This window comes from Lampetra planeri, chromosome 57 (genome assembly GCF_965212315.1).
Source record: "Lampetra planeri chromosome 57, kcLamPlan1.2.h2, whole genome shotgun sequence".
NCBI lineage: Eukaryota > Metazoa > Chordata > Hyperoartia > Petromyzontiformes > Petromyzontidae > Lampetra > Lampetra planeri.
The window spans coordinates 6606124-6711311 of NC_136163.1; the positions used below are offsets into that span (position 1 = coordinate 6606124).

Sequence of the window (105188 nt, forward strand, 5' to 3'; positions counted from 1 at the left end):
GGCTACACCCATTTAAAACTTTTTAACACAGTCTGCATCAGCAGCAGGCCACGCTTTCCCACCTGATGATGGACGCTTGTGTTGCGCCCGAAACGTCGTGATCAATTTTATTTTATTTCTACCTAAGTGACTTTAGCGAAAGAACCAAAGAGTATGGATTCCTGCAGTGACGAAAGCTTCAAATCAAGAATGAGACAATTCAACAACATTTGCTCAAGCGATCCCGGCTCTGCTGATGAGCTGCTGAATGCCGAAACCGTTGCCAGAGGTTTGCGTTTGTGCCGAACCAATGCTGCTGGAATTCGGCTCACCCAGAGAAAGGCCAAAATGTGACCTTTTTTTGCCAAGATCAAAGTATAAAAAATAAGAAGTTTTAACCTTCTCTGCCAATAAAACAGTTGTGTTAAGATGTTCAAACACCAAATATAAACCTTTTGCAAGGACTCAAGTCTGCATTAACCACACATACATTTCGATTTAAAGCTTTTGTGACTGCAGGGATTCATATTCTTGGTTCTTTCGGTAAAGTCACGTAGAAGGGAAATAATAAAATAATAATAAATTAAACATAATACATTTCCCACGACGTTTCGGCCACAACGCAAGAAGAAACAGAGCTGTTAGAAAGACAGCGTTCCATTAGGACGCTGTCTTTCCGACAGCTGTTTCTTCACCTGAGGACGGCTGCTTGCGTTGTGGCCGAAACGTCGTGAGAATTTTATTTTATTGTTTTATTTTAATTATTTTATTATTTCCCTTCTACATGACTTTACCGAAAGAACTAAGCATATAACCTTTCAAAGGGTTTCTATTCGGTGTTTGAACGTCTTAACACCTCCTGTTTTATTACCAGAAAGGGTAAAACAACATTCTTATGTTTTCACAGGAAAGCCATTTGGCTGACGGGATGTGTAAACATACTTTTATATCTTTTTTTGATTGTGGAGGGACAGATGTGGGAAGGTGGCCTATCTAATTTTGGCGCGTCTAACGCGTGCTCCCAGGAGTTTTAAAAGCGCTTAAGTTCATAGAAACTAACTTTCATCTCCTGATTAGGACCAAAACAAATGACGTCACCCACATAGTGTAAGCGATTACGTCACCAACACAGCTGGGCGAGACGAATCAGACGACACAGCGCGAGATGACGTCACCCGCGCACAAGTACAGTCCCCGGATTACGTCACCAAACAAAACACCGAGTGGGGTGACGTCACCTACCACAACACAGCGTTGGATGACGTCTTCTCAACCCCGACGCGCAAATGACGTCACCCACAATCATTGGCACCGTCCAATGGGTGGGCGCGATGGTACGCGCCCCCCCCCCGCTGACCCCCCGCGTCACGTGCTTCGAGGGGGTGGTGGGGCAGTAGCAGCAGTCGTCAGAGAGGGCAGCAGGAGCAGCAGGGAGAGGCCATCAGTGAGAGAGCAGCAACAGCAGCAGCAGGAGAGGCCATCAGTGAGAGAGCAGCAACAGCAGCAGCAGGAGAGGCCATCAGTGAGAGAGCAGCAACAGCAGCAGGAGGAGAGCAGCAGGAGCCGCGCGTCGCTCCTCGGCCACCGCCACCACCGCCGCGAGTTCGCGCCGATTATAGAGCAGCGATCGCGACGGCGGCGCCGTCCACCGGCCCCGAACCATGTCCATCCAGTACGCCGAGGAGGAGCCCCTGGGGGGCAGCTTCAACGTGGTCTCCTCCTTCCCCAAGGACTTCGGGTACGGCCCCGAGGAGAGCGGAGGATGCGCGGACGAGGACGAGGGCGCGGGCCGCGGCGGAGGCGGCGGCGGAGGCGACGACGACGACGATGACGGCGGCGGCGACTCGAAGCCTCGAATCCTGCTGATGGGGCTCCGGCGCTCGGGGAAGTCGTCCATCCAGAAGGTGGTCTTCCACAAGATGTCGCCCAACGAGACGCTCTTCCTCGAGTCCACCAACAAGATCTACAAGGACGACATCTCCAACAGCTCGTTCGTCAACTTCCAGATCTGGGACTTCCCGGGGCAGATCGATTTCTTCGACCCGACGACCTTCGACTCCGAGATGATCTTCAGCGGCACCGGGGCGCTCATCTTTGTCATCGACGCGCAGGTTCAACCCCCCACCCTGCCCCCCCCCCTCGTCCTGCCCCCCCCCCCCTCGTCCTGCCCCCCCCCCCCTCGTCCTGCCCCCCCCCTCGTCCTGCCCCCCCCCTCGTCCTGCCCCCCCCCCTCGTCCTGCCCCCCCCCCTCGTCCTGCCCCCCCCCTCGTCCTGCCCCCCCCCCCCTCGTCCTGCCCCCCCCCCCTCGTCCTGCCCCCCCCTCGTCCTGCCCCCCCCTCCTCCCGGCCCGGGTTTCGGAATCCTTAGACCAGGGCTCGTGATGATCCTGAGACCAGGGCCCATGATCCCCCCCCCAGACCCCAGGGCTCATGATCCCCCCCCAGACCCCAGGGCTCATGATCCCCCAGGGCTCATGATCCCCCCCCCAGACCCCAGGGCTCATGATCCCCCCCCAGACCCCAGGGCTCATGATCCCCCAGGGCCCATGATCCCCCCCCCAGACCCCAGGGCTCATGATCCCCCCCCCAGACCTCAGGGCTCATGATCCCCCCCAGACCCCAGGGCTCATGATCCCCCCCCAGACCCCAGGGCTCATGATCCCCCAGGGCTCATGATCCCCCCCCAGACTCCAGGGCTCGTGATCCCCCCCAGACCCCAGACCTCGTGATCCTGGTTCCTGAGACCAGGGCTCAGGCTAAGCCTCTGGGCTTGAACCCGACTAAAGCTCACGCCAGAGCAAGGATTGGCCTAAGCCTAAGCTCTAGAAGAGACTGGTTCTAAACGCAAGGCCTAACCCAACTCTACATGTAACTATATAACACTCAACTATCAGCCTGATTCTTAGCCTAAAGCTCGGGGAAAACCTCGGAGCTGACGGTAACACGCGGCTCGGCTCCACGCCGAAATCTCGAGGCTTGAACCCCCAAGGCCCCAACTACGACGGAGGCCAAACCGACTCGTACACAATCACAGACAAATGTAAACAACTTCAGTGACTTGTAACGACGAACTAACACCAAGGCCTGTATGCCTGAGGCCAAGTCTGTCGCGAACTCCTGTAGCCCAGCTGAACTCTCACACCACACTTAAGGTTTAGGCCGAAGCCCACCTTTTAGTACAGTACGTCCATATCCGTAACCCTTAAGCCAGACTCTTTAAGCCTAAACCTATAACCCTAACCTGAACTTTAAGCGTAGGCCTAACACTTAAGCATAGGACACATAGACGAAACTTAAAACCATGAGCCTCAAATTAAAACGTGTAAGCTCAGCTGTAAGCGTATTAATGATACTAATTGTAAGCCTAACCGATGGTTTAAGCATGGTCACTCGAACTGCATCCAATCTTGTCAAGATCACAGAAGCAAAGCAGATGTGTTGAGCCTTGATTACTGCTTGTGCTGCACCTTCCTCTGCATTGTTCAGAGGAAGGTGCAGCAAAAAAAGGTGAAGTATGGTCAAAAGGCTGCCGTGTGGGAAGGCCCCCGATGCAGCGGTGCCTTGATAACAGGACAATGCAGTTACACACAGAAGCTAACTTAAAGCGTAAACACAATAAACCCTGAGCCTTATAAATGTGTCCAAACCCACCCCGAGACGACCCGTCAACCCTAACCCTACCGCTCGTCGTGTTCCAGCAAAGACAAAGCTCCCCCGTGTAGCCTGTAACAGACTGTAGGGGCAAGTGCTGTTAGCGAGTGGCACCACCTGTGAAGGCCGGCACGGCACGCGAGGGGGTGAGTGGCCACAACACCACGAAGGGGCCGCCTTTGTCTCCCCAGTGGCGATGTTTATACAGTACCGCACCAGCTGCTAATTTCAGGCTGAGTCGACCTAGGGGAGGCCCGTCCATCCAATGGTGCGCGTGGTCTTGCTGCGATTTTAAACGCCCGGGCCCGACTGTAACGCGACCCACGCACCGCGGATTTTAGAAACGAAAATAACTTGAGGGCTAAACTGCTGTACGGGCACGATTATTACGGCGAAGCTTGGATAGAAGAAACTATTTTTCCCGCACAGTTGGCTACGTACGGTGCGAAAGAAGTTCAAGTAGTGGGGGGCAACCCCTCCAGCAATGAAAAATGATAGAGTTGTTAGTGAGTAAGGAGTTGTTAGTGAGTAGGGAGTTGTTAGTGAGTAGGGAGTTGTTAGTGAGTAAGGAGTTGTTAGTGAGTAAGGAGTTGTTAGTGAGTAAGGAGTTGTTAGTGAGTAAGGAGTTGTTAGTGAGTAAGGAGTTGTTAGTGAGTAAGGAGTTGTTAGTGAGTGAGGAGTTGTTAGTGAGTAAGGAGTTGTTAGTGAGTGAGGAGTTGTTAGTGAGTAAGGAGTTGTTAGTGAGTAAGGAGTTGTTAGTGAGTAAGGAGTTGTTAGTGAGTAGGGAGTTGTTAGTGAGTAAGGAGTTGTTAGTGAGTAAGGAGTTGTTAGTGAGTAGGGAGTTGTTGGTGAGTAAGGAGTTGTTAGTGAGTAAGGAGTTGTTAGTGAGTGAGGAGTTGTTAGTGAGTGAGGAGTTGTTAGTGAGTGAGGAGTTGTTAGTGAGTAAGGAGTTGTTAGTGAGTAAGGAGTTGTTAGTGAGTGAGGAGTTGTTAGTGAGTAGGGAGTTGTTAGTGAGTGAGGAGTTGTTAGTAAGTAAGGAGTTGTTAGTGAGTGAGGAGTTGTTAGTGAGTAGGGAGTTGTTAGTGAGTGAGGAGTTGTTAGTGAGTAAGGAGTTGTTAGTGAGTGAGGAGTTGTTAGTGAGTAAGGAGTTGTTAGTGAGGAGTTGTTAGTGAGTAAGGAGTTGTTGGTGAGTGAGGAGTTGTTAGTGAGTAAGGAGTTGTTAGTGAGGAGTTGTTAGTGAGTAAGGAGTTGTTGGTGAGTAAGGAGTTGTTGGTGAGTGAGGAGTTGTTAGTGAGTAAGGAGTTGTTAGTGAGTAAGGAGTTGTTGGTGAGTGAGGAGTTGTTAGTGAGTAAGGAGTTGTTAGTGAGGAGTTGTTAGTGAGTAAGGAGTTGTTGGTGAGTGAGGAGTTGTTAGTGAGTAAGGAGTTGTTAGTGAGTAAGGAGTTGTTAGTAAGTAAGGAGTTGTTAGTGAGTGAGGAGTTGTTGGTGAGTGAGGAGTTGTTAGTGAGTAAGGAGTTGTTAGTGAGTGAGGAGTTGTTAGTAAGGAGTTGTTAGTGAGTAAGGAGTTGTTAGTAAGGAGTTGTTAGTGAGTAAGGAGTTGTTGGTGAGTAAGGAGTTGTTAGTGAGTGAGGAGTTGTTAGTGAGTAAGGAGTTGTTAGTAAGGAGTTGTTAGTGAGTAAGGAGTTGTTAGTGAGTGAGGAGTTGTTAGTGAGTAAGGAGTTGTTAGTGAGTGAGGAGTTGTTAGTTAGTGAGGAGTTGTTAGTGAGTAAGGAGTTGTTAGTGAGTAAGGAGTTGTTAGTGAGTAAGGAGTTGTTAGTGAGTAAGGAGTTGTTAGTGAGTAAGGAGTTGTTAGTTAGTGAGGAGTTGTTAGTTAGTGAGGAGTTGTTAGTGAGTAAGGAGTTGTTAGTGAGTAAGGAGTTGTTAGTGAGTAAGGAGTTGTTAGTGAGTAAGGAGTTGTTAGTTAGTGAGGAGTTGTTAGTGAGTGAGGAGTTGTTAGTAAGGAGTTGTTAGTGAGTAAGGAGTTGTTAGTGAGTAAGGAGTTGTTAGTAAGGAGTTGTTAGTGAGTAAGGAGTTGTTGGTGAGTAAGGAGTTGTTAGTGAGTGAGGAGTTGTTAGTGAGTAAGGAGTTGTTAGTAAGGAGTTGTTAGTGAGTAAGGAGTTGTTAGTGAGTGAGGAGTTGTTAGTGAGTAAGGAGTTGTTAGTGAGTGAGGAGTTGTTAGTTAGTGAGGAGTTGTTAGTGAGTAAGGAGTTGTTAGTGAGTAAGGAGTTGTTAGTGAGTAAGGAGTTGTTAGTGAGTAAGGAGTTGTTAGTGAGTAAGGAGTTGTTAGTTAGTGAGGAGTTGTTAGTTAGTGAGGAGTTGTTAGTGAGTAAGGAGTTGTTAGTGAGTAAGGAGTTGTTAGTGAGTAAGGAGTTGTTAGTGAGTAAGGAGTTGTTAGTTAGTGAGGAGTTGTTAGTGAGTGAGGAGTTGTTAGTGAGTAAGGAGTTGTTAGTTAGTGAGGAGTTGTTAGTGAGTAAGGAGTTGTTAGTGAGTAAGGAGTTGTTAGTGAGTAAGGAGTTGTTAGTGAGTAAGGAGTTGTTAGTAAGGAGTTGTTAGTGAGTAAGGAGTTGTTGGTGAGTAAGGAGTTGTTAGTGAGTGAGGAGTTGTTAGTGAGTAAGGAGTTGTTAGTGAGTGAGGAGTTGTTAGTGAGTAAGGAGTTGTTAGTGAGTGAGGAGTTGTTAGTTAGTGAGGAGTTGTTAGTAAGGAGTTGTTAGTGAGTAAGGAGTTGTTAGTGAGTAGGGAGTTGTTAGTGAGTAAGGAGTTGTTAGTGAGTAAGGAGTTGTTAGTAAGGAGTTGTTAGTGAGTAAGGAGTTGTTAGTGAGTGAGGAGTTGTTAGTGAGTAAGGAGTTGTTAGTGAGTAGGGAGTTGTTAGTGAGTAAGGAGTTGTTAGTAAGGAGTTGTTAGTGAGTAAGGAGTTGTTAGTGAGTGAGGAGTTGTTAGTGAGTAGGGAGTTGTTAGTGAGTGAGGAGTTGTTAGTGAGTAAGGAGTTGTTAGTGAGTGAGGAGTTGTTGGTGAGTAAGGAGTTGTTAGTGAGTAGGGAGTTGTTAGTGAGTAAGGAGTTGTTAGTAAGGAGTTGTTAGTGAGTAAGGAGTTGTTAGTGAGTGAGGAGTTGTTAGTGAGTAGGGAGTTGTTAGTGAGTGAGGAGTTGTTAGTGAGTAAGGAGTTGTTAGTGAGTGAGGAGTTGTTAGTGAGTAAGGAGTTGTTAGTGAGTAAGGAGTTGTTAGTGAGTAAGGAGTTGTTAGTAAGGAGTTGTTAGTGAGTGAGGAGTTGTTAGTGAGTGAGGAGTTGTTAGTGAGTGAGGAGTTGTTAGTGAGTGAGGAGTTGTTAGTGAGTAAGGAGTTGTTAGTGAGTGAGGAGTTGTTAGTGAGTAAGGAGTTGTTAGTGAGTGAGGAGTTGTTAGTGAGTAAGGAGTTGTTAGTGAGTAAGGAGTTGTTAGTGAGCGAGGAGTTGTTAGTGAGCGAGGAGTTGTTAGTGAGTAAGGAGTTGTTAGTGAGTAAGGAGTTGTTAGTGAGTGAGGAGTTGTTAGTGAGTAAGGAGTTGTTAGTGAGTAAGGAGTTGTTAGTGAGCGAGGAGTTGTTAGTGAGTGAGGAGTTGTTAGTGAGTGAGGAGTTGTTAGTAAGGAGTTGTTAGTGAGTAAGGAGTTGTTAGTGAGTGAGGAGTTGTTAGTGAGTAAGGAGTTGTTAGTGAGTAAGGAGTTGTTAGTGAGTGAGGAGTTGTTAGTAAGGAGTTGTTAGTGAGTAAGGAGTTGTTAGTGAGTGAGGAGTTGTTAGTGAGTGAGGAGTTGTTAGTGAGCAAGGAGTTGTTAGTGAGTAAGGAGTTGTTAGTTAGTGAGGAGTTGTTAGTGAGCAAGGAGTTGTTAGTGAGTAAGGAGTTGTTAGTGAGTGAGGAGTTGTTAGTGAGTAAGGAGTTGTTAGTAAGGAGTTGTTAGTTAGTGAGGAGTTGTTAGTGAGTAAGGAGTTGTTAGTGAGTAAGGAGTTGTTGGTGAGTAAGGAGTTGTTAGTGAGCAAGGAGTTGTTAGTGAGTAAGGAGTTGTTAGTAAGGAGTTGTTAGTTAGTGAGGAGTTGTTAGTGAGTAAGGAGTTGTTAGTGAGTAAGGAGTTGTTAGTGAGGAGTTGTTAGTGAGTAAGGAGTTGTTGGTGAGTGAGGAGTTGTTAGTGAGTAAGGAGTTGTTAGTGAGTAAGGAGTTGTTAGTAAGTAAGGAGTTGTTAGTGAGTGAGGAGTTGTTGGTGAGTGAGGAGTTGTTAGTGAGTAAGGAGTTGTTAGTAAGTAAGGAGTTGTTAGTAAGTAAGGAGTTGTTAGTGAGTGAGGAGTTGTTGGTGAGTGAGGAGTTGTTAGTGAGTAAGGAGTTGTTAGTGAGTAAGGAGTTGTTAGTAAGTAAGGAGTTGTTAGTGAGTGAGGAGTTGTTAGTAAGGAGTTGTTAGTGAGTAAGGAGTTGTTAGTGAGTAAGGAGTTGTTAGTGAGTAAGGAGTTGTTAGTGAGTAAGGAGTTGTTAGTGAGTGAGGAGTTGTTAGTAAGGAGTTGTTAGTGAGTAAGGAGTTGTTAGTAAGGAGTTGTTAGTGAGTAAGGAGTTGTTGGTGAGTAAGGAGTTGTTAGTGAGTGAGGAGTTGTTAGTAAGGAGTTGTTAGTGAGTAAGGAGTTGTTAGTGAGTAAGGAGTTGTTAGTGAGTAAGGAGTTGTTAGTGAGTAAGGAGTTGTTAGTGAGTGAGGAGTTGTTAGTAAGGAGTTGTTAGTGAGTAAGGAGTTGTTGGTGAGTAAGGAGTTGTTAGTAAGGAGTTGTTAGTGAGTAAGGAGTTGTTAGTGAGTGAGGAGTTGTTAGTAAGGAGTTGTTAGTGAGTGAGGAGTTGTTAGTAAGGAGTTGTTAGTGAGTGAGGAGTTGTTAGTGAGTAAGGAGTTGTTAGTAAGGAGTTGTTAGTGAGTAAGGAGTTGTTAGTGAGTGAGGAGTTGTTAGTAAGGAGTTGTTAGTGAGTAAGGAGTTGTTAGTGAGTAAGGAGTTGTTAGTAAGGAGTTGTTAGTGAGTAAGGAGTTGTTGGTGAGTAAGGAGTTGTTAGTGAGTGAGGAGTTGTTAGTGAGTAAGGAGTTGTTAGTAAGGAGTTGTTAGTGAGTAAGGAGTTGTTAGTGAGTGAGGAGTTGTTAGTGAGTAAGGAGTTGTTAGTGAGTGAGGAGTTGTTAGTTAGTGAGGAGTTGTTAGTGAGTAAGGAGTTGTTAGTGAGTAAGGAGTTGTTAGTGAGTAAGGAGTTGTTAGTGAGTAAGGAGTTGTTAGTGAGTAAGGAGTTGTTAGTTAGTGAGGAGTTGTTAGTTAGTGAGGAGTTGTTAGTGAGTAAGGAGTTGTTAGTGAGTAAGGAGTTGTTAGTGAGTAAGGAGTTGTTAGTGAGTAAGGAGTTGTTAGTTAGTGAGGAGTTGTTAGTGAGTGAGGAGTTGTTAGTGAGTAAGGAGTTGTTAGTTAGTGAGGAGTTGTTAGTGAGTAAGGAGTTGTTAGTGAGTAAGGAGTTGTTAGTGAGTAAGGAGTTGTTAGTGAGTAAGGAGTTGTTAGTAAGGAGTTGTTAGTGAGTAAGGAGTTGTTGGTGAGTAAGGAGTTGTTAGTGAGTGAGGAGTTGTTAGTGAGTAAGGAGTTGTTAGTAAGGAGTTGTTAGTGAGTAAGGAGTTGTTAGTGAGTGAGGAGTTGTTAGTGAGTAAGGAGTTGTTAGTGAGTGAGGAGTTGTTAGTTAGTGAGGAGTTGTTAGTAAGGAGTTGTTAGTGAGTAAGGAGTTGTTAGTGAGTAGGGAGTTGTTAGTGAGTAAGGAGTTGTTAGTGAGTAAGGAGTTGTTAGTAAGGAGTTGTTAGTGAGTAAGGAGTTGTTAGTGAGTGAGGAGTTGTTAGTGAGTAAGGAGTTGTTAGTGAGTAGGGAGTTGTTAGTGAGTAAGGAGTTGTTAGTAAGGAGTTGTTAGTGAGTGAGGAGTTGTTAGTGAGTAAGGAGTTGTTAGTGAGTGAGGAGTTGTTAGTGAGTAAGGAGTTGTTAGTGAGTGAGGAGTTGTTAGTGAGTAGGGAGTTGTTAGTGAGTGAGGAGTTGTTAGTGAGTGAGGAGTTGTTAGTGAGTAAGGAGTTGTTAGTGAGTGAGGAGTTGTTAGTGAGTAGGGAGTTGTTAGTGAGTGAGGAGTTGTTAGTGAGTAAGGAGTTGTTAGTGAGTGAGGAGTTGTTGGTGAGTAAGGAGTTGTTAGTGAGTAGGGAGTTGTTAGTGAGTAAGGAGTTGTTAGTAAGGAGTTGTTAGTGAGTAAGGAGTTGTTAGTGAGTGAGGAGTTGTTAGTGAGTAAGGAGTTGTTAGTAAGGAGTTGTTAGTGAGTAAGGAGTTGTTAGTGAGTGAGGAGTTGTTAGTGAGTAAGGAGTTGTTAGTGAGTAGGGAGTTGTTAGTGAGTAAGGAGTTGTTAGTAAGGAGTTGTTAGTGAGTGAGGAGTTGTTAGTGAGTAAGGAGTTGTTAGTGAGTGAGGAGTTGTTAGTGAGTAAGGAGTTGTTAGTGAGTGAGGAGTTGTTAGTGAGTAGGGAGTTGTTAGTGAGTGAGGAGTTGTTAGTGAGTGAGGAGTTGTTAGTGAGTGAGGAGTTGTTAGTGAGTAAGGAGTTGTTAGTGAGTAAGGAGTTGTTAGTGAGTGAGGAGTTGTTAGTGAGTAGGGAGTTGTTAGTGAGTGAGGAGTTGTTAGTGAGTAAGGAGTTGTTAGTGAGTAAGGAGTTGTTAGTGAGTAAGGAGTTGTTAGTGAGTAGGGAGTTGTTAGTGAGTAAGGAGTTGTTAGTGAGTGAGGAGTTGTTAGTGAGTAGGGAGTTGTTAGTGAGTGAGGAGTTGTTAGTGAGTAAGGAGTTGTTAGTGAGTGAGGAGTTGTTGGTGAGTAAGGAGTTGTTAGTGAGTAGGGAGTTGTTAGTGAGTAAGGAGTTGTTAGTAAGGAGTTGTTAGTGAGTAAGGAGTTGTTAGTGAGTGAGGAGTTGTTAGTGAGTAGGGAGTTGTTAGTGAGTGAGGAGTTGTTAGTGAGTAAGGAGTTGTTAGTGAGTGAGGAGTTGTTAGTGAGTAAGGAGTTGTTAGTGAGTAAGGAGTTGTTAGTAAGGAGTTGTTAGTGAGTGAGGAGTTGTTAGTGAGTGAGGAGTTGTTAGTGAGTAAGGAGTTGTTAGTAAGGAGTTGTTAGTGAGTGAGGAGTTGTTAGTGAGTGAGGAGTTGTTAGTGAGTGAGGAGTTGTTAGTGAGTGAGGAGTTGTTAGTGAGTGAGGAGTTGTTAGTGAGTGAGGAGTTGTTAGTTAGTGAGGAGTTGTTAGTGAGTAAGGAGTTGTTAGTGAGTGAGGAGTTGTTAGTGAGTGAGGAGTTGTTAGTGAGTAAGGAGTTGTTAGTGAGTAAGGAGTTGTTAGTGAGCGAGGAGTTGTTAGTGAGTGAGGAGTTGTTAGTGAGTAAGGAGTTGTTAGTGAGTAAGGAGTTGTTAGTGAGTGAGGAGTTGTTAGTGAGTAAGGAGTTGTTAGTGAGTAAGGAGTTGTTAGTGAGCGAGGAGTTGTTAGTGAGTGAGGAGTTGTTAGTGAGTAAGGAGTTGTTAGTGAGTAAGGAGTTGTTAGTGAGTGAGGAGTTGTTAGTGAGTAAGGAGTTGTTAGTGAGTAAGGAGTTGTTAGTGAGCGAGGAGTTGTTAGTGAGTGAGGAGTTGTTAGTGAGTGAGGAGTTGTTAGTAAGGAGTTGTTAGTGAGTAAGGAGTTGTTAGTGAGTGAGGAGTTGTTAGTGAGTAAGGAGTTGTTAGTGAGTAAGGAGTTGTTAGTGAGTGAGGAGTTGTTAGTAAGGAGTTGTTAGTGAGTAAGGAGTTGTTAGTGAGTGAGGAGTTGTTAGTGAGTGAGGAGTTGTTAGTGAGCAAGGAGTTGTTAGTGAGTAAGGAGTTGTTAGTTAGTGAGGAGTTGTTAGTGAGCAAGGAGTTGTTAGTGAGTAAGGAGTTGTTAGTGAGTAAGGAGTTGTTAGTGTGTGAGGAGTTGTTAGTGAGTGAGGAGTTGTTAGTGAGTAAGGAGTTGTTAGTAAGGAGTTGTTAGTTAGTGAGGAGTTGTTAGTGAGTAAGGAGTTGTTAGTGAGTAAGGAGTTGTTGGTGAGTAAGGAGTTGTTAGTGAGCAAGGAGTTGTTAGTGAGTAAGGAGTTGTTAGTAAGGAGTTGTTAGTTAGTGAGGAGTTGTTAGTGAGTAAGGAGTTGTTAGTGAGTAAGGAGTTGTTGGTGAGTAAGGAGTTGTTAGTGAGTAAGGAGTTGTTAGTGAGTAAGGAGTTGTTAGTGAGTGAGGAGTTGTTAGTAAGGAGTTGTTAGTGAGTAAGGAGTTGTTAGTGAGTAAGGAGTTGTTAGTGAGTGAGGAGTTGTTAGTGAGTAAGGAGTTGTTAGTGAGTAAGGAGTTGTTAGTAAGGAGTTGTTAGTGAGTAAGGAGTTGTTAGTGAGTGAGGAGTTGTTAGTGAGTAAGGAGTTGTTAGTAAGGAGTTGTTAGTGAGTAAGGAGTTGTTAGTGAGTGAGGAGTTGTTAGTGAGTAAGGAGTTGTTAGTGAGGAGTTGTTAGTGAGTAAGGAGTTGTTAGTGAGTAAGGAGTTGTTAGTGAGTAAGGAGTTGTTAGTGAGTGAGGAGTTGTTAGTAAGGAGTTGTTAGTGAGTAAGGAGTTGTTAGTAAGGAGTTGTTAGTGAGTAAGGAGTTGTTGGTGAGTAAGGAGTTGTTAGTGAGTGAGGAGTTGTTAGTAAGGAGTTGTTAGTGAGTAAGGAGTTGTTAGTGAGTAAGGAGTTGTTAGTGAGTAAGGAGTTGTTAGTGAGTAAGGAGTTGTTAGTGAGTGAGGAGTTGTTAGTAAGGAGTTGTTAGTGAGTAAGGAGTTGTTGGTGAGTAAGGAGTTGTTAGTAAGGAGTTGTTAGTGAGTAAGGAGTTGTTAGTGAGTGAGGAGTTGTTAGTAAGGAGTTGTTAGTGAGTGAGGAGTTGTTAGTAAGGAGTTGTTAGTGAGTGAGGAGTTGTTAGTGAGTAAGGAGTTGTTAGTAAGGAGTTGTTAGTGAGTAAGGAGTTGTTAGTGAGTGAGGAGTTGTTAGTAAGGAGTTGTTAGTGAGTAAGGAGTTGTTAGTGAGTAAGGAGTTGTTAGTAAGGAGTTGTTAGTGAGTAAGGAGTTGTTGGTGAGTAAGGAGTTGTTAGTGAGTGAGGAGTTGTTAGTGAGTAAGGAGTTGTTAGTAAGGAGTTGTTAGTGAGTAAGGAGTTGTTAGTGAGTGAGGAGTTGTTAGTGAGTAAGGAGTTGTTAGTGAGTGAGGAGTTGTTAGTTAGTGAGGAGTTGTTAGTGAGTAAGGAGTTGTTAGTGAGTAAGGAGTTGTTAGTGAGTAAGGAGTTGTTAGTGAGTAAGGAGTTGTTAGTGAGTAAGGAGTTGTTAGTTAGTGAGGAGTTGTTAGTTAGTGAGGAGTTGTTAGTGAGTAAGGAGTTGTTAGTGAGTAAGGAGTTGTTAGTGAGTAAGGAGTTGTTAGTGAGTAAGGAGTTGTTAGTGAGTGAGGAGTTGTTAGTTAGTGAGGAGTTGTTAGTGAGTAAGGAGTTGTTAGTGAGTAAGGAGTTGTTAGTGAGTAAGGAGTTGTTAGTGAGTAAGGAGTTGTTAGTGAGTGAGGAGTTGTTAGTTAGTGAGGAGTTGTTAGTGAGTAAGGAGTTGTTAGTGAGTAAGGAGTTGTTAGTGAGTGAGGAGTTGTTAGTGAGTGAGGAGTTGTTGGTGAGTGAGGAGTTGTTAGTTAGTGAGGAGTTGTTAGTGAGTGAGGAGTTGTTAGTGAGTAAGGAGTTGTTAGTTAGTGAGGAGTTGTTAGTGAGTAAGGAGTTGTTAGTGAGTAAGGAGTTGTTAGTGAGTAAGGAGTTGTTAGTGAGTAAGGAGTTGTTAGTAAGGAGTTGTTAGTGAGTAAGGAGTTGTTGGTGAGTAAGGAGTTGTTAGTGAGTGAGGAGTTGTTAGTGAGTAAGGAGTTGTTAGTAAGGAGTTGTTAGTGAGTAAGGAGTTGTTAGTGAGTGAGGAGTTGTTAGTGAGTAAGGAGTTGTTAGTGAGTGAGGAGTTGTTAGTTAGTGAGGAGTTGTTAGTAAGGAGTTGTTAGTGAGTAAGGAGTTGTTAGTGAGTAGGGAGTTGTTAGTGAGTAAGGAGTTGTTAGTGAGTAAGGAGTTGTTAGTAAGGAGTTGTTAGTGAGTAAGGAGTTGTTAGTGAGTGAGGAGTTGTTAGTGAGTAAGGAGTTGTTAGTGAGTAGGGAGTTGTTAGTGAGTAAGGAGTTGTTAGTAAGGAGTTGTTAGTGAGTGAGGAGTTGTTAGTGAGTAAGGAGTTGTTAGTGAGTGAGGAGTTGTTAGTGAGTAAGGAGTTGTTAGTGAGTGAGGAGTTGTTAGTGAGTAGGGAGTTGTTAGTGAGTGAGGAGTTGTTAGTGAGTGAGGAGTTGTTAGTGAGTAAGGAGTTGTTAGTGAGTGAGGAGTTGTTAGTGAGTAGGGAGTTGTTAGTGAGTGAGGAGTTGTTAGTGAGTAAGGAGTTGTTAGTGAGTGAGGAGTTGTTGGTGAGTAAGGAGTTGTTAGTGAGTAGGGAGTTGTTAGTGAGTAAGGAGTTGTTAGTAAGGAGTTGTTAGTGAGTGAGGAGTTGTTAGTGAGTAAGGAGTTGTTAGTGAGTGAGGAGTTGTTAGTGAGTAAGGAGTTGTTAGTGAGTGAGGAGTTGTTAGTGAGTAGGGAGTTGTTAGTGAGTGAGGAGTTGTTAGTGAGTGAGGAGTTGTTAGTGAGTGAGGAGTTGTTAGTGAGTAAGGAGTTGTTAGTGAGTAGGGAGTTGTTAGTGAGTGAGGAGTTGTTAGTGAGTGAGGAGTTGTTAGTGAGTGAGGAGTTGTTAGTGAGTAGGGAGTTGTTAGTGAGTAGGGAGTTGTTAGTGAGTGAGGAGTTGTTAGTGAGTAAGGAGTTGTTAGTGAGTAGGGAGTTGTTAGTGAGTGAGGAGTTGTTAGTGAGTGAGGAGTTGTTAGTGAGTGAGGAGTTGTTAGTGAGTAGGGAGTTGTTAGTGAGTAGGGAGTTGTTAGTGAGTGAGGAGTTGTTAGTGAGTGAGGAGTTGTTAGTGAGTGAGGAGTTGTTAGTGAGTAAGGAGTTGTTAGTGAGTGAGGAGTTGTTAGTGAGTAGGGAGTTGTTAGTGAGTAGGGAGTTGTTAGTGAGTGAGGAGTTGTTAGTGAGTGAGGAGTTGTTAGTGAGTGAGGAGTTGTTAGTGAGTGAGGAGTTGTTAGTGAGTGAGGAGTTGTTAGTGAGTAGGGAGTTGTTAGTGAGTGAGGAGTTGTTAGTGAGTAAGGAGTTGTTAGTGAGTGAGGAGTTGTTAGTGAGTAGGGAGTTGTTAGTGAGTGAGGAGTTGTTAGTGAGTGAGGAGTTGTTAGTGAGTGAGGAGTTGTTAGTGAGTAAGGAGTTGTTAGTGAGTAAGGAGTTGTTAGTGAGTGAGGAGTTGTTAGTGAGTAGGGAGTTGTTAGTGAGTGAGGAGTTGTTAGTGAGTAAGGAGTTGTTAGTGAGTAAGGAGTTGTTAGTGAGTAAGGAGTTGTTAGTGAGTAGGGAGTTGTTAGTGAGTAAGGAGTTGTTAGTGAGTGAGGAGTTGTTAGTGAGTAGGGAGTTGTTAGTGAGTGAGGAGTTGTTAGTGAGTAAGGAGTTGTTAGTGAGTGAGGAGTTGTTGGTGAGTAAGGAGTTGTTAGTGAGTAGGGAGTTGTTAGTGAGTAAGGAGTTGTTAGTAAGGAGTTGTTAGTGAGTAAGGAGTTGTTAGTGAGTGAGGAGTTGTTAGTGAGTAGGGAGTTGTTAGTGAGTGAGGAGTTGTTAGTGAGTAAGGAGTTGTTAGTGAGTGAGGAGTTGTTAGTGAGTAAGGAGTTGTTAGTGAGTAAGGAGTTGTTAGTAAGGAGTTGTTAGTGAGTGAGGAGTTGTTAGTGAGTGAGGAGTTGTTAGTGAGTAAGGAGTTGTTAGTAAGGAGTTGTTAGTGAGTGAGGAGTTGTTAGTGAGTGAGGAGTTGTTAGTGAGTGAGGAGTTGTTAGTGAGTGAGGAGTTGTTAGTGAGTGAGGAGTTGTTAGTGAGTGAGGAGTTGTTAGTTAGTGAGGAGTTGTTAGTGAGTAAGGAGTTGTTAGTGAGTGAGGAGTTGTTAGTGAGTGAGGAGTTGTTAGTGAGTAAGGAGTTGTTAGTGAGTAAGGAGTTGTTAGTGAGTGAGGAGTTGTTAGTGAGTAAGGAGTTGTTAGTGAGTAAGGAGTTGTTAGTGAGCGAGGAGTTGTTAGTGAGTGAGGAGTTGTTAGTGAGTAAGGAGTTGTTAGTGAGTAAGGAGTTGTTAGTGAGTGAGGAGTTGTTAGTGAGTAAGGAGTTGTTAGTGAGTAAGGAGTTGTTAGTGAGCGAGGAGTTGTTAGTGAGTGAGGAGTTGTTAGTGAGTGAGGAGTTGTTAGTAAGGAGTTGTTAGTGAGTAAGGAGTTGTTAGTGAGTGAGGAGTTGTTAGTGAGTAAGGAGTTGTTAGTGAGTGAGGAGTTGTTAGTAAGGAGTTGTTAGTGAGTAAGGAGTTGTTAGTGAGTGAGGAGTTGTTAGTGAGTGAGGAGTTGTTAGTGAGCAAGGAGTTGTTAGTGAGTAAGGAGTTGTTAGTTAGTGAGGAGTTGTTAGTGAGCAAGGAGTTGTTAGTGAGTAAGGAGTTGTTAGTGAGTAAGGAGTTGTTAGTGTGTGAGGAGTTGTTAGTGAGTGAGGAGTTGTTAGTGAGTAAGGAGTTGTTAGTAAGGAGTTGTTAGTTAGTGAGGAGTTGTTAGTGAGTAAGGAGTTGTTAGTGAGTAAGGAGTTGTTGGTGAGTAAGGAGTTGTTAGTGAGCAAGGAGTTGTTAGTGAGTAAGGAGTTGTTAGTAAGGAGTTGTTAGTTAGTGAGGAGTTGTTAGTGAGTAAGGAGTTGTTAGTGAGTAAGGAGTTGTTGGTGAGTAAGGAGTTGTTAGTGAGTAAGGAGTTGTTAGTGAGTAAGGAGTTGTTAGTGAGTGAGGAGTTGTTAGTAAGGAGTTGTTAGTGAGTAAGGAGTTGTTAGTGAGTAAGGAGTTGTTAGTGAGTGAGGAGTTGTTAGTGAGTAAGGAGTTGTTAGTGAGTAAGGAGTTGTTAGTAAGGAGTTGTTAGTGAGTAAGGAGTTGTTAGTGAGTGAGGAGTTGTTAGTGAGTAAGGAGTTGTTAGTAAGGAGTTGTTAGTGAGTAAGGAGTTGTTAGTGAGTGAGGAGTTGTTAGTGAGTAAGGAGTTGTTAGTGAGGAGTTGTTAGTGAGTAAGGAGTTGTTAGTGAGTAAGGAGTTGTTAGTGAGTGAGGAGTTGTTAGTGAGTAAGGAGTTGTTAGTGAGTAAGGAGTTGTTAGTGAGTAAGGAGTTGTTAGTAAGGAGTTGTTAGTGAGTAAGGAGTTGTTAGTGAGTAAGGAGTTGTTAGTGAGTGAGGAGTTGTTAGTGAGTGAGGAGTTGTTAGTGAGTGAGGAGTTGTTAGTGAGGAGTTGTTAGTGAGGAGTTGTTAGTGAGTGAGGAGTTGTTAGTGAGGAGTTGTTAGTGAGTAAGGAGTTGTTGGTGAGTAAGGAGTTGTTAGTGAGGAGTTGTTAGTGAGGAGTTGTTAGTGAGTAAGGAGTTGTTAGTGAGGAGTTGTTAGTGAGTGAGGAGTTGTTAGTGAGGAGTTGTTAGTGAGTGAGGAGTTGTTAGTGAGGAGTTGTTAGTGAGTGAGGAGTTGTTAGTGAGGAGTTGTTAGTGAGTGAGGAGTTGTTAGTGAGGAGTTGTTAGTGAGGAGTTGTTAGTGAGTAAGGAGTTGTTAGTGAGTGAGGAGTTGTTAGTGAGTAAGGAGTTGTTAGTGAGTGAGGAGTTGTTAGTGAGTAAGGAGTTGTTAGTGAGTGAGGAGTTGTTAGTGAGTAAGGAGTTGTTAGTGAGTGAGGAGTTGTTAGTGAGTGAGGAGTTGTTAGTGAGTGAGGAGTTGTTAGTGAGTAAGGAGTTGTTAGTGAGTAGGGAGTTGTTAGTGAGTAAGGAGTTGTTAGTGAGTAAGGAGTTGTTAGTGAGTGAGGAGTTGTTAGTGAGTAAGGAGTTGTTAGTGAGTAGGGAGTTGTTAGTGAGTGAGGAGTTGTTAGTGAGTAAGGAGTTGTTAGTGAGTGAGGAGTTGTTAGTGAGTAAGGAGTTGTTAGTGAGTGAGGAGTTGTTAGTGAGTAAGGAGTTGTTAGTGAGTAGGGAGTTGTTAGTGAGTAAGGAGTTGTTAGTGAGTAGGGAGTTGTTAGTGAGTAAGGAGTTGTTAGTGAGTGAGGAGTTGTTAGTGAGTAAGGAGTTGTTAGTGAGTGAGGAGTTGTTAGTGAGTAGGGAGTTGTTAGTGAGTGAGGAGTTGTTAGTGAGTGAGGAGTTGTTAGTGAGTAAGGAGTTGTTAGTGAGTGAGGAGTTGTTAGTGAGTAAGGAGTTGTTAGTGAGTAAGGAGTTGTTAGTGAGTGAGGAGTTGTTGGTGAGTGAGGAGTTGTTAGTGAGTGAGGAGTTGTTAGTGAGTAAGGAGTTGTTAGTGAGTAAGGAGTTGTTGGTGAGTAAGGAGTTGTTAGTGAGTAAGGAGTTGTTGGTGAGTAAGGAGTTGTTAGTGAGTGAGGAGTTGTTAGCAAGTAAGGAGTTGTTAGTGAGTAAGGAGTTGTTAGTGAGTAGGGAGTTGTTAGTGAGTAAGGAGTTGTTAGTGAGTGAGGAGTTGTTGGTGAGTGAGGAGTTGTTAGTGAGTAGGGAGTTGTTAGTGAGTAAGGAGTTGTTAGTGAGTAGGGAGTTGTTAGTGAGTAAGGAGTTGTTAGTGAGTAGGGAGTTGTTAGTGAGTGAGGAGTTGTTAGTGAGTAAGGAGTTGTTAGTGAGTAGGGAGTTGTTGGTGAGTGAGGAGTTGTTAGTGAGTGAGGAGTTGTTAGTGAGTGAGGAGTTGTTAGTGAGTAGGGAGTTGTTAGTGAGTAAGGAGTTGTTAGTGAGTAGGGAGTTGTTAGTGAGTGAGGAGTTGTTAGTGAGTAAGGAGTTGTTAGTGAGTAGGGAGTTGTTGGTGAGTGAGGAGTTGTTAGTGAGTAGGGAGTTGTTAGTGAGTGAGGAGTTGTTAGTGAGTAGGGAGTTGTTAGTGAGTAAGGAGTTGTTAGTGAGTAGGGAGTTGTTAGTGAGTAAGGAGTTGTTAGTGAGTAGGGAGTTGTTAGTGAGTGAGGAGTTGTTAGTGAGTAAGGAGTTGTTAGTGAGTAAGGAGTTGTTAGTGAGTAAGGAGTTGTTAGTGAGTGAGGAGTTGTTAGTGAGTAAGGAGTTGTTAGTGAGTGAGGAGTTGTTGGTGAGTGAGGAGTTGTTAGTGAGTAGGGAGTTGTTAGTGAGTAAGGAGTTGTTAGTGAGTAGGGAGTTGTTAGTGAGTAAGGAGTTGTTAGTGAGTAAGGAGTTGTTAGTGAGTAAGGAGTTGTTGGTGAGTAAGGAGTTGTTAGTGAGTAAGGAGTTGTTGGTGAGTAAGGAGTTGTTGGTGAGTAAGGAGTTGTTAGTGAGTAAGGAGTTGTTGGTGAGTAAGGAGTTGTTAGTAAGGAGTTGAGTGAGTAAGGAGTTGTTGGTGAGTAAGGAGTTGTTAGTGAGTAAGGAGTTGTTGGTGAGTAAGGAGTTGTTAGTGAGTAAGGAGTTGTTAGTGAGTGAGGAGTTGTTAGTGAGTAAGGAGTTGTTAGTGAGTGAGGAGTTGTTGGTGAGTGAGGAGTTGTTAGTGAGTAGGGAGTTGTTAGTGAGTAAGGAGTTGTTAGTGAGTAAGGAGTTGTTAGTGAGTAAGGAGTTGTTAGTGAGTAAGGAGTTGTTAGTGAGTGAGGAGTTGTTAGTGAGTGAGGAGTTGTTAGTGAGTAAGGAGTTGTTAGTGAGTAAGGAGTTGTTAGTGAGTAAGGAGTTGTTAGTGAGTAGGGAGTTGTTAGTGAGTAGGGAGTTGTTAGTGAGTAAGGAGTTGTTAGTGAGTGAGGAGTTGTTAGTGAGTAGGGAGTTGTTAGTGAGTAGGGAGTTGTTAGTGAGTAAGGAGTTGTTAGTGAGTAAGGAGTTGTTAGTGAGTAGGGAGTTGTTAGTGAGTAGGGAGTTGTTAGTGAGTAAGGAGTTGTTAGTGAGTAAGGAGTTGTTAGTGAGTAGGGAGTTGTTAGTGAGTAGGGAGTTGTTAGTGAGTGAGGAGTTGTTAGTGAGTGAGGAGTTGTTAGTGAGTAAGGAGTTGTTAGTGAGTAAGGAGTTGTTAGTGAGTAAGGAGTTGTTAGTGAGTAGGGAGTTGTTAGTGAGTAGGGAGTTGTTAGTGAGTAAGGAGTTGTTAGTGAGTGAGGAGTTGTTAGTGAGTAAGGAGTTGTTAGTGAGTAAGGAGTTGTTAGTGAGTGAGGAGTTGTTGGTGAGTGAGGAGTTGTTAGTGAGTAGGGAGTTGTTAGTGAGTAAGGAGTTGTTAGTGAGTAGGGAGTTGTTAGTGAGTAAGGAGTTGTTAGTGAGTAGGGAGTTGTTGGTGAGTGAGGAGTTGTTAGTGAGTAGGGAGTTGTTAGTGAGTAGGGAGTTGTTAGTGAGTAAGGAGTTGTTAGTGAGTAGGGAGTTGTTAGTGAGTAAGGAGTTGTTAGTGAGTAGGGAGTTGTTGGTGAGTGAGGAGTTGTTAGTGAGTAGGGAGTTGTTGGTGAGTGAGGAGTTGTTAGTGAGTAGGGAGTTGTTAGTGAGTAAGGAGTTGTTAGTGAGTAGGGAGTTGTTGGTGAGTGAGGAGTTGTTAGTGAGTGAGGAGTTGTTAGTGAGTAGGGAGTTGTTGGTGAGTGAGGAGTTGTTAGTGAGTAAGGAGTTGTTAGTGAGTAGGGAGTTGTTAGTGAGTGAGGAGTTGTTAGTGAGTAAGGAGTTGTTAGTGAGTAGGGAGTTGTTGGTGAGTGAGGAGTTGTTAGTGAGTAGGGAGTTGTTAGTGAGTAAGGAGTTGTTAGTGAGTAAGGAGTTGTTAGTGAGTGAGGAGTTGTTAGTGAGTAGGGAGTTGTTAGTGAGTAAGGAGTTGTTAGTGAGTAGGGAGTTGTTAGTGAGTGAGGAGTTGTTAGTGAGTAGGGAGTTGTTAGTGAGTAAGGAGTTGTTAGTGAGTAAGGAGTTGTTAGTGAGTGAGGAGTTGTTAGTGAGTAGGGAGTTGTTAGTGAGTAGGGAGTTGTTAGTGAGTAAGGAGTTGTTAGTGAGTGAGGAGTTGTTAGTGAGTAGGGAGTTGTTAGTGAGTGAGGAGTTGTTAGTGAGTAGGGAGTTGTTAGTGAGTAAGGAGTTGTTAGTGAGTAAGGAGTTGTTAGTGAGTGAGGAGTTGTTAGTGAGTAGGGAGTTGTTAGTGAGTAAGGAGTTGTTAGTGAGTAGGGAGTTGTTAGTGAGTGAGGAGTTGTTAGTGAGTAGGGAGTTGTTAGTGAGTAAGGAGTTGTTAGTGAGTAAGGAGTTGTTAGTGAGTAGGGAGTTGTTAGTGAGTAAGGAGTTGTTAGTGAGTAGGGAGTTGTTAGTGAGTAAGGAGTTGTTAGTGAGTAGGGAGTTGTTAGTGAGTGAGGAGTTGTTAGTGAGTGAGGAGTTGTTAGTGAGTAAGGAGTTGTTAGTGTAAGGAGTTGTTAGTAAGGAGTTGTTAGTGAGTGAGGAGTTGTTAGTGAGTAAGGAGTTGTTAGTGAGTGAGGAGTTGTTGGTGAGTGAGGAGTTGTTAGTGAGGAGTTGTTAGTGAGTGAGGAGTTGTTAGTGAGTGAGGAGTTGTTGGTGAGTAAGGAGTTGTTAGTGAGTAAGGAGTTGTTAGTGAGTGAGGAGTTGTTGGTGAGTGAGGAGTTGTTGGTGAGTGAGGAGTTGTTAGTGAGTAAGGAGTTGTTGGTGAGTGAGGAGTTGTTGGTGAGTGAGGAGTTGTTAGTGAGTAAGGAGTTGTTAGTGAGTGAGGAGTTGTTGGTGAGTGAGGAGTTGTTAGTGAGTGAGGAGTTGTTAGTGAGTAAGGAGTTGTTAGTGAGTAAGGAGTTGTTGGTGAGTAAGGAGTTGTTGGTGAGTGAGGAGTTGTTAGTGAGTAAGGAGTTGTTAGTGAGTGAGGAGTTGTTAGTGAGTGAGGAGTTGTTGGTGAGTAAGGAGTTGTTAGTGAGTAAGGAGTTGTTGGTGAGTAAGGAGTTGTTAGTAAGGAGTTGAGTGAGTGAGGAGTTGTTAGTGAGTAAGGAGTTGTTGGTGAGTAAGGAGTTGTTAGTGAGTGAGGAGTTGTTAGTGAGTAAGGAGTTGTTAGTGAGTGAGGAGTTGTTAGTGAGTGAGGAGTTGTTGGTGAGTGAGGAGTTGTTGGTGAGTGAGGAGTTGTTAGTGAGTGAGGAGTTGTTAGTGAGTGAGGAGTTGTTGGTGAGTGAGGAGTTGTTGGTGAGTGAGGAGTTGTTAGTGAGTAAGGAGTTGTTAGTGAGTGAGGAGTTGTTAGTGAGTGAGGAGTTGTTGGTGAGTGAGGAGTTGTTAGTGAGTGAGGAGTTGTTAGTGAGTAAGGAGTTGTTAGTGAGTAAGGAGTTGTTGGTGAGTAAGGAGTTGTTAGTGAGTGAGGAGTTGTTAGTGAGTAAGGAGTTGTTGGTGAGTGAGGAGTTGTTAGTGAGTGAGGAGTTGTTGGTGAGTGAGGAGTTGTTAGTGAGTGAGGAGTTGTTGGTGAGTGAGGAGTTGTTGGTGAGTGAGGAGTTGTTGGTGAGTGAGGAGTTGTTAGTGAGTGAGGAGTTGTTAGTGAGTGAGGAGTTGTTGGTGAGTGAGGAGTTGTTAGTGAGTGAGGAGTTGTTAGTGAGTAAGGAGTTGTTGGTGAGTAAGGAGTTGTTAGTGAGTGAGGAGTTGTTAGCAAGTAAGGAGTTGTTAGTGAGTAAGGAGTTGTTAGTGAGTGAGGAGTTGTTGGTGAGTGAGGAGTTGTTGGTGAGTAAGGAGTTGTTAGTGAGTGAGGAGTTGTTAGTGAGTAAGGAGTTGTTAGTGAGCAAGGAGTTGTTAGTGAGTAAGGAGTTGTTAGTGAGTAAGGAGTTGTTAGTGAGTAAGGAGTTGTTAGTGAGTGAGGAGTTGTTAGTGAGTAGGGAGTTGTTAGTGAGTAAGGAGTTGTTAGTGAGTGAGGAGTTGTTGGTGAGTAAGGAGTTGTTAGTGAGTAAGGAGTTGTTGGTGAGTAAGGAGTTGTTGGTGAGTAAGGAGTTGTTAGTGAGTGAGGAGTTGTTAGTGAGTAAGGAGTTGTTAGTGAGTAAGGAGTTGTTAGTGAGTAAGGAGTTGTTAGTGAGTAAGGAGTTGTTGGTGAGTAAGGAGTTGTTAGTAAGGAGTTGAGTGAGTAAGGAGTTGTTGGTGAGTAAGGAGTTGTTAGTGAGTGAGGAGTTGTTAGTGAGTAAGGAGTTGTTAGTGAGTAAGGAGTTGTTAGTGAGTAAGGAGTTGTTGGTGAGTAAGGAGTTGTTAGTGAGTAAGGAGTTGTTAGTGAGTAAGGAGTTGTTAGTGAGTAGGGAGTTGTTAGTGAGTGAGGAGTTGTTAGTGAGTAGGGAGTTGTTAGTGAGTGAGGAGTTGTTAGTGAGTAGGGAGTTGTTAGTGAGTAAGGAGTTGTTAGTGAGTGAGGAGTTGTTAGTGAGTAAGGAGTTGTTAGTGAGTGAGGAGTTGTTGGTGAGTAAGGAGTTGTTAGTGAGTAAGGAGTTGTTGGTGAGTAAGGAGTTGTTAGTGAGTAAGGAGTTGTTAGTGAGTAAGGAGTTGTTAGTGAGTAGGGAGTTGTTAGTGAGTGAGGAGTTGTTAGTGAGTAGGGAGTTGTTAGTGAGTGAGGAGTTGTTAGTGAGTAGGGAGTTGTTAGTGAGTAAGGAGTTGTTAGTGAGTGAGGAGTTGTTAGTGAGTAGGGAGTTGTTAGTGAGTAAGGAGTTGTTGGTGAGTGAGGAGTTGTTAGTGAGTAAGGAGTTGTTAGTGAGTGAGGAGTTGTTGGTGAGTAAGGAGTTGTTAGTGAGTGAGGAGTTGTTAGTGAGTAAGGAGTTGTTAGTGAGTGAGGAGTTGTTAGTGAGTAAGGAGTTGTTAGTGAGTGAGGAGTTGTTAGTGAGTGAGGAGTTGTTGGTGAGTAAGGAGTTGTTGGTGAGTGAGGAGTTGTTGGTGAGTAAGGAGTTGTTAGTGAGTAAGGAGTTGTTAGTGAGTGAGGAGTTGTTAGTGAGTAAGGAGTTGTTAGTGAGTGAGGAGTTGTTAGTGAGTAAGGAGTTGTTGGTGAGTGAGGAGTTGTTAGTGAGTAAGGAGTTGTTAGTGAGTAAGGAGTTGTTAGTGAGTGAGGAGTTGTTGGTGAGTAAGGAGTTGTTAGTGAGTGAGGAGTTGTTAGTGAGTAAGGAGTTGTTAGTGAGGAGTTGTTAGTGAGTAAGGAGTTGTTAGTGAGGAGTTGTTAGTGAGTAAGGAGTTGTTGGTGAGTAGGGAGTTGTTAGTGAGTAAGGAGTTGTTAGTGAGTAAGGAGTTGTTAGTGAGTGAGGAGTTGTTAGTGAGTAAGGAGTTGTTGGTGAGTGAGGAGTTGTTGGTGAGTAAGGAGTTGTTAGTGAGTAAGGAGTTGTTGGTGAGCAAGGAGTTGTTAGTGAGTAAGGAGTTGTTAGTGAGTAAGGAGTTGTTGGTGAGTGAGGAGTTGTTAGTGAGTGAGGAGTTGTTGGTGAGCAAGGAGTTGTTAGTGAGTAAGGAGTTGTTAGTGAGTGAGGAGTTGTTAGTGAGTGAGGAGTTGTTAGTGAGTAAGGAGTTGTTGGTGAGCAAGGAGTTGTTAGTGAGTAAGGAGTTGTTGGTGAGTGAGGAGTTGTTAGTGAGTAGGGAGTTGTTAGTGAGTAAGGAGTTGTTAGTGAGTGAGGAGTTGTTGGTGAGCAAGGAGTTGTTAGTGAGTGAGGAGTTGTTAGTGAGTAAGGAGTTGTTAGTGAGTGAGGAGTTGTTAGTGAGTGAGGAGTTGTTAGTGAGTAAGGAGTTGTTAGTGAGTGAGGAGTTGTTAGTGAGTAAGGAGTTGTTAGTGAGTGAGGAGTTGTTAGTGAGTAAGGAGTTGTTAGTGAGTGAGGAGTTGTTGGTGAGTGAGGAGTTGTTAGTGAGTGAGGAGTTGTTAGTGAGTAAGGAGTTGTTAGTGAGTAAGGAGTTGTTGGTGAGTGAGGAGTTGTTGGTGAGTAAGGAGTTGTTAGTGAGTGAGGAGTTGTTAGTGAGTAAGGAGTTGTTAGTGAGTAAGGAGTTGTTAGTGAGTAAGGAGTTGTTAGTGAGTAAGGAGTTGTTAGTGAGTAAGGAGTTGTTGGTGAGTGAGGAGTTGTTGGTGAGTGAGGAGTTGTTAGTGAGTGAGGAGTTGTTAGTGAGTGAGGAGTTGTTAGTGAGTAAGGAGTTGTTAGTGAGTAAGGAGTTGTTAGTGAGTAAGGAGTTGTTAGTGAGTAAGGAGTTGTTGGTGAGTGAGGAGTTGTTAGTGAGTGAGGAGTTGTTAGTGAGTGAGGAGTTGTTAGTGAGTAAGGAGTTGTTGGTGAGTAAGGAGTTGTTAGTGAGTAAGGAGTTGTTAGTGAGTGAGGAGTTGTTGGTGAGTAAGGAGTTGTTAGTGAGTGAGGAGTTGTTAGTGAGTAAGGAGTTGTTAGTGAGTGAGGAGTTGTTGGTGAGCAAGGAGTTGTTAGTGAGTAAGGAGTTGTTAGTGAGTGAGGAGTTGTTGGTGAGCAAGGAGTTGTTAGTGAGTAAGGAGTTGTTAGTGAGTAAGGAGTTGTTAGTGAGTGAGGAGTTGTTAGTGAGTAAGGAGTTGTTGGTGAGTAAGGAGTTGTTGGTGAGTGAGGAGTTGTTAGTGAGTGAGGAGTTGTTAGTGAGTAAGGAGTTGTTAGTGAGTAAGGAGTTGTTAGTGAGTAAGGAGTTGTTAGTGAGTAAGGAGTTGTTAGTGAGTGAGGAGTTGTTAGTGAGTAAGGAGTTGTTAGTGAGTAAGGAGTTGTTAGTGAGTGAGGAGTTGTTAGTGAGTGAGGAGTTGTTAGTGAGTGAGGAGTTGTTAGTAAGGAGTTGTTAGTGAGTAAGGAGTTGTTAGTGAGTAAGGCGTTAGTAAGTAAGGAGTTGTTAGTGAGTAAGGAGTTGTTAGTGAGTAAGGACTTGCCCCTTGCTTTTTAGTCGACGCTTGTGTGGTGATGGTTCAGCCATCGATCGAGGGTCGAATTCGAACCGCGTCGTGTGATCGACATCGCGCTCGCTGAAGCTGTGTGATGCCTTCAGGGAAGTCGTGGACTGGACACACAACTAAGCACAATTCTGAGTCACTTATAACCGCTTTGCTGTTACTTATTGCCAATTATGGACTATTGTCCTATCATCGCAGTGAGTCCCTGGCACGTAATAATATGCTACACAGTGGCAGTGAGGGTCGCAAAATGCCGATTTGTTACCAATAAACCCCCAATGATCTGATCGAAATTAGGGATTTCGATCGGATCATTGGGGGGGGGGGTGGGGCACGTGCCACCCCACTGGCTCCGCCAGTGAACGTGCACACACAGACTCACATAGTCACTCACTCACGCAGTCACTCACTCACACAGTCACTCACCCACACAGTCACTTACTCACACAGTCACTCACCCACACAGTCACTCACCCACACAGTCACTCACCCACACAGTCACTCACTCACACAGTCACTCACCCACACAGTCACTCACCCACACAGTCACTCACTCACACAGTCACTCACCCACACAGTCACTCACCCACACAGTCACTCACTCACGCAGTCACTCACTCACACAGTCACTCACCCACACACTCACCCACACAGTCACTTACTCACACAGTCACTCACCCACACAGTCACTCACTCACACAGTCACTCACCCACACAGTCACTCACCCACACAGTCACTCACCCACCCACACAGTCACTCACTCACACAGTCACTCACCCACACTGTCACTCACTCACACAGTCACTCACCCACACAGTCACTCACCCACACAGTCACTCACTCACACAGTCACTCACATAGTCACTTACTCACAGTCACTCACCCACACAGTCACTCACTCACACAGTCACTCACTCTCACTGTCACTCACCCACACAGTCACTCACTCACACAGTCACTCACCCACACAGTCACTCACCCACACTGTCACTCACACAGTCACTCACCCACACTGTCACTCACCCACACATTCACTCACCCACACTGTCACTCACCCACACAGTCACTCACCCACACAGTCACTCACTCACACAGTCACTCACCCACACTGTCACTCACCCACACTGTCACTCACACAGTCACTCACCCACATAGTCACTCACTCACACAGTCACTCACCCACACAGTCACTCACCCACACAGTCACTCACCCACACAGTCACTCACCCACACAGTCACTCACCCACACAGTCACTCACCCACACAGTCACTCACCCACACAGTCACTCACTCACACAGTCACTCATTCACCCAGTCACTCACCCACGCAGTCAGTCATTCACCCAGTCACTCACCAACACACTCAGCCATCCTGCGATGAGCACGTTTGGCTACGTACGGTGCGAACTAAGTCCAACATACAAGTACATGCGTACAACTTTATATGAGCACACATCTAATATGAGCATCGCATGTTTACATGGCACTGTGTGGGGGGGGGAAGTCGAAAGTCAAACTCGTAAAACCGGTGCGCTCTGGATAGAAGCACAGCGTGGGTGTCGTCGTGTGCGCACCCCCCCGTTTGGCAATCCACTGCTGGAGGAAGTCCACCCCGCGAACGATCACACTATTTGGTTGATACTGCTGCTGCTGCGTTGGTAGCGACACACACGCACGCACCAATTGTGCAATCAATCTTTATTGAGACCGGAGGAATCCGATGAGCCATGAAGCTCTTTCACACGATGGCCAGTAAAAACACCTCCATGCATTCGGCGACAGAAAAATGTGACCTTAAAATCAATGGATATATGTGCGATGAAGAAAGATCTTTGCCCGAAACGTCACCTATTATCACCACACTGATCAGCGTGGTGAAGGAGTGTGGTTAAACAACCTATCACGATGTAATGGAGCTGTACAGTCATCTAACAAACGACACTTATCGTAATCCACCAGCCCCCCACTTCCTCGTATCGTCACCGCCATCATCACCATCTATTGTGTGGAGCGTCTCACGTGCTCTCTCTGGCGGGGCTGGGCCGGGGAGGTTCGTGTGATGAGTTCCCCTCCCCCCACTCAACAACCAACTCCTCGGCCTAACCCCCCAAACCGCCACCCACGTGACCTTCCACCCACTGAGAACGGAATTTTAAGCTCCGGGCAAACGGGGTGGGATGGGTGGTAAGGAATGGTGATGCCACTTGCTTAGAACAAAACAAGAAACGCCAGCATCGTCGGTGGGGGTGGGGGGGCAAGCAGTGTTTTGCATGATAGTTGAGGGGTAACACGAAGGGTGTGTCCTCTGGACGGTCAGCAGCCTTGATCAATCCACTGCTGCATGAAGGGCCTCCCCAAGTCACCGCCATCGGTTACTGCGAAGATACTGCTGAGACTGCTGTTAGCCTAGAAGGCTTTAAAAGGGCTCAACCCACATTACTTGCAGGAACTAACACATGTATGTATGCTATCAAGGTCCTGAAGATCTTGTGATCTCCAACTGCTCAGCACTCCCAGGTCGAGGTTGCACTCATTTGATGATCGGTGCTTTTGTTATCGTGGCACCCAAACTCTGGGGAACGCCTTGCCACTTGAAATCGGGCAATCGGAGTCTGTAGATATATTTAAGTCTAATTTGAAAATACATTTCTTTAAAGTGACCTTCCCTCTTTCGTTTAGTCGGTTGCCCTGGTTCTGCTTTTGTTTCCTGCTTTTCATGCATTGCGCATTGGGATCCTAGGATGGAATGCACATTATACATTTGAAACTTATATATAACAAATCTTTGCATCGCTCCATTGTTCACATCGATAGGAAACTTGAACTCAGATGTAAAGATTGAGGGTACGGATAGTTGCCCACCTTACCGAAGGCTCTTGACACTGCAAAAATTTAAGATAATTTTGGAGATACGAGTCGGGTTTATTTGGACACTGGTTTTCTCCACGTGTGTACAAAAAAAGGAAATCAAACAAAGAGTTGTCCAAGTATCCCATGCAAACATGCCCTCTACAAAGCCTCTTAAGACTCAGCGGGACCTGGAATGCACGGTGTTGCTAAATGTGTAGTGGGCTCAAACGGAGACTCAGTCGTACTTTGGAGGCAACACATTTATTAACATTTACACGAACTTACAAAGGGGTAACTGCCCCTTCACCAGATAACAGCCTATGGTGGTGGTCCACCAGGCTAGCTACACTAACAGCACTGGGAGTAGCTACTATGGACGGGACCCCAACTTGGGTCCCGGTCCCCGTGTTGATCTTGTCTTCCGGACGTAGGGCGTAGAACGTCGAGTCTTCAGGACATCAACAGCAGCCGGTTCCACTGGGAGACCACCGGCTTATCCTCTGTGGCGGGGCTCGTTCTGCCCCTAGCCACGACCCCCTTCTCGAGTTCTCGAGGAGGATCTCCACTGGACACGTGGTCACCCCCAGCCCCCCCCCCCCCTTTGGGGGTCACCGGGTAGACACCTCCGGTCACGTGTCCTCCGGGGTCAACCAGGGTGCCATGGCCCCCTGCAACCCCGTACCGAGGCCGGCACTCTGGCACCCTATCCTGTAGGGGCTGGCACTGCACGTAGAGCGTGGTGCCATCACTCACTGTCAGTCAGTGGTTGTCAATACAGGTATGGCGCTCCGGATGGCAGGTGTTGCCGAGGATAATCGACGGCTGGCAGTGTGACCCTCCTGGTCCTCGGTCTTCTGGCGTTTATGTTGCGCCCCTTGCCCTGCCCCCCAGGACGACTACATGGAGGCCCTGCAGCGCCTGCACCTGACGGTGACACGCGCTTACAAGGTGAACCCCGACATCCGCTTCGAGGTCTTCATCCACAAGGTGGACGGCCTCTCGGACGACCACAAGATCGAGACGCAGCGCGACATCCACCAGCGTGCCAACGACGACCTGGTCGACATCGGCCTCGAGCAGCTCCACCTCAGGTGCGACGGGGATGCTTACGGGGGGCAGGGGAAGGTGGGGGGCAGGGGGATGTGATATTTACATCGCCACGGGCTGGGCAAAAACACCATCCCCACCACTTTCCTGAACACCCGCACCGTTTTCGTTTGGGCAGGAAGACGCTTTGGCTGGAATTCATAAATCCTTGTTGAGGAATTGGGCCAACATCGATGCAGGGTGAGAGGTTACCACGGCCACTTTCATGAAGGTTTCCACATCTCTCGACTCGTGGTTAGGAAACCCAAGTGGCTGATGGAAAGCTCGCTCGTATGAGGGCGGATGATCTTCTCCCCGGCCAGCCCACACACGTGGCATTCCCAGGCAGCCTCTCGCACCAGGCTCAGTCTTGCTTAGCTGCTGGCATCTGGTGAGATCAGGCACTTTGAGGGAAGATTTTATCTTTAAAAAAAAACATGTATTTGAGGTTTATCCCCAGTGACCCGGTTGTTCTCCTTGCACCTTGTATTTATTCGGCCCTCGCCGAGCAGTGCATCACTCTTCCGGTGAGAGAGTGGCCCATGGAAGCAGATATCATGCAACTACCTCTGAGGCCCGTTCAAGCGACCTCGGGTGCACGCAGTCAGAGCAGTACTTTTGTCGCATGACAGTCAAATCGATATTTGAATTCTTGGACCTGGAATTTTTCCGTCAACAAATTGAACGTGATTTTTTTTGTGCGGTCATCGGTATCCCGGCTGAGATCGTTAACTCCACTACGCTTGAGAGGACCGTTGTTGCCTGGATTCGAACCCAGGTCTCAGCGCTCTCGACCTCTTGAGCCACACCCCGCCACCCCAAGGGAGGTTCGATGTTAACAGCGGTGTCCCCCGCCTCTCTTTGCCGTTACAGCTTCTACCTGACAAGTATTTACGACCACTCCATCTTCGAGGCATTCAGCAAAGTGGTGCAGAAGCTCATCCCTCAGCTGCCCACCCTGGAGAACCTCCTCAACATCTTCATCTCGGTGAGTGTTGGAACACGGCAAACAGCATCGGCCATCATCACCATCACCGCCGCAGCAGCTGCAGCAGCAGTAGCAGCTACTATTTAAGTTTATTTGTTACACAGATTATCACATTTAGCTAGTTGCCTGGCATTTTTTACAGAGCAGCTGCATTAGCAGGATCAGTGGCAGCTATGGGAGCAGTAGCAGCAGCAGTTGCAACAACAGCAGTAGCAGCAGCAGCTGCAGCAAATTCAGTAGCAGCAGCAGTGACAACAGAAGCAGTAGCTCCAGATGCAGCTGTAATAGCAGGAGCAACAGTAGCAGCAAAAACATCAGCAGCAGGAACAGTAATGCAATGGAAGGGGAGCAGTGTCTCTAATGCTGTGTACAATTTGTTTAGATCCCTCCTGCCATCAGGTCTCTAGCAAATAGAGACCTGATGGCTCAATGGGACACTCAGGAAAGCCACCCACAGGGATGCCTACCTAAAACCTGACTCCCACCACCATCCATCCCAGAAGAATTCTCTCATCAAAACTCTACACCATAGAGCTCATTGTATTTCCGACAGTCACCACCTAGCCAGGTGAACTGGAACACGTACACCAAGCCCTCAAGATGAATGGATATTCAGACTTCACAATCTGTAGAGCTACCATCTGAGGACCCAATCAAAATCATCACCTTGCCATACATAGTAGGGAGGTCACCAAAAAGATTTCCAAAATCTTGAGCAAACACAAGATCCAGGTACGATTCAACACAGTACATAAAATTCGTGATTTGATCCCTTCTGTGAAGGATGTGATCCCTGACATGCAATACCCCGTTTTCCTATTGTAGCGCGTGTAGGATTTATAGTGGTATGCATACGTTGTGGGGTGTGGAACTGTAGAATCTGTAGTAGTGTGGATCAATCGCATAATTTGTTGTGGTACGTATGTATGTTGAACTTATTTTTCACCTTACGTAGACTACCGTGCATATCGGAGGTGCGATTCTATTGACGTATTCATCTGTATAATATAAAATAGAGGTGTAAATCTGTACTTTTGTTGACTGGTGTTTTGAATGCATTAATTACATCTTGTTTTAATTGTAATGTTTGTGAATTGGTTCATCTTTGAACCCCCTTACACCTCTAGGATGATGGATGTAATTTACGAAAACATTACTTCACTTTTTCCCTTCCTGCCACCCGTGTCTTCTCTCCATGTCTCCTTCCGTGTCTCGGTGTCTCTTCTCCTTCTGTTTGCCTCCTTCCATCACGTCTCTCGCCCCCTTTCCTCTCTCCACGTCTCATTTAATGCCTCTGTCTGCCTCTTTCCACCACGTTGGTCTGTTTTCCTTCCTCCGTGTGTTCTTCATCCCTTCTCCGTGTCCCCTTCGCTGTCTCCCTGCGTCTCTCCACCCCCCACCCCTACCGACCCCTACCCGTTGCCCCCTCTCCCTGCCCGGCTCAGAACTCGGGGATCGAGAAGGCGTTCCTGTTCGACGTGGTCAGCAAGATCTACATCGCGACGGACAGCTCGCCGGTCGACATGCAGTCCTACGAGTTGTGCTGCGACATGATCGACGTCGTCATCGACGTCTCCTGTATCTACGGGTAAATCGGCCCGCTGCTGCCGCCGCCAATGCCTCTCCCACCGCTGCTTCGGCTTCTCCTGCGCTTTGCCCGCTGCCCGGTCACCTCCCTGCCACTGTCCTGCCACCACCGCTACTACCGCCATCACTGTCACCACCGCCACTACCAGCGCCACCACCGCTACTACTGCCATCACTGACACCGCCGCCACTACCAGCGCCACCACCGCCGCCACTACCACTGTTGCCATCGCCACGATTACCACCGTCGCCACTGCCAACACAGCCGCCACTGCCGCCACCACCACTTTCACCACCGCCACTATCACCACCACCGTTGCCGCCACCATCACCCACGCCATCACCGCCGCCTGCTTCCACTGCCTCCTGCCGGCGTGATTCCGCTTGCTGGCCGTTTTTGTAGCTAAATCGTGTGGCTTGTTCTGCTTTCATCCCTTGTCTCGAATGGCCTACGGGTTTCGAGCAGCTGTACAGCAAGGAGGTTGCTGTCCTAGAATTTATTAAGGAATTCTTTAGTTTTTCCTCTGATGTTTGGGTTGGGTGGTTTTTTCCAGTGAGTCAAGTTTTTTCTCTTTCTCGTGCATGCTTTGAGAGATTTAGCCAATGTCCCAATGCATGACCCTCCTGAGATAGTCTACAGATAATAAGCCTTTGAGGGGGTAAAGAAGAGGCTTTTGTTGAGAAGGCTAATGACTGGGCTGGGCTTGTTAGCTTGGCCAATAAGCTCACGTTATCACAGAGCCCTCCCATCATCAGTGTGACCGCATGGGCTACAAAATCGAACAAATTGGATAGTCGCGCTGAATACATTTTCATGATCAAGTCGGCTTTGTTGAAGGGCTTCACCGTCACGAGTTGTGAATTTGACAATACCAATGTTGTGAGCCACTGGCACATTTCATTCCATAGGGCACGGTCTCTCTGAATATGACGCTCTCCCGGCTTGTGGTTGTTGTTGTTTTAGTAAGAGCTAATTTGCACGAGCCATTGTGAAGCCTGCCACGGTGGCTCGTCTCCCAGAAAAAAAACATCGGCCGCCGAACCATCGACTCGTGACGGCCTGCGTTTTAAAATAACCACGGCGAGCGGCGAGTGGTCTAGGGCACAGTTTTTTTTTTTAAAGCCCTGGGCCACACGCAGGCAACTGTTGGACAAGCGAATCCGCCCGCACTTTGGACTTGATTGGCGAGGAAAGCATCTCTTGCCAAAACAACCTCCGCAAGCAAAAACTGTTGTCACGAGCGACGTTGACACATAGCCTGCAAATAAGTAGCAGAGCCCTCGGGAGCTCCCTGCAGATCTTTGCACGCACGCGTGTGTTCCTGTGTGTGTGTCACGGGGAGTCGTTAGTGTAGTGGTTAGCGCGCTGCGCTACGAACCCGGCAGCCCGAGTTCCATACCTGCTCCCGGTCAACACCAGTGACGAATATCTGAACCAGTGTCGGGCCTTCCCTAGGTCAACTCGGCCTCAAATGAGACACTGGGAAAACAAAGGCGGTCAGGCGTGGTACTGGCCACCCACCCCCTCGTGTACCGTGCCGGCCTTTATAGGTGCTTGGTAACAGTACATGCCCCAACAGTCTGCTAAGGCTATACAGGGGATCTTTGTCTTTGTGTGTCTGCGAGAACAACTGTAATGGACAGTTGCACAGTGGGGAGTGGTGGTGCAGTGGTCGGCGCGCTGCGCTATGAACATAGGGATCTCCATTCCCGGCCGTATCTAAAGTCAATGGCCGAGCATTATCCGTATCGGTCCTTTTCCTGAACTAGTTGGACTTGGCCTCAGATGAGCAGGTGATGAGGTGTGTGAACATCTGCACGCGGAAGACAAAATGCGGCCTGGGCGTGGTGCTGGCCAAACCTATGCCCTTGTGCGCCGTGCCGGCCTGCATAGGCACTCGCTCTAATACTACTCGCCCCAACAGCTTGTTTAAAACTATACAGTGGCCTCTCGGTTTACGATACCATCGATTAACGATCCTCCTCCCATAGGGTCCCATTGTTTCTATTAACGATAAATAATTTCGATTAACGATATTGTTTCACGATATCACGCGGACCCACAAATTTCGGCCAATCGGAGCGCTTCTAATTGGACTCACGAGGCCCAATCAGCGATGCCCCTTTTATGAGCGTTTTTAATACAGTAGAACCCCTCTTAACGATGGTAATTGGTTTCCACGAAACCGGTTGTTAAGTGATTTGGTCGTTAAGCGAGTATAGGAAATGCACGTTAAAGGCTTAATTCGTTCCGATAGCATCGAAAGTTTCCCTTTTTCACCCAAAAAACTTTATGATATTGAAACAATGGATAGTAATACATAAAGAAACATAATATTAAAATAAACATTGTTAATAAATGCATTATTTAATATTCACTGGACATACAACAGCCCATCGTTCACAGGGGAATGGTCGCTAAGCTAACACATTCGGCTTTATGGAGGCCCGTCGTTAAGCGATTGGTGCTTAAGAGGGGTTCTACTATATTCGGTTAACGATAATTTCAATTCACGATGGTTTTCGTAGAACCCATTAATATCGTTAAGCCGAGGGACCACTGGATCGAGCGGGTGTGGGTCTTGGGATGTGTGTGAGCAAAATGCCCTCACACATTTCACTGGCAAACTTGGCACGGTCAATAAAACACCGTCTTTTTTGGTGATATTCCACAAACGTCACTTTTGATACTGGCACTTTCATCTGGGCCTTTCGCAAAATACAATATCCAAACAGTGCCTTTGACTTGTGCAGTTGCTCAACTCCATTCCCTGCTAAATAAAATCTCACCTTAACTAAGCTTGGACTGGGCTTTGTAGGGGCAAAGGGGGGCGGTGAGGTCAAGGGTTATGCGACGTCGTGGCAAGTTGGATCGTTGTGTTTTGTGGCTGCGCTTGTGGTTCCGTCTTACTCCGCTCTGACGTTCGCTCTTGCTGCATCGCTTAAACGCTGTCCCCTCCCTGCCGCTTTTTGTTGTTATTGTGGGGAGTAGTGGGCCTCCCCTAGGTCGACTCAGCCTCAAATAAGTACCTAGTGCAGTGTCTCAACATTGGCACTAGGGAGACAAAGGCGGCCGGGCGCGGTGCTGGCCACCCACCCCCTGTGTGCCGTGCTGGCCTTCGTAGGTGCTTGCAAACATCGCATGCCCCAAAAGTCTGTTAAGGCTATACGGGGGATCTTTATCTTTGTTGTTTGCTTGTTGTTGTGCTGCTAGCTGCTGTGCGTGGCCACTGTGGTGCTGAATGGGCCCATTGATATTAATTACTTAGCGTGTCCCCAGTAATTTTGAGCCGTTGATGCTAAAGACATTGGCATGTACCAGCGGCGTATTTGTCCGGCTCCTGACTGCTTCCTAATAAAGGTCTTGTCCGTCAGCTCCAACTGGTCAGGACGACACAATCCGGACAATAAGTGCTTCCGTAAGGAACAAGACTGCCAATTTCGACGTACGCACAAAAAACAAGACTGTCCCGCCACCCGACGTGTCTATTTTGTGGCTGTCCCTCCGTGCCGTTTGGCGCGACGCTCGGTCGTTTTGCTCCGTGCTGGTTCTTTCCTTAAGAAACTCCCCGAGCGCTTCGAGCGTAACGTCGGGATGTCGTGCCGAAACGGCACGCGGCGCAACCCTGACCGAAAGCGATCGGAGAGATCCGCTCCAGTTAGCGACATCAACACACCGACCGATGGCCACCGATGTGGGTCTGCGTTTTCGCTTTTCGCACGTCCCTCTCGCTTGTTTTTATGACTGTACAGCCCTTGCCCCCCCTTCCCCCCGCTCGCTTGTGTGCCTGCATTTTGGGGTCGAGGGCGAGCACTTTGCTGACTTTGCTGGCCAGCTTTCGAGAGAAAGCAGCAACAAATAAAGGCTGGTACTTAAGTAGGCACCATCTCCTCCCCCGCAGTGTGTCGCATTTCGGCAGGACAACTGAGGCCATAGGAGACGAAACGGAGTCGGCAGGCAGGTGAGTAAAAGAGAGAGACAGACACAGGCCCCTCGGGTTGCCGCTATATCATCTGTATCATTAACAATACGATGTTAATTTTCGCGATGTTGCAATTATCGCGATGTAAAGATAACTCTATAATTGTATTCCGCGGTTTTTTTCGGTTACTGATTTTGGTGCTGTGCTGTAACTTGCAGTGTGGTTTTCCCGTCAAATGACTGCCATAATCCTCGTGACACATTTTTCGACCGATTATGTCGAAAACGCACATGCTGTTGGTTACACAAAACGACGAGTAGTTCAGTGAACTAGGCTTACTGTCAATTGTCATGCAGGAAACCTAGCGCGTTGACTTCGTAATGTAACTATGTGCTTGGAACTCAACGTTATTTCACACCTGTTATTTGCATGTTAATTTTGTTCGCAAAAACATAGAGACATAAAATGATGCACGAACAAAAATGATGTGACGTTCTTTTGCTAAATGGGCGACACGATGACTGTGCGGTGTATCGTGGAAAGCTTTCAGCGCCCCGGCTACTGCGGTGGGCTCCGTGCAGCAGGGGCAGCGGGGAGCCCCTGCGGTCGGCATGGGAGATGTAAATTATTCGATGATAAGGCACGGGTTGCCCCGATGTAACGCCGCGCCATGCGCTGCGATACGCCATCAGTGTACACAATGCGATGCTCATGATGTCGTTTTTCCCTAACTTTGTCATCGCACTTTGACATTTTTCAAAGTCCGAGTGATTATGTCGCTCGCACGAGCATTGAAGCGTTACTCATTCCTTGTTTTCTAAAAGCCCTGAGATAATTGGCGGTGAAACTCCCGCATTTCTACGACAGGGCCCAGGCTGCTGGTAACGGCGGTGCAGCGTGACGCTTGGCAGCCCCTTGGCAACCCCTTGGCTTGAGAAGTTAATTTCTCGTCTAAGCCTTTTTTGGCCGTTGCGTCGCAGCGTGTGTTTACGCCGCGGCGTTGTTCGGGCGCTGCCCCCCCCCCCCCCCAAGGGGGTGACCACAAAAATGTTATTTGTGTTTTTTTTTAAACGTAGAGAGATAAGCAAGAAACGAGGGTTGCAGTGACTCAGCGGGCCATCGATTGAAGTAATTTGTTTGGCCAAGATGCGCGTGTCAAATTGCGCATATTTATGGTTACGTCCAATGCACGTTTTCGCGCTGCTGCAGAGCCCAAGTTTGTGAGTGGAAGGCGGAACCACAAAATAAATAGCTGTGCTGTGCACCAACGTCTATGCTCCCCACCTTCACCAACCCTCATTCAGCAGTGGATTGAACATTATGCTGTAGATGTCCACGTGTGATTATAAATCTATCTTATAGATGCATAAAACTAATTTCTACGTGCACCATGGGTGCAAAATTGTATTGATTCGTGAAGCAAATCATGAATCCAACCTGTGATAAGGTCATCGAACGGTGGCAGGAGTGAGTTCCTACTCCACCAACTCCAAATTCCATCACTGCTGAATCGATTTGGCGCTCCCTGTAAATGATGAGAAACTCATCGGACAAAGTACAGCGAGCAGGCTGGAAACTCAACGAGAGCAATCGTCACGCACGCAAAGGGGGTGGTGTTTAGATGGCTTATTGTGACCAAAGCGCCGGTCCACCGGTCACGCCTTGCGTGTCACGTGACGTGACCGTGCTGCGGTGTCATTGTGTTTGTACCGCGAAATTGTGGCCATTTGGGACAGCAGCAAGACCATGAGACGATGTCGGCAGCATAGATTTCCGTGGTCGTAGACGGGTCAGGGCGGCCAAAAACCATAGGTCAACTTTTATTTTGTTTCACCAGGGTGAGAACTCAAGAGACCAGAATATACAGTCTCCTTCGCAAGCGACCTGGGGCCTGACTGCCAGTAGTGGGGGGCGGGGGGTGGGGGCGACAATTACCACGCATCATCCCAGTTGAGGAATCGGCGGTGCAAATCTTCGAATTTGGCACGAAAATTCGGTCGGCCTGACGAGCCTAAAACACAAACTAAAGCAAGTAAAAGGGCCCACGGTGTAGCCCAAGAAGGGACTTGCTGGCGCCCGAGTGCAACGGGAGCGCCGCTGTGTCTCCCCGGCGACGCAGGCTAAAGGAGGACGGCAGCGGTGGCGGCGCCTACGACAAGGACTCGATGGCGATCATCAAGCTCAACAACACCACGGTGCTCTACCTGAAGGAGGTCACCAAGTTCCTCACGCTCGTGTGCATCCTTCGCGAGGACAGCTTCGAGAGGAAAGGTGAAGGGACGCTTCCTCACCCACCCCTCCGCGCGCTGGCTCCTCGCCCACGGCTGGGCGCACGGCGCGTGCCGACTCGGCCCTTGTTACGCTTTATCGGCTTAAGTTCCACATTTATTTTGTTGTTATTTCCACCCCCCCTTCCCCCCCCCCACTTGTTATCTTTCCTTCCCCTGCACCTCCGATTAGCACGGTTAGCTATGTACGGTGCGAAAGAAGTTCATCATGCGACCAGGTGATAATCCAAGAGGGCAGGATGAGTGCATGGACCTGGGTCACCAAAATGACAAAGGGCAAAATCAGTCAAGCAGAACGACGAAGAAAATAGAAATCTGAGCAAAAACCACTCTTGATTAATTTTTTGTCAGTTTTGTGTCCGCATGAGATGTCGAAAATATTGCACGAACAGAAATCAACGTTGAAAAATAAGAATCGCTGCAGCGTGTATAGACCGATCAAAGTACAATTACAATCGAGTTACTGAAACATGAAACAGATGTAGGGTGAATGTTGTACTGATGATCTGACCAGGATACATGTCGATTGCAAACTTTGTTTGAGCGAGTTACCGTTTGTAAGGAGGGTCACGATAACTCTCGTAAAGATGTTTAACATTCCAAAATTGGCCAAAATTCATTCATTGCTTGGCTCGTCAATCATATGGGCCTAATTGCCCCACTCCGCGATGTCACGCACTTGTGGCTGATGACGGCACATGCTGATGGTGAGTGACTTGGGCCTACCACGGTCTTGTCACGCGTTGTCTCGTTGTACGGCTCAGAAGGCAACGTTATCGCCGATTGAAGACTACCGAGAGCATACGCACGTCTGAAATCGTTACAGATTCTCTACGTGCGCATGGCTCCTCCTCGTTTCTCACGATCAAGGCTTCAGTCTTGTATTGGGCAGTCTGGGACAGGATGTCTTGGGTGTGTCTCCAAAACGAGTCCCAATCTGTGTGTTTTTTTTTTTTACGGCTGCAGTTTTCCCCTACCAGGGATCTCGCCATGGCGTAGCGGTCCGCACACCGCACTTTGGCGGTCCAGAGTTCGCCGGTTTAATCCTATCTCCTGGTTGCAGCAATTGAAACAATGGGGAAAGTTTTGTCAAAAAAAAAATCTCCAGCGACGCTTTTGTCCACTCAGCGTTATAAATGGGTACACCACGGTTAGTCTGTGATCGGCAGGTCGTGTGTGGTTGGGGTTACTTGTGGGTACCCCAAACCTTTCCAAGGCTTCTGACCAGCGTGGAAAAGTAAGGGGGCTCCCAGGAGCTCCGTCTAGCGCGGAGGCCCTTCTGCCTGCAGTGGCGTGAGCAAGAAATTGCAGGGCTGCACTTTTACCTTGACGTTTTTTTTTTTCCCTGTAATAGCGAACGTGTGCACGTGTCATTTCCCTCCTCCCGTCCCCGTTGGCACCACCCAGGTCTCATCGACTACAACTTCCACTGCTTCCGCAAGGCAATCCAGGAGGTGTTCGAGGTGCGGCTCAACTCGCACCGGACAAACGCGCACGGCACGCCTGAACTGTCCGACGGGAAATCCTTTTCGCACAACGGCATCGTGGCGTGACCCCCTGACCCGGGCGGAGATATCCCGCGACCGCGCCACTCGCCCGGCCAGCGCCCTCGGGGTCCAGACCTTCCCTCCTTTCTACGCCGCCGCCGCTGTCACCACCGCCCCGTGGCGACGAATCATCGGGAGGAACAGCTGTAGCGTCTGCAACTTGCGCTGTGTAGAAACACCGTGACCGTTTTTCTTTGTTTTGTATCGAAGCTGCGTGTGGGTCCATTTTTGACTCCACGCTTCTTTTCTGTACCACCACCTGCGCTTGGAAAGGTGGGAGGGGGGGAGGTGGGGAGGGGCGGAGATGGGGGGAGGGGCGAGGGCGAATGAAACAGGAATAAGTTAAGGCAAAAATAGTGTAACTAAAAGAAAAGAAATCCGTAAGTATTTTGATTGTAAAAAGCGCACGCGACTATTCACTATTTTTCTGTGCTGCATAACAACACAACTCACTGCTGTCGTTGAGAGTAAAAGCTGTAAATTATTAAGTTTCTTTTTTTTCCCCGTTTACATATATACGCGTGTGTAATTTAGTTTTCTTCTTCCCTGCAACTCGGGGGTGTGAGGCTTGGCGGGTTTGCCGCTGCCCCTGCTTGTAACAGCGTCCGCGATCCAACGCCGTGGGCCCCCACACGCAGAGGTGCGCGTGGTGCCTCGATCGTTCCCCTGCAGCCCGTGTCACACCGCAAGACACGGAGCGGTCAGCCCAATGCCCCCACGCGGCCATAACCTCGAGCATGGACGTAATGGTGCGGGCCTCTCTGCCGGAGGGCTCTACTCGAGTGCTCCTCCGGAGAGGTGTTTTGGTCTACTCTTCCTCGCTCCCCAGCAGGGAAGTGGTGGGGGGAGGGGGCAATGTTTTGTGCGTTTTTCTCGTGGCTCTGTGCCCAATGAGGAACGTGTGACCGTTGAGCGGTCGGGGTCAGGGCGGGGTCGGGTCGCAAGCATGGAGGGGCGATGCAATCCGCGTGCTACAAGCAGAGCTTGGCGAGCAACAGTTGCAGCGTTGACGCATAATCGATCGCCTTTTAAAAAATAAATGTAATTTGAAGCAGTAAAGGACGGCGCGCATGTTCGCCGCTTTGCTGGCACAGGCGACCAATTGCGGAATGGCGCGTGTGGACTTTTCGAAGGTAAATTGATGAAAAAAAATAAGAATAGCATTGAATGTTTTTTTTTAAGGTACAGATTTTTGTCAGTGTTAGCTACTCTTGATGTGCAAGGTTACCTGTTTTAACATTGAATCGGGGCGTGTTGTGACACCACGCGTTTGGATGCAATCGGAGCGACTTTTTCACCGTTGCCGGGGAAAAAAAGCGGTGCTCCTCCCCCCCCTTGTTTCTCTGCCGTGCCATCGAATGCATCATTTCCACCGGACAACCGTGCTGTGCCGAGCTGGCCCGGCACGGGTCGCCAGGCGCCACGCTAGTTTTCCACTGCAGGAGCCTTTTCCTTCACCGCTGACGTCATCCGTAATGAATGTATCAAGTTGCCCTTTTTTTCCCCCCGAGCCAGATTCGGGTGTCTCGCGAGACACCCGGCGATTGTTTTATGGTTTAGGCACTGCCCTGGCTGCGCGAATAGCCAGCGGACAAGCATCCCGCAACTGTTGAGGAGTGCCTCCCTCGCCGGCAACGGCTTCAACGTGCGAGTGGAAAAAGCGAGTGTGACAATACCCATGCCCAGTCGCAACGTCGCGGTCGTCGTCTCTCCGAGGCAGAAGGGTCATGGGTCAGGCTTACGGCACCGGCTGCCAGCCACGGTGGGGGGGGGGGGGGACGACCGTCCCTTTTGCGAGTGAACGGTGGAAAGCGGTGGAGGGAGTCGTAGACCATCGCAAGCGGCCAGCATGCCTGAAGGTTTTTTGCGTGCCCCTGTGTTGGGGTGTCCAAGGTTGCGGACACGGTGCCCCTTTGCGTTGGCGATTGTTTTTCTGTGCGCGAGGCCTGCAAGGCTGCCACGTTCTCGGGTGCTCGCGTCGAGGTAACTTGAGAACGGCGAGGCAAAGCAACAAAATAAATGCCTGTCGGTGTTTTTGGTTGTGTGCACACCGCTTTAATTGAAGAAAGACAACGGAAAAAAATGACACGTAGTCCTTTGTAGATACATACCCAGTCGGGTGATGGGTTTGTGTTTCCCAATTTCGGATTAGTACAAAACTTAAATTGTGATTTGCATACAAAGATTTGAATTCGACGTTTTATGATTGGTCTGTAAATGTGGCGTCACGACAATTCGTCACCGACTGGGCCGTTGCGTGCCGTGTTTTCCGCGCGGCGTTGCATGACGTCGTTTTAAAAGGAATCTTGAAACTCATCCCCAATACAGCGGTGCTATGAGTCTCGGGCTGTCTTGACGCAAGTTGTCTAAATTTTATTAAACGAACATCGGCAAAAAAATCATTCAAAATCAGCAGCAGCCCAGCCACGTGACTGCGGTAATGACACGTCGACAAACGTGCACGATGCCGCATTGACGAACCTAGAGAGCCAACCTGACCGTGATGTCAAGTGACGTTTTCTCTCTCACTGACGCAGCTCCCGTTGGATGGCACCAGACGCACAGTCCCCTTGCTTTTTTTGTTTGACAGGGCAGTGTTTTTGTGATTTAAAATATTCATAAACCACGTGCGGTTTTTATTTTAGTCGACGGGAATGAAGATTCTCAAGAATGACGATGATGGCGACTCTCCACCAGGGACCACGGCTCTCTACCAGAGACCACGACTTTATATCAGAGACCACGACTCTCTACCAGTGACCACGACTCTCCACCAGAGACGGGGACTCTCCAGCAGTGAGCGAAGCGTGACTTGCTGGTGACAAACTAAACGAGTCTGAAGGCTCAGACTTTTTTAATTTGGTCGATGTATTAGAGAGTCTGGTGGACTGAGGAAGACCAACAATAGCATTTGGCTTCCTGTATATAAAAAGGTTTACGGAGTTCACCGATTGGTTGACCTGACAAAATCGGTGGGGGGTCTGTTGAATTCCTATTCCTCTCAAAGCAGCGTTTATTAGCTCGGACTTAAACATTGAATAACTGAACGTGGACCTTATTCGACGGGACGAAGAGAATGACTGGATGACACCCACAGATGTTGCCATCGACTAAGGGCCTAGGGCTGTCTCCGATTACACCTGCTGATTAAATGAACACTGGAGTAGGTAGCAGTCGGTGTCTCGAGTTGATTGGCCGTTGTTCCCCAAGCCGGCGCGCTCTGGCCCGTGCGCAGGGATGTTGGGGGTGGCGGCTGCAATGCACGCGTGGTTTGTGAATCTCTTGTGGGCGACTCTCGCGTGCGATTATTTATAGCTGCCTGGGGGCTTCGATGGGTTTCTGCCATGACCCTTTGACTGGGAAAGAGTGGGAAAACGCCCGCGCACTGCGTTCGTACCCTCGCCGCACACTGGCGCGACTTGTAAAGCTGTATAGATCTCCAATGTGCGTTTTTTGGGTGCCCGACGTTTCGCTCCAACCCCCGCTGGAGCTTCTTCGGCAACTGAACTCGGTTTTTCGTGTCGAGCTGAATTCAGGGTTTGAGTTTCTCCAAGCCGTGGTTTTAAAGTTTTGTTTTCGTTCTTTGTTGAGGTTTTGTTACTTGCGTTGTGCAGCCCCCGAGACGCGCACTGCTTCATTCGCTTCCCCAAGGAAGTTCCCGCGGTACCCCGAGCGAAACGTTGGATATTGCGCCGAACAGCACACGGTGCGACCCGAAAACACGCGTCGGGAGAGCTTTCAAACCATTGCACGTGGGCGACTAACGTCAACTCAAAGAATATTTTTACATATACAAGTACAATCGGCTGCGCCCACCGTCTTCACGTTTGGTCGAGTGGCTAAACTGAAAGTTCCACCACTGATTTTTGCAGCCTGCACAGACTTTTGAGCCATAGATGCTCTGACCACTCTGAATGCCTTCAGAACCTCGGTGCACACGATCAAGTCTAAAGGCCAGTGCACAAAGGTGAGTCTGTATCGTTCTCTCGAAGGTGATCAGCTATTTTTGTACCCATTTGATTCGCACACATACGAATGAGTAAATCTTATAAACGGGTTGTATTGTAATGATAATAATTATGCTTTAATAAATACGTTTGAAATCGCTTGCTGCGTGTCCTGGCGTTCATTTCACCGTGCAGGTGAGCGGTGCCTCGGTGTGTCTGCCGTCTCGTTCTGACGATGCACGGATGGCAATTGCTTAGCGTGCCCATGCTTGTGTCATGGTGGTATTGAGACGTGTACGCACACCAGCTCCGGCCAACTCCCATTACTTACCTGTACGGGGCGATCGTGATATTCCTAGCGGGGCCCCTCCCGGGGGGAGGGGGCTGTGGGGTGTCCTGGGATCCCACAGAGCCCCGCCCCTCGGTGGGGAGTTTGTATAAAAGGTGGGAGCCCGAGAGAGTTGGGCAGGACTGAGAAGCCGAAGCCAGAAGAACCAGCTGAAGACTGAAGTCCAGCTAGCTAGTCCCTGGGACTCCTCTGACCCGCTGCCCTAGTCAGGGCCGGGCAGAGCAAGCCAGTGGTGCGACCCCACGCATTTTCCATGTGCTAACCTCCTCTTGATATGCAAATTATTTTGTCAAGGCGCTCTTCTTCCCCCCCCCCTCCAACCCAGCTTAAATATACGCTCCAAGCTTGGTGGTGTTTCATTCTTCACCTGAGGACGGCTACTTGCGTTGTGGCCGAAACGTCGTGAGAATTATTTTATTATGTTTTATTTTTATTATTTTATTCCCTTCTACGTGACTTTACCGAAAGAGCCAAGAAGATGAATCGCCATCTGTTTGCATCTGTATGGGGATAAAGTGTTTCCCCCTCGCGTGCGCAGGGGTTTCTCTGGGTTTTCCGGTTTCCTCCCACTGGTATAATAAACGTACATTGGCTTAAAACATATTTTAATTAACACACACATGCAAGACCCTCCTGAAAGAGACACATGCCTCAGTTTGGCGTTGCTGAATAAATAAGTAAATTATAATATTTATTTACATTCAGCAGGGGTTTTCCGCGATTTTATTCCTCTTAACCGCAGGGCAAACATTTGTGTATAATTTGAGGGTTTTTTGCAGATCCAACAGCTGCTGCGGGTAATAGGGCTGCAGAGAAGGGGAGTTCTGTATTATTTATGTCAATAAGTGGTGATGGCATATCTGCTTAAATCACTCCATGAGATCTCCGAGTAAAATATGTTGTTATTTTGTTTTACGATCTGTTTTGTATAGATATGTGTGATGCAGCCCTTTGGTTTGCGAGCGCTTATTGCACCAATTTGTGGTTGTGAGATGTTAACTCCATCGCCTGGTACGCAGGAGGTCGTGGGTTCGATCCCGACCCTGACGCCTGCTGAATATTTGGAGTCTGCGTCTCTCTCATCATCATCATCACGGTGGGTAGGAGATGTTAATTCCCTCGCCTGGTATACAGGAGGTTGTGGGTTGGATCCCCGACCCTGGCGTCTTTATATTTGGAGTTTGCGTGTTCTCCCTATGGTCGTGTGGATTTGTCTCCGCGTCTCTCCGGTTTCCTCCTCCACATTTAGAAAAACGTCCGTTTAGACTTTAGAGTATTTGGCTGCTGCTATACATTCCCACGTGACGAGCCACTTCGTTGAGCTATAATTTGTGATGACCAGGTCGCTTCTTTAACTGGAATTGCTCAGTGGGCATTACCTGGTAAAAATAGAAAGTTTAGTTTTAGTATAAATCTGCATGAGGTCATTGGCGAAGGAGATTGGTCTCCACACTCGCAAGATTCACAACATTGTATAATTTTCACCAGGCCTCGTGGTGGAATGTGCAGACTCCAACTGCGACCCACACACTCGTCTCTCTGGCCTCTCTCTGTATGTGCTGTGAAAAAAGAGGCCATTCGTCCGACACGTCGCCTATCATATATGGTTCTATCTCATTATTGTAACAATAACAAACCTGTCAACCCCTTATTAGTGCCCGACCTTATTAACAGACCAATTCAGAGCTTATTGGTCAACCGGTGCCCCTTATACATCTCAACGTTCATCCCACAAAGCCCCATCGCAAGGGAGAAACACAAACACATAGACACAACATCTTGTTGTTGTTGTTGCTGCCCGTATTGAAACGGCTGTACGCCGCATGGACCTGGAAACTCAGTTTCCCTGCACAAGAACACGGAGTTGTGAACCCTGATGGGTTGACACGGCACGCAATGAAACCGACGTGTCACTCACTGATGGATAAGTCGAGATGTGTTGCTCATTAGCATAATGGGCGTGGCATGTGAGTGACGTCACCTCGCGAGTCCAGTGCACCGGCACTCGCTGGTTTTCAGGTTCGTCGTCCCGTGCGTGCTCGCATTCAATACTTAACGTGAACTTCGCCATAATTAAAGTGACGGCGGTTCTCGGCCGTCGGTGGCTGCGTGTGTGGACGTCGCAGGGAGTCGTCACGAAAGTCGGAGAGGCCCGGTTACCGTGGACGGATTGAGAGCGATTCCCGCGGGGTCCCGGGGAGACCGTCCTCTACTAGTTTCCTTGCCGGGGGAGACGCCGCACGTCCCGCCGGGACTGCCCGCGCCGAAGCGTAGGCCTCACCGACACCGATCCTGTGCGTTGATTACGTTTAAAAAAACACATTGCCGTGTTTTACTTTTACCGTCTGCTGAGTTGGTGAGAGACAAAGAGGGCTTGTTTTTGTGGGGCTGTTATTATAATGTGTTATAATGCAGAATTTCGGAGTTTCCCTGCGATAACAGCAATGCTGAGCCATGTCCCGCCTCAACGTCGCGTTCCGTTCACGACACCGATTTAAATATCGAATCCCTCAAAACGATCACTTGGCTTTTACAAACTTGCACTCTGCATTTGATGACGTTCGGTCAAGCAATCTCCACGATCCGCACGCCCTGGCAAGACCCTCAATCGGCAGTGGATTGACTCGTTTACTGCGCGACGATTAGCGCGGTTGGCAACGTACGGTGCGAAAGAAGTTCAACATACATCTGGATACTTCTCACGGAGGAATCCGATGAGCTATGAAGCTCTTTTCCCCCACAGATGTCCAGTAGATGGATACACATGTACACGTCTCGGAAACGCGACGTGATTATCACGCGTCTGTTTTCGAATCTACGTGTTTCTCTTTCTGTATCTAGTATATTTACATCATATTTATCCATTTACATCCTGTAATTGACGTTATATAATCTGCATCATGTATTGAATCGTATAATATTACGTAATATTGACTTGTCGTGATCAAGTCTGAGGTGGGGAATTGTTCTCGTTTGTGTTTTTGAAGACCACGTTTGATGATGACAAGAACCATTACTCGTATCTGTAAATGAGGAGAAATCTCATCATAACTGAGAAATCAATCTTTAAACTAAGAGAACTCTCATCACAGCAAAAACAATCAAACGTGTAAATGATAGGTAACCCCATCATAACAGAGAGATCAGATCCGTACATGATGAGAAACATCGTCATATAAGAATCATCGGTTCGAGTCAAGCAACATACCAATGTGTCTGACGACGTTTTCAGTCGGTGTGTATTAATACAGTCCCCTACCAGTACCGGCTGGGTCATGTAGCCCGCATGCCCAGCCACCGCATGCCTAAACAGCTTTTATTCGACCGGATCGAGGGGGCTAAACGGGCGCGGCACGGGCTAGAGAAGAGATGGAGTGATGTGGTACAGGAGGACGTGGAGCTGAGAGGACTTGCCGATGACTGGTACCAGCGGTGTCAAGATCGGCCTCAGTGGAGGAGGCTCGTGAAGGACGCTACTGGGCAGTTGGAGCGCCGGGTGTCTAAAGCACAGCAAGTTGGCACAGTAGGGAGCAGAGGTGGTGCATCGGCCACTCGTCTCAGTCAGTGGACCCGTGGCACCTGCTGGGTCTGCCCCGTAACCTCCTGCCGGCGGCGTTCAACACTTGACGTGGCCTCAACGTGCACCTAGCCTGGCACAAGCGTCGTGGTGACGTCACCGCCACTTAGTGGCGAATGGCGGTTGTTTTTGTACCAGCTGTGACATAGACCAGAAGAATGATAACGAACAGAGAAAAGGAAGTGAAAGCTAAACAGTGCGAGATAATTGGCGCATTAATTTTATTTACAGAGAGGCAGAAAGAGGAACTGATTAGCCAAGTACAAACCCGTGTCATCTCGTTTACCCCATGCAATACTGTACAGTATCAAATCACACATGTACTGTGAGTTTGATATAAATGCACCTGTGTACATGTAGAGCGATTTTATCCACTGCTGGATGAGAGCCTCCCACGCCGTGCGGCTCGTCGAGGTAATTTGACCATACTTCACCAGACTGGTCAGTGCGGGGTGGTTGAAAATCACTTGCATATTACCGATGTGGTTAGAACGACATCGCAGCATCTCCGCCCTACTGTGACACGACTGCAGACTAGAATCGTCTGTGAAACACGTTGCCTTCTTTATGCCCTTGCACTCGAAGAAGAGCATGAATACCACGTGGTAAACATTTTATTTGATGGCAATAAGGATAGACGTGGGAGCATAGAAGTGCATTACAGCAATGAATTTGTTTGTGCACCGACTTCTGCTGCTCACCACGTAGCCACTGCGCAACCCCCTGAAAAATGATGACATTTACCATCGGGGAAGGTACCTTCATTGGCCTGGCTTTCCCAGCTTACCCTGTCGAAAAAGCCTTCTCTTTCCCAGCAAGCATGCCCTTGGCCAAACACTCCATACACTCCTGCTCTAGTCACAGTGCCACCACGAAAGTGCTTCGTTTTTGTTGTCGCTTAAGTAGACGCCCACGTTGCATTGCCTTGCCCAGCTCGCCTGCCTACACCTGTTTGCTCTCCTTGCTCCCAGGGACCATGTCCTCGGCCACACACTCGTGCGTCATCTGCGGCGAGGTGGGGCTGTCGGCGTCCGAGGTGCAGACGCACTTATTCATCCACGCCGAGGTCTCCCCCTCGTGCCCATTCTGCTCCCTGTCGAGCATCTCCCTCGACGAGCTCCACTACCACATCGCCGTGGCGCACGCGGAGACGAGCTCTGGCGTGCCCTCACCGTTGCCGCCGCCGCCGCCGTCACCCGCCAGTCAGGAAAACGGAGCGCGAGGTGGGGCGGATGGCAGAGAGGCTGACGATGCGCTGAGTTCGGCTCGACAGCGACCGGCACCTTCACAAGGCCCCCGGAAGAGTCGCAGCCCCAGCGGCGGCCAAAAGGCAACATCCTCGCCGGATGGTGCCGACACGACTGACGGCGCTGAGCCGGTGGTCGCCGCACGAGCCGCTGACTCGACCCGTCCCCGTGGGGAGAAGTACGGCAGCTTCCCGGGCAGGCTCGGGGAATCCCGGAGTGAACGGCGGCGTTTAGACGGCGGCGTCTCTGACCGTGGCTCCAAGGAGGCGGAGGCTCCGAGTCCCTCACGTTGCAGACAAAAAGGCGTGGAGGTGCGTTGCGGTGAGATCGTGGTTCGTGTGAAATTGTTATGGAAGTTGATGGCTTTGTTATCGACTCTTTACGTGTGGCCTTTTTTGTCAACTCACTGCTTGATGAGGGCGTCGCCATGCCATGCGGCTCGTAATTATTTTGACCATACGTCACCCCACTGGTCAGTGCAGGTTGGTGAAGGCAGGAAGCATAGACGTCAGGACAAAATACAGTTCTTCAGTGATTTTTGCTGCATTGACCTCGGCTGCTCGCAACGTAACCCCGCAGCGGCCAACAACCAATTTGGCAAATTCTAAAATCACCAAATTACTCAAATCGCAGTTACACACAGCAGCAATCATTGCCACCTCCTCACTGGCCAGGTGCTGAGTCACTTTGTGCACACAGGGATAGCTGCGACTGGGGGTACTCTCTCGATTGTATGAGATGTGAAGTGGATCGCTCCGAGACACCTTGCCGTATACGGCGTTTATATAAAAAAAATTGTTATTATTTTTCGCCCGTTTTATGCACGGTGGTCACCCATTAAAACATTATCCAAGCTCAGTCCTGCTTAACTTCAAAGATCTGAAGAGCTCAAACTCATTACACGCCACAGTGGTGAGATGTTAACTACCTCGCCTGGTATACAGGAGGTCGTGGGTTCGATCCTGACCCTGACGCCTGCTGCTGTATATTTGGAGTCTGCGTGTTCTCTCTGTGGTCGCGTCGATTTTTCTCCTGGTCTTCCGGTTTTGTCCCTCCACATTTATAAACACGTATTTAAGAGTATTTGGCTGCTGTAAATTTCCACACGATAAGCCACTTCATTGGGCAATCATTTGTGGCCAGGTCGCTTCTGGAAAAGATAGTATTTTGGGTGGTCTGGTCATAAGCATGCTGCATTACCATTGGGTATTGATTTTGGCAGTTGTGTCCGTGGCTGTCGTCTCGTAGGACGTACGCGTGGAGTGCCCGTTCTGCGGGCTGAAGGAGTCGGGGGAACAGCAGATCCTGCAGCATTTGCAAAGTGTCCACGCAGATGCCTTGGACACTCCTCAGAAGGCCGCGTCACGACCGTCAAGTCAAGGTACCGGAGGTTTAAAATGCCTATGACGCCAATGGCAGTCGTAATTAATACAAGTGTGAACGTGCGACGGTCCGCACAGTAATCGCTCGCTCTCTGAGAGACGGATAGCGACTCGTAGGTGCCGGGTACCACAGACAGACAAGCAGGAAGGGCAGCCATGCGGTGAGCCGGCGCCAACAAATTGCCTAAGCTCTGCGGTCCTCTGTCTATCAAGGTGTTATCAGTCAATTAATAAGCATTTGCATGTGGGAGGAAATCGGAGCGGCTGGAGAAAACCCACACGTGCGAGGGGGAAACGCTATCCCAAACAGATGGAACGGGTGGAGTCCGCACTTTGCTGCACCGCGTTCTCGCCGGCGACCCAGGGTATGGCTCCTTCTTGACCCCCAGGGGAAGAGAGTTTGTCAACGTGTGTGTGTGCGACCCACCAACCCTCGCCTCCCCCACAGCGCTGGATCGCGGGCGCGTGTCACCACCGCCCGAGCTCACTGCTGCCGAACACATCGACTTGTCTGCAGCGATAGACCCCACCACTTCCCCCTGTGAGGAGATTTCACTTCCTATGTCTCGTGACATAGGAATCCATGACGCTGGAAAAGGAAGCCCATGGCATGATAGGGGCGGTGACGTGGACCATTGGAAGCTCGTTTTGAGCTCCCTGCCAAAGTTCGTTGTCTGAATCCGGCAGGCTTCCCCCGGTAAACGATGCGGGGTGTAGTAACCGAAAAAATACGCGTGCATCTGCCTCACGTTATAGATCCCACGACGTAGGCCATGTGTGCCGGAATCTTGGTCAAAACCTGCCAAATTTTTGATATTTCTCGCAATGCCACGTCGCAACATTGTCCTCGGAGTTAACCTTGTGCCGCACAAGGACATCTGTCACCAGGGGGTCCCTCTCAGTCAACTTAACCCCCACGATCCTTCAACAGCACGGGGAGGCCCTCCATCCAGCAGTGGATTGACAGAGGCCCGTGCAAACAGGCCGCTTATTTCCAGGGTCGGCGGAGAGTGTCTGGCGGCCGGCCATAGGGGGCGGTGCTTTCACAAGCGGGTGTGTTGCCTCTGTAGGTGGGGAGCCGAACGTGGGCAGGGTCGCGTGTCCGGTTTGCGACGCCACCCTCTGCTCGGAACGGGAGCTGCAGCTGCACGTGGAACAGCATTTCTCCGGAGGTTCGTCACCGCTTCATTGGTCAACGATTTTTAGATGCAGAATCGGTTGTCGATTCCAAAAGCTGGCGTGATAATCAATTATAATTGATCGATTTTGTAACGATCGGACCGATTGGCACGCGAGAGCGCGTGCGCATGTTTCTACATGCGTGCGTCAGTGCATGCGCGCGTATACGCCCATGTGCGACAATGCGAGCTTGTGTACGCGCATGCGTGTGGGCTTTTGCACGTGCGAACGTGTGTTTGTTTGCGCACATGCGTGTCTACACTACACCCCCAGAGGGTGCAGTGTAGCGGTTAGCGCTACGCTGCGCTACGGACCAGGCGACCAGAGTTCGATTCCCGCTCACAGCCAACACCAGTGACGATTATCTGAACCGGTCCTGGGCATGCCCTTGGTTGACTTGGCCTCAAATGAGTACCCGGTGCGATGTGTACACATCGCCACTAGGGAGACAAAGGCGGCAGGGCGTGGTACTGGCTACCCACCCCCTCGTGTTGCCATGCCAGCCTTCGCAGGTAGTCACTAACAGCACTTGCCCCCAGAGTCTGTTGCAGGCTACATGGGGGATCTTTGTCTTTGTGTAAGTGCGTGAAATGCGTGTGTAAACGTTCGTATGCACTTTTGCATGCCTGTGTGAACACGTGTGTGTGTGTGCGCTTGTGTGTGTGTGTATATGTGCGTGTGTGTTTGTGTGCGTGCATACGTCCCGGGATGCAGGCGAAGTTGGCGCACTGGAGGATGAACTGCTGGCCGAGGCGCTGCAGAACGAGGAAGTCGTGCGGCGCCAGGAGGAAGAGCGGCGAGAGAGCGAGGAGTTCCGTCGCCTGCAGGTGTGAACGAGCGCGGGCGCCAACCGCAGAGGCAGCGCAGCACAGTGGGATATGGGAAATGAAATGATCCGAAATTTTCAGGAAGTGCAATCCATCACTCAAATCACCAAACAATTCCCAATGCGCATTTTTTCTGGAGGTACAAACGAACTCCATCTGGCGACCCCAGACGCCATCATTTTGCTTTCCAAACTCAACGTTGAGCCATAAACCCGGTCCGTTGAATTCGCAAAAAGATTTGGTCAGTGAGGTGTTACTGCACCATCACTCCATTCGTGAATACGATACTGGCCGTGAAGGTCCGTGGCCCCTTCGTTCTCCCCTGGATATCTGCGAAACCTCCTGGACATCTGTGGAAAAAGAGCTTTATAGTTCATCGGATTCCTCCAGTATAAATAAATATTCTAATTCCGGTCGACCCGGCCAAAGTGGGTACGTCGACCCCGGCAGTGACAAGCCTAGCGAGGGGTGGGGGGGGCCGACGTGGGGCCGCGTGAGCGTGCTGTTGCCACCGCCGCCTCAACAACCCGCGCCGTTGTGCCCGCCCGCCGTCGCTCCACGCATCAGCGCGAGCACGGCATGGACGGGCGCGGGGGCTTTGCGCGCCAGGCCCAGCGCAGCCTGCAGAGGGACATGGAGCGCGGCGCCATCTCCCCGCTGGAGCTCCACGAGCGCCGCGCGCAGCTCCTGCAGGGCCTCGCCGACGGCCGCGACGACGGCAACACGCGCACCGCTGGTGAGGGCCCGCCCGGCAACACCGCCGACGCGAAGCATGCGGCGTCCGGCGGCGGGGTAAGCCAGACAGAGGGCGGCGGTGTAGCCCCTTCTTACCTGGTCAAATAGAACAAGGCACCGCGGTGGCTAGGAGATGTTAACTACTTCGCCTGGTGTGCAGGAGGTCGTGGGTCCGATCCCGACCCTGACGCCTGCTGCTGTATATTTGGAGTTTGCGTGTTCTCTCCATGGTCACATTTCCACATGATAAGCCACTTCATTGAGATATTTGTGGCCAGGTCACTACTGAAAAAGCTATATCGCTCAGTAGGCCTTACCTAGTAAAATATAAACAGTATAGTACTTTTCTAATCGATTCTCATGACCACGAACCATCGAATCGTCGGTATAATAATTGGTATATTTTTTACAGTTTATACGAATTATGAAACCTTTCCCGTTCCGTTTCCAATGACGTATGTGTACATGTACGTTATTGGAACGAAACCGATGACGTACGTGACATACGTGTACGTCATCAGAACGGAACTGTAAGAAAAAATAAAATAACTTTATCGGTACTAAGGCTCCCACAAGGACATGCGGAAGGGGGTGTGGCACAGTTTGGCGCCAGCTATCATGGAGTGTGGTCGTGTCGCTACATATCTCTGCGTTGAGTACGGTGTCTTCAAAAAAACAACAACGGTGCTACGCCTCTCCAAATAAAATTAACGCTGAGCCGCTCGCACGTTCCGAGATTCGGCGGTGAACGGGACACCGCCCACCCTGCAAATTGTAGTCATCTCGGAACGGGAAAGGGTTAAACGGAAATATCACGGTCGGGTTACAGGAATGAACGAGACTTGAATGATTGGGGCAGAACAAGCAAGACGGAACGACGCACGACGTTGAACACACGAGGAGGGGGGATGTTAGCCGGGAAACAATTCACCGATTTAAATGAACTCCCGACGCACGGCACTCAACACGCTTGGGGGATTCGGCATGGTGCCATCTCATTGTGCAGCTTGGAATGTATCATTAAGATAATCGATTAAATACTTCAAGCCTAGCGTTGTTAATGGGTGCACCACAGTCAACCGATTGGCAGGTCACATGGTGGGTAATGCTTGGATGCTCCCACCTCTTCCAATACGTCCATTCAGCGTGGAAGATTAGACCAAAATACCCCATTGAGAGGCTCGCAAGAGCTCCCTCCGGTGGAGCCCCTTCCACCAGCGATGACACGAGCACGCAATTGCAGGTCTGCAGCTTCATCAACCTTTTAAATCCCTCCCGAGTACAAGCGCGTGTTAAGAATCTATGCGCATGCACGAACGCCTCTGGTCCTGTGCTAGCTGAAGCCTCTCCCTCCCCCCGCCGCCCGGCACTTGACCGCACGCTCGGCGGGGATCCCAGGCCTCACGGCGGCGCTCGCACGGGCCTACGGCACGGGCGCGGCGGTGCGGGACGTGGCGCGCGTTTGGCTCGCTGCCGACACGAGCCACTACCGGGGCGATGGCGGCGACCGGGGATGGGGCTGCGGCTACAGGAACCTGCAGATGCTCATGTCGAGCCTGGCGCCACTCGACCGCTTCAGCTTCCTGGGGCTGCAAGGTACAAACGTGGGCGTCTACCCCCCCCCCACCCCGCGCGCCCTGGAAATCTGATAGTCGAATAGTTTGTTTTATTTACAGGGTGCCCATCGCTCGAGGCGCAAGATGTGGTTTTGGGGAGAGAAAAAAAACGGCGACAGAATGAAATGATGTAGGCGGTGGGGGGCGTGCTATAAGGAGTGACCGTGATCGAAGGGTAATTAGGGATCACGAGAGGGTATGGGAGGGACGGGAAGGACTGGAGGAGCCAGGGGAGGGTAGAGGAAGAGAATGGGCAATGGTGAGTCAAAGTTGGGTTGCTTCCATATAATTTGCCGTGCTATATATCGGAATTTAAGTGCAATGAATAAGGGTCATTGCCCGAAACGTCGCCTCGTATTTATTAGTCCTCTTCAGGCAATGTTTTAACAAACCTGTTGAGGTTCACGTTGTGTGTGCTTGTGCACCACTGCCAATGCAGTATCACCAAATAATCAGGTCTCATTCGACTGATTGACTTGGTCTGTGAGAATTGTTCTTCAACTTACCGGTGAGCCGAAACAATAATGGTGCGTTAACGCTTGAACGCGTGACGATGTCATTTGTTTGGCTACGTCGGGTGGTGGACGAGCTTACGACACATTTTTGTGTAATGTTTTATCGATTAACCTGGATAATTTGCAGACAGAACAGAGTTCCGCTTTATATATGCATCGTGGGTATGTACACAACTTCGTCCCACTGGGTTAAAGTTCATGCCGCCCCCTCTCTGGCCTGGTTTGGCAGGCGGCGCCCGGATGCCGGGAATCCCGCGGCTGCAGGCGCTGGTGGAGGCGGCGTGGGAGCAGGGGTTCGACCCGCAGGGGGCGTCCAACTTCGCCGGGAAGCTGCGGGGCACGCGCGCCTGGATCGGCACCACGGAGCTCTACGCCCTGCTCACCTCGCAGCGAGTGCGGTGCGTGCGGTGTGTGCGGTGTGACCAGCAAATACCGGTTACACCGTATTGTTTTGTGTCGCTATGTGAGGAAACCAATGCGGAGTAGGGGGAGAGGACATACAGACTCAACACAGAACGGCGCCCAAGTTGGGAATCGAACCCGGGCGATTCTAGCCGAGGCACGAGCAGCACCCTTGCGCCAGCTTGCCGCCCTGCCGCCTTGCTTTGCCGTGTTGATTTGGGCACCACGGTGGCGAGATGTTATCTCCCTCGCCTGGTATGCAGGAAGTCGCGAGTTCGATCCGGATCCTGATGATACTTGCTGCATATTTGGAGTTTGCATGTTCTCTCGCTCCCTGTTGTCACGTGTATTTTTCTCCGGGTCCTCCAGTTTTTCCCTCCACATCACGCTTTTAGAGTATTTGGCTGCTCTAAATGTCCACATGACGATAAGCCATTTCGTTGAGCCATCGTTTGTGATAGCCAGGTCACTTGTGAAAAAGAGCTATGTAGCTCAGTGGGCCTTACCTGCTAGAATAAAACATAGTTTATAGTTTAGTTTGACGGTCTCCCATCTGCTCCACTGGTCCCGCGTGCACAGCTGTCGTGTCGTGGACTTCCACCGCGCCACGGGGGAGGGCGGCACCCACCCGCTGCTCTTCGCGTGGGTCACGGATTACTTCCGGGGCGGGAGTCATGAGCGGGTGCCCCCGCCGGCTCAGCTCGTGGTGTCCACTCGGCTGCCTCCGCTCTACCTGCAGCATCAGGGTGAGACCTGGCGCGTAACGAACATTCGCCAGCTGGTGGTGGTCATCATCATCATCGTCGCCGCCGTCGCCACTTAATTAATTCCGCGCCACCGTCCCATGCAGTACATCTTGAGGCACGAGAGCAAAGGGCTTTTTGAGATAATTACTCACTGAGGAAGTCACTGCAGACGAAATACAATGTTCGCAAACAACGCAGTATCGACAATGTAACAAATGGGAATACAAATTTAATAACAAGCTAAACTGTGCTCGGGTCTTCTCTGCATTGCCCACTTGGTACAGTTGAAGAGGAGTCGGAGACTGGTGAAGAGCTTCTTTATTCTTTAAACCACAGCCACACTCGTTCCTAAAACCAACCCCGAACACGCGTTTAACAGCCCCTCTTAAACCCTCCATCTCCGCCCTCGTTCCCAATACACGTTCCCAATACACATCTCCATCTCGCATGCCGACGTCAGTGCCCTTTAACCCTTGACCCCCGTCTAGTGCGTGTGATTTCATGTCTGCGTGGTGCGAGTGCGTGATAGCTCGCAGATCCCCTACAGTCACCAATAATATAAGCGTTGCTGATGATGCCGTTTCTGAGGTTGTTGATATCGCTGCTATTTGTCGGTGATGTTTTTGCTCAGCATTTTCACACTGCTGTGAGTGATAGCCCTCCTTATTGTCCTTGACCTTTCTGACCTTGCTGTGCAGGTCACAGCCGCACGGTGGTGGGGCTGGAGGAGAGGCGAGATGGCACTCTGTGGCTCCTAATCTTCGACCCGGCGCACAGCGCGCAGACAACGGACCGGCTACTCCGTGCCGCCACCGGTAACACCGCCGCCGCCGCCGCTGCCACCGCAGCTCTCCGCCCGTTCCGTCGGCCCGTCGGGGCTTTGCGGCACCGCCAATACCAGGTTCTGGCGGCCGAAACGACGGAGCTCACCGACGCAGAGAGAGAGGTCAGCGCGTACGAGAGTCATGGCCACACGCACACACACCTCCCCTACAGACAAGAGGGCACGGCCTCATAGGGGAGTGGGCGGTCAGAGCGGATGCCCAGGGTGCAAAGCTAGGAGGGGTGCCAAATATGTATCCGGTATAAAACCGGATACATATTTGGCACCAAATAGGATTGTTTTCAGATCTCTGGAGGGTAACCACACATTAACAGATCTCAAGTCACTTCTGTCACTGCGAGACGCCCTTCCAAACTAGAAACGGTGTTGCCAGGTCGGAAATATTCCCCCCCAGCACCCGATTAGTGCGGCTCAGGTCCTCGCAGTGGTGGACAAATATCGCTTGTGGGCCTCGATTCCATCTCAAGCCGGAAGAAACGAGGCTCATCAGGCCGTAGGTTCCTCGCCCATTCATCTTGTGTTTTGTACGCGACATAAAAGCGTGAAACGTATATTGGGTTACCCTCCCTAAGCCGTTGCCATCTCTCAACAAATAACATCATTATCAGAGTTGTTTCTTTTTGTTTGCATTTTGACTGCTTGTGTTGTGGTTATTGCAAACATGATCCCTTGTATAAAGGTGTCAAGTTTTGTAGCAGTTGGAAGGGTAAAAACCTATTACCAGTGGACTGTTTTCAAGGGGCGATTCGTCACTCGTCGTCACAGTCCGGTCGTAAATCACTCCACCGATTTCTCTCCATTGCCCGCACCTCTCGCTGCGCACTCCCATGCCCGGCACGTACCAACTAACTTCTCTCTCTCTGTGCCATCGTTGTATTCTTTGCTCTCCGGACGCAGGCCCGTCGCACGGCTTCCCAGGTTTTCGTGACCGAGAGGATTCCCTGACGCACCGTGGTTGGGGGACCGCGTGGCGGCCCGCTCCCTGCCGCCCCTACAAGCGGGGGGGGGAACCCTCCAACCCTCCCGTCACTCGACACGGCCGAGAACGCCTTTGCCTCGCTTTGCTGCAACGAGTCCCAAAGTCGACGAGACTAAAATGACGATGTCAGGATTCAGGACGGCCGTGGCGTCCACAAATGCATTGCGGTTTGGAGATTTGCGCCTTCTGTTTGCCAAACGTGCCTGGTGCCTTGTGTACGGACAGGGTGGTCAAAACAACGTCGTCAAGTTAAGAACATTACAATGGCTCGATTCATTGCGCTGCAGGCTGGGAGATCGTCGATTGAGGTTCGGCCGCCAGGCTGATGGTGGCACGAGGTCGCGCTTTCTCACTTAACAGTGGGCCGGGTTAAGGCTGCCATCTTCCACTCAAACATCACAGTGAGAGCTGCAGATACTCACCAAGTCTGCCCAGGGATAGATCACAGTCTTTTTTAAAGCTTGCAATAAAGCGTTTTTATATTTTTGAAATGTATTTTTAAGTACGGTTGTGATTGCGCACAATGACGCCCGTGTGCCTACGCCAGGGTTCAGCCCCTCCTGTTAGTGTAGCCCCACCACGTGATACTCATACCCAGCCCTGAGATGAGGAAAATATTTAAAGTGGTGGATGATGTCATGTTCTGATGACCGAGTGAAGCTGGTGGTAAATGATCATGATTGACCTCCGATTAGCACGGTTGGCTACGTACGGTGCGAAATTTCTACGTACATACATTGTGAATGTTGTGTTGTGGGTTTACTCTCCAACACACCGGTGTGCTGTACTAGTACCGAATTGGCATGTTGTGTTTACGTGACAAACCTTACCAATTGGCTGCGTCGGGTGGTGGCGGGTTTAACGACACATTTACGCGATCTAACCCGAAAAAGCGGAATATGAACCTACATAATCGATTCTCCTTGTTTTTCCTCTCACTCACGTGGGCCTGACCTTCCTGCGCTGCTTCTAAACTCGCTCATCCTGGGCCATCATCTCCAACATCCAGTCCCGCGCATCCCCGACACACCACCTCGCTTCTTGGTCTACCTGTACCTTTACACCTTTTGATAATTAATTGACGATTATGTTTCAGCAGTTTAGGGGAATTGAGACATCCCGGCGTAGACGCTTACTTTTTCAAAAACAAATCTTTGCCGATGATGATTTGTGAATTTGGTTGGTATTTGAATTCGTGAAAGGAAGCTCGATTGCCGTACCAGCCGAGCCGGATCTTGGCCCCGGTGAAGTCCCCCCCCCATCATCATCACCGTTGAGAGATGCTGTCATCACAAACGATTCACCCCTCGAGCGTCGATGTAAAAATGTTTATTCCGGTGTTGCGTCGCCGGTTGTCGTGATGAGATGGAAGGCGTGCACACGAGCGGGTGAATCGACGAGCGAGCTTCAAAATAATTGGGCCAATAATACTTTGTCATTGTGTGCACTACTGCGCGTGTCCTACGACAGTAACATTAGTGCTTGGAGGATTCCACCTCCCGCGTCGTAAAACAAAGGCAGGCAACGCTTCAAACGGAGCCTCGTGCATATGAAGCCGGCAGGTGAATGAAGACAAAAGAATCGACACGCTATCGTGGAGGCCTGTGGTACTCCACGGGACACGACATTGCACGCACGCAGCCAGGGTCGACAATCACGCTCCTCCGACGCGTCGCGTAGGTAGAGTAGTTTGTAGTGTACTCGAGCGTGGGGCCTCTCAGTTCTCGTCACTGTCCAGATCGGCGGGGTTAAAGGTCGGGTCATCGTCCTCATCGTCGTCTTCGTCAATGTCCAGGTCCTCCATGTCTTGGAAGAGCGACTCATCCACCTCCACGTTGTCTCCTGCGCAGGGCGGGGGAAGGGTGCGGGATGAGGGGTGCGGGATGAGGGGTGCGGGCGCATGAATCCCACTGCTCACGGCTTCCAACAGAACCACAGTGACCAGTGCGGTGCCCCCCCACCTCCCGTGCAGCGCGGCAAGGAAGGAGATGACTTGTGGCAACACCAGAAGCCACGCACACACGCACGTGTACTATACAATGTGGATTTATATTGCATGGACATTTTCCCCACATCTCAAGGCACTGTACAGAAAGGTGAGCAAATTTGTTTTGTAAATAAAGGGGCAGTGAAAGTCTATCGGTGCCTGGGTCCCTGCGTGAGTCTTTACAAAACAATGTGAATTTATGGAGCAGCGTCTGCAGACGCTGGCTGGGGGAAAGGCGGTTCCACAGAAAGCGGCCAAAACACCTCCCACGGAGCGAAGGTTGACTTGGAACTTAACATCAAGCACTGGATGCTCGCGCACAGCCCGATCTGTGCGTCTTCCCTGCACCTCCGATTAGGGCAGGTGGCTACGTACGGTGTGAAAGTAGTTTGGCATACATTCATACGTCTCGGAGTGCCGACTACCAGCGTTCCCATTTCTGCCGCACCACCCAGAGCAAATAAGTGTGTGAAATGAAAGCGGGTCCAAGGTGCTGCCAAAAGGCACCACCCACGTACCTTCCTCCAGAAACTGCATGTCGGACGTGTCCAGGTTTCTGTCCGTCTCAAACAGCTGCTTCCCTGTGTGTTTAGAGAAATAGAGTTGGAGGTTGGCGCATGTGGGTCCATTCAACATCAGCGGTTATACTCGAGGTTTATGCTAAAGCAGGGGTGGAACCTTTCCATTCGTGATTATCCATCACTGCACAAGTGACTGTCTGTCACTGAAGCATATTAGCTGCACTCATCATGCACGAGAGGCAAATATTTTCGACCCAACAACAATAACACGCGCTCAAGTCACTGCTGTGAGCACAAGGGCCCCTCTGGGTAGCTGGTCAATGCGCATGTTACTTTTCACTTTCAAAATTCATTGTGCTATACGTTGACGTTTCCATATCTGTGGTGCCTGCCTTCATCAACCATCGCTACATTCGTTTACTGAGCTAATAACAAATACAACGTGTAATTGAGTCAAAATGAACACGATCTAACAGGCAGATATATATATACAGTAGACTTATACGATTTGTGGATTAACCGCGCACCTGAGATTTACACATTAATTACTCATGGATTTTCCCTTAAGCCCAAATTAATCATCTAAAGACAGTTATACACTATGGGAACCTCATTTGCCAGTAAAAATATGATAATTGGTTTTTTACCCTTCTATCTGGCAACAACAAAAAACCAATTATCATATTTTTACTGGCAAATGAGGTTCCCATAGTGTAGATGCTTGCCCCGAGCTCTCATACTCTGATGGTGCATTGTCGTTGAGTTGTGCGCCTTTTGGCGTCATCTGGTCCAACCCATGTGAGACTAGGCTCTAAGGAAAGCTGTCTCGGGTGTGGACCAATCAACTTCAAGGACAGTGCACATTATCAGAGTTATGTCTTTTGTTTGTATTATGACTGCAGGTATTGCGGTCTGTGCAAACATGACTCCTTGTAAAAAGGTGTCAGTTTTGTTGCCAGATAGAAGGGTAAAAAACCAATTATCACGACAGTTATACATTGTTATTCTTGGAAATGTTTACGACAAGTAACGTGCTTAAACCGAACAAATATGTGCTCCGGTTAATCTGAAATCCACGTGATCGCCTCTACAGAACAATAGTTGCATATCTTTACAATAGTGGGCGGAGTTTGATTGACGTTGATTGGCGTGGCTCTGCTATCACCCACTTAGTAGGCCGAGTCTGCTGTGTGGGAGCAGGAAAGTTGTTATCGCAGAGCATACGCGTCGATCGTTAGTATTCTATCTAAATCGTTAGTTGTGCTTACAAAAACAGATATACCTATATTAGTGATTTTTGGGACAGATCTGCAGAAAATGTATATTTTTGGATTATCTGCCATTTTTAATTCGCGGCCGTCCTCCCCGTCATTAGCGCTGCTATGCGAGAGTGTGCTGTACACACAACTTCTCTACTGAAGGCTCTCAGCATGACCATGTTTTTCAACTCGCAAAAATATAAAGACGTAACAGGTGAAGGTGCAGCCCTGTGCAATTGGTTGCTCATGCCACTACTGGCAGAAGGGGCCTCCCGTTGAGGGAGCTCTGGAGAGAGTACCCTGCTCTGGAGGATATTTCGCCTACTCATCCACGCCAACCAGACAGTCCTGGGAGAGATCGGAGTACCCACACGGTCCCCGGCGACATGCGACAGCCGTGTCGTGACGTTACCTGAAAGCTTCGATTTCCCAATTTGCTCCTCCTCTCGCAGTTGTTTCTTCTTTCTCATTTCCAACCTCTCTTGGTCAAACTTCGCCTTCCAGGAAAGGAAGTTTTCGATCGTGACTGGTGTGCCATGGAAGGTTACCTAGGGCAACACACCGGGTGGGCGATCACGGTATAAGATGCTGTGCTGTGACCATGTACGTATTTTTCGAGCGCTCTCTGGTGTGTGTTTTCGGGTTGTACCGCGCGTGTCCCGATGTTTTGCTCCACACGTGCTGGAGCTGAAGAATCTCACGCCACTTGGGAGTGAGATGTCGGACATCGTGCTGAATAACAAGTGCCACAACCCGAGAGCGAGGCGGCACAACGGTGGAAACCAAATTTGACATTCGAAACATTACCCGCAAATTACTCATTTGGAATATAAATAGTCATCAAATGCCTCCCCAAGTGAAAAAAACTTTGCAGGACCCTCTGGAAAAAGAGTAATGGTACTCAGTGAGGCTTTCCTGGGTAAACAAGCGTGATAATACTATTAGGTTATGACGAGTACACCCAAACTGCAAGCTAAACTGAAAAACTAAACCAGGGAAGGCCCACCGAGCTATGTAGCTTTTTTCAGAGATCGCCTGGCCACAAATAATAGCCCAGCGAAGTGGCTTATCACGTCCAAATTTATGGCAGCCAAATACTCGAAACACATGCCTCTAAATGTGGAGGGGAAAACCGGAGGAACCAGAGGACCCGGAGAAAAGTCCACACGACCACGGGGAGAACATGCAAACTCCAAATATACAGGCGTTAGGGTCGGGATCGAACCCATGCCCCTCCTGCACACTCGGCAAGGTAATTAACATCTTGCCCCCTCTGCAACAAGTGGAATAGCTCCGCTCTCGTCCGTACCTTTTCGGCCTCCTCGGCCTCCCGCTGTTGCCGCTGCAGGTCCTCTTCTTTGACAACTTTCATCTGATCAACGAGCTCGTTGAGTCGCTCCTGTACGGCGGATGCGAAGGTGAAAATCATCGCCATGCCCAGGTTCTCCGTGGCCTTGGTATTGCACACGTGCACACGTGACACACACACACACACAAGCGCACCGTCAAATTTCGAGCACAACACCCAATTTCTTGGTTGAGGCGACAAAAAAACCTCGCAAACGTTCAACTGAAGAAAAACCCATCGGCAGCACAGCTCCAACAGGCTGGCTTTGCACAGCTCAGTTGTGCAGTAAAACAAAAGAGGTAAAAGTCAATGTGTATTTTTGGGTCATCGTTGGCCCTGTTCAAGCACGAATGTGCCAGTGGACAAAAATGTGGGAGGTTCTGGGTCATCGCTGGCCCTGTTGCCAGCGCCGAGGCCCCCACCTGCTCCTCCAGCAGCCGTGTGATGTCGGCGACATCTTCGTCCATCAGGTTCTCCTGGCCGACCACCTCGAAGAGCGGAGGTTCGTCGGGGTACTTTTCCACGTATGTGAACTTGAGCGTGACCTGCACATCTGCGCGACGCAGCGCAACCGACGAGATTACGTGTGGTTGGTGGCGGTTAAGTAGGGTGTTGAGATATTGGTGGTGATGGTGGTTGAGTAAGGTGTGGGAGAGGTGGTGGAGGTTGAGGATGCTATTGGGACGGTGGCAGTGGGTGGTATTGGTTGGATTGGTGATGCAGGTGGTTAGGTTGTGGTTATGGTGGTGGTGACTGTGTGAAGTGCTGGGATGGTGGTGTCACATGGCATGAGTGACGTCACTTCGCGCGAACACATTCATTTTACAAAACGTAAATGATCGAAAATCCAAAACATGATAAGTCTTGAAAAAAACAAAAGATTTGAAATCCGCAACCCATCCCGAGTGCACGATGAGTAATGTGGCCATACCTTGATTGCTGTCGTCTCCGATGTCAGAAGTCAGTGTGATCGTGAAGGCTGGCGGTGCGTCTGTCAACACTGCCAAAGGGTGACAAGACTTGTTAGCAGGTACAGTAAAACCTTGGATTGCGAGCACAATTCGTTCCGGAAACGTGTTTGTAATCCAAAGCACTCGTACATCAGTTGTGATCACGTGACGCTCGGCAGACAAAGCGTATACACGTACTGCTCGTGTTGCAAGAGCTCGCTCGTTTATCAAATTAATATTTATTTAAAAAAATTGCTCGTCTTGCAAAACACTCGCAGGCCAAGTTACTCGCAATCCAAGGTTTTACTGTACCAGGGATTTTCAGAGTATTTTTTCCCATAATTTTATTCAAATGGTGCTATTGCCATTTGTCATGAATAATATTCCTATTCAAATTCCTACAACGAGCTGCGCACCGCCTTTTGTCAGAGGACAGCCCTGTTACATGATCCATATAACCACTGTACAAGTATTTCCAAGGTCATTTAAGCAGACCTCTATGTTCACACAAGAGGCACACATATTACTTGCTCTGCGACGAGTGTTCGGCGCATGTCAAGCAAACCAAACCATTTGGTTCTCAGAGCTGAACATTTTTACTTTTGTGTGTGTAACTCACTAAACTGAAACCCCGGCCCGATTTGAACCCAGGCCTTCGGTGGCACTGGCTCATTATCGACAGGGCATTATCCCCAAGTCACCCAACCCATCTCACCAATACTCACTCAGTCTCCTTGACTGTTGCGTCATACTTAAGGAGAGCACTTTACGTAACAAGGTACGAACTCTGTTTAATCACCTGGATTTGAACCCAGGATTCCAACGGTGCCGGCTGAGAGTCGCCTAGCAGGGATCTCCATGCAATGAGGATCCCCAAAGAACCGGCGTTACGAGTGCCTGGCTAGGATTTCTGACAGCAGAGCCTGTTTCGACTTGCGTGCGACTACTATTAAGCCCACGCGTGCATGCATTACATACAAACATACTGCAACGATGCAGGCAAAGTGCTGATATGTGCTAATTACAGTGGGCTCGATTAAAGCAATTTTTCAAATCAAGAATTCAAGCTGCCTTTCATGAGACCCAAATTAATAATTGGTCTCGCACACACCCACACATTGATGTAACGTTGAATAATAAACATAAATCGACCTCGATGGATTATAATTAGAATAGCTTCTCACGTTCACAGAGGCATTAAAACATTTCAGTCAAATAACAGTAAGTACTATACATAAATACGAATATAAATGTGCTCATTATGGCACTTGCCCGAACAAGAAACAGTATTCCTAACTCTGGCATCAGCTGTTTGTGAGATGAGCAATGATTACTCTCAAGCAAAGGTGACCAGTCCAATCTGCCGGCGTGACAGCTGCAAATCCCACCGCCACTTCTTCACAGTTTTCACAGGTACCGTATATCTAGAAGGTACCGTATACATACCGTGTCAACCCACACGGTTTACCCGTTTCCCTGTACAGGGAAATTGAGTGTTCAAGTCTACACGGCGTACAGCCGCTTCAATACGGGCAACATAAAAAAATCTGTATAAGGGCACGGGGTGACCAATAAGATCCGATTGGTCTGTTTTCAGGTCGGCACTGATAAGGGGTTGACAGGTATGGGTATACCACAGTTAATTGATCGTCGGGTCACGAATGGTGGGGTAAAGTGCGGGTATTCCCATCTCTTTAATTTCTGGCGTGGAAGAGTAGGCAAATACCATATAAAAGAGCTCTAGAGCTAGGAGGTTCATCTCCCAGCAGTGGTGTAAATTAATCACTCTATAGAGCGCTTTTCATCGATTATCTCAAAGCGCTGTACATGACACAACAGCAGCAGCAGCAGCAAATGAGCGAGACATTTCATGGCTGCACCTTTAAAAAATCACTCGGGGTGACAAAAAAACCCACCAAAATTGTAATCCGAATCCTGATGCCATTTAATTGAGTCCATTTATCTAAAACACGGTACTTTAATGGCAAATTGTTCAACCAGAAATTAAAATGACTGCATTGTTTAAACACTCTCATCACGCACAATCAAACGCAACCACCCAGGCCCTATAACGCAATTACATGCCAAGATGACGGATTAAAGAGACAATATATATTGCAGTTGCATGCACGTGGGGCTCGGTATGGAGATAAAACACAGACGTGGGTCTAGGTATGGAGCTAAAACACACACGTGTATGCAAGCGAAGATAGACCGGCCCTCGCTCAAAGCCTGGAGAGGCTCTGGGGAAGCAACACCCCCCCGCACCTCCAATAAGCACGGTTGTCCACGTGCGGTGCGAAAGAAGTTCAACAAACGTCCTCTACGCGTAGGAATTTCACTCTCAGACGGCTTGGTGGATCAATGGTCAAGAGCACGAAGCTGGCACCGCCACATCCTGAGTTTGAATCCGCGCAGTGGCGCGTCAGTAAGACGGCTTCACAAGCGTGGGGGAATTGTTACTCTGAGCCCAGTCGGCAATGAGCGCATGCAGGGAAGAACTTGAAGCAAGTGTCACGGCCACTCTGAACCAGACACGCAACCTGACAGCGCTCACACCAAAGACAGCAGACCGCTGGCTCACCGTCTCCCATACAGCCACTCGCCGAACCCTTCCCAGTGGGATTACAGAAAAGCCCCGGGGCTTGAGCCCAGCTTCTTGGCAGTGCTGGCTCAGTGAACCATGACAGAGTCGTCGTGAAACCGTGAAGACGCCCACACCCCGAGCAGTTCTGGCGCGGCACCCAAGACACGGCGCACACCGTGAACCCCGATAAAGTTCTGACAACACCGAGGCCTCGTCGGCGAACTCGCGCAGCCCCGGGCTCGCCTGAATTCACCGCCCGTGACGGATCAGATCCCCTGGCCGTGCGGTCAGGCAAGGCGGGGGCTCGCACCTCGGCGCACCCGTAACCCACCCGAGAAGCAGTCCGGGTAGATTGACTCGAGCGCTTCCAGCTCGTTCCTCTGCTCCTCCTCGTAGTCCATCGCGGTCGACTTCGCCCGCCTAGTCCCCCATAGGCCGTACAATCGTGACGCGTGGAAGGGGGAAGGTGGTGGTGGTGGTTGTTGGTGGTGGTAGTGGTGGAGAGAGCGACACGTGGAGTCGACGCGCGATTGCTCGGGTCTGGCTCGCGGAGTCGCGATCGCGCGATCGGCAATCTTTAAAGGGGCCGCGTGGCGCCACGGGACCTTCGCTGTGTGCTGTCGGTAACGCGCGAGGCAAGGGCGCGCCTCGACTTACGAACATTCGACTTACGAACATTCGACTTACGAATATTCGACTTACGAACTTTCAGAGATACGAACAAACCTGGTCCGTACGTCCAGGTTGCCTGTTCGGACCGAGAGTCGTAAGTTCAACCGCCGCGCAATAGATGGCGGTGGTGGCATCTACATCTGCTGAACGTGAAGAACCAGTGGCATCTACATCTGCAGAACATGAAGAACCAGTGGCATCTACATCTGCAGAACGTGAAGAACCAGTGGCATCTACATCTCCAGAACATGAAGAACCAGTGGCATCTACATGTAGAGGAGATTATACAACTTTTAAAGCCATTCCCCGTGTTTAGTGCACATGCCGTACGACACGTTTGGAATCGACAGGAGTAAAGTTGGACTTACGAACAAATCGATTTACGAACACATCTCTGGAACCTAACTCGTTCGTACGTAGAGGAGTGCCTTACAACCAGTAGGACGTATACAGTACATGGATATGAAGAGCTTGCAACCCACTGCTGTATGAGGGCCTCCCCACGATGTCGGTCACATTGGTGGCCCAGTGTGTTGTGAAGTGTGGTAGATCGACATCCAGCTGTACATGAATTGACAGAACACTCGGCACATTCGTCAATAAAACTGTGTGGCCTTAAACGTGAAACATATATCATAGGTGGTGTGTTGGTGTACAACATCGGACCCATCATCACTGAAGGTTTGTCAGAAGTTCGGCATAAACCAGCGGTGGCGAATATGGATCGCGATCCACTGGTGGATCTCGGGAGAAATCAAAACAAACACGAACATCAGCACACAACACAACAATACAGGATTCATAAGAGGTTTTTTTTGTTAGATCGCGTAAATATAAATGTGTCGTTAAACCCGCCACCACCCAACACAGACAATTAGTAAGGTTTGTCACGTAAACAGAACGTGCCAATTCTTTACTAATTCTGTACCAACGGTGTGTTGGAGAGTAAATCCACAACATTTACAATCTGAGTACGACGTCTCGCCAGTAGTTACAACCAGCTTCATCAGGCGACAGACAGATTTGTGGAGAAATCTTCCCGTTTCAGGATTGGTTACAGCTGATGGAAAATAAAAATCCACGACTACAAATGGTTACATTAAAGTCATAATTTCTACCAATAGATGGCGTTAGTACCTTTACATCTCTAGTACATTACTATATTATAGGGTTAAATCCAGATAATTGTTAGTCAAAGCTCTATGATCTGATGGACCGCGGAGGCCGTTGAGATCCACCCCATTGGTGTATTGGCCATCACTGGCATAAACCATCAATGGCATAAACCAATGCATTGACATTCACTGGTATAAACCAATGAATGCATTGCCCATCACTGGCATAAACTAAATGTGAATTAATGCTGTGTACAACGAACACAATTGCAAATTTCGATCAGTCTATTCTCACAATCCTCATCGACACAATACGCCGATAAGTGCCTCTGCATTCCTTTTTGAGCGATGCAGCTGACAGATGTGGAAAGATCTATGGCTAAGGATGAGCTGATTCTCTCAGTTGAGTTACTAGATTGATACTTTTAAACAAAACAGAAGGATAAAATCGGATTCTTTTTGGGAACCAATCGACAGCTCTAAATAAGGGCATCACGGTGGCTATGAGATGTTAACTACCTCGCCTGGTATACAGGAGGACGTCAGTTCGATCCCGACCCTGACACCTGCTGTATATATTTGTAGTTTGTATTTTATCTCTCCCTGTAGTCGTGTGAATTTTTTTCCGGGTCTTGCGGGTTTGTCCCTCCACATTTAGAAACAAGCGTTTAGAGTATTATTGCTGACGTAAATGTCCACTTAAGCCACTTCGTTTGGCTATCATTTGTGGCCAGGTCGCTTCTGAAAAAGAGATATACAGCTCAGTGGGCTTTACCGGGTAAATTAAAAAAATTGTTTAGTTTACAACCATTTCAAAAGTCACGGACTGCGAGGTTTCAGTTTCGTGTTTTAACATCTTAACACGTGTTTTGTTGCTAGAAAAAAAGGGGAAAACCCTATTATCATATTTTGGTACTTGCAAATGAGGTCCCATGATGACTGCGATAAAGGTTATTTAAAAAAATCCGCAACCTTAAGACTCTACTGCCGCCTAGCGTCCACAAGAACGATAGTGAAATTACATTTTTAGTGCCCGACATCACTTGGAGCCAAGATTTAGAGGCGCATTGACCGTTTTTTGGGGGAACAATTTTTATGTTATATCACCATTAGCAGACATTCCGAATATTTCCGCCAAGGACATGTTACGAGGTGATGAAATGTTAGTACAGACCCTCTGAAAAGCGTCGCATCAGTCTTATACCTGTCAACCCATACGGGTTACCCGCATTCTTGTCAAGGGAATTGTAGTTTTCAGGTCCATAAGGCATACAGCTATTTCAATACAGGCAACATTGTTTTGTCTATTTGTTTGTGTTTCTCCCTTGTGATGGGACTTTGTAAGATGAACGTTGAGATTTACAAAGGCACGGGGTGACCAATATGGTCTGAACTAGTCTGTAATAATGTAGGGTATAAGGGGTTGACAGGTATGCAGTCTCACCTCCTAGGATCGCCACCGTTTCCACTGCAGACCCCAACCATATAAGAGTGTTCAACCAGCACCGGAGCCTGCTATTATCAGAACCGTGCGGTTCATGATAATGAAAGTTCAACACCGGTACCGGCACTCGGTAACGAAGCAATTCCTGCCGCCAGTCGAACGCCTGTGATATATACGTACTCCGGGTCAAACCCCGAGAAGGTGGCAACCGCAGTCGGCCCATGGACGTGAATGGGTGAGGTGAGCGAGGGTTTGATTCTGTCCGGCATAAATCATTAAATATAATTGATAATTCATTTTGTCGGGCCTAAAGCATTAAACATAATTGATAATTCATTCTGTCGGGCCTAAAGCATTACACACAATACATAATTCATTCTTTTTGTGCCTAAATCATTAACATAATTTATAACTCATTAACATAATTGATAATTCATTCTGTCGGGCCTAAAGCATTACACACAATACATCATTCATTCTTTGCATGCCTAAATCATTAACATAATTTATAACTCATTAACATAATTGATAATTCATTCTGTCGGGCCTAAAGCATTACACACAATACATCATTCATTCTTTTCGTGCCTAAATCATTAACATAATTTATAACTCATTAACATAATTGATAATTCATTCTGTCGGGCCTAAAGCATTACACACAATACATCATTCATTCTTTTCGTGCCTAAATCATTAACATAATTTATAACTCATTAACATAATTGATAATTCATTCTGTCGGGCCTAAAGCATTACACACAATACATCATTCATTCTTTGCATGCCTAAATCATTAACATAATTTATAACTAATTCTGTCGCGGATTCATTGTATCCTCTGATTCCAACGCGCCATTGGTTGGAGCGGCGGCTCCCGCGCCGTAGGGGGGGGGGCAGGAGCGGGGGGGGGTCGGGCGCGTCTCGACCAATGGGGACGCGCGGCCGTGCGCGTGCGGGAGGCGGGGTATAAAAGGCTCCGGCGTCCCGCCCACCTGCCGGACGGAGCTCGCAGTCGGGGGGGTCGCGGCAACTGCATCCTGCAGCCAGCAGCAAGCCAGCAGCAGCAAGCCAGCAACAGAATTATCTCCCAGGTATGCGGAAAGGTGTCTGCGAAACAACGAGGTCAAATATGTAACACAAACATATTTACGAAAATAATTACGCAATTTTATTTTTGTGTGTGTGTTAAAGTCAAACGTATTTGACTCCGTTGTGCGTTCGTCGAAATGAATGGGTGTTGCATGCGAGGCCGTCGATGTGCACTACGAACCTGGCGACCCGGGTTCGATTTCCGCTCACGGCCAACACCGGTGACGATTATCTGAACCGGTTCTGGGCCTCCCCTAGGTCGACTCGGCCTCAGTACAAAGGCGGCCGGGCGTGGTGTTGGCCACCCCCACCCCCTCGTGTGCCGTGCAGGCCTTCATAGGCGCTGTCGCTACCGGCACTTGCCCCTACAGTCTGTTACAGGCTCTACGAGGTGTCTTTGTCTTTGGGGTTTTGTGTGTGTGTATATATTGTACCTCTTTCGCACCGTACGTAGCCCACCGTGCTAATCGGGGTGGGTGGGTGGATGGATGGGGCAGGTGCTGCTGCATTCATTCATTCGCTGCAGTGAACGGTGACCTCGACTCGTGCCTGGAGGCGCCGCCGTCACACTCTCGGCAGGTCCACCCAGGCGCGCTCCCCTCGGCGTGCGGTCGTGAACTATCGTCGGTCGCGGTGCATTCACGATTGTGGAGATCATTGCCCAGCCCGTGGCCGTCATGTTGGTGTGTTGCGTGACCAGGGCAGGTCAAAGATGAGTGGCATAGGGGGAGGGCACACTGTATACTGTACTGTACACCACTCGCCACTAATGTTAGCCGTGGCCGGGAATTGCGCTGTGGGGTTAGCCGGCTTGGTTGGCTATCAAATACAGTGCTGAGCAGTGCAGTCTATAAATACTGTACTGCCATGTACAGTCTATATAGACAGTCTATATAGACTGTACTGCCACAGCGTGCAGTCTATATAGACTGTACTGCCACAGCGTGCAGTCTATATAGACTGTACTGCCACGTACAGTCTATATAGACTGTCTATATAGACTGTCTATATAGACTGTACTGTGACAACGTGCAGTCTATAAAGACTATACTGCCATGTACAGTCTATATAGACTGTACTGCCACAACGTGCGGGGTTTCGCCTTTCTCGATCACCATCGTTGCCGAATGTCGTCCAACCAGTTATGGAACAAAATACTCGAGTGTCCATTTCGTTATTTAACCCTTTAATTATCCACGTTTCGCAACTATCAAATATCTATAATGTCACGTACGGCACGATGTTTTGGTATTTACCCAATGTATTTTCGATTTCCGGCAATATATCGAATTGCACTAACTTATTGACACCCGTGTATCCTCATAATTATCGCAGCAATAAATTAACTATTTTCTTAAAACGCATCCTCAATTCTCGACGGCATGAAAGTATCAATTCAAGAGATTATAAAAAAAAACACACGTTCAGTCACCGTGTATGATCAATATTGCCGCATGACAATGTTGTCGATGTCTCCACTGCTTTCTGCCTGACAAGCCCCCCCCACCCCCCCAGACGTCCCAACGTCGGTCTGGTCGGAGAGGTCGCGACATCGAAATGTCTCCAGGCTGGCGGACAGAGAGAGACCCTTCCCGTGCAGCTGAACATTTCACAACCGCTCTGATTATATTGGCGTGGTTTTAATGTCATACCTTTCACAACCCCCTTAGAAGGGGCCCTCCCTACCTCCTTACAGACCAATTCAGACCTTATTGGTCACCCCCGTGTCCCTTATACATCTCAACGTTCATCCTACAAAGTACCATCACAAGGGAGGGAGAAACACAAATAGACAACACATTTTGGTTGATGCCCGTATTGAAACGTCTGTGCGCCGTATGGGCCTGAGAACTACATTTCCCTGTACAAGAATACGGGGTAAACCCTGTGTCGGATTATCCTTGTAGCACAAGTAGCATCATATGTAGACATAAAAATATATCTGACTACAGATATGCCATTAGTAATGGCTCAGAATGGACAACGTTATCCCTAGACCAGGGGTCGGCAACCTACGGCTCCGGAGCCGCATGCGGCTCTTTACGGGCTGCTTCTTGACGATATGTACGTATGTACAGTATGTACTCAGATGCATTGCGGCTCTTGAAATACTGAATTTTGTACCGAATTGGAAAGAAATGGCTCTTCTTGTTATTTTGGTTGCCGACCCCTGCCCTAGACCATGTTTTTGAATGGAATGCACATTCATTACTTTTTTTGGGAGGGAAAAAAAATGGTATTATGCTATTTGAGTAACCAAAAACTTTACTGTGCGATTTGGGCAATAAATAATCGCGTTAATGACTGCAGTTGTCCACTTATCACTTGGCTATGCCACTGTAAGTGAATGACTGCATGGGTTCTGTAATTTGTAAATCAATGTTATTTTTTTTTTACTCGCGCGAGCTTATTTAACGAATGCAAGGTTACGATGAAGAATAGATTTTTGGGTCCGATCGCTGCGTGAGTGAAATTCCAATAGCGTGTCATGCCCCCTTCCTCTACCTGACACAGCCAAAGAAGGTTGTCACGTGATGACCACACGTGTGCCCGGTGGATTCTGACTCGAGCTGCAGCAACACCGGTGCGCGTTGGAGAGCGAGCCACACACCCCTTTTAAGAAGTGTTGCGAAACGTCGTACTCGGATTGTAAATGTTGTGGCTTTGCTCTACAACACACTACCGGAGTTGCTGTACTACTAACAAATTGCTATGTTCCGTTTACGTGACAAACCTTATTAATTGGCTTTGTCGGGTGGTGGTGGGTTTAACAACACATTTATATTTACGTGATTGAACCCAAAAAGCCTGCATTATGGAAGTGTTATGTTCACGTGACAACTTTATTTCATTGGTCGTGTCGGGTGGAGGAGGGGCGGACAATGCAACGTTTTTACTGCCCAGTGATTATTACCCAAATTCAAAAGAACATCAATTATAATTACGAATCATTACATTGGTCACGAAAGCCTGCGTGGTTAAATTTTAACACGAGCTTTAAACCTGTGGGTTGAGCTAAATTTTTTCCCCTCCTTATCTCGTCGTTAGATCGGCACATTTGTCACGAGGAATGGGATGCGGGTCCCTTTTTAGGGTTCAGTGACCCCGAAAGTCCAGTGCAGCAGCAAAGCAGAAGCGCTCTTGTTCTCGCTTTGTTGCACGTTGGTCTTCTAACCGAGGATTGAGGAAATGCACCACGGACATTAACTTTAAAACCAGGACTGTTTAAAATCGGTTGTTCGTTTTTGCATTACCGGTAATCGCATGCAATACAAAACCCCGGTAAAGACCGCTAACTGGTGTGCTGCACATGTACAAATATCTAGCTATATATATGCACACGCTCACATGTTTATGTTTTTGTTACTGAAAAACAAAGGTGTCTACTTTGGTGTGTTGGTTGGCATCCTGGAGTTGCAATGCAAAATGCGCCTTCGATCTTCTGGCACGCCAGTTAAAGCATTGGGAAAGTTTTGTTTTAACATCCCCCGCCTCTGCCCCCCCCAGTAGTCTTATCGGCAGGTCATTGTGTGGTGGGGTAAAGTGTTAGTATTCCCATCCCGGTCAGCCTCGAAGAGTTGTTCTGAATACTGTGGAGAGAACTTTCAAGTGGATACAATTCCTTAAGCAGAGACATGAGTATTTAATTTGGCAATAGGTGTGTAAGCAGAGAGCAAAATGTGTTTGGTAGGTAGGAACAACTACATTGTACAGGCCTTTTGTTCAATCCACGGCTGAACGAGGGCCTCTCCACGCTTTACGGATCGCAGCATTATTTAGACCATTCTTCACCACGCTGGTCAGTGCGGGTCAGAACAGGCCATACAAACGTATAACAATGCAATGCCCGGTCCACAAATACGAATGAGACATCGCAGCGATGATGCACTACTCCGCTGCTCCTGACGCGGTTGTCTGGCTTGACCACCTGAATGTGAAATTGTCGTCGTTGCTTTACATCAGCTGTACGGAAGAAGAAGAAGAGGGCGGATAGTATAAACTCGGGTGCGTGGGAGTACAGGTCCGTACAACAATGGGTTTTGCCGCACTGCCCTTTGCTACCCACCGTATCGCCCCACAGTAGCCTATGACAACCCGAAGCATTACGGGGTAAGTACATTGACACACGGGTAGAAGGCCAATAAAGTATGTAGGTACACAAATACGCTAGGAAGTATGTGGAAGGTGGGTAGAACGATCGACTATTGAACAGGGCGAGCACCTGTGCTGGTGTAATGCGCGAGGTAGGTGAAGTCGTAGTTGAATTCAAATGAAGTCTAAAGTGACTGTTGGCCGTGGGATATAAGCAAAAGAAAAACCTAATCGTCAATTAATGCCGCCTTTTATCATCAATACATGGCAGGCTGCTGTTTCGGGAGATGGCCCTTGTCCAGAGCAGACATTAGTCATAATTTAGAATTCTAACGAGAATCGCACTTTACACTGTAGGGCGCTGAAAATGTCAAAGAAAGCTGTTACGTTAACGTTTCTTCTTAGGAATAAGAATAGTCGCAATAAAAAAAAACCCTTCCAAAAAGGTCAGCCAGAAACTGATGAAACAAAAAATATTATGTTAAAATTGCAAAACTACATCATGCTGTGCTGACTTAGCAGGATTCTGATTTAAAGGGCATGGTGCTGACTTTGTGAGCAGCAGGGTTTTGAATTAGAGGTCATTGCACTGACAATAAGTGCGAGGCACAGACTTGCAGGGCATGCTGTGGACTTGAGGCATGGCTTTGATTTACAGGGCATGGTGCCGGGTTGGAAAGTATGGTGCTTGCTGAGAGAAGCATAACGGTTGCTTAGAGACGCGTGTGTGTGGTGTGTGCGCCGCGCATACATTTACGACGCCTTTCAATGGATTTTTTCTACACGACCCATCTTCTTCATAGTCGTTGTGCAAGGATCCGCTGCACGCGTGTGAGAGCGTCGCGAGACAACGCTTTGTGATACTCTTAACCAACGGTGCGGGACCGCCAGATGCGACCCATGGCTTAGTTCCACACAGCCCACCACCACATCATCGTCATAACCCCCGCACCTTCGATTAGCACGGTTGGCATACATACATTCATTATCCTGGCCAGCCCACAAGCGACACTTATCCGTCACCGGCAAGCATTCTAGCCACACGAATTGGGTTTGAGAGAGGAATGTATCCTTCCCCGGCGCAAGAACACCGTCTTTGGAATTCACTTCACAGGGACGAAGCCGGCGACCTGATTTCTATTCCTGGCGACGGATAACATCGGCGGTGTGTGAACGATATCCTAATCGGTCTTCGCCCCCCCCTCCCCTTCGCTAACGCGCAATGACCAGTGTGGTGAGGTGTACGGTCATCAACCTTCATCGAGGAGTGGACTGACATGCTCTAGATTACATTGCAGACGCTTCAGAATTGACTAAGGGCGAGTGTCAAAGTGTGGGCCCCCCCCCCCCCCAAAGGAGGGTGTTTAGAAAGGTCCGAAAATAAAATGTTTCTCACCCCCTGGAGTTCACGGACGGGCACCCGCTGCTGTGTTGGCGGCGTTGTCGCAACTCGAGGGGATTCAAGCGGCGGCTGGCCAAGTTGTTTTGGGATAACGTAAACTCGCCACTGTGCCCGCACCACTGAGATCCCGCGATCAAATACAGGTTTCAATTAAATCGGCTTCTCAAGCGTGGCGAGTTCATTGTCGCTGCCTGGTTGGTCACCAAGAAAAGCTCGGTTGAGTTAAATTTGAGTTTGGGCAATTTGGCGAAATCCGACTTGGAATTACAAACTTTGTTTTCATAAGTTTTTTGTTAGGTCTCGTAAATATAACCGCATCGCTAAACCCACCAACGGAGTTTAACGACGCATTTATATTTACTTGATCTAACCCAAAAAAACCTCTAAGAATTAATATTGGTCACGAAAGCCGACATGTATTTACAAACTTTGTTTTGTTAGTCATCGAATTGGCATTCTTTGCAGTGAATATACAAAAGATGTGCCTCCCGGGTGTGAACAGCTAATAAAGTGATTTTTTTTAAGTAGTCCTGGAATAGTTTAACACGTAGGCTTTCGACCAATATCATCCATAATAGAGGTTTTTGGGTTGGATCGCGTAATAAATATATAAATGTGTCGTTAAACCCGCCACCTCCCGACACAGCCGACTAGTAAGGGTTGTCACGTAAACCGAACGTGCCAATTCGTCACTAGTACAGCACTAACCGGTGTGTTGGAGAGCCAAGCCACAACATTTACAATCTGAGTACGATGTTTTGCCAGTAATTACAACTAGCTTCATCAGGCGACAGCCAGATTTGTGGAGAAGTCTTACTGTTTAGTACCTTATATAGAGGCGTAGATGTGTTGACCACCCTTCTGCACTCTTGCACAATGTGGGGGGGGGGGGGGGATTACTGAGGCAATGCACATTATGCATGTGCCTTATGCGAGCCCTTTGAACGTTAGATTATAAATTCACCCATAGCGTGAAATCAGCTCGGGCAGATGAAGTACAATTACTGTAAGTTGCAGAAACATTAAACAAAATTGGGGGTGATTCTATTATCATAATCAGAATATGTATTAATACTGGAGGAATCTGATGAGCTGTAAAGCTCTTTCACAGATGTCGGGGCGGGTCAAAGCTACAACAGCGAAACAATACAAAAACGCAATAGGAGTACAAAGAATAGGAATGGTAATAAAGTCACTAAAAATAAATATAAATCAAGTATATAAGCACAAATTGGATGATGCTAACGGACAAGGATTTGTATGCATGTACGGTGGTCCATTTGTCTCCTGGCCAAGGTGGATGGGCATCAACTGGCTGTGCACGTGGTCTGTGCATTTGGTAAATGGTGCCTGATGGGTGTCCCACCCCCTCGCCTGGAGAACGTTGCCAGGGCCTCTCAATTATTTACAGATCGCCCCTCTCGTGCGCGGGATGCAGCGATAGTGTCCTGCGCGCACGCGCTCGGACAACGATCCACCGTGTAGCCTTAACAGACTGTTGGGGCAAGTGCTGAAAGCGAGCTCCAATGAAGGCCGGAACGGCACACGAGGGGGTGGGTGGCCAGTAACCACACAGGCCGGCTTTTTCTCCCCGGTGGTGATGTTTATGCGCCATACCAGGTAATCATTTGAAGCCAAGGCAACGTAGGGGGACGCCCAGGACCGGTTTAGATAACCGGCGCTGGTGTTGGCCGTGAGCCGCAATCAAACTCGGGTCATCGGGTTCGTAGCGCAGTGCGCTAACCGCTACACCTACCACTCCCCTCCACTACCACGCACACACACGCACACCCGCGTACACAAACGCACCGCTGTTGACTCCTGTCGTGACCTGCTTGGGCGTATTGTGTGCGTGCGTGTTTCGTTTGCATGTTCATGCGTTTAAGGACATCTCTGGCGGTCGCGACGACAGAAGAAGCCATGGAGCTTGTGGGGGATCATCTGAAAGGCGCCGTGGCGTTCTACGAGTGGACTCTCACCTTCGCAGGTGCGTGCTTCCGTTGTTCCGGCTCGTGTTTCTCTTTGCCTGGTGACCGGTCTCCCGGAAATGCCCCCAGTCTCGTCCGATTATCGGTGTGTGTGGGTATTGTGACTCGTGTGCATGAAAACGGGCTGCTGCTGCTGCTGCTGCTGGGCAGGTGTGTGGGCGTCGGTGTTGGAGAATATTGTGGCGAAATACGTCGTTGTAGAGTGGCGATGTTGACTACCTCGCCTGGTATATAAGAGGTTCATGGGTTCAATCCCGACCCTCATGCCTGTATTTGCATGTTCTCCCCGTGGTCCCGTGGATTTTTCTCCAAGTCCTCCAAATTTGGCTGCCATAAATTTCCATATGATTAGCAAGTTTGCTGGGTGATCATTTGTGGCCAGGTCGCTTCTGAAAAAGTGTACATTCGGCCTTACCCAGTGAAATAAAAAAAAAATTTGTAAGTTTTTTTTCTGTGCTCCCCCTGCCTTCAACCCTCGCCGACCAGCGCAATGACGTACGGTCAAATGGCACTGCACGACCCACACGGCGCATCCAGGCTCTCGTCCAGCCAAGGGGTTGACAGGGGGTGCTGTGCCTCGTGTGCCCGGGTTACATCGTGCGAGTTTGTGGCTTTCCTTACCACTTGCTTGGCTCGGCTCTTGCCTGTGTGGCGATGTGAGTGGGGAGCGGTGGTGTAGCGGTTAGCGCCCTGCACTACCAACCCGGCGTCCCGAGCTCGATTCCCTCTCACGGCCCAACACCAGTGATAGCGATTATCTGATCCCGTCCTGGGCCTCTCCTAGGTCGACTCGGCCCAAATGAGTACCTGGTGTGGTTGTGTAAACATTGCCACCGGGGGAGACAAAGGCGGCCGGGTGTGGTGTTGGCCACCCACCCCCTTTGTGAGCCATGCCGGCCTTCATAGGTGCTACTCGCTAACAGCACTTGCCCAAACAGTCTGTCAAGGCTATAAGGGGGATCTTTGTCTTTGGGTGTCGTATCACCTGTGCAAAGTTTCTGCCTGACAACGCTTTACTCAGTGGTGGGGGTGGAAGGAAACTTTCCCTAGCATTTGCAAGCGCAGGCCATCCTGGCAAATTTTGTTTTAACTAAGAATCCATCGCAAACGTGTTGGCATTTTTAAGGACTTTAAAGTTAATTGTGGGTTGCGACGTTAGACACCTTGTGACCTACTTTGGTCAAAGTCGTGATGAGGTTTGTTTAACGCAATTGCTTTGATATCGTCGTTGCGAAGGTGGTTAAAGTAAAAGGTGCGGTCCAGCAATAGCTTGCCTTTGCCACTGCTGGTGCAACGTCCCCTCCACCAAAGTGAGCTCCATAGGGCATCTACAGAGTGCTGCTGTATCAGTAGAGTGATGTGGGGGGTACCACAGTAATGTTCTCTCCAAAAATAACTTGTTGGAGGGACACTGGGGAATCGATTTGTGGCCGAGCAGGAATTGGCGCAATGATGAAATAAAGAGTGCAAAGGCAGGTTCGAGTGCCAATTAAATTGGATGCCAAAAACTGACGTGCCAAACGTGCCGAGTAATAATAAAAAACACGCGCAAACATTTTATGAGACGCTTTCTTAGAGACGGTAAGAGAAGCGGCACCATGGATCAGAGAACGCATGCAAAAGAGGTCCATTGTATCCACGGTTAGGAAGAGTGTTTCAATGAGCTTGGAGCAAGACACCCGCACTTCCGGTTGGCACGGTTGGCTACGTACGGTGCGGAAGAAGTTCAGTGTACGTACACCGCGCCAGACGCAATTCTGACTGACGGCTGAGACGGATGATGGACTGAGTGTAACGCGTCCAAGAGGAGGATGCCCACCGTGGAGATGGAACCCCACCACTCTCTGGGCGTGCGTCTTTTTGTGCCCGCTGCCTTTCTCCTTCGGCACGACATGCCCCCACCTCTAGCCACCGGGTCTGAGATGAGATGCCACCACTCTGGTCTTCTCTTGGCCTTCACTTCTGACCCTCTGCAGTCTTGTGGTCCCTGTGTGGATCCGTTCTTATATTCCCGCGGTGCAAAACATCTGCTCGAGTCCTCTGGATCAAAGAGTCGTGGCATTCACACACCTCCGATTAGCACGGTGGGCTACGTACGGGGGGAAACGAGTTCTATGTGCATACACCCGTTCGTCAATACTGGTCCTATTACATTCTCCTAGTGAGTTGGTGTGTGCATTGTGCCCATTTTATTATTATTATTAGTTAGTTCAAGTTTCGACAGCTGCGGGGTTTTGCCTGCGCTTGCCTGTTTTAATATGCCCGTGACGTTGTTGCTGACCAGGCGTGCGCTTGTGCACCCGCCGTAAGCTTGCGCGCGACAAGGTGTGTGACTTTCACTGACAATGGTCCGAGGGAGGCTTCCCGGGCGGACGTTTGTACGCTGAAGTGGAGCCGCGTGCTTTGTGCGCGCCCCGCACGTGCAGTGACCTTGAGTTTCAAGCCGTTGTGAAACCTATGGAATGTAATCGATTTGTAATGTTTGTGCGGCACACCACTTGGAACGCAGTATGCATCGTTATTGCATAAAGCAAACTGATGTGCAATGATGAACAATAAGCTCTGTCAATCGCTTCATCGTCTTTTCAACCAGTTGACAAGTCCACTACCGAGTAATTGCCCCCAGCCCCCATGGAATAAGAGCAAAGAGCTGCGCTGACGAACTGCAAAGTGAGAATGAGGAAATTGTGCGTTGCCTGCATGCGCTCGTTCCAGATGTCTTCTCCACTCTCTACATGTTCACACCTAGACTAACTACGAGCTGGGCCAAACCAGTTCATCACGGCGATTTACCGGGGTTGGGATTGGGCCCTCCCCTAGGCCGACTCTGCTTTAAACGAGTACCTGGTGCGGGGTGTAAACATCATCACTCGGGAGACAAAGGTGCGGCGTTAACCACGCCCACCCCCCCTAGTGCGCTCCCTGACAGAACTTGGTCCCAGCAAGAGGAAACGATCTTTCTCTTTGTGTATGCAAGCACGGGGTAGCGGTGGTGTCCTGTTTCCTTGCAGCACTATGGACAACGTCGTTTAGCAAGCGCCATCTGAACTCGTCCCTGAATTCTGTGCCTAAGTCGACTCGGCCTTAAACGAGCTGCTGGTGCGGTTTTAGTTTTCTGGCGTCCGCAGTGGGGGAGATGAATGGCGGGTGACCAGGCGTGTCGCTTGTTGCACCCAACCACCCCCTTGTGTGTATACGTATGTACATATGTACGTACGTACGTATGTAATAATTCTTTCGCACCGTACGTAGCCAACAGCGCTAATCGGAGGTGCCGTTCGTGTCTTGGGGCAAGGGGCTGCTCATCCACTTGGTCCCGAGGCTAAACCGAGAATCTCCGATGTGTAAATATCAGCCCTTGGTGGGGGGACAAAATAGTTGGTCGCGCCTCTACAAGCCCGTCGTAAGACCCCACCACCACCCGCCCCCCTCGTTTCCCAGAGCCGGTGCACGTGCTCACCCGAGGCCAGCCCCTTCAGAAGCGGCCCGCGAACGGCGTTGGTTGGCCAGCATCTCTTCGCAGAACTAATCGGGCACTCGGTGTGAACGTTTCAGAGCGAGCAACGTTGCGTTACCTAACCTGAGATTGGAAGCGTTTATTGCATTAGCTCTGTCCTTTTGCCCGACTGTCCGTCTATAACGGAGGCACAGTTAATCCGTGAGAACTGGCCAAAATTTTGATGAAAGGGTGGCCCAAACGCACGCTGGAAGGTGTCGCAGAATCCGCGTGTGCGAGTTTAAGTTGCTTCTTCTTGGTTCTTTCGGTAAAGTCACGTAGAATGGAATAATAAAAATAAAACATAATAAAATAATTCTCACGACGTTTCGGCCACAACGCAAGCAGCCGTCCTCAGGTGAGAACAGGTCTGTCGAGAAGACAGTCAGAGCTTTAAATCGAAATTTAATTTGCTTGTTTGCGGTGAACACTGATGACATTAATGAAACCGCCGGAGACTGCAACTTTGCCCTTCGGGCCAACTGAGACCAAGGAGCCATTTGCTAATCAAGAGGGAACACGGGGCAAGTGCGTGAGCGGATTTCGCTGCTCCTAAGTCCGCTGGGCTGTAATGGGGACGCAGATTAACCCGATCTCTCACTGTGTCGAGTGTCGCCAGCTTTTGAGACGACGGTAGGTAACGGGGGGCTGCCCCCCCCCACCCCGAGTTGTGCAATCTCCGTTGGCAACCTGTGGCTCCGGAGCCGCAGAATTGGCAGAGGTCAAGGGAACCTTTTGTCTTTACCGAGGGCCAGCTTGGGGACTATCAAACACCTTTTCGTGGTGGGCCACACACGAACACAGACCTCCATAATTTCCGGTAGAAGTGACAGAGTGCGATGACACAATACAGACCCCAACGCTGCCAGGTCCAAAATCGTTGCCCTCTGCGACCCGATTTTACTGTGGCTTGGATGTTCGCAGCGATGGATAAATATTGTTTGCGGGCTTTTTTTTTTCTAAAGTCGTAGGCCTCGGTGTGGTTACGGGCCAGACTGTGAATGGAGTGGCGGGCCTTGTCTGGCCCCCCCCCCCCATGTACCACAGCAGGTACCCCACCCCCTACCCTAAAGTGGGACTAGGGTTGCAATACATTGAATGGTCCAAATTAGCCAACCACAAGGCCGGATTTATAAGAGCGGTCACCCGACTTGTTCGCTGGCAACCATGCATCCTCGCCGACAACCACGCTGACTTGTGCATCTGCCCCCTCCTCCTGGCTTAGCCTCGGTCCAATGTGTTCACAGCTCCGTGCTACTCCGGCCCCTGCCACCCACTACCCACTAGTTAAGCCTGCTTCTACTCTCTACTGACTTTGGAATTACTGTAATTTGATTATAAATTCTACATGTATGGTATGGCGCTTGTTTCAATCCACTGCTGGATGAGGGTCCCCCCTCCACACCGTGCGGCAGAGGTCGCAATCGGATACCCGATACCCGGCCGGGTACGGGTACCCGTTTGCAACCCTGGTGCGGCCGGGTACAGGTACGGGTAAGGAATCAAAACCCGTTTGCGACCTCTGCCGTGCGGGGTCACGGTGCCCGCTTCACCGGGCTTTGTCGTGCCAGTCGTGCGTGGGTTGGCGAAGGCGGTGGGACGTAGACCGTGGATCATAGTACATCACAACGGTGCACTTTTTTTTGCTGCAGTTCCCCCCTCTGCTGCCCATGTAGCCCCACAGCGGCCCGATTTTTATGCCTGTGCGTCGCACATCCGAGCCCTGGGCAGGCTCGCGCCTGCTTGGCGTCCCAGGTCTGCCCGACATGATTTTGGACGTGGGCAAAAGGACACCACCACCCTGTCGTTCACGAATTGTTGAGGAATATTTTCCCAACGTGTAGGCCGTGTGATCCATTTTTAGATGCCCCACTAAAGTTATTGGGAGATGATAGCTCTTTTTTTGCTTTAGTGGCACGGATGATTCTTTTTTTTCGAGCCAGTTTCCTGCCTATTTTATGCTGGAGATGCACGAGCTCAGCAGCAGCAGCATCAAAACAAAAGGCGAAAAAACTTCGACGTTTTGGAGAAACGAGTACGGCACGGGCTCTTAAGTAATATTGCACAACTAAGAAGCGAGGAGTTTAACGTTCGGTCGTAAACGAAACGCGCGCAAATAATTAAAAGGAACGGTGTGAAATATCATGTGAGAGCAAGAGGCACCAGATAAACGTAAGGTGCATGTGCAAGTCAGCTGCTTTTTTTGTCTCTGGGAAGTAAAGAGAACCCACCGTTTATTTAAAATCGCCCACACGTCTCTCGCCCGCAATCTCGATGAACCTATTACATCGTGTACCCCTCTCCACCGTAGAGATGTACGCAGCCACCGCTTTCACGCGATTCAATCGGCTGTTGAGAAGAAATGGATGGTGCATCTATAAGTGGATCACTCCGTATACTAACCACGCCAAAAAAAGTATTCTGTGCGGTATTTTCCTGCTTTAAAAAAAATATATATTTCTATAAATGTTTTGCCATCGTATTTTACCGCTTTAATTGCAGACGAGCGTAGCAACTGCCACGGCTACAGTCGTGTCTTTTTCAGCAATGTGCTTTGGATCGTGTTTTTTAACCTATGCCAAGTTAATGTTGCTGTGAAAGCTTGGGCACCTAACCGTTTGTCCGGCACATCAAGCGTTTTTATTACAGCCGAGGCTGTAAAACAAAATAGAACCTCTGATTACACTGTAAAGCAAAGCCGCTTTTCTGAGACCCTCAACCACCCACTCTGCGTGCCGACGTCATGAGAGGAGGGCCCACGACTCGGTTCCGTTGGACCGTGAATCTCTTTGCATGGCCAGGGGAGGGCCTGTTGCAGAGGTCGCAATCGGGTACCCGATACCCGATACCCGGCTACCCGTACCCGGCCGGGTATCGGGTAGGGTACCCGTTTGCGACCCTGGTGCGGCCGGGTACGGGTAAGGAATCAAAACCCGTTTGCGATCTCTGCTGCCTATCGAGACAATCTCCTCGCTTGCAAGTGAAAGGCGTAGCTTTAATCACTTTGTGTACGCGTGTACAGCCCGTTCTGTCAACCCGCTGCTGGATGAGGGCATCCCCATACCTGTGCGGTTAGTTGGGGGGGCAGGGATTGTTTGACCATACTTTACTCGTGAAGGTTGGTGAAGAGCATAGACAGGAGAAATATTTGTTTTTCTGCAGTGCTGCCCGTTGCGTAGCTCCTCTGCTACGACTCTGTGGTGGTCGCCCAGCCAATCGCTGTCCAGGCCCAACACCTGCTTGGCTTCTGAGATCTGAAGGGACCGGGCGCGTTCTGGGCGATTTTTGGCCACAGGCTTCGCCAAGAGGTTATTTAAAACGTCACTTTTGTTTACGCAGGCAAGCCTTCGCCGAGTCTCGAGGCTCTTTCAGGAGAAGCCTGCGTTGTTGGGATGTTTGGCCAGGGCACTTTTGAAAATGCTTCTGAAAAAAAACTTTTATTTTACCAGGGAAGATCCATTCGGCTATACAGCTCCTTTTCAGAAGCGACTTGGCCGCAAATGATGGCTCAACAAAGTGGCTTATCACGTGAACATTTCTAGCAGCCAAATACTCTTAAATGCACTTTCTAAATGTGGAGGGAAACATTTGGAGGACCTGGATAAAAAAAAAAAATGCGACCACGGGGTTAACGTACAAACTCCAAATATACAGGCGTCGGGGTCGGGATCGAACCCACGACCTGCTGTAAACTAGGCGAGGGAGTTAACATCTCCTAGCCACCGTGGCGGCCTCTTCTGCGAGGTGAGACGAAAACGGAATGGGGGGATGATAATGGGTGGGTTCGTGAACGTGACATCGCGAATTCTGTACTCTTGTCATCTTTGTTCCAAGGTGGGTTTGGTAGTTAGACATCTCTGCGTGAGCCACCAACCCTTGCCTCCTCCACTGCACTATGGTGTCGTAGGAAAGTGCCTCCAGTTGGCTGCTTTAATTCCGTCGATTTTCGTCATTTCCCATACTTGGAGCTCTTAAGTTCCCGGCAATGACATTGACGTCGTTCCATTGATTTTTTTTCCCGAACGTTATGATATCATTTTCCCCTCCCCGGCACTCTCTCGCCACTGGCAACCAACGCTGTCTACCGAAGCTCCCCCCCCCCCCCCGTTAACCCACGCCGCTTCTTCAGCTGGAGGTCGTTTGTTCTCCTCTACTGGCATTGTCTGGGCCTCCTCTTCCACCAGCTCGCTGTGCTGTCAACTTCCTTCCCCCACCATGCTCCAGGCTCAAGACCTTGCCATTTTATTTTCTATGCCCGTGACTCGACCACATCTTTTTCTAACATAACTATGAAAACAAAGATCCCCCACCATAACATGAACAGACTGTTTGGGAAAGTGCTGTTTGAGAGTACCTATGAAGGCCAGAATGGCACACGAGGGGGTGGGTGGCCAGCACCGCGCCCTTCGTCTCCCGAGTGGCGATGTTTTTACGCACCGTGCCAGGTACTCATTTGATGCCGAGTCGACCTCGGGGAGGCCCAAGATCGGTTCAGATAATCGTCACTGATGTTGGTCGTGAGCAGGAATCAAACTCTGGTCGCCAGGTTCGTTTCTCCAGCATCTTGATGTGGTTGCATTCCGATGCTTTATTATTCCACATTGCATTGTACTACATTATGGTTGTGTACCGTCAACTCCCACTGATTTCATGACCAGATTTTTGTGCTGACTGCATCCATGGCATGAGACAGAATCCATTCGGATCCCTCGTACAGGAATGCAACTCTCCAAAAAAAAAACCTTTTACGGTGAATAAAATTGATCGTGAAAGCCTACGTGTTTAAACCAACTCTTCCTGTCATAGAACGGCCCACGGAAGAGGCTATCACAGAGCCGCTTCTGAAAATCCTTGGGGTGACCTCTGGTGCACGCATCACTCTACTGTCCGCTCTGCCATGGGAAATTAAAAAGTTCGTTGCACGCCAGAAAAAATTAAGTGCAGATCCAAATTGACTGCAGTGGGTTTTGTTTTGTGTGTGTAGTCATTGGTGACCGGGCTGAGACGATCAACCCGCGACGCTCGATGCTGCTCTGATTGCAGGCGGCTGTCTGTTTGACGTGAGCCAGGGATCTGGCGGCACCAGCCCAGCGCTCCGACCTCCTGAGCCACCCGGTCCACCTCGATGTTGAAAGCGCTTGTCGAGTTGCGGTCGCGTACTCCGTCGTTCCCACCTTTCGGTTGCCGTGTTTGCAAAGTACCGGAGCGACCATCGCTTGCGGATTTTTTCCATCGAGCGGCGTTGTTCCGTCACCTTGAAAAGTAGCCGGCTATCAAATTGTAGCAATCTCCTCTGCAGGATTTGAATTGGGGTTGGCGAGTAAATTTGGTGGCATGGCCCGTGAGCAGCTGGTGGCACAATTAATCTGGAACACGAAGGCGGTGAATGGCGTGAACCGGTCTTGCCGTGGACGCCCCGGCTAAGGTTACCCGCCCCCGGCTGAAAGCGATCCCGTGGTGTTGGTGACGGCACACGGAGCCCTCTGCGGTTACTGTACGACGCTGTGCAAGCGGCGGGCGTCCACCCACCCACCCACCTTCCCCCCGCGCCTCCGATTAGCACGGTTGGCGACGTACGGTGCGAATTTAGAAGTTCTCCGCACGTACAGACACACCCGTGCCATTGAGGAGTGCGAAGGCGGAGAGAATGCGTCGACCCTTTAGAACCTTGCTTGGAAATAATTGAAATGTGGGTTGGTGCTTTTCATTGAATGGATATGTGCAGTGGACTGAATTCCTGTTGCATAAACTTGCCACTTTTTAAATGGGTTGTGCAGAGTTGACGATTTAACATCCACTTTGCCGTCCTTGATATCATCATGAGCCATGATCAATCGACTGCTGGCTGAATGCCTCTCCAAGCCGTGCCCATCTCTCACGGTCCCGAAATGCAACAACTTCTCGAGCAGCTGCACACACGCGAGTTCAATCGCTCCATCTCCTCGGTGGGCGTCCTCTCCAGTGTTTCCTCCCTTGGCTGCTACTCCGTCGCGAGTTTTGACGATCCATGCAAGTCGCTCATTCTGTATTCCTGGATTGCGAGGGATTGGGATTGGGGAGGCCTTTGTGCAACGAAGCCTAGACTGAGTTGCCTAGACTGAGTTACCTAGACTGAGTTGCTTGGACTGAGTTGCGTCTAGCCAACTCAATCTAGCTGAGCTGCTGAAGACCGAGTTGCGAGCAAACAGAATATAAAGGTAAAGGTGCAGCCCTGTCATAACTGCACTGCACAAGACACGCGAGACACTCGGTGTGGCAATAACTTGTTCGTTCGTTTCTCAATCCGCTTGTCCTGGTGAGGAGGGTTGCGGTGTGAACATGTTGAGTGGCGGTCCAGACCTCCCTTTCCCTGGCTGCAGACTCCAGCACTAATACACTACTCTACACTACTACACTATACACTGCTATTCACAGACTCTCGCTCTTCCTGGGGAATTCCCAGGAATTCCCAGACCAGCTGAGCGACATCGTCTCGCCAGCGTGTCTTGGGCCGGCCCCGGGGTCTTCGTGAACAAAAAAAAAACTGAGAAATGGCAAAACACTAACTTAAATGCTAAAAGCCATTGGCTGAATTAACAAAATTTAACAAGCAGAAGTGTGTAGATACCTTTTTCGAGTCGAGCTTTGAAAGCGTAGAAGCGTAAAAGAGTTCCAGAGTCTGGGAGCCGCTTTATGGGGAACGGCTCGGTCGCCCGTAGGCCCAAAGCCTCTACGACCTGGGAACCGGGAGAAGATCTGCATAACTAGATCAACGAGGCCTTGAGGGGGGACCTAATGGGGGCAACACTGCCTCCGACGTAGGCTGCGGCAAGGTCATGTGCGTGATGGTGGGGTCACGCGCGTGCATCGTGTTGCTTCCCGTGCAGACAAGCGTGTGGCAGACTGGCCGCTCATGCAGTCGCCGCTGCCCACGCTGGCCATCTCGTCGCTCTACCTGCTCTTCGTGTGGCTCGGCCCCAAGTGGATGCAGAACCGCGAAGCGTACCAGCTCCGTGTGCCACTCATCATCTACAACTTCGCCATGGTCCTGCTCAACATCTACATCTTCCTCGAGGTGGGACGCCGCACGCCACACGGTTACCCGTGCGGAAGGTCGCTCCTCCACCTCCTGTTCCGCCCCCCCCCTCACCACCCACTGCTTGCCGCTCGCATCCCCCACCTCTCGAGCGATGGTTCCGCAGCCTCGGTTAAAACGCAGGCCTTGGATAATAGTCGGCGGTGAGCGGTGTCCGAACCGATCCTCATCCTCCACTCTGCTGACTAAACCTTAGAGCCTGACCTGGAGCGGTGGGTGAACATCGGCACTAGGGAGACAGGTGTCTGCCCGTGTCGCTGTCCACACTCCCCCGTCATGCCGTCCTGCACGGGGTTTCCTGTGTGTGCTTTGGCTTCGTCACATAGCCACAAATCACGCGCACACACAGTGGAAGTGGCCGAAACATCCCAATGATTGTTAATTACTGTCAAATAACTCAATTCGGGTTACACACAGCGGCAAAACCCTCCTGAAAGCCTTGAGAACTCTAAGATATGTATAGGTCATTAGCGCAAAGGTATAAATGTATAAAATAAATGGCAGGCACTCGTTAGCAGCGCTTGCGCCAATAGTTGATGTGAAGCCTGTATGGGGGATATCCGTCATGCGTTGTCCGTGTATGCGTGCTGTGCTGCCCATTTCCCTCCACCCCCTCCGTGTTCAGCTCTTCCTGGGAGCGCGTGCTGCCGTGTACAGCTACATCTGCCAGCCCGTCAGCTACTCGGACGACGTTAACGAGATGAGGGTAAGCGTTTTTGGCGTGCGCTCTCCACGCGGCCGAAATAGCCACACCCGCACATTGCTCGCCATCTCGGGTTAAGGTGCCCAACTGAATTGTTGGACATTCCCACATCAGTGCTGTGCAGCAAACGCACAAGGGGGGAGGAGGGTCATGCAATTCCCAGACTTTTGGCTCTTCTCTCAGCCACTTCACTCTAAAAAATTGCAATCAACTGTTTTATTTTACCAGGTAAGGCTCACTGAGCTATATAGCTCTTATACCAAAGCAACCTGGCTGCAATTGTGATGGCTCAATGAAGTGGCTTATCATGTGGACATCTATAGCAGCCAAATACTCTAAACGCGTGATGTTGATTCTAAATGTGGACAGGAAAAACCGGAGCGACCCGGAGAAAAATCCACAACCACAGGGAGAGAAAACGTGCCAACTCCCAAATGTCATGGTCGTGATCGAACCCACAACCTCCTGCCTACCAGGCGCGGGAGATGACGTCTCGCTACCAGGACACCTCCCTTGCAACCACAGCCACCACACTCTCAACCACAGCCACCGCACTCGCAACCACAGCCACCACACTCTCAACCACAGCCACGACGCCCACAGACACGACCACCGCGCCAACCAACACGGCCCTTCTCCCACTCGTGCTCGAGTCTTCGAACTCCCCAGTGCAGCACAGGCGGACGTGCGTCTCTCCTTGAACCATTTGGGGACGCCCGTCTTCACGTCGTCGTCGTCCGTTTTCAGAATCGTCGCCCACCCAAAGTGCCGCCGCTCCTCCGCGAGGAGGGCCCCAGCCTACGGATGGTTCGCGCCGCGTTGCCTGCGGAATGTCCGCTCGCGTCTCATGGCGCCCTCTCGTTCGTCCTCCCCCCCTCCCTCTCGTCCGTCTCCCCCCCCCCCTCCCTCCCTCGCGTCCGCAGATCGCGTCTGCCCTCTGGTGGTACTACGTGTCGAAGGGCATCGAGTACCTTGACACCGTCCTCTTCATTTTGCGTAAAAAGTTCAACCAGGTGACCTTCCTGCACGTGTACCACCACGCCACCATGTTCACCCTGTGGTGGATCGGCATCAAGTGGGTCGCCGGGGGCCAGTGTGAGTAGCTCCTCTTGACCTCTTTCGCCCCCCCCCCCCCCCACCGTTCCCGTGCCGTCAATATTTTAGCACGCGTCGGGATTTTTTTCGTTCATCTTTCTCGTTGTCCCCTTTCGCGCGAGAGTTTTGCGTGCGGCAAAAAGCTGAATTGAAATGTGGATCGGCCGGAAGTGTTTTCGGTTGTGGGGGAGGGCGGTGTACAGCCGCGGTGGGACATTTCACCGTGTTTGTCGGGTTCGGAGGGCACTTGGAGGCGCGAGGGAACCATGGATAACTTGGATAACCATAGATAACTAAAGATAACATTGATAACCATAGATAACAAGCCTACGTGTTAGACTAATTATAATTCCTAATTGTCATGATCTGCTGTGCCCCCCTCTGCCCACCACTCCTCCGCAGCGTTCTTTGGCGCGCACATCAACTCCATGGTGCACGTGGTGATGTACACCTACTACGCCCTCTCCGCCTTCGGGCCCAAGATGCAGCCCTACCTGTGGTGGAAGCGCTACCTCACCATCATTCAGATGGTGAGCACCGCCCCTCCCACGCAGCTCCCTCCTCCGTGTTTTACAGCCAACTCTGCCTCCCCACCACCCCCCGCCTCTTCGGCAACCAATACAAGCTCAACAAAGCGGCTAATCATCCTGTGGCAATATATAGCAGCTAAATTCTCTAAACGCGTGATGTTGATTCTAAATGTGGAGGGAAAAATCCACGTGACCACGGGGAGAACGTGCAAACTCCCAACATGCAAGCATCAGGGTAGGGATCAAACCCACTACCTCCTGCCTACCAGGCGAGGGAGATGGCATCACGCCACCGCAGCACCGCAACCACAGCCACCGCACTCGCAAACCACAAGCAGGCGTCAGAGTCAGGACCTGTGAGGTCGGCTCTCTGACCTGTGAGCCACCCAATCGCCAACCCACGTGTTCCCTCTTTCGTCGCCCCGCAGGTGCAGTTCCACCTGTCGACCTTCCACACGGGCTACTCGCTCTACGTCGACTGCCCCTTCCCCAAGTGGATGCACTGGTCGCTCATCGCGTACTCTCTCTCCTTCATCCTGCTCTTCGCCGACTTCTACTACCGCACGTACATGAAGGCGCGCAGGGAGGCCGGCGCCATTGGGGCGGCGGGCAAGCGGTCCCGGGGCGACAGAACCTCGGCTCGCGGCGACGCCAAAAACGGCGCCCTCGCCGACGACCTCTCCTCTGGCGCCGACGGGCCCAGGCGGGGGGGAGCGAAGGCCAACGGCGGGCGCCCCGCCGCGTCCGACGGCAAGGCCCACGCAGACAGGGCTGCTGCCAACGGCCGCCCGTCGCAGCAGCCCTCGGCCTCGAGCGGTGGCAAGAAGCAGAAAGCCAAGGCCAAGAAGGAGTAGATTAAACCTCTTGTTTTTTTCCACTGTACAACCGAGCCGAGCCGGGGCTGTGCCGAGCTAGCCCCGTGCGGGAGTCGAGCCCGTGCCGCCGACGTCGCGCATCGAACGAGTCCGAGACGTGCGGCGGCGACGCGGCGACTCCGAGTCGTGGACTGGTCGACTGTCGCGCGCTAAGAACGCGTCGTTAAGCCCCGTCCCTGGCCCTGCTTGGCCCCCGCCCCCCCCTTCCTCCCCTACCCCGCCGAGCCAGATTCGTACATCCCTAGTTAGGCCGGCGTAGCACGGTTTGGTTCTGGCTCGGCACGGCAAAAGCACCCGTGCCACGACGGCCTCGCACCGGCTTTGCTTTGGATGTGCCAGTGGAAAAAGGGGGGGGGGGGGGGGGGGGGGGTGGGGGTTGCGGTGACGGTTAGGGATAGTGTGGTTTTCGTTTCGGCTGTGCAGGATTGTCATTTTGAGTTGTCGTGGCTGCTTTAGTTACTGCGGTGGGGGGGGTCGGGGGGGGGGGGTCCCATTGCGAGTAGCGGATCCAGGTTGCCCATGGTGGGTTTGTTGTTGTGGCAGGCAGGACTCGCTGGAGCGCGCACCGCATTCATTCCTTTCCCAAATTCAAAAACCGTAAAAAAACCTCTGGATGCCACCGCACTCATTGTGGGAGGGGGGGGGGCGGCAATGGAGTCCACGCGAGCGGAGAGAGGGCGGCGGCGGCGGCGCATCACAATCAATTCACCAATTAGCGAATACATCATTGCCCAAGTTTAATTACATGCACGCATTATTGCAGCGGAAGCAGCCATGCGGCTTAATAGATTTATGATCGCAGCCTTTTAAATTTGTCTTACTTTTTTTTGTATTTCGGCAGCTGTTCCGGTTTGCATCGTTTTCCGGGGATGACCCCAAGGCATGGCTTCACGGGATTTATTTTTTGCTTGCATGCGATTTAATTGACATTTCCAACGTGAATCGTGGGCAATCATCGTCACGGCGATTCGTCAGTTCTCGACGCTCGCAGTGCACGCAAGCGGTGAGCCGTGCGTTTAGAAAAAACTGCTGCGGAATGTTACACGATTTTACGTGCAAATATTTACCGTTTTTAGAATCGTGGTCCAAACGAAGCACCAACAATTGGTGAACAATACAAATGAGATCGGTGGGGGGGGGGGGGCAGCATACATTATTGAATTGTAATCATGGCCTCTGATAGTGACGATTCGTATCACGTGGTTACTGCCCCGCCAAGGACCAGTGGGAGAGCTTTCGTGGTCGTTGTTCACCGCTGAGTTTTCCCCATCGCCCATTCCATTGCGCGAGTTCTCACAAACGCCGCTGCTCGGTAGCGCATGTCCAGTCTGCTCTTCGGTGGACGCGCGCGCACGAGATGCTACCGCATCACGCGGGGGACGAGGGTTTGCGTGGATTTGCCGCTCTGGTGTCTGCGGCGTTTAATTTCATTCACAGGGTTGGCCACTGTGAGGCGATGTCAACTGAACTTTTATTGCCCTCGCTGTAATTACACCGATGTAGTGATCCTTCTCTCCGACCCGCCGCCGTACGAGACGAACGGCGAGAGGTTTAAAAGTGGGGGCTGGCGAACGTCGAGCGTGGGACCACTCGTCGACACGCACCCTGCTGTCGCTGTCGCGGCCGTGATCCGACTAGAAATGCGTTGCCGCATGCTGACGTGTCGAATGCGTTTCCCCTTTGCTCTCGTACCCAACTCGTGCAGCTCGGATGCTTGCGGCGACGGAGGAACGTCGTCTTGCGGGCATGTAGGCGTCGTGTGGCCGTGGGCCCTGGTCACGTTTGGGCCCCCATGGGCTGTGTAGGTTCCCCACTCCGTGACGTAAGCGTGACTTGTGATGACCATATGTACGCATGTTTGTTGAACTTCTTTCGCACAGTACGTAACCAACCGTGCTAATCGGAGGTGCGGGGGAAGGACGACAAACTAAACGCATAAAGCAAGCTCTAAAGGAATGAGTTTTTGATTCTGAATCTAGATTGAAAACTCATTTTTTAACTTCTGGCTTGATTTTAATAAGTGCATGGCCGCTCCAGCGGCTTCCTTATGATGGGCGTGGCACGCGTGCGGCCGTAGTCCGGTGCTTCTCAACCTCCTCCACCCCACGGCGCTCGCTGCTGAGCTTCTTCACGGAACACCGACCTCAACCCCCGTGCGTGCGTGCGCGGCCCTCAATTCCCAACGGGGATGGGGGCTGACGGGGGCGTCTGCCGTACCGCACACGTGCGACTGGCAGTGGGGTTGTGGGTGGGTGCTGGATCGGCCACTGGATGACACTGATAAGGTGGAGAGTTCGCCAGTCCTTGCCTGGCAAGGTGAGGTTCATTCCTAGGATTCTGAAAATACCGTGGAGCACCGATTTGCGGGCCGCTGCCGTAGGTCTCCAGGTCCTCGGAGTAGATGTGCGTCCTGCGTGACGCCGGCGGTGATGTTTTATGCTGGAGCACCAAGGGCTCTTGCTCGATGTTTGTGTCGTAGGATTTGTATTTTGTGATATCGGGTGTGAGTGTAAAAGTCACGCATGATGGGGGAAAAAAATGTTGTTTTATATTCTCAACTTTGAAGCGCACATGCTTACCAGATGTAGCTTTTTAACTGTTATTATGACTGTGGTTTTGTGTTCGCATTGTTGAGTGTTCTATCTCCAAATTACAATATTCACATCTGTCTCTGAAAGCAAGCAGACCTGGTGATAATAAAATCTGTGCTTTTTAACCGAAACACGGCGTACGCGCACAACCACAATCGTCGCTCACCGCTCGGTGGTGGTGACATCACTCCGGCGCTTGCACCAGGTGCAGTGCACTTTGAGGCCACATCAAGTGTCAAAGGCTCGCTGAAAAGAGGGTACGGTGTTATAGGTTGACGGACTGGGAAGACTTTAAGATGCATCACTTGTACTCCCCACTGTGCCACCTTGCAGCGTTTTAGCCGCCCGGCACCCCGCTCGTATTGGTTGGAGGGTGACTGTCTCTAACTGCTCGGTAGCGTCCTTTACGAGCCTCTTCCAGAGGCCGATCTTGGCACTGCTGGTACCAGTCATCTGCAAGTCCAATCAACTCCCATCGTTTCTGTACCGCATCAAGCCCATCTCTTCTCTAGCCTGTGCCGTGCCCATTTAGCTCCCTCTAACTGGCCAAACAGAAGCTGCCTGGCGGGCATGTGGTGGTTGGGAAAGTGGGCTTACATGACCCAGCCAACACAGCCTCGCTAGCCGGAGGAGTTCACCGATGGGACTGTGCCCAGGTCTTGCAAGGATATGTGAACTCGTCACACAATCCAGTCGGTTAAACACACATGCGCCACATTTCTTGATATTTGTAGTTTGAGATTCCTATCTTAGGCAGTGACACAAGGAGGTTGCTAAGTTGTCTATTTAGAGCTTGAGTAGAGCAAGGAGTCGATTCATTGACTAAGATTTATAATCTATTTGCTGTTGTCAGTGTGGTTACTCAGGCCTCCTTAAAAATGGCCGCCACCCAAACCTGCTTTCTGAAGGCAGGAAACCCACTGCACAAGCTGGCTGCTGATGATTACCAAATTCCATCCAGCGACACACGTGGGAACAGATGTGACGTTTCTTTCAAGCAATTTTCGTGTCCATAAAGGTTTTTTGGGGTAGATTGCGTAAATATAAATGTGTCCGCTAAACCCACCACCACCCGGCACAGCCAATTAGTAAAGTTGGTCACGTGAACAGAACATGCCAATTCTTTACTAGTTCAGCACACCGCTGTGTTGGAGAGTAAACGCACACCATTTACAATTGGAGTACCGTAACGTTTCACCAGTAATTACAACCAGCATCATCGGGCGACAGCCAGAGTTGGGGAGAAATCCTCCTGTTTCAGTATTAAATAGAGCGATTTAAATGTGGTGTCGTCACTGACGCGATTTATAAAAAAAACACCCCGATTAATATTGGTCGCGAAAGCCTACGTATTTTCGTGTCGTCAGATTTTGTTTTGGTCGTGTAACGGATACTCGCTAAGAGATTCCTGAAATAATCAGATAGCCCAGCCCTGGCTTGAGTTCTCCCCCGATTATGCATAGGGAGGTTTTTTTTTCCCCAGGCACTGCCATATCCTCCTACCCAAGCGAAATCGGGAATGCGAAATGAGTCGACCATATCGTCCCAAAGCAGGACTCCCTTGATTTGAAAAAAGAGTTGAGATTCGTTGAGGCTTCAGAGGGCAGCGCTTCTCCCCCCCCTCCCCCCATCGTTGGTGCCCTCCACCACAGTTCCACCAAATGTTCAAATGTTGCCCACTGGAGGTGCCAGGCCCGTTGCGCAACCCCCACATGCCGGATGATTGGCATAGTGAGCATCGTGAAGCGCGGGTATGTGGTCGAGTTGGAACGTTTCGCTCCAAGCTTGCAGCAGCCAGCTTTTGTCCCGTGAATACAAAGTGCGTCTGGTTGTAATCCGCTGTAAATATTACGCCCTTGTAGAGTCCAAGCATATATATATACTGTGACTGCTTTAAATTACCGTGATTAAACTATATTAATGTTTTTTAATTGAACGTTAATTTATGAAGTTGTGGTTGTAGTACAGTGCTTGATAAATGCAATGGCTTTCCTGTGTCGGTGCATACATCAGTTAAGTTTTTCTTTATTTAGTTTTTTTGTAAGTTAACTTTTTTCTTTTAATCATACGCCCCCCCTCCCCCCATGAGCAATTGTGGGATGAATGAATTGGAACCGGGAGGCAGAGAGCAGCCGTCCTTGCTCCACCGCACATCTGCCGCCCGCTCTGCCGCTGGGAGTGTTGCTCGTTACGTGATGGTCAAAGCCGATTTATATTCTGAGCTGCAAGATGAAACGGAATTTTATTTTCGGTGATTATTAATTAGTTTTATTTTGGCGGTTATATCGTAGTGTCGGAATCATGTTAAACAAATAAACAATCTTCAATCACTAATAGGGTTTTCCCCATTTTTTCTGGCAACAAAACTGACACATTTTGTAAGGAATCATGTTTACATTAACCACAATACTTTCAGAAAAAAGGGGAAAACCCCTCTTCTTGGTTTTTTCGGTAAAGTCACCGAAAAAAACCAAGAAGATGAATCCCTGCAGTCACGAAAGCTTTAAAAGGGAAAACCCCTATTTGTACATTTTGGTACTGGCAAAGGAGGCCTCATGATGTACAATCTTCAACCACCCGATGAGAGCCAATAAAACCACGTTGCCACATGGGCAAATGTGTGCCTGTTGATTTGGTTTTTCACCAAACCGGCTACGTTGAAGCAATCAAGATTCCTTGTTAATGTGATACCTACGCGATTTGTCCCAAAATAAACCAATTATGAAACATAACATAGGTCGTGAGAGCCTCCGTGTAAAACTTTTTGCAATGTTTAAATGGTTTCTTTAAAGTCGAGCCCTCTGAGTCGGTACCTATCCTCCGTCCGCGAGTCTCCTTACGAATTGTTTGCAAATATAATCGAACCGTGACCTGGGGTTGTGGAACGCACGTCACGGTTTTTTTTTTCTCCCGAAAATGGATTGCTACGATTATGACTGCACACCATTATCTTTTGCGTTGACTTTGGATTTGCATCAGTTTGTTACGGCTTTATAATACAACTCGGGAACAACCATCCTACAAAGGGGGGGGGGGGGGGGGCAAAGAGATGCAGGGTATTTTAACGGGCGATGTACAGAGGCCTGTTTGGCGAATTAATCAACTGCTGGATGAGGTTGCTCTTTCCTCTCGCCGTGCATAGCCTGGGCAGAAATGGACGTGCGGCTCTGGTGTGTGTTTGTGTGCGAATATGTTTGAACTTTTTTTGCACCGTACGTAGCCAACCGTGCTGATCCGTTTCTAATTCGCGGCGCTCATCGGTGATCCATAGCCACGATACGACGGGAGACAAAATCGGCAACGCCACATTTTAAATGTGGGTTTCCCTTGTAACACAGTAAATTAACTTTGCAGGGACGCTTCTACTTACGAACATTTGACTTACGAACGTTCAGAGATACGAACAAACCTGTCCGCATGTCCAGTTGACAAGTTCAACTGCCGCGCAATAAGCGGTGGGAGTGGCATCTACATCAGCAGAGCGTGAAGAACCAGTGGCATCTGCATCTACAAGAGATGATACAACTTTTAAAGCCATTCCCCGCATTCAGTCTAGATGCCGTACAACGTGTTGGAATCGACAGGAGTAAAGTTGGACTTACAAACAAATCGACTTTCGAACAAACCTCTGGAATAAATTAAAAAAAATACTAATAGAACAAATAATAGAAATAAAATAATGGCCTATTATTTCTATTATTTTTTATTTTTATCATTTATTTATTTTCCTACGTGACTTTACCGAAAAAACCTAAGAGTATGAATCATTGCAGTCACGAAAGCTTCAAATCTAAAACCTCTGGAACCTAACTCGTTCGTAAGTAGAGGAGTCCCTGGAGTACACTCTTTACAAACCCATTCGGGTGCGAAGCATAACCACCGTGACCCATTGTATGTCCTTAGCAATCGTCCAGCCGCTGCATCGTACAGATTCGATTTTTTTCAATCGACAAATATGCAAACGTGGCGGACCACAATTCGGAGGCGTTCATGTTGATTCGTAACTCTGCCAACTCCCTCCGAGTCGGGGGTTGAGCACCAAGGCGACGTGGGTGAGACGGCGTGGTCGCTGTCCGGTGACGTGCAAGGCATCGGCGGGGCGATCGATCCAATCGGTGATCATCGCGCACCGTTCGCCGCCCAGGGCGTCATCACCACCGGGGCGTCATCACCAGGAGGGGGTCATCACCACCGGGGCGTCATCACCACCAGGGCGCTGTTCTCGTCTGTCTCTCCCTGCAGCCCCTCCGCTCACTTCTGTCCGAGTTCCCCCCCCCTCCCCCCATCATTTAAACAGGAAGGGTGGTCACAAAAAAATGCAATTGTGCCGTGTACACATATACACACTTAACATCGCCGCCGCCTTCTGGCTCTAACGAGTTGCGCGCGGGATTGTACAAACTCGAAATGTCGGGTTGGTTGTCGAAATGCGGCTTAGAAGAACAATCGTGGACGTGGCTGATGGGTTCTCGTCGGCAGGCGGCGGCGTCGTCTTCGTGTTCCGTCGCGGTCGGTGGCGAGGAGTAACCTGTAGCTCGCCTACACTTTTGACGATTCAATATCAATATATATAAACATCAAAGGGGACGCCCCTACATTATTCATAATCAACCTACGTGTTACCCCCCCACCCCCCAATTATCCCACCTAACATTAGCCATGCTATGTGAGTGACCAAGGCATTGAGACTGAAAGAGGGGGATTGTGTGGTATGACCATCAGAGTAACCAGTCATCTGCCCCGAAACGGACTCTCAGCCGAATGTCCTCCACGTGGCTGGCGAACCTCGACGTTGTGCATTTGGCTTCCTGGATACAGGCAAGGGGGCCCGAGTCGGGACACGCGGCTATTTAATTTATTTTAACATTGGCATTGAAACATTTTAGTTGTTTCTTCTGTAAGTTAATATTCTATCTCTTATTATTTATCATTGATATCTCTGAATTGCCGTCTTCCTGTGAGGTCGCATCAAATCCGTCCTTTGCCAAGCTCGACCAAGGAAGCCCGAATGAGTTTGAGACGAACAAACTAAATTGATGGAATGTTCTAAGATCTGTGGTCTTTAAGCAAACAAAGTTCTCGATCCGTGTCGAAAGAGAACGTGTGCGTGCATTAATATGAATGGAAGTCAGTTTGAACAAATGTCAAATTTAATTAAATAGCCCTGTGATTTTGTTAAAATAAATATAACCCCGTGTGTTGTCACTTTTGGGCGACCCTGTCGGTATACTGCACAAGGATAGACGTGGGGGAGATCCAGACTCACAGTGTGATCTGTGTGTGTGTAGCCAGCCGTGCTCGTTTTTAGGTGACTGGAAGCCACTCTCGGCTCGCTTTGCGGTTGTGCTGGAGAGCCCTCCCGTGTGTTTTCGCGTTTGTGATCGTACCGGCATATTCGGGACCTCGAGAAGATCCCGACACCTACGACAAAACGTCGGGACATCCCCTCGAACCCTGCGCACAGCACAAGCCTCAAAACACGTCGGGGGGGGGGGACTTGAAGGCTTTTTAGAGTACTGCTGTATGCACACGCATCATTTTACTCGTGGCAATGTCTGGGAAAATAAAACTTGTGGTGTGTTTTTTAATGTGTGTGTGTAATGCTGTTGCGACATGCATTATTCCTGACGCTTAACAGTGTATCGCGATGCTTATTAAAGCAGACGGCCCATTGAGTCGGGAGTTTTTCGACCTTTTCCGTGTGCCCACCCAGACCCACAGAGGCTTCAGTCCTTGCCGGGAAAATGCATCTTCTTGGTTCTTTCGGTAAAGTTACGTAGAAGGGAAATAATAAATTAAATATATTGTTTAATATTTTAAGTAATAAAATAATAACAATTTGCTTAATGTATTATTATTATTTCCCTTCTATATTGTTTTATATTTTTATTATATTATTACTTCCCTTCTACGTGACTTTACCGAAAAAAACAAGAATATGAATCTCTGCAGTCACGAAAGCTTTAAATCAAAAGGAAAAATTTATGTTTGTATCGGCGTCATTATTAAGTCCGTACATGGCGATCGATTGTATAGATAGACCGATACATAGAAAACCATACATTTGCATCAGAATCAGATGTATTTGTGCTGGAGGAATCCAATGAGCGGTAAAGCTTTTTGTTCGCAGATGTCCATTAGGGGCGGGTAAGAATGTTACAACAACAAACAGGACAACACACACCATAGTCGTGCAAAGTACAAGAAAGGTTCACAAATCTCCCAACACACAAACACAATAAAACTAAACCATCATCATCCTACCAAGTAAAGCCCACCGAGCTATTGACTTTAATTCAGAAGCGACCTGGCTGTCGCAAATGACAGCTCATTCAAAGTGGCTTATCATTGGGACATTTACATCAGCAGAATCATCTAAATAACCCCAAACGCATGTTTCTAACTGTGGAGGGGAAAACCCCGAGGACCCGGAGCAAACATCCAAGCGACCACGGGGGGAGAGACGCAAACTCCAAATAGACAGCAGCAGCAGGCGTCAGGGTCGGGACCGAACCCACGTATCACCCGCATACCAGGCGAGGAAGATAATGTCACGTGCAGAGATCTCCGTCGACTAACATCGAGAACCATGGACTGAAATAGACAAGGTTTCACACTCAAGAGGAGCCCTGGGGAATATCTGAAATGCTTCCAAAGGGGGTGGGGGCAGTGGCCTGCTTGTATGCTCCATGGTTTGAGATGTGAACTTGCATGGAGATGCGTAGACTTGATGTGCTCTCACAGACACCCAAACTCATTGGTGACTGCAGTCGTCGGTTCCACGCGAGGTGGAGTTTTTTTGTGGCCGAGAACAGTGAATTATGCGATAAGAATTTGAAACGAGTCGGTTATCAAATAATCTACATTATAAATCGAAAGACATTGATACTAGTAAAGTGCTGCTACCTTAGGTGATTACCGATTTCTGTTCTGGCCCACAGACTAATTTGTGTAGGAGGTATCCATCCGCTGTTGACTTCCTACAGTGGTAAATATTTTATCGACCCTGGAGTGAAGATGATGGACCGACTCGACCCCCTCCCCCAGCTGGGATTCGAACTTTCAGCATTGCGGTTGTGTACAGGCAACAAAAGCGCCAGCCAACCAGCCAGCCCAGTTGTGTGGGGAGCGGTGGGGTCGCGGTTCGCGCGCTGCCATAAGAACCTGGCGACCCGGGTTCGATTCCCGCTCACGGCCAACATCAGTGACGATTATCTGAACCGGTCCTGGGCCACCCCTAGGTCGACTCGGCCTCAAATGAGTACACAATGCGCAAAAACATCGCCACTGGGGAGACAAAGGCGGCTGGGCGTAGTGCTGGCCACACACCCCCCCACGTGGTGCTGCTCGCTAACAGCACTTGCCCCCAACAGTCTGTAAAGGCTACACGGGGGATCTTTGCCTTAGTTGGAATGGAGATCGCTAACCCGCAGGCCATCGCGGGGCTCGAGGCGGGGGAGGGTCTCGGCTGAACTTTAACAACAAGACGCGAGTGGGCGACGCTCGTTATGGATGCGCATTAATTCGCTCCCGACTGTCACGGCCGTTGTGCAATGCTCACACGATGCCACCACCGCCGTTACCATTCGTCACTCACCGTCGTCATTCATCATCAGCTGGATCCTTCTCACGACCTTGCGCAATGGACGTGAACACGTGTTTACTCAGCACGGGTTCGGATGGCACTTGCGAAACAACATAGTCCACAGTGCAGAAAGTAAACACGACACCACGCCGGTTTAACACGCACCAGTCGGCGGCTTTCGCGACCAATGTTAATCTTAAGAGGGTTTTTTTACGGGATAGATCGTGTAAATGGGCGCTTCAAAATGATGTTAACACTTATATGGGACTATCGTTTTTAATGGGAAAAGAACGAATAACACACTGTAACATGATAATAAATTTATCTTAATAGCTTCAAAGAGTCTCCACTTGTTCACCATCATTGTCAACGCGTACCTGGAATCTTCTCCAGGTGGTTTCCAGAGCCTGGAGGCACATGTCCTGTGGTATTGTTGCAAATTCTCAGAAGTGCCAACATGTTTTCGAAGCACTAACCAGCCACCAAACGACGCAGCCAATCGGTAAGGTTTGCCACGTGAACAGAACGTGCCAATTAGTTACTAGTTCAGCACTACCCTGTTACGTGTTGGAGAGTAAAACCCACAACATTTACAATTGGAACACCGTGACGTCTCACCAGAAATTACAACAACCATTAGCCGCATCAGGCGACAGCACAGAGCTGTGGAGAGATGCCGCCGCCCTTTCAGTCGATGGGAGCCTTCTTTTGGCCAGATGGTGAAAAACTAAAAGTGGATGCAAGTGCTCGACCCGAGATATGAACGCTGCGTGATGTTTGCATCGTCACCTTGTGCCGGTCGCCTTGTGGCGTTGCTCTCTGCGCGCTTGACACCACCGGTGCTGCTGAGGACGAGGCCACACAGAGGGAGGCTGAGGCTCTGGTGTAGGCCAGTCAGCTCCAGCGACAAGGCGTAACAACTTCATCAGCGGAGCGCGTGTGTTTGGTTGCACGTTTAGCCACAATCGTGATGCGTGGTTCATGCGGACTTGGCGCCTCGTGATGCCAGGTGTCTCCTTGGTTCTAGATTTGAAGCTTTCGTGACTGCAAGGATTCATACTCTTAGGTTATTTCGGTAAAGTCACGTAGGTAAAAAATAAAACTAAAAGTTAATAAAAGTAATAATGAAAATAAAATAATAAATCACGACGTTTCGGAGGCAACACAACCTGAGAGAATGTCTCCTTGGTGTTTGAGCATCACCAAGAGGGCAAAGCGCGACCAACTCGTAGCCAGGAGACGCCTCTTACAAGCCGAGGCGATGATGAAGAAGCAGCTGCTAACAGATCCGTCCCTCGGGAACGGCGATTCGGAGCGCCGCACTTCGCCGTCACGGAGTCAGATGTAACGCGTGTCCCACTGGGGAGTTCGAAGGCATTGGCGGGCCCACGTTGTGGAGTTTGCCCAAGGCCCAGCCACCATTTGAACTGGAATATTTACCATAAGATCCTGATTTATTCAATCTGGAAAATAAATCTAACGTGAAGAACGCGAAGGAATCCGATACATGAACAGCAGTCGATTAACTCGATGGTAGCTGCGAGACAAACCAGAACATCTCATCGTCATCGTCATCATCTTCGTCGAGAGGGAAATGCAACCAATTGATGTTTGACCATTTTCTGTGCAACACCATCATCACTTTCATACTAATAACTGTAAACATTAGAACCATCAATGTCAAATTAATTTTGACGCCACGGTGGCTAGATGTTAACTACCTCGCCTGGGATGAAGGAGGTCGTGGGTTCGATCCCAACCCTGACGCCTGCTGCTGCTGTATATTTGGAGTTTGCGTGTCTCTCTCTCCCCGTGAGTGTGGAATTTTCTGCGGATCCTCCGGTTTTCCCCTCCACAATCAGAATCAACGTTGCGTGTAGAGCATTTGGCTTGCTGCTATACATCTCCACGTCATAGGCCACTTTGTTGAGCTATCATTTGAGGCGAGATCGCTTCTGAAAAAGAGCTGTGGTGGAGCTCAGTGGGGCTCACCTGGAGAAATACAAAAATGAACAGTTTGGTTTCCTGCTGTCACCAGCAGCAGCATCAGCAGCATCTTCAGCATCATCATCAGCATCATCATCAGCAGTAGCAGCAGTATCATCAGCAGTAGCAGCAGTATCATCAGCATCATCATCAGCATCATCATCAGCAGCAGTATCAGCAGTATCAGCATCATCATCAGCAGCAGCAGTATCAGCAGCAGCATCATCATCAGCAGCATCACCGCGCCCCTGCAGGCACGGCCCACGCCAAGCGCCCCGTGGGGTCGCGGTCCGGGCTGCTGCTCTGCGCAGACAGAGAGGGGGGGGCGAGGGACAGGGGGAGGGGGGAGAGGGACAAGGGGAGGGGGGAGAGGGGGAGAGGGACAGGGGGAGGAGGAAGGAGGGGGAGGGAGGGGGAGGGAGAGGGGGGAGAGGGGGGACAGGGGGAGGGGGAGAGGGACAGGGGGAGGGAAAAAAGGAAGAGGGGGGGGACAGGGAGAGGGGGAGAGACAGGGAGAGGGGGAGAGAAGGACGGAGAGGGGGGAGAGGGGGGAGTGGGAGAGAGAGAGAGAGGGGAAAAGTTGCAGTGAGAAGTTGACT

The 105188-nt window shown here is 49.2% G+C and overlaps 4 protein-coding genes across 7 annotated transcripts; 3 read left to right on the forward strand and 1 right to left on the reverse strand.

Moving 5' to 3' along the window:
• Positions 1–1353: 1353 nt before the first annotated feature.
• Positions 1354–40147, forward strand: RRAGC (Ras related GTP binding C). 2 transcript variants are annotated; one of them, XM_078618257.1, is made up of 7 exons: positions 1355–2090; positions 29324–29523; positions 30392–30506; positions 31952–32094; positions 35996–36055; positions 38136–38287; positions 39712–40147. In XM_078618257.1, exons 1-7 carry the CDS (start codon positions 1641–1643, stop codon positions 39855–39857), a joined length of 1266 nt encoding a protein of 421 aa, XP_078474383.1. In that variant the 5' UTR covers positions 1355–1640; the 3' UTR covers positions 39858–40147. The 2 variants fall into 2 exon arrangements, with proteins under 2 accessions (XP_078474384.1, XP_078474383.1); XM_078618258.1 differs by lacking the exon at positions 35996–36055 and having other exon boundaries at positions 1354–2090.
• Positions 40148–46103: 5956 nt separating this feature from the next.
• ZUP1 (zinc finger containing ubiquitin peptidase 1) lies at positions 46104–60335 on the forward strand. Of its 3 annotated transcripts, XM_078618400.1 has the most exons (11): positions 46106–46441; positions 48696–49282; positions 50220–50352; positions 51424–51525; positions 52247–52359; positions 52927–53095; positions 54493–54690; positions 55455–55623; positions 56207–56373; positions 57072–57319; positions 58115–60335. In XM_078618400.1, exons 2-11 carry the CDS (start codon positions 48701–48703, stop codon positions 58160–58162), a joined length of 1929 nt encoding a protein of 642 aa, XP_078474526.1. In that variant the 5' UTR covers positions 46106–46441; positions 48696–48700; the 3' UTR covers positions 58163–60335. The 3 variants fall into 3 exon arrangements, with proteins under 3 accessions (XP_078474524.1, XP_078474525.1, XP_078474526.1); XM_078618398.1 differs by having other exon boundaries at positions 46104–46441; positions 57072–60335; XM_078618399.1 differs by having other exon boundaries at positions 46104–46417; positions 57072–60335.
• RWDD1 (RWD domain containing 1) lies at positions 59510–67422 on the reverse strand. Its single transcript, XM_078618401.1, has 7 exons — positions 67180–67422; positions 64243–64311; positions 63734–63864; positions 63273–63416; positions 62376–62511; positions 60702–60764; positions 59510–60038 (listed from the first exon to the last, which is right to left on the reverse strand). The coding sequence occupies exons 1-7, from the start codon at positions 67247–67249 to the stop codon at positions 59914–59916; spliced, it is 738 nt and encodes a 245-aa protein (XP_078474527.1). The 5' UTR covers positions 67250–67422; the 3' UTR covers positions 59510–59913.
• Positions 67423–71090: 3668 nt separating this feature from the next.
• Positions 71091–95149, forward strand: ELOVL4 (ELOVL fatty acid elongase 4). The gene is made up of 7 exons (XM_078618456.1): positions 71091–71173; positions 78552–78652; positions 89016–89203; positions 89850–89930; positions 90851–91022; positions 91425–91552; positions 91981–95149. Exons 2-7 carry the CDS (start codon positions 78586–78588, stop codon positions 92404–92406), a joined length of 1062 nt encoding a protein of 353 aa, XP_078474582.1. The 5' UTR covers positions 71091–71173; positions 78552–78585; the 3' UTR covers positions 92407–95149.
• Positions 95150–105188: the final 10039 nt, after the last annotated feature.

Excerpts from the sequence above, each read along its gene's own strand:
- RWDD1 (XM_078618401.1), bottom strand. The coding sequence starts at position 67,249 with ATGGACTACGAGGAGGAGCAGAGGAACGAGCTGGAAGCGCTCGAGTCA. Across the intron at positions 63,865-64,242 it reads CGGAGACGACAGCAATCAAG|ATGTGCAGGTCACGCTCAAG; the intron begins GTATGGCCACAT and ends TGCGTCGCGCAG. Across the intron at positions 62,512-63,272 it reads AGGCCGAGGAGGCCGAAAAG|GTAACCTTCCATGGCACACC; the intron begins GTACGGACGAGA and ends GTGTTGCCCTAG.
- ZUP1 (XM_078618398.1), top strand. The coding sequence starts at position 48,701 with ATGTCCTCGGCCACACACTCGTGCGTCATCTGCGGCGAGGTGGGGCTG. Across the intron at positions 49,283-50,219 it reads GCAGACAAAAAGGCGTGGAG|GACGTACGCGTGGAGTGCCC; the intron begins GTGCGTTGCGGT and ends GTCGTCTCGTAG. Across the intron at positions 56,374-57,071 it reads GCTCTACCTGCAGCATCAGG|GTCACAGCCGCACGGTGGTG; the intron begins GTGAGACCTGGC and ends CTTGCTGTGCAG.
- ELOVL4 (XM_078618456.1), top strand. The coding sequence starts at position 78,586 with ATGGAGCTTGTGGGGGATCATCTGAAAGGCGCCGTGGCGTTCTACGAG. Across the intron at positions 78,653-89,015 it reads GTGGACTCTCACCTTCGCAG|ACAAGCGTGTGGCAGACTGG; the intron begins GTGCGTGCTTCC and ends CTTCCCGTGCAG. Across the intron at positions 91,023-91,424 it reads GTGGGTCGCCGGGGGCCAGT|CGTTCTTTGGCGCGCACATC; the intron begins GTGAGTAGCTCC and ends ACTCCTCCGCAG.
- RRAGC (XM_078618257.1), top strand. The coding sequence starts at position 1,641 with ATGTCCATCCAGTACGCCGAGGAGGAGCCCCTGGGGGGCAGCTTCAAC. Across the intron at positions 2,091-29,323 it reads TCTTTGTCATCGACGCGCAG|GACGACTACATGGAGGCCCT; the intron begins GTTCAACCCCCC and ends CCTGCCCCCCAG. Across the intron at positions 29,524-30,391 it reads CTCGAGCAGCTCCACCTCAG|CTTCTACCTGACAAGTATTT; the intron begins GTGCGACGGGGA and ends TTGCCGTTACAG.